At 35.2% G+C, this 116,885-nt stretch overlaps 3 protein-coding genes across 4 annotated transcripts; 2 read left to right on the top strand and 1 right to left on the bottom strand.

Annotated features, from left to right (window-relative positions):
* Positions 1 to 301: 301 nt before the first annotated feature.
* Positions 302 to 23,201, bottom strand: LOC138705837 (uncharacterized). The gene is made up of 2 exons (XM_069834515.1): positions 22,403 to 23,201; positions 302 to 1,131 (listed from the first exon to the last, which is right to left on the bottom strand). Exons 1-2 carry the CDS (start codon positions 23,067 to 23,069, stop codon positions 428 to 430), a joined length of 1,371 nt encoding a protein of 456 aa, XP_069690616.1. The 5' UTR covers positions 23,070 to 23,201; the 3' UTR covers positions 302 to 427.
* Positions 23,202 to 42,905: 19,704 nt separating this feature from the next.
* Positions 42,906 to 60,774, top strand: LOC138705826 (uncharacterized). Of its 2 annotated transcripts, none has more exons than XM_069834502.1 (2): positions 42,906 to 43,548; positions 55,249 to 60,774. In XM_069834502.1, exons 1-2 carry the CDS (start codon positions 43,092 to 43,094, stop codon positions 55,626 to 55,628), a joined length of 837 nt encoding a protein of 278 aa, XP_069690603.1. In that variant the 5' UTR covers positions 42,906 to 43,091; the 3' UTR covers positions 55,629 to 60,774. The 2 variants fall into 2 exon arrangements, with proteins under 2 accessions (XP_069690603.1, XP_069690597.1); XM_069834496.1 differs by having other exon boundaries at positions 55,246 to 60,774.
* A 15,027-nt stretch (positions 60,775 to 75,801) lies between these two features.
* Positions 75,802 to 87,236, top strand: LOC138705817 (uncharacterized). The gene is made up of 2 exons (XM_069834485.1): positions 75,802 to 77,583; positions 82,506 to 87,236. The coding sequence occupies exons 1-2, from the start codon at positions 76,869 to 76,871 to the stop codon at positions 82,832 to 82,834; spliced, it is 1,044 nt and encodes a 347-aa protein (XP_069690586.1). The 5' UTR covers positions 75,802 to 76,868; the 3' UTR covers positions 82,835 to 87,236.
* The last annotated feature ends 29,649 nt before the right edge of the window (positions 87,237 to 116,885 follow it).

Here is a 116,885-nt window from a genome sequence, read left to right as displayed (position 1 = left end):
AAATGTACAAATTATTCTAGAGAAATATGTTTTTATATAATCAATCGAAACAATGTAAATTCGTCTGGGTGACTGTAACGAGATGTGTCAGTATGACGTTGCAATGAATTATGTCTAGCAAGACCCACTTCCTTGAAATTACAATAATTGCACATTGCATGCTTTGGTCTTGTTTTCACGCTTCGCCACTGGTGAGCGGTTATTATAACTAATATAATGTACTTTTTTCTGTCGTCAGAGTCGTGATTTCTACCATCAACAGTCGCACTTCTTTCTAAAGTCTCTGTGCCGTTTCCAGCAGCAGCAGCAGCAGCACTGTAGTAGGAAACGGGACTTTGGAAATGAATAAATAATACTTTAACGGTATTAGATCGACAAAAATTCCTTTATCCTAAAAAAAACACCCTATATACACACATCGTTGGCGTTATCTACTCTTGTACATCTGTGTGGTGGTTTCTGAGTACACGGAGTTGGAATGGAAAGCTGATCTCGTATATCGGAGCCACTGCTTTCTGAAGGGCGGGTAGTAACTGGGAGTGAAGCCGCTGGAATGGGGTTCATGGTAGAAATCAACGGGAGTGACAGATTGTACGCCTCCATAAACTTGGGACGCGTGTAAAAGATGTCCTTGGGCCGTCGCTGTACCTTGTGACTCCACCACTTGGTAAGCAGGAGCCGCCACTGATCCAAGAGAGTTCACTCCCTGGTGAGCAGAAGCCGCCGCTGCACTAAGCGAGATCACACCGTGGTGAGTAGGTGCCGCCTCTGAACCGTGCGAGTCCACTCCCCGGTAAGAAGGATCCACTCCCAGGTGAGAAGGGACCGCCACTGTTTCCTCTCCGTGGTGAACATTAGCCTGTTCCGGCTTCCGTGGCCCCGGGTAGTGTGGCAACGCCGGTTCCGGCTTGTAGCCCAGGTTGTTATACGTGATGATGCCTCCGGGACGAGTACCGAAAACCAGATTGCGCAGCGTCATGAGCACGGCGCCAATCAGCACCATGTTGTTGAAGCTCATGGCGGTGGACACCAGCATCTTGAGCTTGAGCAAGGCGTAAGGAAACAGCCCCACCATCACGGCGCCCGGCACCAGCATCCAAGGCTCCAGTTCGAAATCATTCAGCTTGCGCGCTGCCAAATCATTACAACGGTAATACAGTAATAGCAATTCATTTTCCGTTACACAGGCACAGTGTGTGGACATTAAAATTGAAATAGAAATATTAAAGTAACATCGTCGGTTTACAAACAAAACACATTAAGTAAAAAATATTACTTCTGAGAAAAAGGCGTATATAACGAACATAATGTCCATTATAGTGCATTATGCAACGAGCCTATAATGAAGGTAATTAAGAAGCGAGTTTCATACGACTTTTTATGCTCGACCATATTTCTAACTTGATATTATTAATTTTATTTGTATCTGACCTTGACCAATGTCCCGTATGTTGTGAGATGTTGGCAGACAAGAAAGTATTGATTTTTTCCGAGGAACAGATGTTCACATTGACCTTGCTAGGCCATAAGAACCTACAGAGATAACATTAAAATTAAATTAGACATTGAAAAACGAGATGACAAATTGAATTTATTTGAATATTATTTACAATTAACGCTAATTATTATAGTAACAGAACATAACCTTCTGCGACAGTATTGGATTTCCAGCCTCCGTGACTTTTCGCTAATTCTCTTTCGATTGCATATCCGAGAATAATCGATACTTGCGGTTTTATAACGGTAGAAAGCTGACCTGTCATTGGCTGAACAGTTGTAACCTGAGTCGTCATTGGCTGAAAGACCTGACCTTTAATGAGTAGGTGTACTTTAATGACATGCATTAAAGGTCTGCTACCAGGTGTATAATTACTACATTTCGGCATGGTCGAGCATAAAATAATAAAATACATATAAGTGTATAGGCCTAAGGATTTTTCTTAACCTTAAATTCACAAAGTATCCTATAGAATACAACAGGTTAATATATGCTATAATTTTAATAGAACAATGAAAAAAATTGGTAGGAAAATTAAATAAACAAAATTACACAATATTGTAATATTCTACAAAAAACAAGGGTGGATATAATTGCCATCAAATAGAAGAACGCAGAAAGCGATGGTCTTAGACCCTACGATTTGCTTTAAACGAGACACGAATCAGGCACTGCAGATAAATGACAAGTGAGCTAAATATTTACCATGTCTTCCATACTTCAGTGAAAAATATGGCATTTCGCTTTACAAGTGAGATGTGACAGGCTTACTATTTGGAGCAATGGGTTCTTTACCAAAATTTACATTAATATCCTTAAATCCTTTCAAATTACCTTTTATGAGGTTCAGAAGATTGTGATGGAAATTGTGAAGGCCTCTCTTCAAATTCTACACTATCATTTATATGTTAACACATAAATATTTGTTTTAATGTACAAATTGAATAATTATTTTACCCGTTTCATTTCCCTTTATCTTTTTATGTTTGTTAATTCCGGATCCCAGTAGTCAACCTCACTTGAGGACGGATGATTTTAAATAAATCTTAGTAATATGGGCATTGCGATAGTTGTTTTCTTTACAGTCCGACACGATTTAATAAACCTGTTTCTCTTTGAGGGTTTAAAATATTATCTTGTTCTAGTCTCTCTGTTGAATAGAAGCTGGCCAGTAACCAAAGCTTCGTCATTTACGAAACCACCGTCATCCCATTCACTGCCGTGGTGTTGTGATGGATGTTATACTTGATAACTCACTTTCTCTTTGCTTCACAAATGACTGTAAAGTAAAATGGAAGCGAGTCAGCAATGCATTTTCGTTGTTCGTCTGTTCATGACGTCTACCACATGTCGTAAAGAGGATATGGCAGATAATGTTTTCTGTTCGGATGCACGTATAGGTCTACATACTGAAGATTAGTCATGTGTATCTCTGTCAAATCCAATACGTTGAGGCAGGTCATCAGCTAAACAGCTAGCGCATCTCTTTTCACAACGTAGACTGAGGTGAAACTCCGATAGTTTTCTCTGTTACCATAGTACAGGGACATCATTTTATTTTTACTAACATTTTTAATATTAACTTGCCTATACCTTTGGATCAAAGTCATTTGCTACCCCGTTCCACGACTGGAGTTCGATGACACTGGCGTAATATACAAACAAATCACTTTACTAGGTATAGGAGGGAAGAAAAGTAGTTCATCCATTTACGTAAACTAGGAAATATTGCGATTTTGAGTTTGATCATTTCCATTAGGTTTTTGTTTAATCAAAATACAGTACAGTATTAACACTGAGTGTTTTTACTCACGAACTGAGCTGTCCATGTGGACGTATTCATTATGCAGTGTATGTTATACTGTCTACTGCACATTAGCGTACAATATAGAGAATGAAGTTAAATTGAAAAATAATCATAATATGGATATTTAAACACATTTTTTTTTAAATGGTGGCCGTTCAGTTCGATACAGGCTTCAGTTCTAATGTGCATATTATCGCACTATATACTATTGCACCTAATCCCAATTACTAGTTTCATTCTGCGTACTAGTAACTCATGTTGAAATAATTCCGTACCTACTCTATAAAAGGGTACCTTAGGTACTGTAAATTCAATCTTCACTTCTGCCCGATCCGAAAAGATAAAATTACTCAGACATATTATCTACTGTCCGTCCAAGTGGTTATGTCGTAGGGTCGTAGAAAGGGAGGAAATTACGTGACAGTTAATTACTTAACAAGGCCCTTCTATTTAAGTTACTTTAAACAGTTGTATAATATTACGTAGATGTCCAATTCCTAACAGAAATTAATGTTCTGAGAAAGGAGCTAAGACAGCCCAGCCACTAGCTGGCGGATAAAAGCTGGTGGGGGAAACCGGGATACGACGTAGGCAAATAGACGACAGTACCTGTGCGAAAATGATTCAATATTGAAAGCTCTTTCGTCACTGGAAAACGCGAACATATTTTTGGAACGTACTGTTCACTATGACAGTAAGGCTACTATGACTATATGCAGTCTTGGATCTGTGTGGAGGACGATTGAACTTCATTAGCAGAAGGGGTGGGAATGAAGTACATTCAAAAACTCAGTTACAATGAAAATTGAAGTAAAAATAAAATGATGTCCCTGTAGAATTTATATATTTACTAAGATGAGTAGGTGTTCAAAATCATACTGGCGCTGCTATTTTCTCACGGTTCTGATGATCGATTACAAATGTTGACTGCAGCATGGTACGCAGACCGGGGACGTGAGCTAGTACGAGGACATTGACTTGGTTCTGCGCTCGATTACGCGAATAACAAGGTGCATATAAACAAATCTGGATAGCTCTAAAAGTAAATATAAGCTACATAGCATTACAAATATATATTTTCACGTACATTTCGTTACGTGAAGAAGAATTATCATAGAATAATTATTCGTGGGTTTGAGTTTACTCATTCCTTTTCTTGTGCTACAGTATCTCTGTATATATTATCGCTTGTCACCTCGTATGTTTTATTACATAATTTACATGTAATATTCCCGTCATCCACTTCAAGACATTCACCAAATTCCGCTGCAAAAATATGCGCCTGAGAACCTTTAACCTTCGGCATTATCATTCAGCAGGTACATTCTTGACGCATGCTAGAGTACTGAATGGTTAATGGATAGTCAACTTCAAACCACCGTAACGCACCCTATCGGTCCCCAACATTACAACCCTAATAATTACAAACAGTTATTCAAGCGAAATTCTGACTATCATTCATATGATACTAGTAATAAAAATGCCATTACTCTCTCCAAGCACACTACGCAACTTTATGAGTCATCTCCCATTTATCTTTGTTCCCAAATTTTTAATTCCCTTTCAGCCAGCATTCGCGACCAGAAATAAAATGTTTCCTTTCGAAATGCACTAAAAGACTACTTACGCTTTTATAAACTGGATGAGTACTTCAAGAAAGACGTACAAACTAATAACTATAGTCACGACGCTGTTATTCCCGGCGTGACTCCTCCTCTTTGCTCACGTCTTAGGAAGTGAAGGCTCTATAAAGTCCAGGCAGGTAGTATCGTTCGCCATTTTTGTTCTTTCGTTGCCGAGCTACCATACGAGGAATCTATTTGCCACACCGTTAAACATGATCATGTCGTAGCTCCTATGATAATAAATCAAACGCACTGTAATTCAGCAAATAATCGTGCGGCAAATAACGTCTTCGTGTGCTTTCTGCGAACGCCAACGAAAGAGCCAAAATGGCGGGCGATTATATTAAGTATTTATCGAGCCTTAACAAATAAATAACGTCTTCATAAGCGAATCACAAGACGCACACGTTTAAATGTAGCCGACCTGCAACGCGATTGGCTGCCGGAAATTAGAGCGACGGGACTATAAGTATTGCCACTTCTGGTTCGTTTTTGTTATTGATATTGAGTTCATAATATAGGTTTCTTTCAGACTTATTTAAAAAGTACTAATTTTATATGTAGTTTCTAGTACCAAATTATAGTTCTCATTAATAATATGTAGCCTATAATCGTATATTAAGTGAGCTAACCATAATATTGCAATGAACATGTTTTTATTATTTAATTTTTACTTCACTTCACGCAGAAGTTTGCAACAGAGAGAAGTGAAAATAGCTTTTTGAAATAGCCGATATTTCAAGAACACCCAAACAGTTGTGTATAAAATATTGGTAGGAAAAGAGATATAATAATAATAATAATAATAATAATAATAATAATAATAATAATGATTTATTTTAGCTGGCAGAGTTAAGGCCGTAAGGCCTTCTCTTCCACTCAACCAGCAAAAAGTGTATATACATATGCATGAACTTACAAAAAATTCAACAATTTGATTAAGTGAGAGTTACATGTATACAAGAGTTATATACGAATTAAACAACAAAATACTATGAACTATTAATTAGATACTGAAATAAACTGTGTAGCAGAATTAAGCTAAAATACATAGAATGTTAATATATTTCAAATAATATTAGATAATAGAAAGAGATTATTATTAGACAATTTTGAAAATACAGCACAATCAGGATGATGTCTAAAGAAAAAAGTAACAATGTAGTCAGTGATAGTTTAAATCAGTAAGATTGGAGTGAAATGCTAATAAGTTTATCTTTTAAGCTGTTTTTAAAGGTGTTTATTGTCTTGCAGCCCCTAATACTTTGTGACAAGGAATTCCATTGACGCGAGGTGGATACTGTAAAAGATGATGAATAACAAGATGTTCTATGAAGAGGTATACTTAGCGTGCCACAGATAAGTGATCTGGTATTTGCGTCGTGGTTAGAGTATAGGATTGCCCTACAATAGACGGTTGAAGAAATTTTAAGTTTAAAAGAAAACATTGCCTAATACATTACAGAAGAAAAAGAAGAAGTAATCCAATGACATTATCTTAACATTCCTTCAAAATTCGATTATGTGTGGGTAAAGGAAGATAAACCATAAAAATGTCTTTTGAGATGAATGAAAATTAAACTTCTGATCCCTATTGCAAATAATTTTGTATACAAATAAAATGGATGAAATGCTAGTATTATTATTAATATTATTATGATGATTATTATTATTATTATTATGATTATTGTTATTACTATTATTATTATTATTATTATTATTATTATTATTATTATTATTATTATTATTATTATTTGCACACCTATTTATAGAATTTAAAACATTAAAATGTACAGTTACCCTGAAAAAGAATGAGACGATTCTTGGTCGTCGGAAGTTAAAGTTCTACAGCGCGGTTCACTCGATATCGACGTCACGATATATAACATGACAAATAGTACAAGAATTGTTACAAGGACAAGGACCAGAATAAGGATCACGAATAGACAGCCATTTAAGGCCAGGATTTTACAACATAGCTCGAGTCACAAAATATCATTGCTTCACTGTACCGAACGGCAAATGCCTGCTAAGGGATCTACATTCTGGACTGCTGCTGTCACTGTCTTGTCTCGTTAGCTCATATAGTAGCGTGTCGGTTCCACTGTATGACCGAAACATCTCGTGTTCGATCTCGGGTAAAACTTTCTTTTTTATTGCGGTGTAATTAATTTGTTCAGAGTTCCTCGACTGTCTAATTTGTCGAAAAATATGGAATAATTTATGCCCAATTTCTGGGTCTTACAAGTGGGCTGAACCTCGTCAAAAAATAAATAAATCTTACTTGGAAGTTAAAAGTATTCTTCCTCAAACAAAAATCATAAGAAACAAAAAGAGACATGTTAACTTAAAATCTTGTCCACATGCCATCAGCTTCTATTACAGCTCTAAGTCGATCCGGCATGGATGTCACGAGATTGTGGAATAAGTTCTGATCCCCGGCGAGATCTTCCCAGGTGTCAACAACTTGATCCCACAATTCGTCTCGATTTCGAGGGCGTCGGTGGGCATAGGTGGGTATCCCTCTCTTTTTCAATTCCGCCCATAAATTTTCGATGACATTCAAATCGGGTGACTTCGGAGGCCAATTAATGATTTCGATCTCGGGTCTCCTTTGAAACCATCTTTGAATGCTTGCAGCATAGTGCACGGGATGGTTATCTTGCTGGAACAGCAATGTTCCTTCGGGAAAACGTTCTCGAGCGGAGGGAAGGAATATATTTTCCAGAATGTGCTCGTAAGTTCCCACATTAAACCGGCCATCGATGGGTTCTATAACGCCAGGTCCATCGTAAGACATCCACCCCTAACACGATATGCTAAAGCGCCCCGATCTTTCACGTCGGTGCACATAGCGCTGATCATGTCGAAGACCATCCTCACGATAGACACGGACAGGACCTTCGTAATCACTCGAGATGGTTGTTTCGTCGGAGAAAATTACATTTCTCCAATCGAAATCCACTCGATTGGTAGCGAAGGCAAGATGGTCGACAGCTTGTGCTTCCCCCAATATTTCCATTTGCGCAGCCCTCCGGCTCCTAATACCGCGGTTCCTCAACCTGCTGATCACAGTCTGTGAAGAGCCGGGAACGTTAGATGCTGCTCTTATTTCGTTAGCAGTCAGAAAGGGGTCCTGTCGAACTGTCTCGAATAAAAGAGCATCCTCTTCCAATGAAGATATCCGCGAACGCCCAGGAATAGGGCAATTTTCGACCTCCCCTAAATTTTGGTAACGATGAACCCACCTCGCGGCTGTACTTCCAGGAACACCGACCAAACGGCCAGCATATCTAGCCCCATATCCAGCCTCAACTAGAGCTATAACTCGCTGTCTCATGTCACGTCGGTTCGCCATTACGATGAGAAATGAGGGATGACGATAATACTTTAGTGTAGACAATGACTATTTAACGTGATATAGAATTATTGAAATAACAGGCATCTTGCATAGTAACAGTTAATAAATCAACCCTAAATTAAATATCTAAATAACAGGATATAACAGGAAGTCCAATTGTTACGAAACTAATCAAATTAAATCTAATTACATTAAGTAAACAAACCCCAAGTTATGACACCACATTGCTACAGCTGTTAATAAAATATTGTAATAATTACTTAACAAATGACTTAACCTAAGGACTCTAAACCTTTGTAAAAGTTTGTCCATTATTACATATATTTTTTAATTTCATTTTAATTGTTAGTTTTTAAATATATATGCATTTACATTGTATATGTGTGTATAAATGCATTCATTAGATTAACGTTTATAATATTATAACTTGTAATGTTGTATTGTTTGCGATCATTAACACTTAATCTCAAGACTTTGTAAAACTCTATTTCAACGTTACTTAGCTATATCAACGTTATTTAGACCAAAAAAAATCGTTGTGTAGACTAAGGATCGAACTCGCACTCTTCTACACAACACGCAGAAGTCTTACCGTCTGAGCTATTGAAACGACATGAAAGCGTTCCTTTCTGTGCGGAGTGTCGATCTAGTCATGAAGGTCCATTGTCGATTTAACTACACGATTTATGTATATATTTATCTTTTATTTACGTAATATTATCATATTTTTTGCAGTTTTTGAAGTGAATTTCGGAACGATGCTAGTAACAAACCAAATAGCCTGAATTTAAGTAACTCAATATTCGTTATCTTGTGTATCAGTGCTCTGGTCTCCGATCATGCGCAGTGTCTTACATCTGAGACTTAGGAATATTCAATCGTCTCATCCTTTTCCAGGGAAACTGTATATAATGTGGGGATAGAACGCTTCAGACCGCCAAACTTGAAGTAAAGCGTGGAATAAGACCTCTGCCATTGGTTGAATAGCAATTATACTTCTCTCCTCCTCTGCCGGCAATGTTTACATCTCCTCTCAGACATTATGGAACGAAGTTTAGTTTCCAACAAGCAATAATTTAATAAAAATTTGTGAAGAAATCATTCCATTTTTTTTTTTTTTTTACTTTAGTGACACAAACGATTAGGCAAAACACGGAAATTTTACTTGAAGCAAGTAAAGCGATCGGTTTGGAAGTAAATCCCGAAAAGACAAAGTATATGATTATGTCTCGTGAACAGAATATTGTACGAAATGGAAATATAAAAATTGGAGATTTATCCTTCGAAGAGGTGGAAAAATTCAAATATCTTGGAGCGACAGTAACAAATATAAATGACACTCGGGAGGAAATTAAACGCAGAATAAATATGGGAAATGCCTGTTATTATTCGATTGAGAAGCTCTTATCATCCAGTCTGCTGTCCAAAAATCTGAAAGTTAGAATTTATAAAACAGTTATATTACCTGTTCTTCTGTATGGTTGTGAAACTTGGACTCTCACTCTGAGAGAGGAACATAGGTTAAGGGTGTTTGAGAATAAGGTGCTTAGGAAAATATTTGGGGCTAAGCGGGATGAAGTTACAGGAGAATGGAGAAAGTTACACAACACAGAACTGCTCGCATTGTATTCTTCACCTGACATAATTAGGAACATTAAATCCAGACGTTTGAGATGGGCAGGGCATGTAGCACGTATGGGCGAATCCAGAAATGCATATAGAGTGTTAGTTGGGAGACCGGAGGGAAAAAGACCTATAGGGAGGCCGAGACGTAGATGGGAGGATAATACTAAAATGGATTTGAGGGAGGTGGGGTATGATGATAGAGACTGGATTAATCTTGCTCAGGATAGGGACCAATGGCGGGCTTATGTGAGGGCGGCAATGAACCTTCGGGTTCCTTAAAAGCCATTTATAAGTAAGTAAGTAAGTGAATACATAATTTGAAATGAGATATACATACATTTAGTCAAATAATGGCAAGCGTCCTAGTGTACTACGTTGGATAGGGCTGATCTAAGAACAAAGGTGTCTAAAGAAAGTAAAAAATAGTTATCTACAAATCACTAATGATTCCTACAAATGTGAAACATAGGCGGAGATAAAATGAAGAGTACAGTAGAAGTCACATTTCTTTTTTATTTTTATGTTGGTAATTTAACGACGCTGTATCAACTACTAGGTTATTTAGCGTCCATGAGATTGGTGATAGCGAGATGGTGTTCGGCGAGTTGAGGCCGAGGATTCAACATAGATTACCTGGCATTCACCTTACGGCTGGGGAAAACCTCGGAAAAATCCAACTAGGTAATCAGCTAATCAGCCCAGGCGGGGATCGAACCCGCGCCCGAACGCAACTTCAGCTCTGTAGGCAAGCGCCTTAACCGGCTGAGGCACGCCGGTGGTTAAGTCACATCTCTTAAGGGTGATATCATCTAATTCAATATATTACTGCAAAATGTATTATTGTTCCTATTGAGAAAGTAGGAATGGATGACTATCCGTGGTGATATCCTCCTTTACCTGTTTTGATAAGAAAAAAACACAAATTTTGCAGTAAAATACTGATTTAGATAGGACATCATCCTCATGAGAATTGACTTTGATTGTTTTTCCCCTGTACTCTCACATGAACATCTTTATAACTGAAAGTTAAGAAAAAATGCAGCATGACGGAAAATCCAATCGCTTGAATATGGAGGAAAGTAAAACTTAATTTATTTACATATTGTGAGCCTATACAAGGTGATTCGAGAAGTGTGAATATCCCGAGGGAAAAAATTTTAATATTCCCGAAGGAAACAACAATGACAATAGCTATAAAATTTAGAAAGCGGTTTCGAAATTCACAAGATTAATCACTGGAAAAATTTTCGTACTGAATTAAGTGCAATTTATAAAGTAAATCTTACTTTCAGCACGTCACGCTCAAGCGTTTAACACGATTCTTTGACAGGAATGAACAGTATTTTATTATAACGAAATTAAAAAGTCTCTGACTAAATAGGTTCTTAAAAATACCACATCTCTGTTAAAGACGTATCTCTACTTACATCCTCGTTTCTCGGATATGAATGCAGACTGCTTGTCTGCACCAGTTCGTAAGTGTAACACTCACCTGCCATACTTCTCTTCTGCACATTGATGTAACTAGTTATTACTTGAAGACGGGTATAATTAATTAGCCTGTTACTCTTTAAATTACATTAAATGACACTACTTTGTTTCATCTTAATGACTCTGCCTCTTCTTCTACTGTTTTTCCTCTTCCTCTTAAGTTCTTACTTTTCTTTACCTAATCCCTTCCTATTCTTTCTTCCTCCAACCAGTTTTATTCTTATATTTTCTTCTTCCCCCTCTAGCCTTTCTTAACTCATAATCGTCATATTATTATTGTAACAATAGCCTAATAATAATAATAATAATAATAATAATAATAATAATAATCTTCTCCTTCTCCACTTCATGAATTAGGCATCTGCCTGTTCCGACTTCACAGTTGATCTCGACAACGCTTTTTGAGTTTTCCAACATCTCTCGCTCCCATTGGTTTGTGTCCAAAGGCTAACTTAGGGAGTCTTGTATCTGACATTCTGTTTATATGTTGTAACCATTTGTCACAGTAATCTTTTATTTTATCTTTAATGGCATAGATGTTTAGTTCGTTTCTTATTTCTTGATTTCTTAATTGGTCTAGTCTTGTGCATCCTTTTGTACTCCTCAGAGATCTCATTTCCGCACTCTGTATTTTATTTTCTGATTTCTGTGTAAATACCCATGTTTCAGAACCGTATTGAAGAGGTGGAAAAATTCAAATATCTTGGAGTAACAGTAAGAAATATAAATGGCACTCGAAAGGAAATTAAACGCTGGATAAATACAGGGACATAATTTTATTTTTACTAACATTTTTAATATTAACCTGGCTATACCTCTGGATCAACGCCGTTTGCTACTCCCTTCCACGACTGGCGTAATATACAAACAAATCACTTTACTGGGTATAGGAGGGAAGAAAAGTAGTTCATCCATTTACGTAAACTAGGAAATAACACGCTTTTGAGTTTGATCATTTTCATTAGGGTTTTGTTTAATCAAAATTCAGTACAGTCTTAACACTGAGTGTTTTTACTCACGAACTGAGCTGTCCATGTGGACGTATTCATTATGCAGTGTATGTTATACTGTCTACAGCACATTAGCGTACAATATAGAGAATGAAGTGAAATTTAAAAATAATTATAATATGGATATTTAAACACATTTTTAAAATGGTGGCCGTTCAGTTCGATATAGGCTTCAGTTCTAATGTGCATATTATCGCAACATAGACTATTGTACCTAATCCCAATTACCAGTTTCGTCCTTCGTACTAGTAACTCATGTTGAAATAATTCTGTACCTATTCTACAAAAGAGTACCTTACGTACTGTAAATTCAATCTTCACTTCTGCCCTATCCGAAAAGATTCAGACATACTATCTACTGTTCGTCCAAGTGATTATGTCGTAGGGTCGTAGAAAGGGAGGAAATCACGTGACAGTTAATTACTTAACGAGGCCCTTTTAGTGAAGTTATTTTAAACGATTGTATAATATTACGTATACGTCCAATTTATAAAAGAAATTAATGTTCTCAGAAAAGAGCTAAGACAGCCCAGTCACTGGCTGGCGAATAAAAGCTGGTGGGGGAAACCGGGATACGACGTAGGCAAATGGACGACAGTACCTGTGCGAAAATGATTCAATATTGAAAGCTCTTTCGTCACTGGAAAACGCGAACATATTTCTGGAACGTACTGTTCACTATGACCGTAAGGCTACTATGATTGTCTTGGATCTGTGTGGAGGACGATTGAACTTCATTAGTAGAAGGGGTGGGAGTGAAGTACATTCTAAAACTCAGGTACAATAAAAATTGAAGTAAAAATAAAATGATGTCCCTGTACTAGAAATGCCTGTTACTATTCGGTTGAGAAGCTTTTGCCATCTAGTCTGCTCTCAAAAAATATGAAAGTTAGAATTTATAAACCAGTTATATTACCGGTTGTTCTGTATGGTTGTGAAACTTGGACTCTCACTTTGAGAGAGAAACAAAGGTTAAGGGTGTTTGAGAATAAAGTGTTTAGAAAAATATTTTCGGCTAAGAGAGATGAAGTTACAGGAGAATGAAGTTATACAACGCAGAACTGCACGCATTATATTCTTCACCTGCCATAAATAATTAGGAACATTAAATCCAGACGTTTGAGATGGACAGGGCATGTAGCACGTATGGGCGAATCCAGAAATGCATATAGAGTGTCAGTTGGGAAGCCGGAGAGAACAAGACCTTTTAGGAGGCCGAGACGTAGAAGGGAAGATAATATTAATAAGCATTCGAGGGAGATGGGATATGATGGTAGGGACTGGATTAATCTTGCTCAGGATAGGGACCGATGGCGGGTTTATGTGAGGGCGGCAATGAACCTCCGGGTTCTCTAAAAGCCATAAGTAAGAAAGATTATTTTTGTATATTTTCTCTCATGTGTAAGTTCAATTTATAATTAGTTAAACTTCACGCAAGGTCAATAATAATAATAATAATAATAATAATAATAATGATAATAATAATAATAATAATAAAAATAATAATAAATTCATATTATTATCGCAATATCACATGATTGCATATTTTGTAAGTTTTACACAATTTAACTAGCATCACTAAATTAGTAACTAGCAATGAACACACATCATGTTTTTAATTAACGAGTGCCGGTTGCTCTAGTTCTATAATGAATAGGAGACGAAAGTTTTGTATTAGTCTATTTATATACACGAATTTATTACTACTCAGTTACATATACTCAGTACCTCTTTTCATGTCCTAACTGACATTGGAAGCAATATCTTTAAGAACAAGATAACAATACTGAGACATTACAATGGTAACTTACAATGCAAACATTCTGCTGGAGGCAGATACAAAAGTTAATTTTTTTCTTCAACCATATTAATAATGTCAAAAGAAGTGCTTACACAAATTTTAACCACTCGATCGTAATTACGAGGACCGAAAAAAATAAGTTCGCCAGGGGCCGTTAGCAGAAAGAGAACACAATTTCACTGGAAAACATTTTTGGAACAGACACAGTAATTGTTGAGATATTTTTCAACATATTCCCCACCGGAATCGAGACATTTGTCATATCATTGGATCGATAGAGACGTGCAGACGGCTGTCAAACGCTGGTTCCGATCCCAGGCGGCTGACTTTTATGACACAAAGATACAAAAATTGATCCCATGGTATGAAAAATGTCTCAGTTCCAGTGGGGAACATCTTGACAAATAGCGCAACAATTGCTGTACCTGTTCCAATAAATCTTTCCATGCATTTTTACTTTTTTCTGTAAACGTCCCCAGGAAAAATCACTTTCTGGAAGGCCTCGTAATTGCGATCGAGTGGCCAGAATTTGTACGTGGGGTGTAACTTTAATAGTGGCAACACTGCTTTATAAGCGAAACGAGACGGAGTTAATTGTTGTCACTTCTACCACATGTTAGTCTATGTCTGCCCTCGTCCCCCCTAAAAGGACTCTTCCGTCCGACTCACAGCGCATGCGCTGTGGAGAGTTGAAGTTAGTCTCCTGTTAGTTACAGCTTTAAACGGTTGTGTTTCGCCATGTTTACAAAGCAGGAACAGCGTTCTTGGCTAAATGTTAGTACACAGTATTTCCGTCAATTTTTTAGCATAATCTAAGACCAGCGTTGAGAAGAAAGCGCCCACACGTTTTGCAGAGCCCTCCCATAATTTTGCAGGATAATGCAGGGGCGCACACGGAACAGCCTGTAGCTGATTTGTACTGTCGCTGGGGGTGGGAAGTGCTTTTCATCCACTACATTCACCGGACTTAAGCCCCTGTGATTATGACTTAATCCCGAAGATGAAGAACCACTTCGTGACGTTCGATTCCGGACTGTTCCCGATATTCTGCAGGCAGTAGGGCGCTCCATCAGAAACATCAATAGAACAGAAGGTGCTACAGGGATACTACGACTTCCACATCGCTGACAACAAGTTGTAGACAATGCTGGTTACTACATTGAGGGATTGTAGAAGTTTCACAGATGTATCACTTGTGTATTCGTAATAAAAAATAGTTGCCATTATTAACATGGTGGAAGGAAATTTAACTAATTTATCTGCCCCCATCAGAATGTTTGCTTGTTAATGAAAAAGACAAAAGACCCGAAGATATCCCATTGTGACATTAACCGGCACAAAACTGGCAGTATTTATTTTGCATTGAATCCCGGCCCCTGAAGTAAGAAACCGTCAGCTGACTGAGCGAACTGGGCAACTGAAGCTACTGTTATGGAAAAGTACAAATAATAAAATTCAATGCACACGGTGAGATTCCAAACTGCTGCTACAGGTTTACGGATGCGGCTGGATGCTGTGCGTAGACAGTAGGTGCTCGAGTGGAACATTCCATCACCGTTTCTGGTTATGTACTCCACTTTCAAGCCCTGATACGGCTGAGTAGGTTTTTCTTTTAACTCGAATATTAACAACACTGAATCAACTGCGCCTTCATCTAGCGTTGGTGCATTGATGATATTTAAATTGTAATTATCCACATCAGTCCGAAAATTGTTTTATAATTATCTGACATTTGTTTTACAATTTGAGAAAATCTCGGAAAACACCCAACCAGATAACAGACGAAGAGAGATTGAGCGCAGCTTCAAAGCTCGAGTTTTGCTTGTTTCCCTTAGACTACACATGTGACCTACTGGCTTTCGCTACATAAATGGAGTAAGCATCATCAATTAAATTAGGCCTACATATCAACAGCGCAATAACCTTATTTTGAAACGGTGAAGCCTCCACAACTTCCAATGAGTCAACTCTTAAACTTATTCAACTTAGTATTCCTTTCACAGAGAGACTGGTTAATTCCACATTGAATAATTCGGATAAAATAATGTTTATTCCACTTGAAATTTCCATTTTCAATCAAAGTTAAAGATCCACATTTAATTCGAACATTCTAAGCTTATATTTGCATAATTCGAAGCAGGACTAAACTGATTTCAACAAAAATTGTGTTCCATCTTGAATTCTACAGACGTTTCGAAAGCATTTCGTCGAAATTATTCTCATGAATAATTCCAAAATCTCAAATTCTGTTCTTAAGCAGACAAAAGTGGACAGAAAAAGGTAGCTACTACTGTTAGCAAATTTCATATCATTATCCAGTTACTAAAATGGAACTATAAAAATTGGAGATTTATCCTTCGAAGAGGTGGAAAAATTCAAATATCTTGGAGCAACAGTAACAAATATAAATGACACTCGGGAGGAAATTAAACACAGAATAAATATGGGAAATGCCTGTTATTATTCGGTTGAGAAGCTTTTGTCATCTAGTCTTCTGTCAAAATATCTGAAAGTTAGAATTTATAAAAACGGTTATATTACCGGTTGTTCTGTATGGTTGTGAAACTTGGACTCTCACTTTGAGAAAGGAACAGAGATTAAGGGTGTTTGAGAATAAGGTTCTTAGGAAAATATTTGGGGCTAAGAGGGATGAAGTTACAGGAGAATGGAGAAAGTTACACAACACAGAGCTGCACGCATTGTATACTTCACCTGACATAATTAGGACCATAAAATCCAGACGTTTGAGATGGGCAGGACATGTAGCACGTATGGGCGAATCCAGAAATGCATATAGAGTGTTAGTTGGGAGGCCGGAGGGTAAAAGACCTTTGGGGAGGCCGAGACGTAGATGGGAAGATAATATTAAAATGGATTTGAGGGAGGTAGGATATGATGGTAGAGACTGGATTAATCTTGCTCAGGATAGGGACCAATGGCGAGCTTATGTGAGGGCGGCAATGAACCTCCGGGTTCCTTAAAAGCCAGTAAGTATCCAGTTACTAACCACTCAGAAGAGTAACAGGTGGGATTCCAACGCTCGTGTATACAGAAGTAAGAGTTTCTCTACCTCTTTCATCAGTCAATAAATTGGAAGAGAACAAATTTGTGAAAATATTCATTATTGTAAACTCCGGATCTTCTTACTTTATATCTCCTTCCCCCTATTACTACATTTGCTATTGGATTATAGTGATTTTCTAGTTATCAGGTTGAATTTTCCTTTGTCAACTTTGTTTCCAGTTTGCTTCCGTCCACACCTGTGGAGTAACGGTTAGCGCGTCTGGCTGTGAAACCAGGTGGCCCGGGTTCGATTCCCGGTCGGGGCAAGTTACCTGGTTGAGATTTTTTCCGGCGTTTTCCCTCAACCCAATATGAGCAAATGCTGGGTAACTTTCGGTACTGGACCCCGGACTCATTTCACCGGTATTATCACCTTCATCTCATTCAGACGCTAAATAACTAGATGTTGGTAAAGCGTCGTAAAATAACCTACAAAAAAAAGTTTGCTTCCTTATTGTTATGTTGACAGCACCTTAGAAATAGTTTTCTCCCGCTCTATCTTTGATGAAGCTGCCAACGTTCATAAAAAGAACTTTACTTACGGGTATTACTTGAAATCTGAGCACAATAGTAAATAAGCAGCATACATTTTAAATTGGTATTCGGTTTTCGGAATTCGTACTAATAATTTCATGTGGTCAAACAAAATACATTGTTAGGTTAAAGTCTTAAAAATCGTAAACTCTTTAGTCAAACCAATCATTTCATATTGCTAGACAAAAATAGATTTTAATATTAAATCAACCAATCAATAATAAATAAATAATAAAAATAATTAGTACTAATGTTTCAATACATAGCTTTGGTGACATCTGTCAAAAGTTGGCAACATTGAAAAGGCTTCCTGGGTAATAATTCTACGTGAACTCCACTATACAGGATGGACAGTAAGTAATGCCATTAATTTCAATGGGATATTCCTCGAGACATTCCGAACAAAAAACTTCAATACAATTTTCCTTGTTTTTGCTTCCTTTTCGAGATAAAAATTGTTTTATACGAAACATTTTATAGTGTTTTGGGAAAGCCAATGATTTAATTCTCAATATGCTCAGTCAATTTAAGAGAGCAGTATTCACAGAAGAAAACAAACCGTCAACTGAATGTTAGGTTCACGTGAAATTATTTAATACACTATTAGTAGTCATAGATAATAATAATAATAATAATAATAATAATAATAATAATAATAATAATAATAATAATAATAATAATTAGGGCTAGGATTTTGATGAAATTGCATCTTTTCTCTAGTAAGCCAGAAACATAGCTGCTTTAGTATTTATATGTTATGTGATAAACTGAGTGTTTTAAGATATATTTGTTAGGGCATTTTTTTTTGCATTTTTTGCCTGTTTCAACTCATAAGAGCATCTTTTGTTTTATTTGGACATTTTTTTAGGCATTTTCATTTAATTTTGGTCATAAATCCCCATTATTAATATAAAATAATGTTTATTTCCTTTGATATTTTGTCCGTTAATACCCATAATCTTTTTACTTGGTTATTTCACGACGCTGTATCAACTACAAGGTTATTTAGCGTCGATGGAATTGGTGATAGCGATATGATATTTGGCGAGATGAGGCCGAGGATTCGCCATAGATTACCTGACATTTGTCTTATGGTTGGGAAAAACCTCGGAAAAACCCAACCAGATAATCAGCCCAAGCGAGAATCAAACCCGTGACCGAGGGCAACTCCGGATCGGCAGGCAAGCGCCTTAACCGACCAAGCTATGCTGGTGGCTAATACCCATTATTTTGTATAATATTTTAATCGTTTTCTACACAAATATTGCCATTTTAACATAGTACACTCTAACACCCCTTCAATATAGACTCCTCTATAACTGCTAATTCCGGATAAGAGTGGCCTTGTGGTGGACTACATGGAAATGGAAACTACATCAGGTAAAATAATTAATGAAAGTGTACCACTTAGAAAAAATTATGTAAAATTAAATGAACTTAAATGTTGGTACTGTACTAGAATTTAATTTAATTACTAGTCTAAATCTAAAGTAGCATAAAACCTCTTTTCCTACTAAGCCAATTATGTAAGAACAATTTTTAGGGCATTTTAAGGGTTTTTTTAAAGATTTTTAGGTCATAAATGCATTGTTTTTAGGACAGTTTTTCATGATTTATAGGTCATAAAAATCCTAGCCCTAATAATAATAATAATAATAATAATAATAATAATAATGATAATAAAATTAGCGAACTATAGAACATATGATAAACACAATTTTTAGATACACAAAGAAAAGAAAATTATGATAATAAGTAACACTAGTAGACCTACTGACATGATATAAGAAAAAGTTATGTAACAAATGATTGGAAAAGTATTAAGGTAAATATTACTATAATATCTAAATACAAAGAATACGTGGGAATATACAACACTTGTAAAAGTAAGTTAGTTTGGCAACTCGTCATAAGATAATTTTCTAACTTAGATTTAAAAGATTTCAAGCTTCGGCAACCCTTGACTTCAGGCGGCAGAGTGTGTCAGCAACGAGAAGTAGCAACAAGAAGAGTCATTAGCAGGGAAAGGATTTATATGTAAATACATATTTACTTATAAAGCTAATATAATTTATATTTTGCATTATCTTTATGTTTCACAATGTGTAGGGTTGAAAAATCCTACTTTTATTTTCCATATTTGTCCATATTTTAGAGTTTAGTACATATTTTCGTTAATTTCCATATATTTTCCATATTTCATATAAAACAGTCCATATTATATTAGGTTTAACAATAAAACAAAACAAAATTCCATTAACTTTTAAAAATACATTTCAACAATAGAGATTTAAACACATGTTCAGTAATCCCTTTAACATCAGAGTTATTTGAAAATTAGCAGTCCTATCAACAATGGGAAAGTAAGTTACAAAACTGTATTAATTTAATTTAAAATTTTTAACAGACTTCAGTTGTGCAGCTCAACAGTTAAATGCCAGTCAGAGTACACATAGGTTCAGTTTTGTAAATCATACTATAAAGACGGTAAATATGCCAAAAGTACGTCATTCAGTCAATTTAAAATCAAAACTAACAAGTTACATTTCAGAATTTAAAGAAGATGGTTTATCAACTGACAATAAAATATTATTTTGTAATTTGTGTCAGTGTGCAGTATCATCTACACAAAAGTTCCTGGTGCAACAACACATTACAACTAGTAAACATCAGGCCAACAAACAACTAAATTCCAAGCAGAGACAATTGTTTTTAACACAACCAACAACATCGAATGTAAGATCTGAGTTTAACATCGACCTGTGCCGTTCTCTCATCTCTGCTGATATTCCTCTCTACAAACTAAAGAATAAGGTCTTCAGGGAATTCCTTGAAAAATATACTCAACATACAATCCCGGATGAGTCAACACTTAGGAAGACGTATGCTCCATCCATCTACGATGAGACAATACAGAAGATAAGAGATGAAATTAAAGATAGTTCAATTTGGGTTTCCATTGATGAGACTCCCGACAAAGAAGGTAGACTTGTTGGTAATGTAGTTATCGGTTTGTTAAGTGAACAATATTCTGAACGAATTCTTTTACATTGTGATGTTCTAGAAAAGTGCAATAACAAAACTATAGTTAAACTGTTCAACGAAGCTATGGGTATCCTGTGGCCAAAGGGTATTATGTACGATAATGTGTTATTCTTTATTAGCGATGCTGCCCCTTATATGGTCAAAGCTGGACAAGCATTATCTGTTGTATATCCTAAATTGACTCATTTTACTTGTGTGGCGCATGCATTTCATCGTGTGGCAGAAGTGGTCAGAGACAATTTCCCTAAAGTAGATTTGTTGATTTCATCAGTGAAAAAAGTATTTCTCAAAGCTCCCAGTAGAGTTAACGTGTTGAAAGAAATGTACCCTGAAATTCCATTGCCACCAAAGCCAATTTTAACTAGATGGGGTACATGGCTAGAAGCAGTTGAATATTATGCCGAACATATAGACTCTATTAACAATGTTCTCCTTGCATTGGACTCTGAAGATGCAGTCTCAATTGATACTGCGAAAACAGTTACCTGTGACATAAGTGTGAAGAATGACTTAGCTCACATTCAGCATACATTTTCATGCATCATAAAAACGCTCAAAAGTCTCCAAAATAGGCACCTTTCACTATCTGAAAGTTTTGAAATTATAAAGAGTACTGTGGAACAACTGAATCGTGGTAGAGGTAAAGTTGCAGATGCAGTAAGAGCTAAGGTGGACACTGTACTTTCAAAAAACCCTGGATATGAAGAACTACAAAAGGTTGTTGCTGTGATGAGTGGTGAATCAACAGTGAAGATTAACTTGGACTTATCCCCAGCAGACATTGTGAAATTGAATTATGTACCAGTTACTTCTTGTGACGTCGAACGCTCTTTTAGTCAGTATAAATCTATCCTCAGAGACAATAGAAGAAGATTCACTTTTCAGCACTTGAAAGAAATGTTTGTAACCTATTGTTATGGTAACAGACAATAAAAATTGTGTTTTGTTGAAACTACATTGGAAGATAAGGTACGTCCATTATATTTTTTGTTTAGTTTGATTAAAATGTATCAATATTTAACGTACATAGTCATTTTTTTATAATTTTAAGTCCATATTTAATTCCATATTTTGGTAAAATTCCATATTTAATTCCATATTTTGGTAAAAATAACTACATATATATTTACATATTTCATATATTTTTAGTCCATATAAATCCGTTCCCTGGTCATTAGATATGACAAGATGCACTCACAGTCTAGTATATACAGTCGCGAAGCTTAATACGTAGTAAATATGCAAACATTAGATAGTTGCTCACCACTAGGATCGCTAATATCGCCTCATTACAGGCAATGCAAAATAGTACCGTCACAGTCTATTGTTTCTAGAACCCTCAAAACTCAAGCTTCGTGACTGTATATAGTAGACCGTGATGCACTTATACAGGTATACACAGTATATGCAGTGTGTGTGTATGTGTGTGTCAGAGGAGAATATAGATTGCATTGTCTAATCACTGTAGAAGAAGGAATAAAATAGGACGAAATTTAAGTTAAATACTGCGTGTTTGATACCTGCTCTGAGCAATACCTCACCTCCTTGGATCAGCTGATTCCCAGCGTCGTGGTCGAGACTGAGGGCTACATCGATACGGCCGGAATCCATGTTATTCGCTGCTACATGCAATGACAGTCCTGGGATAAAATTGAGTTTCAGGATTCTATTTCGAAACAGTTTAGACAGTCCTGAAGTGAGAAGCATGTCCAACTTCTGCTGCTGACTGGTCCCATTCTCCTTGAAGCTATGTTCGAAAATATTATTTCTGTCGTCAGTACCAACATTTTCTAGAGTGAGCAAGCCATCCAGCATCGTGAACGACTTATTTCTACCGCTGAAATCCTTCAGCAGTTCATTAATGGCATTCACTTTCTCTAACAAACTCAGCTTAACACAAGTTATAAACGTCACATCTAACCGACAATTCGCAAAATCGTCTGTCTTTCCACACATGTCACTACAATTCCATGTGTTGAGCAAAGGATTGTCTCCGATCTTCTTTCCTTCGTCAGTTGCTATGGAAACACTGTAGTCTTCTTCGAAACGTTTAACAAAAGACGACGAGTCTCGAAGCGTATTTGTTTCATTAGCCGTAATAAAATAGTTTTGTGGACTGTCTACCCTAGATATCCTGACACCATTTCTGGCCACACTTTCCACAATGAGACACAATACACAAGCTGTGACGTTAAACCGGGTAACCATGGCGACTGATATAATGCAAATCCAACGTCGATCTGGCCTTGTTTACTGTAATGTTCTTTCAAGACGAAGACTAGAGATCGGGGAAAGACTGGGGAGGGTGGGGGGCGTTTGGCTCAGATGGGCAACCGGTTCTGACTCGTGGGCAGGGAAGCGCAGCCACCGCTACTGCACGCGCTCAATGCGAATCAATTGCCGTCAATTAAACTTTAATGTCATCAAGAGTCTTTTGTTTCCTGTCTCACTCTTTACAATGCTACCGTTACGCAACGCCGAAAATTCATATTGAAAGTAGTAATGGACGGGATAATATCACAGGTTTACATCCATAGACATGGATGGGCAACTCGTAAGTGCTAAAAAAACCTTGAAAGAGAGAAAGGCAGACAGAGCCAGCCGCAGCAGTTACAAGTTGTTTGTAGTTTCGCTGCAAAAGCCACGGTGCGCTCTGGCGGCTCATGCAGGTGATCGTGATATCTACTCCATGATTTGAATTTCAGAATGACGCATGATACAATAATTATAGTTATTTTAGACAGACTATACCTGAATACATAACAAAATTATATCATTTTCTAGCTTTGTAAATTAATTTAGCACTGGAAATACAAACTAAATACAACCTTTTCAAGATACAACAAATATAATTGCAACACTTATTTATTATTACACCATTTGTAAATATTTCTTATTATATGTCTTATTTGAAAAGTAGAATGCTAGAATTTACAAGTCTTTATACATTAAAGAGTATTCCTCTGTTCTCAGAAAGGTAATAGTCTGTATTCGCAAACAATCACAAATTCAAGGAAGTATTCTTTTCATGTCACGGTAGATGAAATAAGCTTACTTCTGAGCTCTTTCTTTACTTTGAGAGCTTTTACACTTATTTCTTGTATTAAACTCTGCCTCAATCACATACAGTATATATGGAAGCAAAGAGTATATTTGGAAATTCAGACTTGGGCAACATTACGAACAGTTCGATTCCTGATTTTGCTGGAATCTGAGTGGCGTGCTGTTCTGTAGATTTATTAATTCAAGCTATAAATTTTCAGGATTTTCTATCGGCGTAAGCCAAAAATATTTCAGAAAAATTTCGATTCCTTGTCAATTGTCACTGTTTCTCCAAACTTAGCAGTGAATTCTACTGTAGGTCTTGAAGCAGGGTCTTATATTTGATAAGAAGATTTTTTATCACTCTTCAGATATTTGAAAGGCATGTTGGTCCGACAAGTTATTGCACCAGTCACTACTACGCCACAGACCAGGCAACATCACTTTCTTTTATTACGCCAAGACCAAAGACCTTGTAAGTAGTTTATCGTCACTTCATTTCTCTTTCTGGTTCTACACAGGTCCCTTCACTAAAATTTATTATTGATTTTTGCAGATTTTACAATGTGCTGCCACGTCGTGATGACTGATGCAAAACAATATTTTAATTTGTTATTCTTTTATCTGTCTGTGTCTCTATTTTAAGCTGCATATATATCTTGCAGACCTCAGTTTTTTAAACTAATTTTGATCTATAAGCTGCACACATGTCAAATACTTTTATGTATTAATTTTTGAGACCTCATGAAGGTTTTACTATCATATATATATATATATATATATATATATATATATATATATATATATATATATATATATTAGACTGTTCATAAGTCAAATTTTACTTTTCTTACCATTGTATTTTTTTATATCTTCACGTCATGTACCTTAACACATTTCGACGTTACTTGTCCATCTATGTCTTTATATGAAAAGCTTAATATCACGCAAGTCTGACCTGAGGATGCTATTATAATAGCGAAAGCGCTAGTCAGAATATGTTCATGTAACCTATGTAATATTTTGTATTTTTGAATAGACAGTTATTGAAGGACTTTTGATATTTGTTTCTTTAAATCTTCAGATAGTTTATAGTCAAAGAAAGTGAAGTTGTCTATGTTCCTACATGATACTACCACATTTCAAATTTATCCATAAATGTTCTTAGCTAGTCGATTATATGTCGTGCAATTCTATAATTCGCACGCACAACGTGCTAATTATATTTGATTTCAGTCTCACCTTGTTGATATCTCATTTTTACCTTTAGCTGTTCTAAAGCGGATGCAGACATTATTTCTTTACTAAAACCTTCACTGTTTATTTGTAACATAAAATGTCATGCGTAAGAAAGTGTAATAGAATACAAACTTTACCTCTCTTCTTAATAAAAAAAAATTGTCTTTTTACTCGAAACTAATGAGAAATGATTTGGGAATTATATTGTTTTTCACTTAAAACGAGCCACCACTTATTGCAGAGAACCGCACACAGACACTACAACTAGTACAGAGTCCGTTCTACCTACTCTGAGATTATGTTGACAATTTGAGAGCACGAGTTGCCCACCCATGTCCATAGAGAACTAATATTTATCCAAAAATATCACATAGGTAGGGCTAGGATTTTGATGAAATTGCATCTTTCTTCTAGTAAGCCAGAAATATTGCTGCTTTAGTATTTATATGTTACTAGCTGAAAGTACCCGGCGTTGCGCGGGTTTTCCTTTCTGCTTCTATTTTTAATTGAACTGGTTATTCAATTTTCGGAAATCTCCAAAACCCAACTATAGACAACCATAACAAATTGTCTTTGCTAAGCTTTCCTCGTCCATTAAGATGAATCTTTACTTAACTTCACTTACATGAATTAATGAACTCCTTAGCCAAATGCCTGCCGGGGTTAACTAAATTTAAGGGGAGAGGATGGTATTTTTTAAAACTTTTTTCCTATTTGGTGTAAACTATTAATTTTTTGTATGTAAAGAGCTCATAATTGTAGCAACTCAACCAAAAATAAATATTATGAAAAAAAAATTATTTGGGGGCTCAGATTTGAAAAAAATATATCCAATGCAGGATTTTACTAAAACCGATATATCTAAACCATTTTTAAAGGTAGATTCATCCAGTGTTTTGCAACGTACTTGCAAAAGCATGCTCTACAAACTGTCTGTAACAGAATTTTGATATTTGTCCCTACGTTTGTAAAATAAACAATTAAAATTTAATAACACTTTTCTGATTTCCTTTCTTGCAAACAAACGGACGTAGTTGTAAAATGAAATCAAGTAACAAAATTCTGTTACAGAGAAAAGTTTCCTAATAGTCTAAAGAATGTGTGTTCGAAATTTCATGCATGTAAGTTTAATAGTTCAGAAGTTATATCCATTTTTGTCTGGCAAAGTAGCAAAAAAAATGAAGTTACTGTAAACCGATAAAAGGGGGCGAGTGATTTAAAAATGCATAGCGCAGGAAGTTTAAAAATGACGTCTCAACTTCCGATAAGGGCACAAATGCCTACGAAATGTTATGCAGTGCATTCCACACATAACAAAGAGTATTTTAAAGGAAAAAATTATTTTTTTGAAAATTCAATTTACCGGAAACAACAATAAAAGAAGGAGAGTGATTTAAAAATCCATAACGCAGGAAGTTTAAAAATGGCGTCTCAACATCTGATAAGGACACAAATACCCACAAAATATTATGCTATGCATTCCACACATATCACAGAGTATTTTAAAGAATTTTTTTTAATTTACTCATTATTCACCAAAAAATACCATCCTCTCCCCTTAAAACAGTTGTAGATCAGGCACCGAGAAGAAAATATTTCATCTTGTGCTTCACATTTAATTTTTTTTTAATTTATATATTTATTTGTTTTGTTTATTTATGTATTCTGGTGTAGATAAGGCCATTAGGCCTTCTCTTCCACACCGCCAGAAATACAAAGAAAATAATATAAAAATCAAACTACAGTATAAACAAAGTAAAACCCAACGAAAATATATACAGGCTACAGTCACATAACCTTTAAATGAGTTAACATTAGCTTGAAGTTCAGCAAAACAAAAACACACCCTTCGATCTCTATACGCCCCCTTAGTGTTGACTCAATGTTCTACGGATCTTACATTTTATCTCTGCTGGTCAGTTACCGCTAAATTTCAAGATCTTAGTCATGGCTGTCAGCGTATTAAATAATTTTTCTGCCGTCTCCTTTCCTCCCCACCACAAATGTGACATTGTACTGAGGCAGAGATAAAATAATTATAAGATCTGTACATTGATCTGAAGCTGTGCTGACATACATTTCACGTAATTTTATGTTTACGTGTGCTTTCACTTGAACTTCAGAGAGCTGACGGTAATTAGGGACTTCCCTTGTTCACAGTCTGAATCCGTTGGGGTGTCATCGTGAGCCGAAATTTATCTGTCTATTGGTCGTACCAAATAATCAATATATACATATATAATTCAGTTTATATTGGAAAATTTTTTACCCCTTGACAGCTGTACGTCCGCTTATATCATACCCGGGCTTTTTAAATATGACTCGAGATATTACATCTAACAAATTCAGAACATATTAAATATATTACTTTTTATTTTATATACAGAATGCAGATAGAATGTAATTTTGCAAGAAGTCAACATAAATAATAATATTCTGAAAGACATATGTTATAGAAATGAAGTGACTGTTCTTTCCACAACGCTTAACATTCTATACTGTCAACATGATTACACAGATAGAATTTCGCAATAACACATTATTGGACACGGACAATAATATTTTGAAAGATACGTATTTTAGAATTAATATAGTGTTATTTTCAGTGGGCTTACGTATATTCACATACTACATTAGGAACATGACAAAAGTATCATTGATATGCATACAATTCGTTTTTCCCTCTTTTGTATAAATGTGTATATATGTTTAGGTGTGCTCACTCGAAAGCAAGTTACGCAATTTATTTACAATGTGAAAAACACGGAGTTTTTAAGTGAATGCCTGCAACTTTGAGCGACTATCTTTGAGCTTTATTTTACTACGGTCATTACGAATGCTAATCGCACTGAAATGTCAGTTGCTTAAAATCGAATGGCATGTTACTGGCTACCATAGGAATATGTGGGATAAAATCATCTTTTCTTTTCGTTTTGCCAGTTAATACTATCACTTCTGTTACGTTTGGCATGCGTTTTTTCACACCAATTCCTGTTCCATTGCATACTTTTTGTGGATCAATATTTCGCAATAGTACTATTGGTGATTCAATATTAAGTATTCAATTATGTGTTGACAATCCTTGCGATTTCAAAGAATTCAAGAATTCTGTTTGATAAAACACAGTCTGCTCACTATCTACAGCTATCTCGAGAAACACATAATACGGTTCTGGACTGCATAAAGATACTTATTGCATGAATTGTCTAGATTTTGGTCTTCATGATGTATCTACAATGTTATTTTATATCGTTTTGCTTTTTCCATGGCCTCATGAAAGTCGATGTTGAATACAACATACAATAATAAAGAACAATTGACTGTAGAAGATTGCATTTAAAATTATACATTAATATTTGACCGTATATATTTTTATGTTTTTATCTTTTTAATTAATTTAACGTCTATTTGTCCGACTTTAAAGTAGCCTATGTTGTTCTCCTGGTTATGAAGGTTAATTGTGCAAACTTCGGTACATATCGGTCAAAGCGTATAGATTTGTATAGAGAACATACACACATACATACATATATACATACATACATACATACATACCCACATTCAATTTTATATATTAAGATATGATAAACTGAGCGTTTTAAGACATATTTGTTAGGGAATTTTTTTTTTGCGTTTTTTGCCTGTTTCAACTCATAAGAGCATCTTTTCTTTTATTCGGTCATTTTTTTTAGGCATTTTCATTTAATTTTGGTCATAAATCCCCATTATTAATGTAAAATAATGTTTATTTCCTGTGATATTTTCTTTACATATTTTGTCCATTAATACCCATTATTTTGTATAATATTGTAATCATTTTTCTACCCAAATATTGTCATTTTAACGTAATACACCCCATGTAATGGATCAGTTCAACCACCCCTTCAATGGAGACTCCTCTATACCTGCTAATTCCGGATAAGAGTGGCCTTTTGGTATACTACATAGAAACTAAGAGTAAAGTAAATCCATGGCGCTACAGCCCATGAAAGGCCAAGACCAGTAGTGTCAGAGTTGTAAGCTCCGAAACCGGTTGTGGTGCTAGAGACGTCCAGTCGGAGCGTGAACTTGCTTATGTCTGTGGAAGCACGGGAGCACGCAACGAGTTATAGTGGAGCGCTCCGCTCCGTTTAGGCTGTGTCTGACAACGCTGGCCAAGACCGACCAGCCGATTGCTGACCTCACGTACACATGCCGAAGCAGAGGTGAACGATCATACATGGAAACTACATGTGGTATGTCAAAATTGGATAATGTGGTTTAAAGTAAAAATTCTGTAAAATACAGCGCAAAGTAGCAATTAATATGTCCTTCTTGCTAAAAAACTGACTACTAATAGTTTAAATAATGGAATATTTGCTACTTTGCGCTGTATTTTACAGAATGTTTACTTTAAGCCTCATTATCCATTTTTGGCTTACACCACTTCTGCTCTGAACGGCTCATATTTCATCAGTAATTTATATTGTACAACACCATAGCTTTGTGGAATAGGCTCTAGAGTGTAAACTCTTGAGCCACATACGTGGTATAGCCTATGTGTAGGGCTAGGATTTTGATGACCTATAAATCTTGAAAAAATGTCCTAAAACAGTGCATTTATGGCCTAAAAATCTTTCAAAAATTCCCTTAAAATGCCCTAAAAATTGATCTTACATAATTCGCTTAGTAGGAAAAGAGGTTTTGCACTACTTAATATTTAGAGTAGTAATTAAATTAAATTTTACATAATTTTTTCTATGTAGTACACTTTAATTAGTTATTTTACCTGATGTAGTTTCCATGTATGATCGTTCACCTCTGCTTCGGCATGTGTACGTGAGGCCAGCAGCCGGCTGGTCGGACTTGGCCCTTCAGGGCTGTAGCGCCATGGATTTACATTTTACATGCAAATATTAGTCTCTTTTAATGGTAGAGATTACTTGACAGTTCACTAGTAATGTAAATCTGACTTTCAGGTATTAGCTCCCTGTAAAGCAGGTTTGAATAATTTCAAGGAAAAATTATTCCGGGGCCGGGTATCGATCCTGGGACCCTTCGCTTAGCGCACGAATGCTCTTCCGACTGAGCTACCCCAGGAACTATACACGACACCGTCACAATTTGTGCACGATTCTCAACTGTTGCTAGATGATGCAGGATATATTACTCTTTAAATTATAGTCCCGACGCTGTTATTTCCGGCGTGACTCCGCCTCTTTGCTTACGTCTTAGAAAGTGAAGGCTCTATAAAGTCTAGGTAGGTAGTATCGATCGCCATTTTTGTTCTTACGCTGTCGAGCTACCATACGAGGAATCTATTTGCCACACCGTTAAACATTATCATGTCGTAGCTCCTATGTTTATAAATCAAACGCACTATAATTCAGCAAACAATTGAGCGGCAAATAACGTCTTCGTGTGCTTTCTGTGAACGCCAAGGAAAGAGCTAAAATGGCGGGCGATTATATTAAGTATTTATCGAGCCTTAAGAAATGAATTAGCGAATCACAAGACGCACACGTTTAAATGTAGCCGACCTGCAACGCGATTGGCTGCCGGAAATTAGAGTGACGGGACTATAGTAAAGATCAAAATAGCAGTCAGAAAGTATCCGAACTTCGGGTGGCAACGCCATGCTCTGCAGGCAACTTCTCTGCCTCGTCCATGTGGCATTTGGCCTATTCTCCAGGCGTATAGACTCAGTGTGCCGACCGACTATAAGTTTCAAATTAGAGCGTGTTAATTGGATTTTTGACAGCAACATGAAACTTTAAAATGCAGGTTTCTCACAACTTTATATTTTGAGTTGTTTCTCTTTTGAACTGGGTCGTCGATATGGGGAATGAAAAAGAAAGAAAATGAACTGGTAAACAATTAGATAACTTGTCATAGATATAGCCGTAGTGACAAAAATAAAAGATTAAAGGATGTATAGGTATGAGAAAATATATATTGCTTTATTCAAGGGTTCCTCAAAGAGAACGAGCGCCATCTGGAATTGAATAATTTTTAGGAAAAAATTCGGAGGAATAAACTTCAAAGATATAATTCTATAAGTAACCGAATAATAAATATAAGATAAAACATTTTGCGAGGATGTTTGATGTTGTTAGGTCTATATTTTATAGGAGAGAGAAGCAAAAATTAAACAATTTCATTTTACACGATGCTCCAAAAACACCTAAATTCAGTAAATGAAAATGAATATATAGTCCCTTCGGAGACTTCAATGCAAGGATAGGAAATGAACCAATAAGAAATATTGTCGGTAAACATTGTGAAAAATTGCTGAACTCATATGGGAAGTTACTGATAAACTTCGCAGTTACCAACAATCTAAAAATAACTAATAGGCTTACATTTTTGTTCACAAAGAGGTCCGTAAATTTACATGGGCAGCACGAGGAAACAGATCAATTGAAGACTAAAAAGTCTTAAGCTAGTCAATGTGGTGAAAGATATGAAAGCATGCAGAAGAGGCGATGTACAGGATGACTATTTTTTATTGCGAAGAATTATAAACATTCCGAAACAATGGATCTCTAAGCGACGAAATTATAAATCAGATGTTAAAATCTACTTTAAAGTACACCTTTTAATTCCATATAGTATACAGGACTATACTGCGACCGATCAAATAAATACTATACATAGATCAATGACACTCAAATATTGACGTAAATGCTGAATGAGAACATCTCAGATATATTAATAGGGATAAAATTCTCAGGTAAATAAATATTTTACTTACATTGTAATACAAACTCGTAATTGTGTTTTAAGTTTCAGACAAGGTCACCTGAGCATATATTTTAAATTTTATTTCACATAAATACACTTATTTTGAATTTTTTAAATGTAAATACATATTTTCAAATATTCACATAAAAGACATAAAAATTAAGTTTTCATAAAATAATTTTCGACAAAAGTCCCATTTCACATCAATCCTCTACCGAATCTTGAGTGCAGTTGCTTAGACGTGACAGCTGGCAACTTTTTTTTTTCGGAACTGCCTATCTGTATACCTTATTGCACATAAAACACATATTTTGAATTTTTTAAATGTAAATACATATTTTCAAATATTCACATAAAAGACATAAAAATTAAGTTTTCATAAAATAATTTTCGACAAAAGTCCCATTTCACATCAATCCTCTACCGAATCTTGAGTGCAGTTGCTTAGACGTGACAGCTGGCAACTTTTTTTTTTTTTTCGGAACTGCCTATCTGTATACCTTATTGTACATAAAACACATATTTTGAATTTTTTAAATGTAAATACATATTTTCAAATATTCACATAAAAGACATAAAAATTAAGTTTTCATAAAATAATTTTCGACAAAAGTCCAATTTCACATCAATCCTCTACCGAATCTTGAGTGCAGTTGCTTAGACGTGACAGCTGGCAACTGTTTTTTTTTTCGGAACTGCCTATCTGTATACCTTATTGCACATAAAACACATATTTTGAATTTTTTAAATGTAAATACATATTTTCAAATATTCACATAAAACACATAAAAATTAAGTTTTCATAAAATAATTTTCGACAGAAGTCCCATTTCACATCAATCCTCTACCGAATCTTGAGTGCAGTTGCTTAGACGTGACAGCTGGCAACTTTTTTTTTTCGGAACTGCCTATCTGTATACCTTATTGCACATAAAACACATTTTTGAATTTTTAAATGTAAATACCTACATATTTTCAAATATTCACATAAAACACATAAAAAATTAAGTTTTCATAAAATGATTTTCGACGAAAGCCCTATTTCAGATTAATCATCTCCCAAATGTTGAGTGCAGTTGCTTAGACGTGACAGCTGACACCTGTTTTTTTTTTCGGAACTGCCTATCTGTATACCTTATTGCACATGAAACACATTTTTGAATTTTTAAATGTAAATACATATTTTCAAATATTCACATAAAACACATAAAAATTAAGTTTCCACAAAATAATTTTCGACAAAAGTCCCATTTCACATCAATCCTCTACCGAATCTTGAGTGCAGTTGCTTAGACGTGACAGCTGGCAACTTTTTTTTTTCGGAACTGCCTATCTATATACCTTATTGCACATAAAACACATATTTTGAATTTTTTAAATGTAAATACATATTTTCAAATATTCACATAAAAGACATAAAAATTAAGTTTTCATAAAATAATTTTCGACAAAAGTCCCATTTCACATCAATCCTCTACCGAATCTTGAGTTCAGTTGCTTAGACGTGACAGCTGGCAACTTTTTTTTTTCGGAACTGCCTATCTGTATACCTTATTGCACATAAAACACATATTTTGAATTTTTTAAATGTAAATACATATTTTCAAATATTCACATAAAAGACATAAAAATTAAGTTTTCATAAAATAATTTTCGACAGAAGTCCCATTTCACATCAATCCTCTACCGAATCTTGAGTGCAGTTGCTTAGACGTGACAGCTGGCAACTTTTTTTTTTTTTCGGAACTGCCTATCTGTATACCTTATTGCACATAAAACATATTTTTGAATTTTTAAATGTAAATACCTACATATTTTCAAATATTCACATAAAACACATAAAAAATTAAGTTTTCATAAAATGATTTTGGACGAAAGCCCTATTTCAGATTAATCATCTCCCAAATGTTGAGTGCAGTTGCTTAGACGTGACAGCTGACAACTGTTTTTTTTTTTCGGAACTGCCTATCTGTATACCTTATTGCACATGAAACACATTTTTGAATTTTTAAATGTAAATACATATTTTCAAATATTCACATAAAACACATAAAAATTAAGTTTCCATAAAATAATTTTCGACAAAAGTCCCATTTCACATCAATCCTCTACCGAATCTTGAGTTCAGTTGCTTAGACGTGACAGCTGGCAACTTTTTTTGTTTCGGAACTGCCTATTGTATACCTTATTGCACATAAAACACATATTTTGAATTTTTTAAATGTAAATACATATTTTCAAATATTCACATAAAAGACATAAAAATTAAGTTTTCATAAAATAATTTTGGACAAAAGTCCCATTTCACATCAATCCTCTACCGAATCTTGAGTGCAGTTGCTTAGACGTGACAGCTGGCAACTTTTTTTTTTCGGAACTGCCTATCTGTATACCTTATTGCACATAAAACACATATTTTGAATTTTTTAAATGTAAATACATATTTTCAAATATTCACATAAAAGACATAAAAATTAAGTTTTCATAAAATAATTTTCGACAAAAGTCCCATTTCACATCAATCCTCTACCGAATCTTGAGTTCAGTTGCTTAGACGTGACAGCTGACAACTTTTTTTTTTCGGAACTGCCTATCTGTATACCTTATTGCACATAAAACACATATTTTGAATTTTTAAATGTAAATATATATTTTCAAATATTCACATAAAACACATAAAAAATTAAGTTTTCATAAAATAATTTTCGACGAAAGCCCTGTTTCAGATTAATCATCTCCCAAATGTTGAGTGCAGTTGCTTAGACGTGACAGCTGACAACTGTTTTTTTTTTCGGAACTGCCTATCTGTATACCTTATTGCACATAAAACACATATTTTGAATTTTTTAAATGTAAATACATATTTTCAAATATTCACATAAAAGACATAAAAATTAAGTTTTCATAAAATAATTTTCGACAAAAGTCCCATTTCACATCAATCCTCTACCGAATCTTGAGTGCAGTTGCTTAGACGTGACAGCTGGCAACTTTTTTTTTTCGGAACTGCCTATCTGTATACCTTATTGCACATAAAACACATATTTTGAATTTTTTAAATGTAAATACATATTTTCAAATATTCACATAAAAGACATAAAAATTAAGTTTTCATAAAATAATTTTCGACAAAAGTCCCATTTCACATCAATCCTCTACCGAATCTTGAGTGCAGTTGCTTAGACGTGACAGCTGGCAACTTTTTTTTTTCGGAACTGCCTATCTGTATACCTTATTGCACATAAAACACATATTTTGAATTTTTTAAATGTAAATATATATTTTCAAATATTCACATAAAAGGCATAAAAATTAAGTTTTCATAAAATAATTTTCGACAAAAGTCCCATTTCACATCAATCCTCTACCGAATCTTGAGTGCAGTTGCTTAGACGTGACAGCTGGCAACTGTTTTTTTTTTCGGAACTGCCTATCTGTATACCTTATTGCACATAAAACACATTTTTGAATTTTTAAATGTAAATACATATTTTCAAATATTCACATAAAAGGCATAAAAATTAAGTTTTCATAAAATAATTTTCGACAAAAGTCCCATTTCACATCAATCCTCTACCGAATCTTGAGCGCAGTTGCTTAGACGTGACAGCTGGCAACTGTTTTTTTTTTTCGGAACTGCCTATCTGTATACCTTATTGCACATAAAACACATTTTTGAATTTTTAAATGTAAATATATATTTTCAAATATTCACATAAAACACATAAAAATTAAGTTACACGAATTGTTTCTGCCCACAATTTTTTACTAAACTGTCCATCTATTGGAGTATTATACAATACATGGGCATAGTGATCAAATCTGATTGGCAGTTTCACACACACTTCCTATTACAGTCATTTCCTTATACGAATTGTTTCTGCCCACAATTTTTTACTAAACTGTCCATCTAGTGGAGTATTATACAATACATGGGCATAGTGATCAAATCTGATTGGCAGTTTCACACACACTTCCTATTACAGTCATTTCCTTATACGAATTGTTTCTGCCCACAATTTTTTACTAAACTGTCTATCTAGTGGAGTATTATACAATACATGGGCATAGTGATCAAATCTGATTGGCAGTTTCACACACACTTCCTATTACAGTCATTTCCTTATACGAATTGTTTCTGCCCACAATTTTTTACTAAACTGTCCATCTATTGGAGTATTATACAATACGCGGGCACAGTGATCATATCTGATTGGCAGTTTCACACACACACACACACACACACACACTACCTATTACAGCCATTGCTTTATACGAATTGTTTCTGCCCACAATTTTTTACTAAACTGTCCATCTATTGGAGTCTTCTACTAGTTCCACACTGAATTCAGTGGATGCCATAAAATGGACGTATTGTCAAACTACTTTAGTAGAGCTAGTTTGTCGTCATTTCTCACCTCTTCCTCGTAACTACCCCTATCTTCTTTCTTTATATCAGTTCACTTTTTAGTGAAGCTTATTATATTGTAAAGAATATTTTGATTATATGAAAATGATGCGAGCATGAAATAACAGCTATCACGTTTGTACAATATTATATATTCTACTTATTACAGAAAACTATAGTAATATGATTTATGAAAAGTCATGCTAGTGACCAAAGGTATCGTGAATGTAGTGTTGTACGCCTGTATGAGAACCCAAACAATGTTTCTATTATTATTACGTGAATAGCTAATGTGTAAGAAAGTATCAACAGTTAATATTATTTCATTTAACATAAAACAAATCGGCAATTATTATATTTTATATTGTATCGCATTAAATATCAGTCCTATCAAAATTTTGCATAGAATAAAACTTATCGGAAATCGTTTTTAAAGAAATTTTTGTTATCTAATTTTTTTTCATGAAAATCAATAATATATAATCGAGATATTTCGATTTATTTAATTCAGGCCCCCTTATAACTCTCCTTTTAAATAACGTATTTTGAACGCCACATAGCCTAAAATATAAGTTAGAACGAACTTAATTTATATTCAAATTCTCATAGAAATCGGTCCAGTCATTATCGCGTGAAAAGGTAATAAAGATCCAGTCAGACATACAAACAAAAATAAAAAAAAGCGATTTTCGGTCGCAGGATAGTTAATTATACATGTCAACATCAATTATTTTTGAAAAGAAAAAATTACCAGAAAAATTTCGGTTACAGATTTATTACTAGTATAGATTATAAATAACCTGATCAATACATTAATTAAAAGAACAAAATTGTTGAAAACGCATTTTTCAAATCTGAATGAGGGAATGTCATTTTCGCATTTTATTTAGTACTTCATCGTTACATTAATGGATTCATGCTCATCGATTTACGGGGAAAAAGTTGGCGACACTGACCAAGCAAAAGGACGCCCATCCGATAAATTGATTGTGATAAATCGGGTTGTAAAAATTATCGCGATGTATGTCTGTGATTGGTCGGAATTCAAAATTTCATTACACTTCAGTGGTCGAAAATGGAATGACGTCATATAAACGAAATAGTCACCTCGAGATAATGCGTGGTACATAAAGCGGGCTATAGCATTCTGTGTGGATTCTCGAAAGATTGGGATCCAGGCCACGTGATGGCGAGTGTTTTGCCGAGACTGCTCTGAATAAAACACAGATACAGTATAAACACAGTCTAGTATATACAGTCACGAAGCTTGAGTTTATGAAGGTACCAGCGAATAGGGATTATAAAGAATGGACACTGGGCGAATTTACCTGTGTTTTGTTTCTCTGTGCGCCGGCGTTTAGTTCCACTTTCAAGCGCTAGAGGTTAGTGTAATCGAGAATACGCTAAGATAATAATTGAGTATAGAGTTGAGACACAGGATCCAAACATCGCCTACCTTATTGCATAATCCAGAAACGCTTTGCTTCAAATAAATTCAAGTTAACAGCTTTTCCTTATTTTTCAGTGACAAACTAGTTGTAATAATAATTTGTTATATTTCAGATATAATAAATTATATTATAAAATAATATAATACATTATAAAATTAAGTATCAAATTCGTTTAATATTTGTACAATATAATATAGGTATATGATTTTACTTCTCATAAGAGTTTTGTTTTTCCATTTTCAGTGCTATCAAATCATTACATATTTTAATTGTTGTTGGGGTCAACGTCTCAACTCTCATTATAAAGGAACTCTATAGAGTCTAGACATTACAGTTAATGACATATTTATTATTTTATCGCTCCAATTTATATAATTTGAGTACACAATGTACCTAGATTTATTAATTATATGTGTTATATTTCCGCTGTGTCGACTGCTAGCTGGTGTGATGTCAGCGCCAACTCTAGGGAGAAAGCAGAATCTCACGCTCTAGCTGGTTTGAAGGTCATTGAAATCAGTCCGGGTACATCAAAGGTACCGACGCGAAGTGTCCATACTTAGTTTTACCTATACGCTTAGGGTACTAGGAACAATAGACTGTGTCCACACCTGTGGAGTAACGGTTAGCGCGTCTGGCCGCGAAACCAGGTGGCCCGGGTTCGATTCCCGGTCGGGGCAAGTTACCTGGTTGAGGTTTTTTCCGGGGTTTTCCCTCAACCCAATATGAGCTGGGTAACTTTCGGTGTTGGAGCCCGGACTCATTTCACCGCCATTATCACCTTCATCCCATTCAGACTCTAAATAACCTAAGATGTTGATAAAGCGTCGTAAAATAACCTACTAAAAAACAATAGACTGTGCAGATATTATTTCGCACTGTCTGTAATGAGGCGATAGTAGCGAACCTAGTAGTTAGCAACTATCTATGGATGCATATTTACTACGTATTGAGCTTCGTAGACTGTGGTGTAAATTTTATTGTCAAGAGCAATGGACAGAGATATGCAACTACTCGGAGGAAACCAATTTCATCGATTGCCCATTCCCATCGGCAGAGGTCAGCAAACCAGGCTTCACAAGAAATGCGACCACCAGTCGACGTGCTGGCACGTGATGCGAAATGCATGGCTGCGCAGCTCTGTCGCACAACGATCACGCACGAGTCCTGAGCTTGGTTGCGCCTGCGCACATTCTAGCGCGCATGTGGAGCATAGTGATTGCGAATGCGATAGCTTACCATCCCTTTACAACAATTAACTCCATATATCTTGATGTGAGACGCCTCTTAAACGCAGGAAAAGGAAAATAACTTTTTAACGTTTTCCAAAGCGGCATGAAAAAGACTCAATCGTGAAGATTAAACTGTTTAGCTCTCTGATTAATTAATTAATTAAAATAATAATAATAATAATAATAATAATAATAATAATAATAATAGCTAGTTTACGACAGTGTTTTAGACATAATTGCGAGACAGTTCCTCCACTCCTTGTACTGGTAGTACGTTCTGGGTAGTGAAATCCAATGTGACTTTCTCGAATTTGAAGTTCTTCGTCAGAACGTGAAGAGTAGGCCAGTGGATCAAACCCCGTTCAAATACTACACCTGCTCCTCTTCAAGTCTGTGACACGCCCACTTTCACTCATCTACTGCACTCAACAGTTTCCTACACAAAAAAATAAAACGTCTGCAATTTATGTTCCTTTGATTTCCAGGCTTAAGCCTCTCATGATGCAAGCAAAGTTTGAAGTGCATTTTCTAAGTTGTGGAGGCCACAGTTAATATCTGCAAACGTCAAAGGATGAAGTCGCCAATTCTTAATGACGACTACATATCCTAAGAAAATTTAAGAAAGACATATTCTTATTAAGAAGAAACAACATGTTTTGAGATCCTCGAAACTAATTTTAACTCGTATATTAGCAATAATATTTGTATGTATGTATGTATGTATGTATGTATGTATGTATGTATGTATGTATGTATGTATGTATGTATGTATGTATGTATGTATGTATGTATGTATGTATGTATGTGTGTATGTATGTATGTATGTATGTGTGTATGTATGTATGCATATTTGATTTCTGACACTCCTATTTCTGTTCTATTTGCGTAACGATTAGAATTACATTAATTATTTTTACAAACTACTCTCTGTGGATGTCTAATTCTATCAAGAAATTTTCAATTAGAGGCAAATTTTTTTAGGCACTTACTTTTTTACGAAAAATTAAATTCTCATTTTTCCTCTCTTTCTTTCATTGGTATAAGTCAGTTCTCTGAAGAAATTCCTGTAGATGTCTTTATAATCTGAATTTTTCCTTGAAAAGTTGAGGTTGTAGATGCAATAATTGAGACTAATTAATTTCATCCTTAAACGCGTATCGTATCTTTTCATATTGAGCTCTAATAACGGCAGCAATAGCAATATTATTATTATTATTATTATTATTATTATTATTATTATTATTGTAGTAGTAGTAGTAGTAGTAGTAGTAGTAGTAGTAGTAGTAGTAGTAGTAGTAGTAGTAGTAGTAGTAGCAGCAGCAGCAGCAGCAGCAGCAAAAGTACGTGAACAACATTTTCAGTACTTGGTTCTAAGTTCTGTCCGAGACCATTGCTTAGTTTCATAATGCTTAGACTAGAGTTGTGCACAACCGGTTAAGAGGAATAAAAATTATATATTGCTATTGAACACCTGGCGCTATAGGCAGTATGCAAAGCTGTCCCATCTCGCGGAGTGTCTCAGATTCGGTTTATCGAATATTCGAGTTGTTTCTCTTTCTTTGTTGGTGGACGTCAAAAGCAGACCACATTGAGCTATGCAGGAGTTACAAGAGCCCTTGCAAGGACGCGATTATCACCGTGTAGGGCTATCATTTAATTGATAATAATTCTTCCTCTCTCAGTACATTGAATCAATCATCCATCGATGCATCTATCATCCATTCATCGACTCATTGATTCATTCATACATCTATTCATTGATTCATTCATGTATGGATTGATTTATTGAATCATTCATCCAGTCCAGAAAACAGCAAAGGACATAGATTGACCATTTCCATTTGTCTACTCACATAGATTTATAGAACCGGTAAGAGCCCAGACCTGTGCACGCTTTGCCCGTACGAGCGTGCTCAATATTTTAGATTCAAAATCCTTTAAAGAGTTTGGAAGACGATTTCCAGAAGAGGGTTTTTTTTTAGTTTAAAGCAGAGCTATGGTGAATTCTTTGATTTTTCAAGTCTGAGAGGTGAACTGAGTGTATTATACAAATATAGTGAAATGCATAAGGACACTGTAGTGAAATTACATCAGAAGAAGGATTAGTGTCAGTTTTTCCAGAAAAGCATAAACTTGTGCTGTTAATAATTACTAGAGCCCGGACGTTAGGCAAAACGTCTTTTTTAAACTGAGCGTAGGGTATGAAAGACCTATTAGAGACAAACATGTTTCCACACATTTGGGGACGATTGGCCCAATTTTTATTTTGCCTTTTTTGCCTATTTTAGTTCCCATTGCCTATTTGAAGGTTAAATGCTTTTTTTTAGTCTTTTTACGTCATTATTGTACATTTTCTATATTTGAATGCATTTAAAATAAACCGCACATAAATTATATCAAAAAAGAAAAGAGAACGGTTGTACAAATTAAAAATATATATTCACCTCACACAAATATTTGCTGAGAATCTTATTCTCCAGCAATACATATGTTTCCAAGAAGTCGTAAACTTTTCTCCCCTATCGATTCAATCTTTTATGCCACTTAACAAAGATGTTTGAATAGTATAACCCTCTGTGCTCAAGCCACTTCGGGGTTAACCAGTGAAAGAAAAGGGATGAGAAAAGTATTAAAAGCAAGTCTCCAGGTCCCTTTACTGTTGTCGCTTGCACGCACAAGTCACGCGTACTTTAAAGTCTCTAATCCCTTCTCACATCACTCTTTTTGAGACAATACACAGTCGGTTTTTCCCGATCTCTGAAAGAAAGTAGAAACAGTCCTTCTGAAATAAGTTGTTTTAAGTTTGCTCCAATCACTTCAGTAGAAGTAGAAAGATCTTTTTCCACCATTAAAAACGTTCTCTCTGACAGGCGGCTCACTATGACAGTTAATAACTTAAAAAAGCATCTTGTTGTGACATGTAACCAAGGAAAGTGAGTACCGTATGGGATAGTTTATTAAGCATTTGTCTATTTTTTGTCAGTTTCCATGAATAATAAATGCCTATTTCACTGCCTATTTTTACTGTTTTTAGTGTCTACATGTCTGCTTATTTTAACTAAAATAAATGCCTAAACATCCGGGCTCTAATAATTACCATCCACACACCTATTTCATCCACGGAGAGATCATTCTCAGCAACGAAGAGGATTAAGTCCTATCTTCGGAACAATCAATGTCAGGAGAGACTATCTTCACTAGCTCTTTTCAGGATCGATAAGTCCTTGCGTGTTACATTATGCCAGAGACCATCCTTCTACGATGATGTGATTAACATCTTTTCTAAGAAAAACAAAAAGGAGAATTGAACTGTTGTACAAAAAATAAAGTACGATAATGTTTAATTTATTTTTATTTATGTAATATTTTATTCATTATTTATGTGCACGAATTTAGGTCTAATGATTTACTTATTTCCGAGTTCAAGGGCACCCGACACCCCATTCACTATGCCCTCTTAAGAATGTTTACAATGAAACATATGTATAACCCGGGGCTTCCCCTATTTGCAATGTCACGCCTCGTCCACTGTTAATGGTTCTGTGAAAGCAATGACCCATACGTTCTACGTCATTTATTTTAGCCATTTCTTCACAGTCGATTACAGTCGAAAGAAACAAAATTTAGTTCACCTGCTTCGCCGATAGAGTGCGTTAGAATGACGATGGTTAAAAAGAAACACAAGGTATCTCACCTCTCCTTCTTCCACCTGCAGCTGAACTTGATTTCTCGTCTCAAATCTAGCAGACGACGTTGAAGCACTACTCTAGTATCAAATCAAATACTACTTAAATTCTTGGACAAATGTTATTTTGCTTAATTGAAAGTAGAACAAACTTCTAAAAACTTACTAATATTTCGTTTCATTTTTTTATATTAAATAACGTGTTGGTATCATGTTTAGAACCTAACGAGAACGCAATTTGATTAAGTAGGCCAGAAGAACTAAACATGGATGTCGCCCTCTTTTGAATTCAATTGTTTAGTAACAGTGAGTTCATTTCACTTGCAGATGACGGCTATTTTTTTTTTCTCTGACGTCCGCATCAGCTGTTTCCTCGTTTATTTAACACTCTATAAAAGAGGAGTGTTAGTTACGATGCTCGCTTGTTAGTCATAACAACTCCAGGCAACAATGCGCCTTGTGTTTATTGCTTTCACGTGTTTCTGCAGTTTAGCTACAAGTTATCAACATGGTTACAGTAATAATAGTGAATCTGTGGGAAAAGTGTTGGAAAACGAAATCGCGGACAGCTGTGAGGACTTCTTCACCTGTGTGCAGTTGAAGATGTTATCAAATGTGAGCGATATTATCAGGAGAGATTCCTTCGAACTGGCGAACAGTGTGGTGCTGCAGAAGCAATCCGGCGCAACTGTAGGGGGTGGTTTGACATGGAAAGAGGTGCAGAAACTGAGGGATCCAGATAGGGGTGGCTTCGGGTATTTGACAGCGTTGCTTGTTGAAAAGACTCTCAATCTGCTCAGAAGTCATTCACTGAAGATTAATTTGCTACCTGATGTGGACGTCAAACTTTTTAGGAATCCTAGTTACGATGGAAAGATGGATGTTGCACTAGAAGTGCCAAACACAGGTAGGAACGTCGGATATTCGTATCATATTTTCCTACATATTCCAAATTAACCAAGTCACAACCACAATATACATTAATGTGAGATTAGGCCTACGTATCTCTAAACCTTTGCTTTAAGGTTACATGTACGTGAACTACCATAAATATTATCAGAAAATACTGGCTCTAAATTTCTAATCTATACTAATAATAAATCTGCAGCCAAAATGTTTCTGGTAATTTTCGATTTTCCAAAAACAATTGGTGTTAACATTTATAATTAACCATCCTGAAACCGAAAATCGCTTTTTTGAAAATTTTGTATATCTGTCTGTCTGTCTGTTGTCTGGATGTTTGTTACCTTTTCACGCGATAATGGCTGAATGGATTTCGATGAAAATTGGAATATAAATTAAGTTCTTTGTAACTTAGATTTTAGGCTATATGCCATTCAAAATACTTTATTTAAAAGGTGGGTTATAAGGAGGCCTGAATCAAATAAATCGAAATATCTCGCTTATTATTGATTTTTATGAAAAATATTATATAACAAAAGTTTCTTTAAAACTGATTTTCGATACGTTTTATTCTATGCAAAAGTTTGATAGGACTGATATTTAAGGATATACAAGACTTTTAAAATAACAATACAATACATTTTCACCGCCGTCTCAGATTATAGCGTTGTTGTTCCTGCAGTAACTCCTATGTGCAAAATATAAAATTTTTGAGTAGGAAGAAAAAAAAACATTTATTCATTCCATGGCAATGGTACATAGAAGATCGTGAATTCTTACATTTTCGAAAGAAAGAAATATAATTACATATCACTGTTTATGCTGTATCACTATATAAGTTATTTGAAGGGTTCAGAATCATAGTGGGCCAAGCGCCATTTACTGAAGACGTAGAAAACAATGGTTAAAATTAAGTTATTATCATAATTCAATGAAACATATAGCAAGTAATATGAAGTATACACATTAAAACTAAATGATATGTCAATCTTCATTAAACTATGGTTGCATGTAATAACAACTAAGAAAGATGTTAAAGAAATTGTCATTGCACCAAATGAGTGATCTCTGGACCAAAATTATTGCATTTTAATTATTTCAATACAATTTAAATTAAGTAACATATTAAACGATTTATCCTTTTATCAAACACGAATGTTTCCTGGATCAAATGTCCTATTTTAATTATACCTTATATTTATTTCTAACAGGTGCAGTGGAGCGCATGGGTACGGCTAGTATTTTATAAGGAAATGAACTCACAATTGGACAAAAATCACAAGGTATCACAACAAGACTTATTAGAACTTAAATGTCTGATAAAAGTGTAAAAAAGGTTACTAATAATATTTTTTAGAATTCACTTTTTACTTTAAATTAAATTTTCCAAAATTTGAAAATTTTCACGTATATTATTTCATAACTCCACAACCATTAGAGGTAGAATTCTGAAATGTTGTACACTGATTTAACATGAATTTATGCAAAACCTAGACCACAATAATGCCCATATCTTTGAAAATAGAAAAATTAGGTCACAAAACATTATGTAAATTTTAATATATTTTATATAGAACAAATAAAAAATCAATTGTATTAAGATAAACAGCCCTACATGTCTGAGAGTAGTCTACTTTTCAGAAATAAGTGTTTATTACATCAGGAAAAATATTAAAGATGTCAGAGAGACCATAACAATGTTATGGTTACCAAAGTATGCAACTGAAGAATTATTTTGTTTGTTTTTTTTTCATACTTTGATAAAACTGGTTTGAAAAATATTATTAATAACCCTTTTTATACTTTTATCAGATATTTAAGTTCTAATAAGTCTTGTTGTGGTACCTTGTAATTTTTGTCCTATTATGAGTTCATTTCCTTATAAAATTTTATAAATTTAGAGCCTGCATTTTTTTTTATAATATTTGTGGTCGTTCACGTACACATACCGTTAAGGGGTTAGGTATAGCTAACAGCAGTACTATTTTTTTTAAATATTCAATATTTGTTTCTTCCATTGCTATATCTTGTACAATAATTTAATTGGTATGTGTAAAACACTGTCCTTCTATTATATGAAAAAAATATTTTTACAATTAAAAATAAATTATTATATTTTTTTTGTCAAAATTCCCTCATAACTCATAAACTTGTTAACTTTATCACGTTCTCTCTCTTTTATTTTATTGCTGAAATTGATGTTTACAATATCATGCTCTTTCAACTACATTCCTTAACAAATGAATATATTTGTTTTTTATTTTGTGCTAGAAGAAAATACTGATATTTGACCTTTTTAAATGAATTTATTTTTATCAGACAATCCATCAAAGTTAGAGAAATGATCTTACATTATATTGTAGATATGACATGCATAAATACACACAAAGAATTTCATCACAGAATGTTGGATAGTTTTTTGAGTTATGTGGGAAACGCTTTATCACTGCAAAGTGAACTGAATTTGGAAAAAAAAATGCAAATAATTTTTTTTTTAAATAGTAAATTTTTTTTTTTAATGTAGCAGAAGGACAGTGTTTTATACATACTAATTTTTCATTATTGTACATGATACAGTAATGGAGGAAAAAAATGTTGAATGTTTCCAAAATGTTACTGCTCTAAGCTGTACCTAACCCCTTAGTGTCTTGTAGTGTCCATTCAAAGTACGAGTATGTTTCGAAACAGTTGTATGCATTCTGAACCCCACTTTCCCATGGATTTTCAATCTCTGCCTTTTTTAAATCATTCTTCGTTTTCCACACGATAAATATGTACGTCAAAATTAAGTTTTCGAGTTTTATACAATTGTTTCCTGGTTTAATTTCCAATTTGTTTCCTATTTTTCTTAAAATTTCAAGTTTCATATAACTCTTTATTGATTTAATTTCCAATTCGTTTCTTATTTTTCTTAAAATTTCAAGTTTCATACAACTCTTTATTGATTTAACTGCCAATTCGTTTCTTATAAATTAATTATTTATTCTACACTTGGTTTGTGATATTTTTCGAAATATTCACATTTCGAGAGATTAATCTAACAACTTGTTTCATTCGTTGTGTTTATTTTTTTTTTTGTATTTCTCCTATTTTAATATTCTTCTATTTAAATTGTGAGTTTAGCCTATGTTATTGTCGTTGCTAGCTTGATGCCAAATTTCACCAAAGTAAATAAAACAAATTGAATTTTTATCTTAGGTACCGAGTTTTCAAAATGTCTTGTGAAAACTTTAAATTTCAACAAATACTGTGTTTTATTTATTTATTTAGCTAGTAAGCAAAGTGAGTATCAATTCAAAGTATACAACAAGAAATGTTTCTAGCCTCTACCGTAAGAGCCAGGCTCGTGTACGGTGTGGTCTTAGCCAATATTATAACATAAAATTTACAGCGAGAGTTTACTAAATACACTAATTAACTTAATTCAGACCAACAACTAACACACAAGAGAAAAATGAAAGAGAGAAAAAGAGAAAAACACATTTAATACAAACTGACAATCAGACAGGAACCAATGATATTCAATAAATACATCAATATACTCGACAGAAATAAAAAGGTAAAAAATACATACATTTGTTAATATTATACATATATAATGAATAATTGTATAAATGTCTTTTTTAAAAGGTCCAATTTTTAAATATTTCAAATATGGAAAATGATTTGTAATTTTAATTTGTATGTACGTAGGCTATATGGATTTCTGAAAGAATAAACGGGCATGAATAAATAAATGGCGTGTAATTGAAGAAAAACATCACTGTTATGGTCAGTCTTCGTATTAAAATATTATTACAAGGTTACGAAAGTATACACAATTTTAACAATCTACTTAACCAGCATGCGCAATCATACCTCGAGTTTAATTTGTGAACGTTCGTCTAGTGCATATCGAAAGTCTGATATTAGCAGGGTGCGAATTAACGAGGGGTATGGGGCATTTCCCCCCGTTGGAAAGTTATCTCCCTTTCATAAATTTATATTAACATTCCTGCTAGGCATAACTACTATCCCCCCTCTCACAAAATATCATTGTTTTAATACGAGTATAATATGTATTTTATAAAGTACAAAATAAGCAAAGAAAATAATATGTCTGTATTATCATAACCAGCAAGCTGCACATCTTATCTTAAGCCTGCTCATGGATATAATTATTATTATAATCAAGATGCAAGACAAGCAACTCAGTGCGACCAAGCGTTGAGCCGTATCGAATGAGGATAATAATAATTTTATGTACGAGTCTCTATCTAGGACGACTGCCTGGCGGAATATTTATATAAACTGGGTATTTTACCATCACCTCAGTGTGCCATTTGTAATGAGGAACATTCTATTATGAATTGGGAACATTTAAATGTTTGTAAGAAAACTTGTGAATTTTAAATTTTCTACGGGAACTTTGCACTGGTCTGCCAGAAACCAAATGTTGTTGAATCAATCTGGTTAAGCAGTAAATAAATAAATAAATGAATGAATGAATGAATGAATGAATGAATGAATGAATGAGTGAATGAGTGAGTGAATGAGTGAGTAAATGAGTAAGTAAATAAGTAAATAGATAAATAAATAAGTAAATAAGTAAGTAAATAAGTAAATAAATAAATAAATAAGTAAATGAGTAAGTAAATAAGTAAGTAAAGAAGTAAGTAAATAAGTAAATAAATAAGTAAATAGATAAATAAATAAGTAAATGAGTAAGTAAATAAGTAAATAGATAAATAAATAAATAAGTAAGTAAATAAGTAAATAAATAAACAAATACATACATACATACTCTATCTAGGATTCTATCCCCCTCTCATCAGAAATCTTAATTCGCACCCTGGATATTAGAAACCCATTGTTACGTAACACGACAATTAAAAATAGTATAATCAAACCCAAATATCATACTATAGTCATATTTGTTATCCGCAATAAAATAAAACTCAGATATTTGGCTTATATTTTAACAAATTTGTTAGTTTTTGCGTCAAGAAATCATAATTTGAAAGTGGCTGGACGAATATGTGTAGACTATGACGTACCTAATATAATTGTTATCCAATGTGAAAAGCTTCAGTCCTCTGGAAAAGTTTCAATCAGTTAATTGTTTTAACAGAGTGAAGATGGTATTTCATGAAATACATTGCAGTAATAGTAGTAGTAGTAGTAGTAGTAGTAGTAGTAGTAGTAGTAGTAGTAGTAGTAATAATAATAATAATAATAATAATAATAATAATAATAATAATAATAACAATAAATCTTGGTCATCGTGAAAGAGAAATGACTGCAATAAAGAATGTTTTGTCTGGTAGATAGTTTGTTGGCAATTTTAATGCTAGGATGCCCATGTAACGAACTGTGAAATGCGGAATTTCCGTGTGTACGAGCAAAAGCCTCACAACCGTTGCCATTGTTTTATGCATGACGTAGATGTTATGACATAAATCAATTCACACGTCATCGTCAGTTGACATGAATGGTCCAATGTGTAACCTAAACGTGATTGCTGTATATTACATACTGTACATATTTTTCGTCTTAACTTACCAAGCGAACCCAACTTCGATTTTAACAAATTAGTGAGAATTATAAGTAATAGTAGTAGTAGTAGTAGTAGTAGTAGTAGTAGTAGTAGTAGTAGTAGTAGTAGTGGTAGTAGTAGTAGTAGTAGTAATAATAATAATAATAATAATAATAATAATAATAATAATAATAATACTAATTCTAGGAAAATTATTATTTGATTGAGGAAGGAACAACGTTGTAAAAGATACTTTCTTTGAAGTAGCCACGGAACACAACTCACCCGTCAGTAGTAAAGGTCATGTGTGTAAACCTCGATGCTATACCTGGTAAGGTTTAACTTGGCTCAGTAGCAATAAAACCAAGTCCCTTCAAATGAGGGTGGAGATTATAAGAGGGTTGTAAATTTTCAGGATTCCTTTCAAAGCCTTGTAATTGTACAGGCTACCGGAACTCAGTTTCTTGAAAGACAAGCTCAGTGACGGAATTACACAGTATGAAGAGAGATATTTTGTTACTTTACTTTGCGCTACGGAATGTATCAACTAGTCCCTTCCGCCACTGGCATCGCTTCACTCCCCCCATCGCAATAACAACACAGACGAGGTAAGACATATCTCCTTTCTCTCTCTTTTTACAGTGAGATAAGATTCATCACACAGACTTTAATTGTATAATAATAATTGTAGTAAGATTTGTTGGTTAAGTACACAGTTTTATTAATCACTTTAGGAAGATTAATAATTTAACTATTACTTTAATTATCACATTGCAATCCAAACGAAATAATATTAATGCACAGAACTCCAATTTCGACTAACATTCGCTGTATGTGTATCACATGTAACTGACCTCGTCTGATACAGAAGGCGAAACCTGCCCGACTGGAATCTAGAGAGAAACTTCACCCTTGGGCCGATCCTTTTGAATAAACATTCCTCCAAGTGGTTAGATTGTTCAAGCTGCCTCGCACTCAAGGCCTATTTATCCCTTCACACAAGTAAACATTCCTATGAAATCGTAACAATAATTTCCATCCAAATTAGCTCCTGTTTTTAAATCAAATAGATTTTGCGTCCGTACTAGTCGCAAGATTAAAGTGTGAAAGCAAAGATTTTGGGTAGGAGTCTAGTTATATCACAGTCTAGTCACGAAGCTCAATACGTAGGGAATATGCATCCAATGACAGTTGAACTTTAGTTGCTAGCCACTAGGATCGCTACTATCGCACAATCTATTCTTCCTAGTACTTTCAGTTGCTAACCGCTTGGAGCATTATATCACGAGAAATGCAAAAAATCACCTCAAGCTTCGTGACTGTATGTACTAGACTGTGGTTATATCATGGATGCTTCCCCGTAGTCAATGTAATAAGTATGTATTGTCGAGCCGTTTGCGAAATCCATGATATTTTATTATGTCTCGTCAATACATGTGCTTTGGGGTAACATAATATCCGATATGAACTGGAGAAAGGGAGCGTTATAACTTGTGTTCAATATGGCAGCTGTTAATTATAAGGCAGGCATCAGCACGTTTCCTTACCGATTATTGTACTTGTTAGAATATACCTGGTGTATCTTTAATGCGTTGACAACCATCAACACTGAATTTACGGAATTTGTTAACATTATCTATAGGACTGGAATACTCAAAACATTTCAAATATCTGCAAAGAAGACATCTAGAGCATTGAAGTCGGGGGACCTGGGAGGTCATAATTTTGGTATGCCATGCTCGATACACCAGTTGTGGAAGCTTGTGCGCACGTTCAAATGAGAGTTAGACGGTGCTCCCTCATGCATGTAGGCCTACTATAACAGTGTCTTTCCCAAAGAGGTAGGCTATATCACTCACAAGTTCGCATAGTTCATAACTGTTTTATAAATTTGAATTTTTCAACTTCTTCGAACGATAAATCTCCAATTTTTATCACTTAAGTCATCATCTTACTTGATGAATTAATATATTAACTTACTCAGTTAAATAATGATATAATAGCCTATGTATACTGAGCTTTAGTTATGATTTACAGAGCTTTTTATAACCTGATACTGAGGAATTCCAATAATGCTTTCAAGGGTGATTTAGAACGTATATTAGGTCAAAAAGTGACTCTAGGATTCTGATACTAAGTTGTTCTGAATTAGACGGGGAGACTCGCAGTCTGACAACGACTCAAGTATCACATGTACATAAATAACAAAGTTTGATTTAGTAAGTGATTTGAAATGTCAGAAATCTTTGAGGGGACTCAAGCAGTGACGTCGTGAGTCAGCTGTTTGGAGTATCAGGCAGCTTGAAGCAGAGTGGAATGTAGATGGTAACGACCTACTTGGATCTGCCCCTAACGGGAGAGTCAGGTCCTCTAACGGTATAGGAGACTCAAAGGCCGTGTGGTCACTTGAGGCGCTAGCACTTTCTGCGTCAAGGACAACAGCAAATCTTCACCCTCAACCAATTCATGAAATTGAGTGTGACGGAGACATAGGTTTCACTTGTTTCACAATTCAGTTCCTTTGTTATTGTTTGCGTGTATAAGTTGTTTCGTTCAACTCTTATTCTGAAGATATGCGTAGATGAAATTAGTGAATTTTTTTGATAGACTTGCAAAACAATGCGGCGTAGGGGAGGATTCGTATATCCTTGGACCGACAGTAGACAAATAAACATTACAGACCTCCTTGGTTATGTGGACAGCGTGGTACAGGCTACCGTGGAGACAATAAAAGACTGCACATCACAAAGCACGAACACCCAGTTCCGTGAGTGGAAGATAAATCTCCTTCATTAACCCACAACGGAAATTGAACTATTGACCGCTTGGATCGGAAGTACGATCAAGTAGAGCTACTATGATACAAAAAAAAATTAAGACATATGCTACTTTATATAGGCCTATGAAGGATTTGGAGTTAAATTTACAATTAAAACAAAACCAGTGCATCATAATAGCCTTCTGTGTGGACTATTGTGATCCACCTATAGGGCTATTCTGATACACACAGATACGTGATGTATCTTTTGTAAAAGTTTGGTTGAAATCACATTAAAATTGACCAAGATTTAGTAACTTTTGTAATGAGTAATGACCTTCTTTCTCCATTAAAATTTATACAATTTAATCAAACTTTAACAAATTACTACCAATGCTAAAAAATTATTGTATGTCCAAATAGTTTTTGTGTGTAAGGAAATAGTTTGAGAATGTTATGATACAGTTTGTATTGCTAAAATAAATTAAAATACTCCCATGTTTTTAACAACGCCATATAGTTTGCATAAACCATTTCTTACACTTCACTTTACTATTGAACTTCGTAGCCCTAAATTAGTTTTAAATTGAACGGCAAAAATCGTTTCGGATGCTGTCATTTCTTCATGGACATTTTCATATTTCTTTGACGAGACAAACAGTAGTAATATGCTCAGACAGTTTTTTAATAATTCCCTTACAATATCTTGGAGTCACAGAATATCCTGTAACTAGGATGCTTGGAACACATTCACTTCTTCTCTACGGAAGACACAAAACTGTGATAGCCACCAACGTAGCTCAGTCGGCTGAAGAGCTTGCCTGCCAATACAGGGTTGCGGCCGGGCATTGGTTCGATTTCGGCTTGGGCTGATTACTTCGTTGGGTTTCTTCCGAGGTTTTCCCCAACTGTAAGACGAATGTCAGGTAATCTAGGCGAATCCTTGGCCTCATATCGCCAAATACCATCCCGCTATCACCAATTCCATCGACGCTAAATTTAGATTTAGATTTATTTAATAACATATACATAAAAAAAACGCTACATGAAAGTAACCCGAAAGAGCAAAGCAATTTTACATTGTTCATCTAACATACCTATTTTTTCTGAATTAAAATTTAAGATTCTGATTAGGTCTACACAGATTATACATACCGGTAATTCACAAAAATAGAAATCTCTACTGTTTCTAAAATAACTTTTGAAATTCTTGCACTAAGATCACATTCTTAAGAAGAGTAGATAGAAACATACATAAATATACATACTTTGTAGACAAAATACTTAAGAAAAAAGGTCACATAAAGATGATAATAATAAAGTTAGTAATAATAATACTAGTAATGACTGAGTGAAAAAAGAGACGATGTTGAGATTGGTGGATTAATATTAACTTCTTAGTAGTAGTATAATTAGTACAGGTCATGTTGATATAGTAACCAAGATAAGGTAGAAAAAATATACTTAGGATAGAAATAAACTTGTTTTACAATACGTGGTACATATAAAACAGGGAAGTCTATCATATAATTTTTTTAATAATGAGTCTGAAAATTTCATTGCTTTAAAGTGGTCAACTGTGGATGAAATTTTATTATCGAATTATATAGACGTGGACCATAATTTGTACTGTATAGTAAAGCAGCACATGTGAAACATTTAGGTTCAACTAAATTAAGAATTTCATTTCGTCTTCTATTATGATCATGTGGTTGAGCTACAAATTTCATTCGATTTTTATGATAGAATTTAATTAAAGAGTATTTATAAATTTGGTCAATTCTAAAAACATTCAATTCGGAATGGATCAAAATTTGTTGGATAATCCAGTCGCCTTTTCAAACAAATTTTGATTATACGTTTTTGCAACATAATTAGAGAAAGAAGAGCAGTTTTTGTAATGCCTCCCCAAGAATTTCATTAGAGAATATTTATAAAATTGATCAATTCTAAAAATATTAAATTCGGAATAGATCAAGTTTGTTGGACAATCCAGTTATCTTTTCAAACAAATTTTGATTATACGTTTTTGCAACATAATTAGAGGAAGAAGAGCAGTTTTTGTAATGCCTCCTCAAGAATTTCATTAAAGAATGTTTATAAATTTGGTCAATTCCAAAAGCATTAAATTTGGAATAGATCAAGTTTGTTGAACAATCCAGTTATCTTTTCAAACAAATTTTGATTATACGTTTTTTTTGCAACATAATTAGAGGAAAAAGAGCAGTTTTTGTAATGCCTTCCCAAGAATTTCATTAAATAATATTTATAAATTTGGTCAATTCTAAAAACATTAAATTCGGAATAGATCAAGTTTGTTGGACAATCCAGTTATCTTTTCAAACAAATTTTGATTATACGTTTTTTGAGACATAATTAGAGGAAGAAGAGCAGTTTTTGTAATGCCTCCTCAAGAATTTCATTAAAGAATGTTTATAAATTTGGTCAATTCCAAAAGCATTAAATTTGGAATAGATCAAGTTTGTTGGACAATCCGGTTATCTTTTCAAACAAATTTTGATTATACGTTTTTTTTGCAACATAATTAGAGGAAAAAGAGCAGTTTTTGTAATGCCTTCCCAAGAATTTCATTAAATAATATTTATAAATTTGGTCAATTCTAAAAACATTAAATTCGGAATAGATCAAGTTTGTTGGACAATCCAGTTATCTTTTCAAACAAATTTTGATTATACGTTTTTTTTTGCAACATAATTAGAGGAAAAAGAGCAGTTTTTGTAATGCCTTCCCAAGAATTTCATTAAATAATATTTATAAATTTGGTCAATTCTAAAAACATTAAATTCGGAATAGATCAAGTTTGTTGGACAATCCAGTTATCTTTTCAAACAAATTTTGATTATACATTTTTTGGAACATAATTAGAGGAAGAAGAGCGGTTTTTTTAATGCCTCCCCAAGAATTTCATTAAAGAATATTTATAAATTTGGTCAATTCTAAAAATACTAAATTCGGAATAGATCAAGTTTGTTGGACTATCCAGTCGCCTTTTCAAACAAATTTTGATTATACGTTTTTTGCAACATAATTAGAGGAAGAAGAGCAGTTTTTGTAATGCCTCCCCATCCAGTTATATCATACTGGATAACAGATTCAACTATAGCCAAATAAACCAAACGTAGTACATGGGTAGGCAAGTAATGGCGAAGGTTTAAAAATTTGTAAATTGTTTTACGGATCCTGTTACATAAAAAGATGATTTGTGTAACCCATTTCAAATGCTGATCAACAATAATTCCCAGGTATTTCACATCTACAAATAATCCAGTAGTTCATACAGCGTTGTTAAATAACCAAATAAAAAAACTGTGAAATTCCATAAATTGAAAAGTTTCACCGATACTTAGAAAATTTTGTTACAGAAACACAGTCATCAAATTGATACAAAACATGAACATCTGTTGCAGCAGCACGCACTTTCGGCGGACCACGCAAGCGCCTCCTGTGGCTCATGCTGCCCCTGATGTACAAGATGGGCGTGATGACCACGATGCTGGCGGGACTGATCGTGATCACTCTGAAGAGCCTCACTGTAGGGCTCATCCTGTTGCTGCTGGCGGTAGGAAATCTGGCCAGCAAGCGCAAGCACTACGGCGGCCACTACGCGCCCCACGGCCCCACCGACATCCACGTCCACGTGCACAACGAGCCCCACTCACAAGAGGCGTACTCCGGCTGGCACCAGCACCAGCACCAGGACCACGCGGCGGAGTACCCGGGACACTACCGCAGGACCTGGCCCTCACACCTGCATCGGCAACCCACGCCTCTGTACACGGATATACTCTGAACAACGGCATCACACTCGGAATAAAAACGAACTCGCAGAGAGGATCGAGTTAATTTGAATAATTTCGAGGGAAAAATTGTTCCGGGGCCGGGCATCGAACCCGGGACCTTTGGTTAAAGTACCAACGCTCTACCAACTGATCTACCCGGGAACTCTACCCGACACCGATCCAATTTTTCCCTCTATATCCACAGACCTCAAAGTGGGCTGACAACCGTCAAGCAACCAACTTCGAGTGCACACTAACTCCGTGTGACTTAAATTGTGGTTTTTCTGTTAACGAACAGTGACGTGTATTATGCAAATCAAGATTTCAGGTATACCAGGGAGTTATAAGCCCTACCTGAAATCTTGATTTGCAGGATCAAGTTAAACCAGCGGTGACCAAAACTCGAGTGATTACATGCGATAGGCAGCCTATGGAGTAAGGAGACGGAGGAAAGATACTTGGCATGAAAACTACAACCAGTGGTGGTTCCTGTACTAACATCTTGATCAATCCCGCCGATAAAAATGCTGTATCAGTAATGTCACTGCTGTCATCAAGAGCCACTGAATAATATACGATTTCTCTTGCTTCTTTTTTTTTAACCTTCCTCTTGAATATAATCAGGAATTTTCTAAATTCTTCTCTCGATATTTGGTCGAGAAATTCGTAATTTTTCAAAATTAAAAACTTCTTATGGACAAGTTATTTAAGCTATTTCAATCATTACTCTTTTGAGAAAAGACTTAGAGCACGAGATATTTCAAACTCCATTAGGTAGCTGACTTCCTTACATTTATTTATCTCATCTTTGTCTTCCTGGTTATGATTTAAGACATGTCAATTCCTGGCGTTTAACATTCGTTGGCATATAATATTGAATCAGTTTTTCTACAATATTATTATTAAATGAGTAACTAATAAATAGTTATCCTCATCTAAAGATTAAGAAGGTTAAAACTGAGATAAAACCTAATAATTTTATCCTTCTAGGGAGAAGATCTTAAAATATCAATATTCATGCACGTACAGAAGAATTATAGAAACACATACTTAGTGGTCAATAATAATACCCGGGTAATAATAATAATAATACATTATTCATTATGTTTCTATATACTCCTAATTCAACCGTTGAGTAAAGTAAACACATTACACTTTGTCCGACAGAACAACAAAAAAGTTCTCCTTCTCATTCTTTACGAAACCACCTCTTATTGCTTGTAAAGACAGAGTTTGTAGAGCGACATTATACCGGCACTGCTTGCCTTCAGTACGTGAATGAAACACACAGCAATGTACAGGAAACTCCTCGTACCCGTTTCAATGTCTGTGATTAAACGATGTAAACACGACACCCGCTTTGGTCACCGCTGAGTTAAACGATGTAATAACTGAAAATATTCTGCACTTTATTTTCCTTTCTAGCCTTCTTGTGAGGTGACGTCCCCAAATACAATACTCAGGCGTCGACATTGATGCTAGGACTTCCATGGTTACTTGCTCAATAAAATAAAGGTAACAATATTATTCCATTAATTTTTATTATGCGTAAAATTTACGACGCCACTGGTGTGTCTTTTGGGTTAGCGAGCTGGCCTCGTACCCCGAGATTATACTCAGGCGTCGGTTGAGTCCTTGATTACGTTACATTCGAAGGGAAAATCAACTGTAAGGCGAAAATCAGGTAATTACACCATGCACTTAATTACAAAGCGCATAATAGGTTGTTTATTTATTTTAATTATTTTATTGTACCCTTGAGTCTGCACAGATACATCACTTCCACCCTTGTATGATATCTGGTTTCTTTAATATCCATGTATGATTTACACCAACAGGTAAATGTTGGATGCTTGTCATCAACCATGTCAACTTAGATCTGTATAAATACACTATCTACCAAAATGTAATTGGGCACTGCTTTGCCTCTTTAGAACCTTGTGGTACCACCTCTTGTTGCTATAACAGCAGCCACTCTGTCAGACATGCTCTCCACTAATTTGTGTAGGATATCCACTGGAATGCGTCGCCATTCCTCTTGCAACATGGCACTCAGTTGGACAATGGAAGTTGGCCGCATCTCCCGAGACCTCAATCGTCGGTCCAATTCGTCCCAAAGGTGCTCAATGGGATTGAGATCAGAACTCTGTGCAGACCAGTCCAACCGGTAAACATTATTGTCTGCATACCACTGCATAGTAGCCGCCGAAACATGAGGCCAACTTCCATTGTCCAACTGAGTGGCATGTTGCAAGAGGAATGGCGACGCATTCCAGTGGATATCCTACATAAACTAGTGGAGAGCATACCTGACAGGGTGGCTGCTGTTATAGCAACAAGAGGTGGTACCACAAGGTTCTAAAGGGGTGAAACAGTGCCCAATTACTTTTTGGTAGATAGTGTAGCTTCCAGTGAAATATTACGTTGTTTGAATTTGTGTAATCAATAAAGAGCAATCAGTATTTGTATACGTTCAGGGTTCAATTCTCTTTCCATGACATGTCTACGGGTAATATCGCGAAGCCAGAGAAGCTATTATAGGATATGGGTCACTATATCGGTTCAGGTATTGTACAAAGAATTTTTACGAGTCATAAAATTCATAGCATACGCTCTATCGGAAGGGATGCAAAGCCTGCAACTACATCACTTAAAAAACTTGTCACTTTAAGGTCCAATTGTATAAAATTCCCTGACTAAAGATCAACTTTGATCGAAGATCGGAAAGTGAACCGAGTTCAGGCACTTCTTCTATTGTATAAAGTTTTCTGAGATCAAATTACCTTGGTTCAAATGCAATCTAAGTTCACGTGAAAAGGATTTGGCAACATCGCATAAACAGGTGAAATATGTGATGCGCGGATCATGTTGTACAGGTTTGTTCAGTGTTGCCAATCTAGCGAATTTAACTCTTTTTCAACGACAATGTCTTTTAACTTTTATATTGCTTAAAAAGGGATTTAGCGACCTTTTTAGCACCCTATAGTAACACAATTTAATATTTCTTTGTTGATAATGAGAAATCTAGCAACTTACCAACTACTTTTTGTCGACTTTCTGTACACTCTGTTGGAGACACTGGTTTGTTTTGTGCATTGTAAATAATGTCGGACAATAAGAAGAAGTTTGACCGTTCTCCAAATTGTTATATTATGGTGTTTGTGTTGCTCCAAGATTCATCCAGACGTTTGAGATAGGCAGGACATGCAGCACGTATGGGCGAATCCAGAAATGCATATAGAGTGTTAGTTGGGAGACCGGAGGGAAAAAGATCTTTGGGGAGGCCGAGACGTAGATGGGAGGATAACATTAAAATAGATTTGAGGGAGGTGGGATATGATGATAGAGACTAGATTAATCTTGCACAGGATAGGGACCGATGGCGGGCTTATGTGAGGGCGGCAATGAACCTTCGGGTTCCTTAAAAGCCATTTCTAAGTAAGTAAGTAAGTTATGGTGTTTGATACTGCTAAACATAATAAAGCTTTATAAAACGACAATTTTCGTTTAGTAATACAGTTAACTGAAAATTTATGAATGTACCTATCATATCCATTAATAATTAATGGTTGTTACAAACATAATATAATTATAGACTATGTTATTTGATACTGCTGAACACGATAGAGCCTTATAAAATATAACAATGTTTGTGTATTAAGGCAAGAAATTGAAAAAAAAAATGTATATAAATGTACCTTCCATACCTATTAATATTAATAGTAATAATGGATATTTTATTTGCACTATCTGTCACTCGTATATTTCAAACAGAAAAGAAATAACTGAACTTGGATCATCTATCTTAATCGGAGAAATTTCTTCAGTCAAAGTTGACTTTAGTTTAAGACAAATTAATCTCAGATTAGACTTTATACAACACAAAATTTCAAGTTCAGCTAGAACGAGGATCAATTTAACCTCTGATCTAAGATTAATCGGCCCTAAGACAGGTTACGTGGCAAATCCCTCCAATTTTTTCTTAAATATTTCTCCCTCGCTGAAAATGTCTTTGTGGATCTGTGAAACTTAAATGATGGTGCCTGGGGGAAAAGTGAGAAATCTTTGTATTGATGTGAAAAGAAATGTGCAGCTACATTATGTCATGCATACCCGAGCACGTGAACTAGCATGCAGAACATCATTTGACAAGAATATCGGCGGATTTATGCTCTTTTTCGCTTAGTGATCAGCATGGCTTGCACCCGCACGTGTAGTGATAAGGTTTTTCAAAAACCAAAATCTTTATAACACAAAGAAAAAGTACATGAGATGAGATACAACGTCAATTCATCAGCCTCCAGATCACATGCTCGAAGATGTGCGCATAAAGTATTGTCACTAGACATTCCTTACATCTAGGATTCCTTATAGGTTGGTGGGCTATCTTTGTTTTTCCTACTATTGTCGCCACTCACCAATTCCGGTCGCTACTAGATCAATGGTTCTCAAACTTATTAGCACTGTGGGCCGACCCCCTTTCTATACAGGGTTTTTCCGAGCTGGTGTTACAAACCTTCAGGGATGATGGCGAAGGGTACATAGGAACCCTGGTCCGGAAATGACTCAGTCGAAAGTTATAAGCAAAAAGATCGGGAAGTCTCGGGTTCGATTCCCAGATTCGTCTCTCGGTGAATTTTTATTGAAGGAAAAAATTGCCTGGGTGTCTAGAGTCTGGAAATTTGTATGAATCTGAGTGAGATTGTGAGTATGCCGGGTTAATATTAATTAGTCAATCTTCAAAAATATAAAAATACAATACATATATCAGGACTGTCGCTGGGCAGTAACCTGAACACAAGTTTCAGCTTCACATTGTTGAGGAGTAATGCCATCAGTTAGCACGACCATAAAGTACTAATAGATGCTATACAGTTAACAACAACGGAAAACATTAATATGTTACACCAGAGATGATATTAAGAATGCTCTACTTTCAATATATTCTTGTACTGAAAAAAGAAATAAAGTACATTTTTACAAATTTTTCTACTTCAGTGAGAATTATTGAGCAGCTTTTTGTGTCCTATATATCGGATCAATCTTAGTTATCTTTCGTGTCATGACTATTTTTTGCTGTGAATGAAACATATCAAGGTGGATATATTATGTTGATCCCTTTATCTGAAAGATAATTTATTGTAAATATATGAATTTAAGCCAAAGTTTATATTAAAGTTGTTGTAGTATAAATATATATTTATAAGTGTTTGTGCAGCGTCAGTGTTTCTCTTTCACAGCATTCTTTCACCTCAATGTTACTCTTTGCCCCAGATATCCAAGAAAGTCTATTCACAGGTTTAGAAGAAGCAGCACAGTGAGTGGGCAGTCACTGAATGGAAAATCAGGTGAAACCGCGGTATTGGATAATTAGCACATCTAATTTGTAATCTCTCAATTCTATAGATGCTGTACATTTGTACAATATAATGAGGTATAGATCTAGGCCTATTAAGGTGGTTTCGATTCTTGTTGGAAATTAATATCTCATCTAAAGGTAAATTATTATTTATTTATTTATTTAAATGAAGTGAAAGATTTATGTTATCCAATCAACTATCCGCTTGTCAGCCTATCCACCAACTCACCTGCCTACATATTCTTTAAGTTTCCCATGTTTCGCTATACCATCTTTGCATAGTTACCATAATTTGGGAAGCTAAATTTCGAACATATTATCAGTAGAGGAGAGTCGGGTAGTATCGGACATCGGGTAATATCGGACAGTGAGTTTCTTTCATCTACCACACGATGATAGTACCTGATTGACATGGTTACGTTTCTGTGATGTCGCATACAGAAACGTAACCATGTCATTCAGGTACTACCATATGGTGGTAGATGAAAAAAACGCACTGTCCGATATTACCCGATGTCCGATACTACCCGACTCTCCCCTAACTTATGGAAGAATAATTAGTGTTTACTTACTTACAAATGGCTTTTAAGGAACCCGCAGATTCATTGCCGCCCTCACATAAGCCCGCCATCGGTCCCTATCCTGTTCAAGATTATCCAGTCCCTATGATCATATCCCACCTCCCTCAAATCCATTTTAATATTATCCTCCCATCTACGTCTCGGCCTCCCCAAATATCTTTTTCTCTCCGGTCTCCCAACTAACACTCTATATGCATTTCTGGATTCGCCCATACGAATTAGTGTTTAGCATTTCTTATTATTATTATTATTATTATTATTATTATTATTATTATTATTATTATTATTATTATAGTATAGACAGGGCAGACTTTCAAAATGCGGATACATCCTGCTATACGTGCATTTGAAAACCCAAAAACTGTATGTTAAAATGCTACCGACCACCGACATGATAATAATTAAATTTTAAATGCTCTATGGTATGCAAATCTTTTTCAATACTAAGTCGTGTTCAGCTAGATAAAATAAAATGTAATACTGAAAACAGAAAATACGAACATTTGCACACTCCTTCGTAAGTACGGTACGGACACGGACAAGTATAAATCAAAATACGATATGTCCGTACAAAAGACAGAACTATGGCAACCCTATCTCTGCATATTTTCATTTTGAAGTAAAACCTCTATATTCGATCTACAAACTGGAAAAGTATATAACACATACTGTGTAAGATCGTAAGGTGAAATTCCTAAAGTTTATCATAGGGGCAGCACCACCACATATTTCGTTATTACATCAGCCGATAAATAGCAATTTTCCAATAAAAGGAAATCATAACATCTTTAATTAACAGCCTACCATGTAAGTTAGACGGGTCTACTTATATGAGGGAGGTTGGGTACTCGATATTAAAAAAAATGTGAGAATTCAATGTGAAGGTTGATATTTAAAATGTTTATAAAAGTCAATATTGCTTTGTTATGGAAGCGAAAAAGTCGCACAAAATAATAATGAAAGTAAAATTGCTTAACTGGTAATACTAAAACGACATTTGTACAATAGGGCTACCTCCCTTGGAGATACAATAATAATGTATAATACCAAGACGTGCCAAACACAGTGAAAGAGAACGTATGAGGGAGTGTAAACAATGCCAAAGAAACGAGTAGTAGCTTAATAAGGTCTACCGCTGTGGAGTAACGGTTAGCATTTCTGACCGTGAAACGAGCGGGTTCGGGTTTAAATCTTGGTTGGGATTTTTCCGGAGATTTCTCTTAACCAATTGAAGCAGAATTGCTGGATTAATTTCGGCGTTGGATTTCAGACTCATTTGGCCATCATTATAATCATCATTCATACCAGAGCTCGGGTTCAGTTCACGGTGCAACGTGCTGTACTCGTACAAGAGCGAGGCTGTTCGGCTACCTAATCATTCACAGAACAGGAATGGTAAGCGCAATAAGCCTCAGGCTACAGTGCAAGCCTTCAGGTCCTTCCTCCGTACAAGAGAGAAAAAAAGAAATCATTTCGCGACCCCTCCTCAGTTCTTCACACGACCCCCACTTTGTGAACCACTGCTTTAACTGATAGTCTCAGTTTCCCATTCTTAGTCTGCCTCCTTGTCTGACTTGCTCTCGCTCTCTCTCTCTCTCCAGCTCTCTAATAGCCTGATATCAGTTCAAATGAGATACAAAATGCGAAGCGCCTACTACATATTAAAGAGAAAGGACTTTATTGTAGTCCTAAAAATGTGGTCAACATTGCCTTGCATTTATCGTTGAAACGAAACCTGGCTCACGATCTATTGAAACGTCCAAGTAGAATGAGACCATCTGACAAAGTGAGCTGGTCGGTACAATTTGGGACGAGTATTATTAAGTCCTCACATCGTGACAGGCGAAGAGGATTAATGAATCAAGTGAAGGAAGGCACGACGTGCAAAAATGAACAAGACCTACTTTACTGTACATCGGACGTAAGAACAATTTATGAAGCATCACACTTCACTACGTTGTGCACTTCTTCTGATATCAGTCAGGTGACTTACTTTCCCATGGAGAAAGCACTAAGGTAAGGTGCAAGATAAAACAATTCCTCACTACCGTTGCTACCAGTTACCACTAGTACCACTAATACCAATACCACTACCACTACCACCACCACCACCAATAATAATAATAATAATAATAATAATAATAATAATAATAATAATAACAACAACAATAATAATAATAATAATAATAATAATAATAATAATAATAATAATAATAATAATAATAGCTCTTTTTCTTTTGTATTCTATTTCGTCTTCAGACTTCTTGGATTGTAAAAAATAAATTGGCTCAATTCTATGAACATAAAATTACAGAAGTACAAAATGGGTTTCGACGAGGTCGCTCTTGTTGCGACAGTTACTTCACTATGAACATTTTAATAGAAAAAAAAAACAGAGAATTCAATATTGAAACACACTTAGCATTCATTGATTCCGTTAAAGCATTTGACAAAGTAAACAGAAACATTCTTATCGAAATTCTATGCCACGATATTGTATCAAATCAAATTATCTCCAGTATCTACAATTTACATAACCAGAATGAAATTACCATACAAACTGAACAGTCCACACCTGTGGAGTAACGGTCAGCGCGTCTGGCCGCGAAACCAGGTGGCCCGGGTTCGAATCCCGGTCGGGGCAAGTTACCTGGTTGAGGTTTTTTCCGGGGTTTTCCCTCAACCCAATACGAGCAAATGCTGGGTAACTTTCGGTGCTGGACCCCGGACTCATTTCACCGGCATTATCACCTTCATATCATTCAGACGCTGAATAACCTAGATGTTGATACAGCGTCGTAAAATAACCTAATAAAATAAATAAATACAAACTGAACATGAAACATCTAACTGGGTTCCAATAAATCAAGGTGTTAGACAAGGATGTGGACTCTCACCACTTTTGTTCGTCATATATATGAACCACATCCTCAAAATTTGGAGGCAAGGCCATCATGCCGGAATACAAATCAACCGGAACACTTGTCTCGACACTCTGCTGTTTGCTGACGATCAAGTTATCATTGCACCATCAGAAGATGAACTGCAACGAGCCGTCCACAGCTTACAAATAACTGCTTCTAAATTTAATATGGAAATGTAAACCGAAAAAAACAAAAACATGGCTTTTTTTTTTTTTTTGGAAAAGAGCCAGTTCCATCCAAAATCATTATAAATGGCACATTAATAGAACGTGTGAATTCATTCAACTATTTAGGTTATAATCTATCATACATCACTGATGATGATATAGATAACAAAATCTCAAAATTTCTAAAAATTTCTATAACCCTCAACAGTGTATTCTAACCTTCCCCAGTACAAAGACATACAAGGCTGAAAATCTACAAAACTCTCGCATGACCAGTTTTGGCTTATGGCAGTGAAGCATGGACACTAAGAAAATGCGGTGAAAGACTGCTAACAACTGCTGAAATGAGATTCATGCGAAGAACTGCTGGATACTCTCTTCTCGACCATCATCGGAACGCATATATTCTGAAGGAATTAAAAATTGACTCTATTGTCCATTATCTGTAGCAATACAGGCTTCAGTGGCAGACACATGCCAAGAGGATGGATCGCTCTAGATGGCCCAGGCAGATTTTATCTATGTCCCAAGAGGTCGAAGAAATTTAGGAAGACCTAGGAAACGCTGGTGAGACACCGTAACAGATCCACTGGGGTCTAACACTTGAAGGCTGATGATGGACGACGATGATGATGATGATGATGATGATGATAATGATAATAGTACAGTAAAACCTTGAATTCGAGTAACTTCGTTTGCGAGTGTTTTGCCAAACGCGCGAACAATGAGGAAACATTTTTGTTTGACTATTACACTTTTACTACGTCACACTACTTTTGACCAATAAAACGGTACGAAAGGACGTATTTCAACCAATCATGGCTGCTTATCGCACAATTTTATCGCGTCCCTAGCATTTGTTTAATTTTATCGCGTCCCTAGCATTTCTTTAATTTTATCGCGTCCCTAGCATTTGTTTCTTTGTTTGCCAACATTTCAAACTGCGCTGGTCTGGATGTCAAAAAAAAAAAAAAAAAAAACGAAAATTACAAACCACTCCAGTCGATGCACAGCAGTTTCAAATATGACTCGCATTGGCATTCAAGAACAAGAATTAATAAAGATCACTGGTCATCCCTATGCATCTTCCCTGAAATCCTATTTACAAATAAATGAAGAGCACCATTCGGAAATCCTGAATAAGTTGAGGAATACACCATGTACATCAACGAGTTGTACTTCTTTTACGCACACGTCTAATATAGAACACTAACACCAACCGCTAAAACATTCAATAATTGTTTCTTTTAAAATTATTCATGTTTATTTTTTATTTCATCATCGTTAATTAAAATGTTTCTTGTTTATTTCATCATCCCTAATTAAAACTTTTAATTAAAACGCTTGTTTATATTATTTAGGTTATGTTATAGCTTCTGCTATATGATATTATGGATAGTCACGTATGAGAGATTGTTTAATACTAAGATTTATTGAAAATCATCTGTAAAATAACGTTGATTACTGGGATCCGGATAATTGAAGTGGAATGCAACTGTTTTAATAAAAATGAAATTGAATCAACAAAGCCTTCTTGACTAGTAACCGTCCACAGAGTTCAATGAAGATTCCATAGTTGGCACAACTGATAACAAGAAAACAGCTAATCCTAACACACTACTGCCATCTAGCGTAATATTTGTAATGATGAGATGGTACAATAATACATTTGAAGACAGTTGTATTTTCGTAAGTCAATTAATATTTTATTGTACTGGAGTACTTCGTTACTTCCAAACTTTATATACTTTCTTCTGATCGTGTAGTAGTCAATTAAATCCCACTCGAGTTTTGATTTTCTCCAGATAAATCGAAACCTCTAGTGAGATTACTGTTGATAAACGAGCGATGTCTTGCAATACGAGCAGCACGATTTGTAAGTATCTTGTTTCACTCGCGAGCTTCAAGTTACACCGAAGAAAAGTAAGGCCACAGGGAACGGCATGGATCTCAAAAGTATCGCAGGCAAAGTGCCCCGTAACCACTTTGTAGGCTACATTAAAAATGTCAATGTCCTGTTAATCCTTTTTGCAACAAGCCGCCAGCTGAGAACCGACTGGACCTCCAAGTCCACGGAAGACGGAAGAAGTTTTCCAAATGCCGACAATTGAGAACGTCAATAAAAGATGATAATATAGTAATGTGAATAAACCTGTCTCTAAACTGCTATGTCAGAGAACCAGCAGTCTTTCCCTACAAAAGAATCATTGTTAATAGTAATGGAAGGACTTGCAGGCGCTTCCGGAGTTGCATATGGGAAGCGATCTCGCAGTCGGTGTACAGTTATGTTAATGGGGCTTTTGCATCAAGCGGGCGAGCAGGTCTCGGTCTTCTAAAGGATTGTGGTGACTAAGATGACTTGGATACTACACCAGTATTAAATGCCAGGATAATACACATAGGATGGAAATAACACGTGTAGATTTCATGTACCAGAATGATTCAATAATCCTAAATAGATTACAAATCTAGGGCAGGATATACCATAAATAGAGATTGTGAAACAACTGCTGAAAATGATAAATGTTTCAGAGCTTTGAAATTAATTACCTCTTATTAGTGGTAAGCACAATGGGACTATTGCGGATGGAATACAATGATGTCAAAGCAAGCGCATTTTTCTGACCTTGACGTCGTGCGCGGGCAGCAAACGCTAAGTTTGGAAAGAGGAAGGGTTGTGTATATGAATAAACAACCTGTGGAATTAAGAAAACTGTGGTGGACAAACTTCAAATGGAACGTGAAATTTTATGTCGTTATTTTTATATGGCTTCTTTCTATTTAATATTATCTATATTGTCTGTAAAACAAAAGTACTAACACTGATTTCTTAATATTGCACTTGTGTTTTAAATCTTTATAACATAATAGAGAGTTAAGAAGTAATATTCACTTAAATTCCATAGTAGTATAATATTATACTGTATTAAATGGATGAAACACATCATTCATAAAGAAAATGATATTCCAAAGAAAGAGATTGAGTATGACATGATAAGTTGGAATTTATATTGATGGTATTTTTAGCTTTACAAAAGTAATCAATAAACTATTCAAAACAATATTACAGTACAAAGCAAAGTTACCTAGGTACTGTATCTGTTTTAAGTGTAACTAATATTACATAACGAAACTCTTATCGCATTATGCTTTTAAGGTGATATTTGTGAGCAACTTCCTATCATCAGAATATTAAATCATTTTCTCGAAATCTGCTGAAACTATAGAGCTGACATTTTTACAACACATGGACACGTATCTTTTGCTTATGATGTAACAGTAGTTGCTTTGTTAATTCATTTCCTTACAAACAATTTCCATGCGAATATTTTCAAAATTTTCAATACACTATCTTCAGTAATACGTATATACGGAATATTAGATTTACGAAAACATTCTGTAAGGCTACTAAATAAATAGGCCTATACCTGAAAATTTCACTTTTCTATACGAAAAGTTGAGAAAATATTTCTTTTGAATAAAAAAATCAAACTTGTGAAAAATGAGCATTAAAATTAAAACTTACATTCTTATAATGCACTTATACTTCTCAGGCAAATCTAAAAATTAACATGGATACAGTTTTAATAAGTTCTCTTCCCTTTATCTATTGAATCAGTGTTGGCCATCCCTGAATATAGCTCGACCAAGCGGCATATACCACCTCTTTCGTCCGTCTCTTTCCTTTCCGCTGTAAAGCGCTCAGGCTCTCCTGAGCTCGAAAGCGCGCGCTTGCTCCTGTGGGCATCAATTGACACGCCTGACATAGATCAAATCTGAACTAGTCTCAGTCAGATGCATTCGGTATCCCTCAGGACAAACTTCCTGTCCCAGAATTGAAAACTATGTTCTGAAGAAACCGGTACTGTGCATACATACGTAAGTGTTCTGCCCATGGGCAGATCTTTCATTGCAAACACACCATTCTCCAATCTCTTCTATTTTCCGCCTTCCTCTTAGTCTCCGCATATGATCCACATATCGTAATGTCGTCTATCATCTGATATCTTCTTCTGCCACGAAATCTTCTCCCGTTCACCATTCCTTCAAGTGTATCCTTCAGTAGGCAGTTTCTTCTCATCCAGTTATCCAACCAATTCCTTTTCCCCTTTCCGACCAGTTTCAGCATAATTCTTTCTTTACTCACTCTTTCCAAAACAGCTTCGTTTCTTACTCTGTCCATTTCACACGCTCCATCCTTTTCCATATCCACATTTCAAATGTTAATAATAATTATTTATTTAATCTGGCAGAGCTAAAGCCAGTAGGTCTTCTCTTCCGCCCAGCCAGACTCTAATCCTAATTGAATACAATAATTGATTTCATAGTTATTACATAAATATCTAGACCATAAAGCAACATGAAAGTTGGATAAGTAATGTTAGTCAGACTAAAATAAACATTGGTACGAAATAATAATAATAATAATAATAATAATAATAATAATAATAATAATAACAATAATAATAATAATAATGATGATGATGAGATAATTTAAATATATATATATATATATATATATATATATATATAACCATTAAACATTGAGAAACCTGAAACAACTATATTGTTAACAAGAATTGTTAGACAAATATTTCCTTAGTCTATTCTTAAATTGGTTTGATGTCTGACAGTCCCTGACATTACTCGGTAGGGAATTCCAAAGCCGAGGAACAGCCACAGTGAAAGAAGATGAATATGAGGATGTTCGGTGGGAGGGAATGGATAATATTGAGGAGTGTTGTGATCGTGTGTCTAGGTTATGATGGGTGGATAAATTTTGAAAACGAGACGCAAGACAGACAGGAGTGGAGAAATGCAATATGTGAAAGAGGAGGGAAAGACAGTGGATTTTCCTACGATCTTCTAGGCGGAGCCAGGACAAATGTTTCTATTCGTTTCTCTTCATTTCGTCGTAATGTTCATGTTTCTGCCCCTTACAATGCTACTCTCCACACAAAGCACTTCACTGGTCTCTTCCTTAGTTTTCTCCAGAGATCCGCAGGAGATGCTCACTTACTAATATAATGTAATGGCCTAATTGTGATTCAGTAATCGGCAGATCCTCATACTTCCAGTCTCTCTGGTTGGTAACATTTCTTAATAGTACAATCATATTACAGCAGCTTATAGTCCTCGACGTCACAGAGGACAGAGTCTTGCGTGCAGTTCGATGCTCGTGAACCGTAGCGACAAATCGAGAACCCACGCTCTAAGACGCAACAATGTTACACGACACCTCGTTCCTCCTTCCGGAACCAAAGGTGTCAAACCGCTCGATGGTTCACTAATTCAGTGATGGGCAAACTTTTATGGGAGCGGGCCAAAAGAAAGAGGCGGGTCAAAGTAATTTATTAAAACGTTTCAATAGTACATTTTACGAAAGTAGTATATTATTTAGGCCTATCTGCCTATTATTACTTGTTCAATGGATATAACCTTAGAATCTGGGGATCGGAAAATCCGTGTACCTACGTGGAACTTGACTATAGGCTTAAGTGTTACCAAGGGGGGAACATTGAACATCTTTAAGGTAGGAACTAAATTTTTTGAGGATCTCTTTCCATTGATACTGTTTTCATGCACCTAGATTCATAGAACGTAAATTACATGTGTTCGAAACCGGAAAGATCTTTTGTAGGAACCTTGCATATTATTAAAACACATCTGTTAGGCCTATGCGTACAAATTGTTGAAACAAATACAATAAGATTATCGTAGTATATTACATCCCACAACAAATAGTGGATTAGAAACGTTATGGAGAACAAAGTTGTTGATGGAATGGATTATAATAATAATAATAATAATAATAATAATAATAATAATAATAATTCGTGGCGCTACAGGCCGTGAAGGGCCTAGACCGACCAGCCGGCTGCTGGCCTCACGACCACATGCCGAAGCAGAGGTGGACGATCATCCAACCAGAATGGAGGTATCGTGTGGTTAGCACGATGATCCCCCCAGCCGTTATAGCTGGTATTCGCAACCGGATTTCGCTACCTATCGTAGCTCCCCAAGTGCATCACAATTCTGGGTGGGCACCGGTCCCATACACTGGCCGAAATGTCATAAGAAAATGTATTCCCCCATGAGGACTCGAACCAGCGCGCATTCCGTAGCGCGAGTCCTAGGCAGGATGCCTTAGACCGCGACGCCACGGCGCGGGACCGGAATGGATTATAGAAGCAGAAAAAACTATAAAGAGATCTTCCTTTAACAATATTTCCCGGATACAAGTTTGTATAGTAGGCATACAGATTTTATATAAAGTATTTTGTAAACATGTGAGATCGAACCTATCATGTTGTTGATATCTGAGAGTCATCGAACCTTGGACCTTCCGACGCGACGCGCGTGGCTACCTACCTTGACTAACGACAGGGGAAGCAGGCCAATTCACGGTCGAGAGAGAGCGAGAGGCGGTGGGGTCCGAACTCAGTCGGTCAGCGCGTTAAAAGCATCCGGACCCAACGCATACGAGCAGACGCGCGGCAGAATCGAACCGGGCAAGTTACGTAACAGTTATACGAATAAATGTCACACTAATTCCAGGCTTTTACTCATTCTAGTAGTGGTTAAATGTGATTGTAGCGACGATTTAATAATCATGTAATCATTTCATAACACTCGTTAGCGCCTTTTAGTAAAATACAGAAATTAAAATATTTCAATAAAGGTTAACATTAACACAATAAGGTATGTACGTATGTTAATAGTGATCATGATGTAATATCAAATAGTGTTGTGAATTATTATTATTATTATTATTATTATTATTATTATTATTATTATTATTATTATTATTATTTTAGTTTGTAGAGTAGACATAAAATGTGAGCTAGAACGAAATTTAAATAGATGTTATAATGTTTACAAATTAGTCTATTTAAGATTTTATGCTCGACCATGCCGAAATGTAGTACTTATACACCTGGTAGCAGCCCCTTTAATGGACCTCATTAAAGTACACCTATTCATCAAAGTTCAGGTGTTCCACCAATCAGAAAACACCATTGGAAAGCACAAGTATCGATTATTCTCGGATATGCAATCGAAAGACAACTAGCGAAACGTCACGGAGGCTGGAAATCCCATACTGTCGCAGAAGGTTATGTTCTGTTACTATAATAATTAGCGTTAATTGTAAATAATATTGAAATAAATTCAATTTGTCATCTCGTTTGTCAATGTCCAAATCAATTTCAAGGTTATATCAAGATTAATGTTTATTTTACTCTCTACATTATATCAAGGTCAATGACATTTGTTTCTCGGAAAAAATCAATACTTTCGCGTCTCACAATTTACGAGATATTGCAGAAGGTCAGTTCCGCTCCCCAGTCAGATAAGAATACCTATGAATAATTTCAAGTTAGAAATAAGGTCGAGCATAAAAAGTCGTATGAAACTTGCCTATAGTGGTAATTAAGACGCTCGTATGAAAATTATGAAACTCGCTTGCGCTCGTTTCATAAACATACTCGCGTCTTAATTACTACCATTAGGCCTATAGGCTCGTTGCATAATGTACTATTGTTTATCACGAAATAGTTATTTATGCAACAAGTGAATAATCTTGATGATTATGGCATGAGTGAATGTTTGTGGCACGAACGATATTCAGTGCGACAATTTTCACGAGTGTCATAATAAAATTATCCACGAGCTGTATACAACACTTTATGGCATCTAAGCATTATAAACTGTAGAAAAGATAGTATGAAAGAAATTCAATTCGGGATCCATAGCTGACAAGGTCTTCATATGTTCGTATCGATTAGTTGCACCTGGCACTGACATTGAGTAAAGAGTAATGAATGACCTTATAGGTTACAGTATGTTACAAATGTTCCTTTATTTTGTTAATATAGTTTCTCTGAACCACAGAACTCTTTTATGTGATATTGCAAAAGTGATACAAAATTGTTAAAGATTGGAAATAAATGATACGTTACCGTCTGTCCTGCATTTCATTTCTTGTTACGTCGCGCGTAGAACCGATAACCAAGATAGAAAGCGTTCCGGTATTACGTCATAGCAAATACGTCATTGCTTTTATCGGCATGCGTGCTATAATAAGCCACTTACGTACGATTTTCGATGTAGTAACAACTTGTTTATAATGCTAGGATGGCATAAAGTATACTTATTGATTAAAACAGTGTTTTACAACTTTTTCTGTAAAAATATATCGTAACACGGGCCGAATTCGATCAAAATTTTCAGTTTTCTAAGGATTGCCCATATAATGTTACATCCTAGCGAAGCGCAGACTTAATTTTGTAATGTTTTATTTCTTAGAATCCTATTTACCGCATGTAAATATCCTCAATTGTTTTCAATTTAATTTTTTTAAGTTTTATTGTTGATCGGTGTTACCTCAATAGGAGGGGTGAATCCGATCACACATTATTTTATCATTTAAAATAGGATACATACAACTGAATGTCTGAAAACGATCACTAATTGAGGTTTTAAAACAAATTTTTAAATAATGTTTCAATATTTTTTTTTATTTCAAATGTAATTCATTTAATACACAAGGTTTACACTACATTAGGCATTGCAGCCCGAAGGAGCAGAAGCTCGTGCTTGTAACGAGACCATGAATGACTTAATATCGTGGAGTTCAATATTAAAGAATGTGTATTTCCCATGACGCAAAAGTTTGTTTTCACCATCTTTCGAACTATCTACACTTCTTCTACTTCAGTGGCAGTATGAATACAGTAGGGTAAAGTTGCCTATTTCCGTGATACCCCTAATTCCGTGGTACTTTTCTTTTAATTGAATGTCAGTCAAAGCTTTGCGTTCGATCATAACAACAGACATCTTTCTCGAAAGACTGCATCTTTCGCCTACTTTTCAGACATCAGTGAACTTCCTAGCAAGATACCCAATCCCGTGACATTCAGTGAAAAAAAAAAATGTATCACGGAATTAGGCAACTTTACCCTATAAACTAAATGTATCACCCTCCCCTACCTTTTTTTTTTCGGAGAAATTCTGCAGTGCCTGGGAAAAGTGATATAAGTCAGTTTCCACAAACCTTTTTTGATAATTTATTGGCAACTTACACTGGTTTATGTCGATTTGATATTTTTCTGTGTGAATTATTGTAATGTGAGAAATACTTATGTATTTTTTTCCAAGCGAGCAGATGTTCCGTAAGTTGTCAATAAATTATCGAAAAAGGTTTGTGGAAACTGACTTGTGTCACTTTTCCCAAGCATTGCAGAATTTGTCTTATACAAGTCCTCACCTATTTTCTATCCACTCTGCCAATGAAATATTTTGCTCTTTTCTTAGTGAGAAATCTTATAATAGCGAAATTATTTTCTGGTAGCTTAACGTATCATTCATTGTCGTGTAAGAGACCTCATATTCTTCCGAAGTTTTTCTAATGCTTTATTTCCCTAATTTTAAAGCTTCCTCCATATTACAAAGACACACTGAGTTGCAATTGCACTTTCTTGTTGGTCCTAGCTTCTTTGCATGTAGTCGGCCTGGGTAGCGTAGTCGGTATAGCGCTGGCCTTCTGTGCTCGAGGTTGCGGTTTCGATCCCGACCCAGGTCGATGGCATTTAAGTGTGTTAAAGTGCAACAGGCTCATGTCAGTAGATTTATTGGCAAGTAAAAGAGCTCCTGCGGGTCAAAATTCCGGCACACCGGCGACGCTGATATAACCTCTGCAGTTGCGAGCGTCGTTAAATAAACCATAATTAAATAATTCTTTGCATATACCCACATTTTGAATTCAACATAGGGAACGTAACGAAAATTAAAGGAGCGTAACTTAGTAACAACATTAACTTAATCCCAATAATAAAATTAATTACCACAATTCTTCCTTGTATACGCCTGTGATCGGAACCTTACAAAACAACAGCACTATATTAAAAAGAGTATAAAATAAAAAAGAAAATAGTTTTATCTCTAATACTCAACACTAACCCGTAAGGGACTCCTATGAAATTAAATATTGTTACTTACTCTATTAACAAGTACGAAGTGAACTACAGTAGAAGTTTTGTACAATAATTTTCTAACACAAAAATGTAGCACACCTCGGAATCCTTCTCGCTGCTGAACACAATAAGTTAAGCATGATTTAAATATCGAGTGATGCTATTATCTTTCTTAAAAACATGAGTCTCAGCAATGCTCTCATATTACCAGTGATATCTGTGTACCGTTCTTTGTTCCAAAAACATAACTGATTGCTTTCACAACACAATATCGGATTCACCCTGTTTCACGGTACCTTTAGGCTCCCAATATTTATTAGGTACCGTAACCCATAGCAATTATCATGTTCATAACAAGCTATAGATAGCGGGAACAATCTGTACTCTTGACGTATTTCACAGCTACGTCACAACTCCATATCTAGCAGGATTGCCTGAACTGAAAGCGTTCGACTTGACTTAGCTTATCTGATACATGTTGGTCCTTCCCGGTGGAAGGCAAAGTTTGTTTTTGCATGATCATATTTTTAGCTGTATTTACAGCTATTGTTGTTACGCCTTGAAAGTTAGAATTCCCACACAGAAACTCGTTGCTAGGGAAACCATTCTTCCTAACATAAAACTATACTGAAACAGACCCATTACAGTGCAGTTTCGCAAAGTTTTGGAATAGTATTGCTCTAAATTTTCAATGCAAAATATATTGCGTTTGCAATTTAAAGAAATATGATCTTGCAAAAAATTTTGTACAGTACACGTTTGTTAAGTGTATTACAAAATCTCGAAAATTGAGCTCTACTCGTTTTTCAAATTTTTCCTCGATTTTGTAAAAAGCACTTCCCAACCTTGTATCATAATATATTTTTCCATATTTGTTGTTAGAATTGAAAAAAAAAATATATGTAGCTACATAGTACAGTAATAGCACAGTCTAGTATATACAGTCACGAAGCTCAATACGTAATGAATATGCATCCATAGATAGTTGCTAAACACTAGGATCGCTACTATCGCCTCATTACAGACAATGCGAAATAGTACCGGCACAGTCTATTGTTCCTAGCAACCTCACAACTCAAGCTTCGTGACTATATACTAGACTGTGGTAATAATTTTAGCTCTAAAAGATAAAAATTAATTTCATGTAATCTATGTATTCCAGTTAACGGCAACAAATGAAGAGACGAAGTGAGCAAGAACATGTGTCAATATTTTACATCATCATCAGCAACAACATGCATTAGGCCGCTGACATATTCTATCTTAATAATTCAAGACACAAATTGATCATTTCAGCGTTTTTGGGACGGCCGATAATGCCATACATTTTATATACTTCTTAATCTAATGATAATAATAAATGCGCAATTAAAAGTAATTGGCTCGTATTGTCTTGCATTTTAAGAGTTTAACCTCAAGTAAACTTGAAATAAAATTCGTTGCATTATATTAATATATTTACAAATAAAGTCAAATATTCGCGCAATAATGTTTGAGCAGTTTATTTTACCTTTTATTTTACGACTATTTGAAGTGTTTTGGTTTACTCTGCGTCCGCGAGAAATAAAATGAATTATAAGGCATTCCGAAGTCTATGATCGTGAAATATTTTAATTGCGGAAAACTGCGGAGAGCACAAGTGATGATAAATTCCAGCACACTATTTCTCGGATACCAATGTAAATTATCACCGTTGCTAGGAACTAAAATTCCCTATTCACTCTTAAATACAGTATACGAGAATAAATTATACTTCGTATTATAACAGTTTAATAATACGTTCAGAAAAGTTGATTATAACAAAAAGCTAACACACCTTCGTAATGTCAATGTCCTCGTAGCATTGATCAGCGAAGCAAATCAAAACATGGCAATTGACACGAAAGAAAAAACAAAACGGTAAATAAGGATAAAACATAGACTAACGGTTGCGAAATATCATAAAGTCGTTTAACTCCGAATGCTCTGCAGTTACTAAGCAAATTCAACAAGCGGTGGAACAGAAGAACATCGTCGAGCGTATGAGCGGAAGTCAGTTAAGTTTCTTAAAGCTTATGATATTTTTTGACCACATAATGACGGAAAGGTTACGAAAATAAAAGACTGAGAGTTGCGTCAGCAGCAAGATGGTCTCGTAGAGAACAAGTTCCTGGAGACCAGTTACAAATAAGCTCGACGCGGAACGGTATCACATTTGGTTATACGCGGTCAAGCAATCGAGACACAAGAAGGCTAATGCCACTACAATGACAGCTAGAAGAAAGAGCAAGGCGTTATGTGTCACCGCGTTCTTTGTGTGTCTTGTGGCTGTTGTGACAAGTGACGAAGAGAGAGAACTAGATTCTAGCACAAAAATGGAAAATTATATACAAGAAGAAACCGGTGGAAGTGAAGAAGTAGGGCACCACGTCAATGCACATGCGTCAAAAAATGTTAATTTATCTGAAAACTCTGTTCTTAAAAATGTGAATTCTTTCGAAACTGAAGACCCAGATAAAACAGAAAATCAAACAGAAACAGAGAAAACAAATGAGGCAACGGATGACAATTCATGGAGCTTTTGGGACGCCCTGTACGAGCATGTAGGTGTCGTTCTAAGCGAGTGCATCCGTCTGGAAGACGAGGACGATGAATCCAGCCCGACTGTGTACACTGGAGAGAAGAGGCTACTCAACTGCTTGAAGAACTCGGCGAGGAGAGATTTCGAGGCTGTATTGAAGGGCAACGTATCGAAGGTTTCGGTGCTTCCTGGGCGGCTGGAGCTGGAGTGGCGTTCAGACAGGCAGGGACGCTCGCGTGCTCAGGACGCTCTGGACGTCCTCACTGATTGGGACGGCCTGAGTCGCCGGCTGAGTCTACGCGTCAAGATCATTCCCGGCTTGTTCCTCAAGATGTGGCGTCGCGAGGATGGCTTCCAGGTGGGAGTGCAGTTGGACGAGAGCGATGTAGAGCGTCTCGAAGGTAAGTTGTCAGTTCTATGCTTACTTTAGGCTCTCATTCCACTAAATTTCTCGTACAATCTATTCTATTAATGCCGTCACGTTTTTAAGTTGTGTTTACATTCAGTACTTCATCCCTCTCCCACCAAGGGGGCCATAATAGGATAAATCAATCCAATCTTTTTCCTTTTAATAGCTTTTAACTTTAATCAGCCTCCACTGAGAGCGCTAATATCGTTTCTTACCAACATTTCTTCACTGAATTTAGACTCCTGGAAATGGAGAATTATGGCTGGAGACGTTTTTTGCGTGTGTCCTAGAGTATAGTGCCCAGTTTGTGAGCATGTTGCTAGCGCATCTGAGAATGCTACCACTTCCTTTACACGTCACATCAGCCATTTGTCAGACACAGTTGTCAGACTGACTGCTGCAAAGGTAAAACACTCGTACTTAACGCTCCCATTACTTATTTCACACGCCAAAAATGGTGACGCGGACTGTAACATGCGTGATCTTGGTTTAAGTTGTCAGTCCTGGAAGTATATTTCAAACCTTTGAATTTTAAAAAACTTAAAACTGTTTAATGACACGTTAAAAGTGTTAAAATTTTTAAAAAAGGTTATGTACCTTAGACAGACGGCCCGTTTCGACGCCGGTTCTGCGTCATCTTCAGTGTCCTACGAACTACTACGTCTGTCTAAGATACATAACCTTTCTTAAAAATTTTAACACTTTTAACGTGTCGTTAAACAATTTTAAGTTTTTTGAATTTTAGTTACAGAATTCTTGTTTATGTCTGTTACATTGTAATGGCTGCCCTTATTAAATGCGAGGATCCCGATTGCGGAAATAAGGGAAATAGTGACCCCCCAAAATGTTTCTTTAAAATAGATAGTGAAAGGTGAGCTTTAATTTACAATACTCGTATACAGCAGTGTTATACATTTTTTTCCGTTGTTGGTACCTCTATAGCATCTATTTGATGCTTTATAGTTGTGCTAACAGATAGAGTTACTTGTCAACAATGTGACTCTGAAACGTGTGTTCAGGTTACTGCCCAGCGACAGTCCTGATGCATTTTTATACAGTATTTGTGATGGATTGGTTAATTAATATTAACCCGGCACACTCACAATCACGCTCACATTCATACAAATTTCCAGACTCTAGACACCCAAGGAATTCTTCTTCTTCAAGAAAATTTCACCGAGAGCCGAGCCCGGGAATCGAACTCGGGACCTCCTGATCTGTAAGCCAGCATGCTGACCAAATGTTATACATAAAACTAATTTGATATTCTGGTAGATTTTCCTAGCCACGTGCATCATTATAAATTATATGTTTCCTGAAACAGCAAACAGTTAATTGCAATAAAGATCTTTGTATTTTTGAGAACAAAATAAAATATCAAATAAATCGATGCATTCTAACACAACAAATTTGATTGGTCATATCTAAATCATTTCAAATTCCGCAGCCCATTTTCTACCTCTACCTTCTGGGATAACACGTTCTGAAAACGCTGATGTTATTGGTTCAAGGTTTCTTTAAAAAAACAAAGGAGGAAAATAATCAAATTGTAATAGAGATGGTTACATTTCAAACATTGATGCAACTATGAATATAACGGGTTAAGTGCAAAAAAGTCGTTTGAAATTCCCGCCATTTTTTGTGCATGTGGCGCTCCGCTCGTGGCTGCGAGAAGCTTTTTGACAGATTACACTTAATCCGGCTTATGAGCCCCTCTCTCCTATTATAGCCCTCTTGTACAGTATACAAGACAAAGAAATAGCCATTCCTGCGAGCATTGGCATGCCGCTTCGCTTCTAAAATGTTGTCATATGTCACAAACGAGTTCTAGTTTGTGCTGACGGCACCAAAACACAGTATTATATTATGTCATTGTAATGAAATAATGATTAGGCCTATGATCTAGTTATAAACTGAACAGCTGAGCCATCTAACAGACATATTGCAAAACATGAAACATGTCTATGTCTGATGGCGCATTTCTACAGATTTCTAACACCTTAACGTCAAAATACACCTGACAGTTTACACAAAAAACATGTGCCATGCAATTATTGTTTGGTTAATTTTGTGATTCTCTAATATTTATTGTATTGTATTATGCCTGTAAGTGTTCTTAGTTGGCGTGGTGTGTTTTAATTATTATTATAAACACTACGTAATAAAGTATTTATGTAATAATGAGAATGTAGTAATTCTAGCAATATAATATTGTTTGATTTTACAAGCAAAGTTATCATCGACACATACTACAAGTCAAGTTAATGATATAAATTATTGGCATGCCTAAAGACTTTACTGGTATGGTTTTACCTACTCAAGAAGACGTTCTTAAGTGTTACTTGTGGTTAAGACATGAACTTAAACAAGATTCAAGAAAGGAAAGAACCAGTTTCGGAAATATCCAATGCCTTAGCATTAAATTCAGAAAATTTTGGGAAAAAGCCTCAATACTGACACTTTCTGAACCTCGCATTAAATCTCTGATTCAGAAATATCACAGTAATTATATGCGCTTGATGAAGCAATCAAAATCAAAGTTGAAAAGTGATTTACATTCCAAGATGGAAGGAGAGTTGGAAGAAGAGCAGTTAGACTTTAGAAAGGGAAAAGGTACGAGAGATGCAATTCGACTGCTACGAATAATCGGTCTCAAAACTTGTCTTTGGTGGTAACGTGAACCACACGGTGGAGGTAAAAAATAATTTTAAAAAATCTGAAAAAAAAATTGTGATACATACAAAGAAAATTTGCGAAAACACTGAGAAAATTGTAAAATTCAGTTATTTGATATTTCTGCCTGCGAATGCGATATCTCTATCACTGCGTGCAAGTTTGAAAAGCTACGAAAATTACCCTTACAAGAAAACACTTTTCTCACAGACCAACGGACTCCAAGACAAATGTTTATCGGGAATGTTAATTTTGTAGGACATATTCATAGATATTCTTAGCGCGGGCTTCCGGTTAGCGATATGATATGATATGAATCCTATACAAGTAACCAGTCGATAGCCGGGGCTAGTTTAGCACGCTCGTAGCGCCGGTTAGGGAAATGTCTGTGCATAGCACCCGTAATGACTAAGAAATTGTCTTCACAAGAGGAAAGATACTGTATGGTACGCTGTGGGAATATATCAGAGCTCTTTTCAAAAAGTACAGAGACGCTAATACTAGTAGTCAGAAAGTACCCGAACCTCGGGTGGCAAAGCCGCACTCTGTAGGCAACATCTCTGTCACGTCAGTGTGGTATGTGCCTATCTCTCCAGGCGTATAGACTCAGTGTGCCAACCGATCAAAGAGGAAAATAATGTTTGAAGTATTCTTCGTGTCACCGAGAAGATTATATCATTTAAATATTAATTGTTTGCGCACCCCCACTAGGTTCACAAGAGGAAAGAAAAATTATAGATACTATATGGTACGCTGTGGTAATATATCAGAGCTTTTTTCAAAAAGTACAAAGACGCTAATACTAGTACAGTCAGAAAGTATCCGAACTTCGGGTGGCAACGCCGTGCTCTGTAGGCAACTTCTCTGCCTCGTCAGTGTGGTATGTGCCTATCCCTCCAGGCATATAGACGCAGTGTGCCGACCGAACAAAGAGGAAAATAATGTTTGACGTATTCTTCGTGTCACCAAGAAGATTGTATCATTTAAATATTAATTGTTTGCACATCCCACAAAGTTCCGTCGTACATATGGAAGACTTGGTATGAAATATTTTGACACTGTTAAAGAATCTGGCAAGATAGATCAAAGTCATCGGCTAAAACCTCTATTACAGCAACGCCATATTTGCAGGCGATTAGAATCATTAGGCCATAAGCAATAGTAATATGCGTTACAAGAGCGGTATGTTGAAGTTTTCATGTTCGAGGAAAAGTTTGAAAAAGCGAAACGTAGTTGAGCTTTTTTAATTTCCGAGAATTGAAAGAAAACATACCGCTCGTGTATCGTACATTATTTTGTGCGAAGATCGTTTATTACATACCGGTACCTGAAAGAGGAATTTCTAATTAGTTGCAATGAAATCTCCATCTTAGTTTCTGTTCAATGACGGCAAATTTGCAAAACAAAAATATCTATCTTCAACATTGTTGCTTTAAAATGTTTTCTGTGTTTACTATACTCCAGCAGGCTGTGATATACGTCTGCCTTTTTTTCCCCCAGTCTATAAATGCGAACTTAAAACAAACCGTAAGTTTATGTAATGATTTATTTTTTATTTTAATATTTTAACAATATTATTTATATAACATATTGCAGTAATAACATCGGCAAGTTTAATTTTGCCGGTCTTGTTGATTTTTTCACGGCTTCCTTAATGTTACTTGCATCACGAATGCAGTAACTTTAGTGGAGTTGTAGAGTTTACTTAATTTTTGCAAATTTTTAAAAACAATAATTAACAGTGCAGTTTAGGTGAAATTGCAGTGGTAAGTTTCCAATTTATAATTATTACTATATTGAACGTCTCTAAAAATAATAAGTTAAAAGCCTAAAGCAGTAAAATCAATGTTTCACTTAAGCGATAAGAAGAGGGAAATTGTTTTGTGTGTTAGGTTGGGAATACTGAATGTGGAATTTTAGACTTTCCGCGGATTGGTTTTGTGCGGAAACCAAGCAAATACGCACGATCTCGCACAAAATAAAATATAACATGATAATAATAATAATAATAATAATAATAATAATAATAATAATCATAATAATAATTCACCAATTAAGTATATAAGGAGAAAAAAATATTTTCGTTCGCCATAATGTCTACAGAAAATAGAAAATAGTCTGACGACTTAATTTTCATTGTTTGACACCAATCAGATTATATCATTTAAATATTAATTATTTGCGCACTCCACTAAGTTCCGTCGTACATGTGAAAGACTTTCAAATTCTTTACAATTGCAGGCCGTGGGGGAAATCGGAAAAAGCTGAAGAAACTCAAGAAGTTCCTGCCGCTGTTGCTGATTCCGGTGGCGCTACAGTTCGTTCTGCTACCCATGGTGCTCAGCGGTCTCAAGATGATGGCGACAAAGGCGCTGATGGCGGGCAAGCTGGCGCTGCTACTGGTGCTCTTCAACGCGGCGTACGGCGCGCTCGTGCCGCAGCACGACGAGTACAACACGCGCGTCGCGAACGACGCCTACGGATACGACGGCGGCGTCGAGTACGGCGCCTTCGTCAACAGACGCAATGAGCGCGACCGCCGGGACCTCGCGTACCGCGGCCACAGGTAGGCTCCACGCGTGTTCCGGCATTGATATCGCCTCACTCGTTTGGAACAATTTGCATTCGAAGTCTTACAAAAACATAAATTTTAGGCCCGTAGCACGCAGAGTTTTCGCCAGCGAGAAATGTGTTGCGAGAAAATTAAAAAATTGATAGCATGGATTCAAATGGACGTCCACACACTGGAAGAGATTCTCGCTCGAGGCAAAAACCTCGCGCGAGTTTCTCGCTGGAATCGGCAGCTCAGCGAATTTTCTTGACACATTTATCAAAGATGTTTGACATTTATACTCTTTATGACGATTGAATGTAGAAAAATGTATCACAGGTGACGATGAATTCTATTGTTTTTATTTGAAAATGAGGAAAGATGGCTGATAGTTGCAGTCAGAAACTTACCGAACTTGTACGATGTCACCCGTAGGCCTATTTATATGATACACGGGATGAAAACTATAAAAAAACGAAACTTAAAGAAGAAATTTGGAGATAAATATTAGATTATTTGAAAATAAATAGGGCTATATTCTATTTTGATGACATTTAATAGTATTAATTAAACATTTGAAATAATGTAGCTATGTCTTAACAGTTTACATAATTTTAATCAGAACATAGCAAAGAATCCTCTATCATATCATGAATATCAAAAAACTGAGGTCCATTCAATCTGAAATAACGCGTAACGTATCATCATTCAAATCGAAACCAGTGTCCAAAACTCGCCCTTATTTTCGTAAGATACAATGTTATTTTCAGATATTTCTGGCTTTAATCTTAGGCTACTTTTTTTTTTTTTTCATTAACAAAAAATGTTCATGTAACTCCATTTCCTCATCATCTGAATACTCAGATTCAACACAGCGTTCGTACGTAATTTGTAAAGTACGTCAATATACTTACAGGTTATATATTTAAGTACGACAATATACGTAAATACATAACCTATAATATTTCCCCCAACGAGTGATTACTATAATCAGAAAAATGCTTTCTGCATGAACGCAGTGCATAGATGATCATAGCGAGGTGTGATCTGTGATAGCGAGAACTCGCCAAGTGTGTAGAGGAGGCTCTTCGCCTCTTTCTCGCAACACATTTCTCGCTAGCGAAAACTCTTCAAGTGTGTTACGGGCTTTATTAACCTCTACAATATCACGACCACAAATAATGCGTTCATTGTAGTTGGCTTCCAGATTCGCTGTTCGCTATTTTGCCATTCAAGATACTTGACATTTTAACTTTCATCCAAGGTATAAGTGAAGAAAAATTTAAGAATTTAACGGATTAGTGCAGAAAAGTCGTTTGAAATTCCCACCATTTTTTGTGCATGCGGCGCTCCGCTCGTGGCTGCGAGAAGCTTTTTGACAGATTACACTTAATCCGGCTTATGAGTCCCTCTCTCCTATTATGCCCTCTTGTACAATGTACAAGGCACAGAAATAACCATTCCTGCGGGCAGTGCCGTCCTTTATATGAAATGATAATACCTGCCGTTTGTTTATGACATTTTTTCTTAAGGTATTCATTGGGAATTGCATTATATTATTCTTATTTTTGGAAATAATCATTCTCTGTGGCCTAAACATCGGTAGCTTAAAGGGACACACCATTAAAAATGACAACTTTTTTCCTAATACATTTTTTTTTCAAGTAAATTTTGAAAGCATTTTACTGTTTAAAGGACTAACAAAATCTAAATTTTGAACTCCAAAATGTTTCTCGTCTGTGATCTTTTATTTTTTTTATTTTCTTTTTAGAAATATTTTCAAACCCAAGTTTTTAATAGAAGATCTCAATTTTTAAAATTCCGTTTTTTGGGTACATCAACAAGATATAGAGAAACATTTCTATGAAATCATTTTATGAAGTATGTCAGTTATTAATTTCAATTATTTTTTTTAAACTTTGAATGTGTTATTTTTTTCTATAATTCATGAAAAAAATATTAATAAAATTAACTAACAGCATTTATTATAAAATAAATGCACCTCATAAACACTTGCAGTGAAAATTTCATCTAGATTGATTAATATTTGGCATAAAAAGTTGGTGTTGAATCAAGAAAAATAAACTTATGGAAAAATGGATTTGAAAGTAAAATGAATATTCATGTAACACACACCTATTAAAAATTCTCCTCCGCTACAACAATCTAGGAACTTCAGGGAGCCAACTTTAGAACAAAAAGTTACTGGATCTTTAATCAGAAATTTGTAAAAAAAAAAATTCTTTTATGGAAAATAATTTTGACAGCTCTTTAAATTCTACGCCCCCTCACAGCCTTAATTAAAAAAAATAACATATCTGTAATCAAAATTGAACTAAATCCGTCTGAGGTATGAAAATAGACATTCTAAAGACGTGAAATGGCCAATAAAAATTTTCTAGTGAAATCTCCCCTTAAAACACAAAATAATATGGTATGTCCCCTTTTTCTAACTTTCGGGAAATCATTAAAGAATTGTTTCCTGTAGCATACATCTTATAGAAATAGGTAATGCAGCAAGATGCGATACAATACAATACAATACAACGCAACACAACGTTTGTATAGAATGAAGATTTAGCCTCATAATATCATTATATCACCATTATCTCAATTTTTACCAGAAGTGGACATACAATATCTATTCTTTAAGCCATCGACATCTTAATCTTCTGATATTATTTGCATTAAACAGTGGAAAGTGTAAATGCATTCTAAAGATGATAGAGTCAAAGAGGTAACAGTATGAAAAAGTCTTCATACTTCTGCAAATCAAGCAAATATTAATCATGTAACTATTGACTATATCAAGAGAAACAAAGTTGTTAATTTCAGTGCGAAGTTAATTTAACAGTATTGCAATTTAATAATACGTTCTTGCCAAATAAACTAGTTGTACCTTGACATTAAATTAAGTGTAGCGATACGTGTGTGTGCTCTATAATACGTCTTATGTGTTAGTGTAATATCATATAAAGTGTGCTGAATGAATTGAAGAAGCTGCTTTTTTTGCGAGGAAATGAACACTGTTATCATAACAAGTTTTATTAAATTAAATGTATATAATGATGTACAAAACTGTTTCCTTTTAAAATATTACATTTTTGAAATAAACTTAATTTTAGATTGTGATCATGATAATATGCGAGGGAAATAATCATTTTTGTTATACCATTTTTCAATGGATTATATGTATATAAATATTGTATCATATACGGAGACTAAGAGAAAGGTAGAAAATAGGAAAGACTGGAGAATACTGGGTTTGCAGTGAAAGACCTGCCCTTGGGCATAAAACTATGAATGAATTAATATTGTACAAAACTCTTCCTTTTTAAAATATCACATTTCTTAAACAAACTTAATTTTAGATTGTATTCATAACTCTAACAAGGGAAGGATTTCGGCTCGAACAGGAATTTCGTATCCAAAATTTGTATACAGGCCCATCTTTACATCTCTGTAAAGCTTCCAAACGCATTCGTTTGTGTAATATGTGGTTTGTCTGTTAGAGCACTGTACAAGTTGAGGGTGGGGAGAGCACTGCACAAGTTAAGGGGATGGGACACCTCTCCCGTAAGCCTAGCCTAGCCTAGAAGCTAGTGCGAGTGGTAAAATGTCTAAAGCCCATTTAAGAACATTTTTCTCCAACGTTCTGTCAGAAAATATTGCAGCTAATCAAAAGTATATACTGTTATGTGAGTCACTGAATGCACACAAGGACGCAACCTTAATAAATGGATCATTCCAAGGCTAGGACATGGAATGTATGATCATTCCACCTAAAAAAACTAAATATTTCCAGCCTCTGACTATCTATTTCCTTAGACAATACAAAATATATGCTCGGAGGATAACAGATTACATAAGGACTCTTGCTGAGAATCCAGAACTTAACTTGGGAAATCGAGTGTTTATAATGAAAATGCACTCTGTTATTCATAACCAGTTGTCTGCTCCAGTATACCGCCCTATGCTTCAGTATTCCTGGCAGTCAGCTGGTTACGTGAATCCTGAACAATTCTCGGACTTCAAAAATTTAGTTCAGGTAGCGTTTGATTTTTCAGCACTGGAGTGTGGTTCAGAAGATTGTTCAGGTGTTGCTTCTGTGTGTTGTGCTTATTGCTCTGCTCCATGCTGTTTCATGCATTTTATAGAGAATCCTCGTGTACATTTTTAAAGAAGTGTATTGACCAATACCAACCAAACGGAGAGTTACACAAATGAACGCTTTTACGTTCTTCATCACCATTGTGAGGTAAGCGTCTGTACAAATTTTTAACCAAAAATTTCTGTTCGAGCCGAAACCCTTCCCTTGTAAGAGAGGAAATCACACTGTCCATTTTTTAATAAATTATATGTATATAAATATTTCACAAAACTGTCCCTTTTTATAATATTATATATATAATCTTAGACATTATGTATATATAACATGAAATTTCTGTGTTTTCTTTAAAACTGAAATAAAGTCCAAAATCAACTAAACATCACAATCCTTCACATCTCCTGCTAATGGTTTAGTCTCCTCCTGATATTGTTACATCAAATGTTTCAGACTAGGGATTTGGTGGACCAGAACCAGTGAACTTCAGATTCCTAAAGTGGTGTCTCCATTCTTTCAGAAGGCAGCATATTTCGAAAGTTTTGTATGAATCCTGCCATTGGTGAACCAGTTCTTGTCGCATGGAGCTGAGGACAGTGAATATTTAATATGCGAAAGGCAGTAGACTATAAAGACTATTCTGAACAAAGGCCTTTCTACCAAGTAAAGTGACTTACATGGTTTGCAAAGTCCCATACTGAAACCCGATACTCTGCCAAGTTAGTTAAGATTATAGATAAACTCTTTAAGGGTTTAGGTACAGCTTACAACAGTAAAATTTTGGAAAATTTCAACATTTTTTCCTCTATTACTGTATCTTGTACAATAATGAAAATTAGTATGTGTAAAACACTGTCCTTCTGCTATATGAAAAAATATTTTTACGATTTAAAAAAATATATATTTGCATTGTTTTTTTCAAAATTCAGTTCACTGTGCAGTGATGAAGCGTTTCCCACATAACTCAAAAACTATCCAACGTTCTGTGATTAAATATTTGTGTGTATTTATGCATGTCATATCTATAATATGATGCAAGATCACTTCTATACCTTTGATAGATTGTCTGACAAAAATAAATTCATTTTAAAAAAATGGTCAAATATCAATATTTTCTTCTAACACAAAATAAAAAAATATATTATTTATTAAGGAATGTAGTTGAAAGAGCATGATATTGTAAACATGAGTTTCAGCAATAAAATAAAAGAGAGAGAAAATGAAAAAGTTAAGAAGTTTATGGGTTATGAGGGAAACGCTTCAGCACTGCACAGTAAACTGCCACCATTTTGAATTTTGAAAAAAAAAAAATATATATATAATTTTTTTAAATCGTAAAAATATATTTTCATATAGCAGAGGGACATTGTTTTACACGTACCAATTTTCATTATTGTACAAGATAGTAATGGAGAAAAAGAATGTTAAATATTTCCAAAACTTTTATTGCTGTAAGCTGTACCTAACCCCTTAAACCAAGTTGGTTGCTCAGCTCAAAGAAGTTACTAGTCTATGGCATTGCCTATCTATGCCTTCCTTGCAGGTTATCACAAACATCGTTGTTCATGGTAAGAAACTCGTTCTGTCTGCTTGTTAATTAACTTTTTTGTATGAATAATTTCAAGGGAAAAATTGTTCCGGGGCCGGGTATCGATCCCGGGACCTCTGGTTGAACGTACCAGCGCTCTGCCAACTGAGCTACCCGGGAACTCCACCCGACACCGTCTCAACCTTTCCCTTTATATCCACACAACTCGCGTGGGCTGACGAAACGCCAGAGACCCACATCGAGTGCACACAAACTCTGTGTGACTTGAAATTGTGGTTTTCTGTTAATGTACACAGTGTCGGGTGGAGTTCCCGGGTAGCTCAGGTGGCAGAGCGCTGGTACGTTCAACCAGAGGTCCCGGGATCGATATCCGGCCCCGGAACAATTTTTCCCTTGAAATTATTCAAATCTGCTTTATAGGAAGCTTTACCTGAAAGATTAGATTTGCAACTTTTCTGTATGTTCATAAACTTTATATTTCCGATGTTTACTTGATTGCGGATGTCTTACAAGCAAACATTCTCATGGGAACACATAAAGAAATTAATTTTTTTCTTTCACCGTGTTAATAATATCAAACAAGTGCTTATATAAATTTTTGTCACTCGAGCGCAATTACAATGACCCTTCCCGAAAGTAAGTTTCCATAGAGCCGTTTACAGAAAGAAAACACAATTTCATGGAAATAATTACTGGAACTGATCTATCAATTTCCTATCGGAAATGAGACATTTTTCATACCGTGGGATCAACTTTTGTATCCCCGTGTCGTAGAAGTCTACCGCCTGGGATCGGAACCAGTGTGTGACACCGTCTGCACCTCTCTGTGGAATATAAGTAATGATAAATAAAATGATTGATATTTCTGTAGTTAATTTAGAGTATTGGATTCCTTATTTCAGTTTAATACCAATATAGCCGCACCACGATAAATGAATTTAAACGCTAGGTAAGTATATAGAGCGGCATAGCAGTGTACGGTGTAGTTTGAATTAATCATTTTTAACGTAGGCCTATTTATAAACCAGCAACGTGTTTTATATATTCCGGAATTCTAATAACATTTTATACAAAATTAAATAAAATGTATAGCCGTCTTCTCTGTTTTAACTGAAATGAAGTATGAGATAACATTTTACGGTTTTATGCTTTCTTCTTTTTTTTTTTTTTTTCTTCAAAATTCAGTTCACTGTGCAGTGATGAAGCATTTCCCACATAACTAAAAAACTATCCAGCATTCTGTGATGAAAGTTTTTGTGTGTATTTATGCATGTCATATCTACAATATGATGCGAGATCACTTCTCTACCTTTGATAGATTGATAAAAAATAAATTAATTAAAAAAATGGTCAAATATCAGTATTTTCTTCTAACAAAAAATAAAAAAATATATATATTATATATTACGGAATGTAGTTGAAAGAGCATGATATTTTGAACATGAGTTCCAGCAATAAAGTAAAAGAGAGAGAACATGAAAAAGTTAACAAGTTTATGAGTTATGAGGGAAACGTTTCGTCACTGCACAGTGAACTGCAACCATTTTGAATTTTATAGATATATTAATTTGTCCTTTAGAATTTTCTGTAATGTTGACACTTAATATTTGAGGAGAAAAATTAGTTGACAGTTGGCAGTTGACATTGGATACACGTCAATATAATATATGCCTAACTTGGAGTCAGGCCACAAAGGGAAACATTGAAGGAGGAAGGTTCGGTCCGGTGCTGTGGATTGAATTCGGCGTAGCTCAGTGGTCAGAGCGCTTGGTACGTAGAATCAAGGACCCGGGTTCGATTCCCGGCGCCGGAGCGAGTTTTTCTCCTCAAATATCAAGTTAAAAAAAATGAATTTTAAATCGTATATATATATATATATATATATATATATATATATATATATATATATATATATATATTCATATAGCAGAAGTACAGTGTTTTACACATACCAATTTTAATTATTGTACAAGATACAGTAATGAAGGAACAAAATGTTGAATATTTCCAAAAATTTTACTGATGTGAGCTGTACCTAATCCCTTAAGTTGGCAAGTTTGGTTTTGAACAATATAATAATAATAATAATAATAATAATAATAATAATAATAATAATAATAATAATAATAATAATAATGTTTTTACTCTGTGAAATATTACGTTTTTATCGACATCCATTTCCAGCTCATGTGAAATTAGCTTCCGCTTCAAAGAATTGAAGGTTATTAGGCCGTCATTAACATTGGTACTGTGCTCAGCTGATAACCATCGCGGATCGAAATACCTGCACAGTTCTCTTGGTGTGCCATCTTGCGTATTGCATTATATGTCAGTGGATCAGTAGATTATTCATGTTAACGGATTTCTTTCGGTCGTTATTGCAAACGTATGCCGCCTTTATAAGTCTGATTATTTAGTAAAAAAAAGTACCCAATAAGAATAAAAAGATTAAACCATGGATCACTAGAGGGGTTATAAAATCCATTAGCACTAGAGACAAAATTGCAACTAAATTAAAGAAAGAGCCTTTTAATGTTAACCTAAAAAAAAATTATAAAACGTATAGAAAGATTTTGACAACCTTCATAAAAACGTTGAAGATTGAATATTATTCTAATAAATTATAAAACTATAAAGATAACCCGAAAGTATTTTGGCAAACTATTAAAGAGCTTCTAACATTCAAACCAAGATTTATTATAAAATTAAAAGAAATTTATACTCATGATGGATTAGTTATAAATGATTAAAAAATATTGCTACTGAATTTAAGAATTACTTTTCTAATATAGGAACAGAAATTATTTCTTCTATTAATAATAATAATAATAATAATAATAATAATAATAATAATAATAATCATCATCATCATCATCCTGTAAAGTACTAGTCCCAAAAGAACTGTTACGGCCTGCCATCTTTTCATAAGTCGACCAAGTGACCGTTTCCCATTTGGATGATACTTCGTTATTGCCTTAGGGATCCTGGATGAAACCATTCTTGAGACGTGTTCCTTCCAGTTTAACTGATATCTGGAGATATTGTCCAGTATTGATGACACATTAAGTTCTTGAAGGATATCTTCATTTTTCTTTCGATCCATTTAGTGTAGCCAGCTGTTCGGCGCATGAATCTCATCTCGCAAGCTGTTAGTCTGCTTTCATCTTTTGTCCTTATAGTCCACGCTTCACTCCCATAACATAAGACTGGTCGAGCTATTATTTGATAAAGACGAGTACGAGTTGATTTTTGTACTAATGAAGGTTTTAAAACTCTATTAATGATGCCCATTGATTTGTTGAATATTACAATTTTCTCTGATAAATCCAAATTTTCAACAAAAGAAAGTTTATATCCTAAATAAGTAAACTCCAAAATTGTATTATTTAAACAAATTTTGCTTGGTATTGGGTATTTACCACAAAGGCCATTATTTTTGTTTTGTTAATGGATATTTCCATTGAATATTTTTGAGCTATTAAATTTAAATTATGTACTGATCATTGCAAATCATCTTCAGATGTTGCTAGTAAAACAAGATCATTTGCAAACGTCATTACATCTAATTTTAAATTTCTGTTAATGGTGATATATCCGTGTTTTGTTTCTCTAAAATTTTTCACAATGGCATTCATATAAACGTTAAAAAGCAAAGGAGAGAGGCCACAACCTTGTCTAACTCCTGAGTTTATTTCCGTCCAATGAGTTATTTTTTCTTTAATTTTTACATAATAATAATAATAATAATAATAATAATAATAATAATAATAATAATAATAATAATAATAATAATAATAATAATAATAGTTTGTATAATAAAATTAATTTATCGAATAACTTTATTAAAATACATTCATGTATGCAACTTAACCCTGTTACAATAGAAGAATTAATTAAAATTAGTAAATTAGTTCAAACTTTAAGGACAATACACCACGTGGTTATGATATGTTCAATGCCAAGTTAATAAAATTGCTAATAATTTATATTGCTAAACCGCTTGTACATATATTTAATTTGTATCTCTTGCATCAAAGCGAGTTTCTTCGCTTACCGGTACCGTTCTTTAGTTTTTTCATATGACAGGCCCATTATTGTGTAAATACCAACTTCTTTTTAAGTGCGCAATTCAACCTGCGGACAATGAGTCACTTACAATAACTTGGAGACTGTTTTTGCTAGTATAACATTGGCTTTATTACTGACCATAATTTTATTTATACTAAAATGTTTTTCGAACAGCAGTAAGCAGTGTTGCCAACTCGATTCCTAAAAACCCGCTATGAACCGTACAGAAATCGCTAAATTGCTATATTGTCAATGTAAAATTGGATTATTTTGTCGCTGTGTATGCTAAAAAATAGCCGCTAAATCCCAATATCAGCAATATAAATTTCATAAATTTTACCCGCTAAACTAACAATGAAAAGCGCTAGGTCTAGCGGGAGAACCGCTGAATTGGCAACACTGACAGTAAGTAGTAACACAGGTATCGGCATGAGGTATAAGCAACGAGTTTCTCTCTTCTAACTCGTTGGGTACAAGCCTAGATCATATATATATATATATATATATATATATATATATATATATATATATATATATAACGTTATATAGGGTATAAATAAGAATGCACGGTCAAGGAAACAACTGCCAGTAGCACCGCAAACAGTGTTGCGAACTGAAATGTCCTGAAAATCGCCAAACACCAGTTCAAAAGTCGCTAGAATCCATATTATCAATAGAGAAAGTATTATTTTTGTCACTGGTGGTTATTGAAAAAGTCGCTAAATCCCTATTTAAGCAATATAAAATATAAGAAAAACTGTCGCCGAAAAAAACTGTTAAAATCGCCAAATTGGCAACACTGACCGCAAATACATGGCTACTGGATAGTGCTGCCACCTGCACAAGTTGAATATACATACGAACTACGCAATCTAATCTTAGCAAATAACCGGCAGATGGCCACAACAAAAAATCCGTTTGCAGAACTGCAACGGCAGTGTGCTGTCTACATCTGCAACAAAAAAAGTACTTCTTTTTCTTCCGCAGTGGTGCACTCGGTCTTCGTCCTCATCTGAAAATATAACTGTGTGAAACGCAATACTTCATACCAATACCAAAAAAGATTTTAAAAGTTTGGTACCAGTGACGTCGCCAGGATCAGGGCAAGGAGGGTGCGGATGGGGTGCGAGATTTAAAAATGGGGTGCGAGTTGTAAAAATGTGGAACATAAAAAATCCAAAATGTTTTCTCATGCACTTGCGCGCATACTATAGGCCTACATCTGTTTATTAATATTACTACGTATTACTACGTATTATTATTATTATTATTATTATTATTATTATTATTATTATTATTATTATTATTATTATTATTATTATTATAGGTCTACATACCCATTAAAATATATTAAGGGACGTAGTTTTCTCACATCCAAGAAATTTTGTTTTTGTTCTTCAAAATAACTGATGTCTAGTATTTTTTAAAATAAATTGCCCTTTGGGGTGCGGAAAGGGGTGCTCCGATTTTTTATGGGGTGCTTGCGCACCCTTTCGCACCCCCCTAGCGACTTCCCTGTTTGGTACTGACTAAACATTAAACGAAAAACTCGAAACGACGGCAAACCATAAGACCGGAAGTTGCTAAGAATAGCAGAATTCACAGGCTTTCTTTACGTTCGAATCCTAGATGAGTGTAATAAAATGTTTAGAAGATTATCAAGTAACACCTGGGGAATTATTCGTTGATCAACTAAAGTTACGTACACGTTGGAGCGACGATAAAGGAAAAAAAAAAAAAAAAAAAAAAAGCAGTGGTGCTATATCAGAGAGAATTGAAGCATGTATTGTCATTGAGGTGTGCATATTGGAATAACGATAAAAGCGAAGATACACGATAAAAGCGTCGAAAATGAAAAATTCCATTTTCTTCGCTCTTGTAGTTCCTATGATCTCTGGTTAAGATAATATTAATCTGTACAATGTTCGGCTTATTAAATTAATTATCGTGGATATTGACAAATTGATCAGTTGTGTATTTATTCGTGATACGTTATGTGATCACAAGAACCAATCACAACACAATGTATTTATACTATCGTTGGGATGAGAAACGGGTTCAATTATGTACGTATTTAAGTTATATTAACCTTGAACCTAGCAGCTGATATTTTCTATATACTGTAACTTCTTTCATTAAGTGGATGTATAGAATATCTTCTACTGACTATTACACTCTTACTACGTCATACTACTTTTGACCAATAAAACGGTACGAAAGGACGTATTTCAACCAATCATGGCTGCTTATCGCACAATTTTATCGCGTCCCTAGCATTTGTTTAATTTTATCGCGTCCCTAGCATTTGTTTCTTTGTTTGCCAACATTTGAAACTGCGCTGGTCTGGACGTAATATATATATATATATATATATATATATATATATATATATATATATATATATATAATTACAAACCACTCCAGTCGATGCACAGCAGTTTCAAATATGACTCGCATTGGCATTCAAGAACAAGAATTAATAAAAATCACTGATCATACCTATGCATCTTCTGAAATCCGATTTACAAATAAATGAAGAGCACCATTCGGAAATCCTGAATAAGTTGAATACACCATGTAGGCCTAAATCAACGAGTTCCACTTCTATTACGCACACGTCCAATATAACATCAACTGAACCACCAACCACATTCAAATTTGAAAATTGTACATTCAATAATTATTCCTTTTAAAATTATTCATTCGGAAATCCTGAATAAGTTGAATACACCATGTAGGCCTAAATCAACGAGTTCCACTTCTATTACGCACACGTCCAATATAACATCAATTGAACCACCAACCACATTCAAATTTGAAAATTGTACATTCAATAATTATTCCTTTTAAAATTATTCATTCGGAAATTATGAATAAGTTGAATACACCATGTAGGCCTAAATCAAAGAGTTCCACTTCTATTACGCACACGTCCAATATAACATCAATTGAACCACCAACCACATTCAAATTTGAAAATTGTACATTCAATAATTATTCCTTTTAAAATTATTCATTCGGAAATTATGAATAAGTTGAATACACCATGTAGGCCTAAATCAAAGAGTTCCACTTCTATTACGCACACGTCCAATATAACATCAATTGAACCACCAACCACATTCAAATTTGAAAATTGTACATTCAATAATTATTATTCCTTTTAAAATTATTCATGTTTATTTTTCATGTCATCGTCGTTAATTAAAACTTTTCTAACACTTGTGTATATTAGTTAGGTTATGTTATAGCTTCTGCTATATGATATTATGGATAGTCACGTAACAGAGATTGTTTAATATTAAGATTTATTGAAAATCATCTGTCAAGTGACGCTGATTACTGGGATTCGGATAATTGAAGCGGAATGTTGCATTTTAATAAAAAATGAAACTGAATCAACAAAGCCTTCTTGACTAGTAACATTGCCATCGTGTATAATAGATCGAGAACTTCTCGACTCAATACTGCCATGTAGCATGCATCTAGCGTAATTTTTGTAATATTGAGATGGTACAATAATACATTTGAAGACAGTTGTATTTTCGTAAGTCAATTAATATTTTATTGTATTGGAGTACTTCGTAACTTCTAATCTTTATATACTTTCTTCTAATCGTGTAATAGTCAATTAAATCCCACTCGAGTTTTGATTTTCTCTAGATAAATCAAAACGTCTAGTGAGATTACTGTTGATAAATCAAAATGTTCGCTTCCCGCGTCCTCGTTGCTCCGATATGAACACTTGATTCTTTGATAAGACCAAATCGTCGTTAAGTCGTTTCTTTTATCGTTTATCGTTGCTCCAACGTGTACCTACCCTAAACCGTCTAACCATGCTAATCATATATCCTTTGCTGGTCTCAACAATCCTGAGGTGGTTTCGACCATTTCGGTGCTCTGAGGAAAATTTTCTGCCTTTCCCTCATAAGTATAACATATTTTAACAACAGTTTCATTTTCGCGAAAGCGAAGAATAAATAACAAGAGACATACTTATAATTATATGTGGTTGGGAACAAAAACAACCATGCATAGACATTTCGCTAACTCGCGCTTCGAGCGTGCTAAACTAGCCCCGGCTATCGACTGAATACTTGTACAGGATTCATATCATATCGCTAACTCTTTTTTTTTTTTTTTTTTAATAATAATAATAATATTTATTAATACTATACACTTGAGCTACATTAGGCATTGCAGCCCGAAAGAGCAGAAGCTCGTGCTCGGGCGCAGTTCAGATCAGTTATACAAAATATATCACAAAATTACGAGAGTTCATTGAGCACAATCACATTAATAAATGGTAAAATACATACAGCATGTAATAACAGGGTCTATATACAAATAGAAAATACAGAAGTACATGAATATTAGAGTAACAATTTTAACTCAATTGGCTTAAACAATTAAATAATTAATCTGATTTGTTTCTTAAATCTATGTGTGTTAAGTGTACTTAGCTCAGGGTAAGCTCTAATTAATGTATTATATATTTTGGGTCCAAAACTCTGGTTTATGAATACGAAAAACGTTAGTTCGCTGATCATCCACCGGAAGCCCGCGCTAAGAATGTCTATGAATACGGCCCCGAATGTTCTGTGAAACGTGTTAAGGCGTCGGCAATAGTTTCCAACGTGCGTCTATTTTCGTACAACTCACAAGAAGAACTAAAGTCTTAGATTACATTGCACTTACGTCAAGTTACATGAAATTATAAACGCGAAAGAAGGTTGATAAAAACACCCCTATTATTTAATGTAAAAATTCAGAGAGTGAAAAATTCATGCAAGTAATATGCGTTTAAATGGAGTGTCAAACACACAGAGATTTTTAATTTATTTAATTAATTACTTAAATATTTAGTTCATTAATTAATTATTTAATTCTTTATAATACTTATGTCATTCTTTACTCATTTATTTACTTATTTATTTAATTACTTATTTACTTATAATAATAATGATAATAATAATAATAATAATAATAATAATAATAATCCGTGGCGCTATAGCCCGTGAAGGGCCTAGACCGACCAGCCGGCTGCTGGCTTCACGCCCACATGCCGAAGCAGAGGTGGACGATCATCCAACCAGAATGAAGGTATCGTGTGGTTAGCACGATGATCCTCCTAGTCTTTATAGCTGGTATTCGCAACCGGATTTCGCTACCTATCGTAGCTCCTCAAGTGCATTACGGTGCTGGGTGGACACCGGTCCCATATACTGGCCAAAATTTCATGAGAAAATTTCTTCCCCCATGAGGACTCCAACCAGCGCGCATTTCGTAACGCGAGTCCTAGGCAGGATGCCTTAGAACACGACGCCACGGCGCGGGACACTTAGTTACTTACATAATTATTTATTTCATTACTTACGTACTTATTTATTTAATTACTTATTTACTTACATAATTACTAATTTCATTACGTATCAACTAATTATGGAACGAATAACTCTGCCTACCTATCTACCTACCCACCCACCCACTTCTCTATCCATGTATTCATGTATCTACCCATCCATCTACTTCTATCATGACCTCGGAGCCACCGGCGTAGCTCAGTCGGCTAAGGCACTTGCCTGCCGATCCGGAGTTGCGCTCGGATGCGGGTTCGATTCCCGATTGGGCTGATTTATCTGGTTGGATTTTTTCTGAGGTTTTTCCCGACCGTAAGATGAATGTCAGGTAATCTATGGCGAATCCTCGGTCTCATCTCGCTATCACCAATTCTAGTAGCTGATACAGCGTCTTTAAATAGCCAAGTAAAAAAAATCATGACCTCGGTACTAGATGAGGTGGTATGGCCGGAACCAAGGTCCGACTGCCTTTTCAGTCCTAGTTTGTCAGGATCTTTAGTAGATCTTGGGGACAAAAATTTCGTTACCGTCCGGGATTTAACGTTTGAAAGTACAGTGTTGAAAGAATGAGAATAGACAAAAATACGACTTATTAAGAAAAGTGGCACCCATCTACGTAGGAACTGGAATCCAATGGGCTATTTACTTTCGTCTAGTGTGAATGATACGACAACACGTTGAGACAGAAGTGCCTGTAGTTGTGAAGATTACCGGCGGAAATACCATCCCGGAAGCGCCGCTTTGCTCGTAGTGGGCGTGGCCACGGTAGCTGGGTCACTAGATCGTCCGCGTGTTAGCACGTGGAAAATGCTCGGCCAAAGTTACTGCAGCCTGGATTCCTTGCCAAGAACTCCTAGAAAGTTACTTGAAAGACAGAGAAATTATTTGAACATGTTTGTAAACGCTTATATTGGCATGGAAGGGGAACCTTGTGTGTCTACACAATTTAGACTCGCCCCACTACTGTCTTACGTATGTCATAGCGTCAGTCGAACAGTCTTCCCACGTCCAAGATCCGAATTCAAATCCCAACTGAACCAAGTGAAATTTCTTGTGAACAAAGCAGCGGTGCTATTTTTTCCAGATTGATTTGAAGTTCCTTGGGATTTCACTTACAAACGAGTTCACATACGTTAAAATTTGTTCTTTCATTTTCTTTGCATTAAGCATATTTATAATTTCACCCAATTTGGTTCTTAATAATGGTTCATTTCTTAAATTACCACAAATGGTTTTACTTACTTGCACTTTGTTTTTACTTACATTTATGCTAAAAATATACTATTAATATTTCTTTATGACTATTACATTTTTACTAGGTTACACTACTTTTGACCAATAAAACGGTACGAAAGGACGTATTTCAACCAATCATGGCTGCTTATCGCACAATTTTATCGCGTCCCTAGCATTTGTTTCTTTGTCTGCGAATATTTCAAACTGCGCTGGTCTGGACGTCAAAAAAAAAAAAAAAAATTACAAACCACTCCAGTCGATGCACAGCAGTTTCAAATATGACTCGCATTGGCATTCAAGAACTTTTACGCACACGTCCAATATAACATCAACTGAACCACCAACCACTAAAACATTCAAATTTGAAAATTGTATATTCGATAATTAATCCTTTTAAAATTATTCATATTTATTTTTTATGTCATCGTCGTTAATTAAAACTTTTCTAACACTTGTATATATTATTTAGGTTATGTTATAGCTTCTGCTATATGATATTATGGATAGTCACGTATCAGAGATTGTTTAATATTAAGATTTATTGAAAATCATCTGTCAAGTGACGTTGATTACTGGGATTCGGATAATTGAAGTGGAATGCAACTGTTTTAATAAAAATGAAATTGAATCAACAAAGCCTTCTTGACTAGTAACACTGCCATCGTGATCTAGATCGAGAAGGCATTGCTAGTAATCGTCTACAGAGTTCAATGAAGATTCCATAGTTGGCACAACTGATAGCAAGATCACAGCTAATCATAACACACTACTGCCATCTAGCATGCATCTAGCGTAATATTTGTAATGTTGAGATGGTACAATAATACATTTGAAGACAGTTGTATTTTCTAAGTCAATTAATATTGTATTGTATTGGAGTACTTCGTTACTTCTAATCTTTATATACTTTCTTCTAATCGTGCAAGTCAATTAAATCCCACTCAAGTTTCGATTTTCTCTAGATAAATCAAAACCTCTAGTGAGATTACTGTTGATAAATTCTTAACAGTGGCGAAGCTAATGCGTAAATACTGAGTAGGCTGAAAAAAATCTGCCTACCTTGAATCTTTTTATACAGCAGTTATTCATCGGCTTTCTACCAAACTTTTTGTGACACAGACCCTACATGAAGAGGTTGACCACTCATTTTCACTCCCAAACAGAATACAGCCATAACAACATAACTTATTTGTCTCAGAGCACCTTGTAAGCCAAGGATATTTCTTATACCATAAAAAAACTGAAAATTTCTATTTTGTCTTCCTCACCTCCTCGATTGCAGCGATATTTCACTACTTAATTAACTTATTTTTCCCAGAACATGAATTTTACCAGCAATCGAAAAGTATTGGGAATAAATTTGAATAAGGGACAAAAAAAGTGTCCTTCCCAGGCAGGATTCGAACCACGAAAGTCTTAGTTACCAGTCTATCGTGCTCTGGAGTGAAGAAGGCTCTGAAATCAGCTACAAGGGTCGGTCTGTTTTTTTTTTTTTTTTTTTTGCCACTACTGTACAAAAATTAGAATGTATCTTAACAAGACTTATTATAACTTAAATAGATTAAATAGATACAAGTATAAAAAGTTACTAATAATTTTTAAAAGTCAGTTTTAACAATGTATGAAAAATAAAATGCATTTATATCATTTGGTGACCATAACATTGTTAGGGTTTCTCTGACATCTTTAATTTTTTTACTGCACATAATAAACACATCTTATTTCTAAAACGTGTACTACTCTCAGACATGTATAGTTCTTAATTTTAAAACAATTTTTTTGTTCTATATAAAATATATTAAAATTTGTATCATGTTTTGTGATGATTTTTTTTTTCAAAGATATGGGCATTATTGTAGTCTACTTTTTACATAAATGGCAGTGAAATCAGTGTGCAAAATTTCAGCATTCCATCTCTAATGGTTGTGAAGTTATGAAATAATATGAGTGGAAAAATTGGAACTTTTGGGAAATTTAATTTGAAGTTAAAAGTGAATGTCTTTGCTGACCTGTACTGTGTTATAACATGTCCATTTAAATAGCACAAATAAATAAATTATATAAACTATATATCACTGTTAATATTAGAGGAGAAAAATTCGCTCCGGCACCGGGGATCGAACCCGAGTCCTTGGTCCTACGTACCAAGCGCTCTCACCATTGAGCTACGCCGAAGTCCAATCCACAGCACCGGATCGAAATCCCCGTCCTCCAGTGTTTTTTCCTTTTGTGGCCTGACTCCAAGTTGGTACTGTCGGTGACTCAGGAGAAGACGAGAGCGGACTGAGGAGGAAGGGATGTGAACAGACAACGTAAGACAACACGTGCAATATTTGTACTGCAGAAAGCGAAAATATTAGGTCTCTTTCTGTTCAACTTAGCTTTAATTTCCATAAGCATTGTTACTCATGTTTTCTGCAAGAGTAATAACCTGGCTACTGGGATGCTTATCTGAGCGATGTTTATAATAATCAGCAGCGATAGTCAAGAACGTCACATTCTTTCCGCTCGTCTTCTCCTGAGTAACGGACAGTATGTACTCGTATGTTGACATTTTATTAAGTCAACTACCATTGTACAAGAAGCGCACTCAGTTGAGTGACTTGGTGGCCGGGATTCCACAGTAACATGCACAGTAATCTGTGCAGAAATATGCATTGTTGCTAGAAGTAATTACTAGAATTTTTCTCCTCTAATATTAATTGTTACCATAACAGATATATTCTGTAGGAACAAAAAAAAAATGATCTTTAGTAAAATATATGACACTGGATTCAGAAAATTCTACGTAATTTTTAATACAAAAAAAATACAAAAAAAAATAATTTTTCAAAATTATTCACGTACATACCATTAACGAAAGGTTTCCTGACTCCTGATTCGGCCAAAGTAGACCTTCACCATGGCTACCAAGATCCCCGGACTTATCTTGTCCTGGAACAAAATTTTTTGTACACCCTGTATAGGGCGCACACTGGACCAAAACAAGCTCAAGTGCAATGATCCGTTCCGGATCTGGCCCTCGCAAAAAGAATGAAGAAATCACACAAAGTGTCAGGAAGCAGGATTAGGAGAGGCTGGACCTGCTTTTTACGCAATCAGGGTCAGCAGTCCCCACGCCTGCTTGCGACGGAAATGATGCTCATCTACAGTAATTGCAACAACACACACTACCTCAACATACTCAGCAAATACATTCTCAATCGAACTCTACGAAATAACAGCGGTCTAGTTTCTGAAATTTTTTCGTAGAGTCAAGTTTCCCGGTACTCGTTCATCAGACAGGTGAGAACGCTGACCCAAAGAACAAACTACCACTTGATCTAATCAAATTAGTTTAGTTGCCCGTGGTATAGCTACGAGTCCTTCAGCGCGTTTATTTGAATTCTACCTAGTATGTTTCTTCTCTGTCTGCATCATGTACTATGAAGTCTGAAATTTTATTTTTCTTTACTTGAAGTTTTGAAATTTGAAGCAACGAGGCTAAAATTAATAGTTTCAAGACGAATCTTACCACAGTATTGGTGGTAGAGAAACATCGGGTATTATGGAATACATACCATTTTTGCTTTTATTAAGCATCTAAACATACTTATTGACACAATGTTAATAATTAGTGAATATTTATTTATTTATTTATTTATTTATTTATTTATTTATTTATTTATTTATTTATTTATTTATTTATTTAATCTGGCGGAGTTAAGGCTATCAGGCCTTCTCTAACACATCACCAGAACATATATAGACTTTACATTTATTTACTTACAAATGGCTTTTAAGGAACCCGCACGTTCATTGCCGTCCTCACATAAGCCCTCCATCGGTCCCTATTATGTGCAAGATTAATCCAGACCCAATATGAGCAAATGCTGAGTAACTTTCGGTGCTGGACCCCGGACTCATTTCACCGGCATTATCACCTTCATCTCATTCAGACGATAAATAACCTAAGATGTTGATAAAGCGTCGTAAAATAACCTACTAAAATAAAAAAAAATCTACTGAATAATAAGGGTGTAATTGAAGTTTTGTTATTTGAAGTGTTGTATCAGTGAAAAAGTATGTTGTGTTAGTGAAGTTTTATAGTTTATAGTGGTAGTGCAAAGTATTTGACCACGTATTTGGGTCCCTATCACCACGGCATGGCGCGTCCTCAGGTTGCGGATAGAGGAAACGGCCTCCAGATATGGAGGGTAGCTGCGAATACTCGCGTCTTAATTACTACCATTATAGGCTCGTTGCATAATGTACTAGTTAACATCCGATATTATTCACAAGGATTGAACCTTTCAGGATTGCTCTGAGTTCAGGAAGGTGAAAAAGTATTTCATTATTGAAAAAGTCGATTTGTCAATAACTACCATTGAGTCAGCGGTTTTCCATGAATTTTCGACTACAACCATCTGGTATTCTTTCGATACATTGTTTCAATAAATGTATCTGTAATTCCCCATATTTCTGTCCATTAAATATCTCATATCTACCTTACCTGACTACCCAAAACGGAGAGCGGATGGATCGAGCTGAGGACTATTACGTTCAATACTTCCCGAAGTCTAGTATATTGCAGTGCACACCAGTTTTCTCATACCACTGCCGTTTACTTGATAGAATTATGATGGGATTAAAAAGGATGTTTACTTGGAAGATTTCCTAAGGTTACTATTTTTAAATTGGTTATTTAACGACGCTGTATCAACTACTAGGTCATTAAGCTTCGATCGGATTTGTGATAGCGAGAAGGTATTTGACGAGATAAGGCCGAGGGTTTCCATGGATTACCTGAAATTTGTATTACGATTGGGAAAAACCTCGGGAAAACCCCAACCAGGTAATCAGTCCAAGCGGGAATCGAACCCACGCTCGAGCGCAACTCAGATCAGAGGGAAGCTCCTCTGCCGACCAAGCTACGTCGGTGGCCCCTAAGGTTGCTCATTGCTTCAAACATCATAATCATTAGGCCCTACATGAATTATAGATTATAGTCCACACCTGTGGAGTAACGGTTAGCGTGTCTGGCCGCGAAACCAGGTGGCCCGAGTTCGATTCCCGGTTGGGGAAAGTTACCTGTTTGAGGTTTTTTCCGGGGTTTTCCCTCAACCCAATATGAGCAAATACTGGGTAACTTTCGGTGCCGGACTCCGGTCTCATTTCACCGGCATTATCACCTTCATTTCATTCAGACGCTAAATAACCTAGATGTTGAAAAAGCGTCGTAAAATAACCTACTAAAAAAAAGAAAGAATTATACACATTTGAGAAAAAGCTTATTACACATTAACATTATCTGGTATGTTACACCGGAAAGATTACTTACAATAATTGCATCAATATTATTGTTGGTAGATCTGCTGCTATCGCCTCAAGTTCGAGGATTGTTCCTCGCGGTATAAAGACAATGTTGATTGGTTGATTGGCTTCTATTGGCAGACATCATAGATTTACTTCATTTGTCTTCTAGCTGATTTCGAGGCCAGACACGCTAACCGTTACTCCACAAGTGTTGACTTATTCCGTAGAACCGTACTTACTATATTAACCTCAAAATCGCTAACCTAGACCCTATTACAAGCTATTTATCCTTTCACTATAAATCAATCTCATTTCTCTGCCACTATAACTTTCGGAATTATAGAAGACTCCGCTCTGTTTTTCCTTTGTTTTCTCTGTTTATTGCTTTTTATGTTTGTAGAACAAATGTTATAAATAGATCTAATCCATAACAAAGATGTATTCAAGGGCTAAATTGGATGCAAAATAGACATCCTTTCCCTAGTCATGTGAACCAGGCGATGTCCCAAGAGGGCTTGGACAAATTCACGCTTGCAGGAGATCCGTCATTTTTTGTGTCTAGGCTTGCACATACTAATTTAAAATTCATTAAAATTAATAATAATTGTATATTATTGTTTCAATGTATCAAACGAAAAAGTCTCCTGTTTTAGATGTTTCATTATAATATATCTGCCGCTCAGTGACAGTTGAATTTCAACGTGTTAAAAAGCATTACAACATTTGCTATCTCTTTTCCTCCTCATCGCTAATGTGACGTTGCACGGAGACATAGATAAAATAAAAGATCAGTACTACTTAAAAACTTTATTCAGTGAAAACTTCTTTTGACATCATATGAAATGACTAATAGGCCTACATATCAGAAAAGAAGGACATCATAACTACGATGAAAGAGTAATGGAAAAGAGAAAAATTCTCTCCGGCACCGGGATTTGAACCCGGGTTTTCAGCTCTACGTGCTGATGCTTTATCCACTAAGAGAATTTTTCTCTGTTCCATTACTCTTTCATCGTATGATGACGCAGAATATCTGCATGGAAATATCATATGTACTTCGGTACATTAAAATAATATATATGATATGCGTAAATCACTTCGTGATTTAAGACGGCGCTTATTCCGTCGGATCCCGGCCAACTAGTCGCTCATAACGAGTGTACCTCAGCACATATGTAGAATTCAGTCCTACGTTCATATACATCTATGATGTAGTGCAGAGGGCGGCCACTAGAGGGAACCCAAGAGTTGGAACTTAAACTGAGACGATTCTGTCCGACACCGGACACCGGACGTAGAGCTGAAAACCCGGGTTCAAATCCCGGTGCCGGAGAGAATTTTTCTCTGTTCCATTACTCTTTCATCGTATGATGACGCAAAATATCTGCATGGAAATATCATATGTACTTCGGTACATTAAAATAATATACATCATAACTACCTACTTCGCTGGATTTGGCTCACTTCTGGAATCCAACAAAATAAGACAACGTTATTATCTGCAATAGATGATGTCAAAGCGCGGTCCATGGACTTCTGGGGTTTTGCGAGTGATTCGAAAGATGTACGCGAAACCGAAACGTGTTTTGAAGTTGCATTATAATTAAGGTTACTTCTATCATGTTCTCTTATCGTTCAGCTTGTTGGAACACATTTTTTTTATCTCAAGCTATTGAGTCACAGGTTTTAACAGGAATGAGATCGCCCAAATGATTTCTCTTGGCTTGCATGTCATGCTTACTCATTCGCCACTTTTTTTTAGCTTTTTAAATTATGTAAATTTCAGTCTTCGGATTCTAACTTGAACAGAATAAGACAAAGAAATTAAACTTCCGGCCTCACTGAGTTCACAGTATAGAATTCGAATTATTTCCTATTCTAGCTATTTTCTAGTAACAAATGTCGATGAACTCTCGTTCGATATCTTTGGAAATATACAGAATGTTCACATGAAACCTGTACAACTTCATATATAAATAACAAATTATTGAGACAAGATCTGGATGCGGTTTTCTGCCTTGCAGCTCATCTGCTTAAAATAAAAATCTATCGACGTAGCGGCTGTGTAATATGCAACCAACCGGACACAGACATGAACAAGGATCATCTTCAGAAATGCGACAAACTAAATAAAGAACCCAACATAGTAGAGCGTTATTGGGGTATCAGAAGACAAATGAAGTAAATCTGTGGAGTCTGCCAATAGAAGCCAATCAACCAATCAACAATGTCTTTATACCCTGAGGAACAATCCTCGACCTTGAGGCGAAAGCAGCAGATCTACTTTCAATAATATTGGTGCAATTATTGCAAGTAATCTTTTCGGTGTAACATACCAGATAATATTAATGTGTAATAAACTTTTTCTCAAATGTGTATAATTCTTGCCTTTTATTAGTAGGTTATTTTGCGACGCTTTATCAACATCTTAGGTTATTTAGCGTCTGAATGAGATGGTGATAATGCTGGTGAAATGAATTCGGGGTCCAGTACCGATAGTTACCCAGCATTTGCTCATATTGGATTGAGGGAAAACCCTGGAAAAAACATCAAACAGGTAACTTTCCCCAACCGGGAATCGAACCCGGGTCACCTGGTTTCGCGGCCGGACGCGTTAACAGTTACTCCACGGGTGTGGACTATAATCTATAATTCTTGTAATGGTTATGATGTTTGAACCGATGAGCAATCTTAGGGGCCACCGGCGTAGCTCAGTCGACAGAAGCGCTTCCTTCTGATCTGGAGTTGCGCTCGAGCGTGGGTTTGATTCCCGCTCGGACTGATTGGGGTTTTCCCGAGATTTTCCCTAATAGTAGCGCTAATTTCAGGCACACCCTCGGCCTTATCTCGCCAAATACCTTCTCGCTATCATAAATTCCATCGACGCGACGCTTAATAACCCAGTAGTTGATACAGCGTCGTTAAATAACCAACTTAAAAATAGTAACCTTAGGAAATCTTCCAAGTAAAGATCCTTTTTAATCTCATCATAATTCTGTCAAATAAACGGCAATGGTCTCAGAAAATTGGTGTGCATTGCAATATAACCCATCATTGTATGCTAGACTTCGGGAGGTATTGAACGTAGTAGTCCTCAGCTCGATCCATCCGCCCTCCGTTTTGGGTAGTACGGTAAGGCAGATACGAGATATTTAAATAGACAGAAATATGGGAAATTACAGATATATTTGTTGAAACAATATAGGCCTATCGAAAGAATACCAGATGGTTTTAGTCGAATATTCATGAAAAATCGCTGACTCAATAGTAGTTAATGAAAAATCGACTTTTCCAATAATAAAATACACTTTCACCTTCCTGAAATCAGAACAATCCTGAAAGCTTCAATCTTTGTGAATGATTTCGGATGTTGAAAATAAATTACAAAATTCCATTCAATCTATTTGGGATTTCTTCAAGCTTGTAAATTAATATGCGATACAAATGAATAAAAATATACAATAGAAGATAATACAGAATAACAATACAGTAATAATAATACAAAATACAGTAATATAAATAAATAATGCAATATACGATATCAAAAAAAAGCATTCTCTATCAATAAAAATACAATCGAGGTTTTTCATCTGAACGTTATCCGGTAGCATCATCATCATCATAATCATCATCATCATTACCATCATCATAATCATCATCAATAGCAACATAGCTTGCATATTTACTAGCAGGGAATCCAATCAAGCACGAGTTTCAAAGCACCTACAATCCCATAGGTGAATGTTAACACTTCGTAAACAGCTATTATGTATTCAGAAATGGACAGATGTCACAGGACACTGCAGGACATAGCAGGGGCGTCCGGTTAACGGAAGCACCCCTCTGGGTGACACAGTTATTCAATTTTAGTTTCTAGTAGAGTATGTTAACACTCCTGCAGTCGTTTTCTTCTTGAGGATTTATATGTCGTCTTGTAAGACCATTAGCAACAAGTAAGCTTTCCTACTGTGTTTTCAGTGTCACAGAACAACAGTATTCGAATGTTTCTGGACATGTTTCTCTTCAACTGTTATTTTTTAATGGTTCCTTAACCTATATTTCCGAATTACTGCTTTCAATTTTCCCCTGATGATTATGACATGAGTAATATCAGTGAATCCTACTAACGGAATAATACTGTGGATTTAGGAAAGGGCGTTCATGATCCGATTACGTATTCATTTTAAAGAGGATTACTGAACAAAGAAGAGAATTTAATTTGCAGACACACATTGTTTTTAGACTATATGAAAGCATTTGACAGAATTAAAAGGAACATTTTATGGCATATTATGGACAGAAAAGGATTTTTACAACACCTGATCAAAACCGTACATAGTTTACATTTTAATACTTTGAAAGGCATGACAAGGAAATTGAATAAAATAAAAAATAGGATCAATATAGATCAAGGAGTCGACAAGGCTGTCGTCTTCCGCACTATTTACATTATACAGGGTGATCACGAGGATTTACCGTCCCTTACGGAGCTTATTTCCGAAGACATTCTGAGCAAAAAATGTTATATAGGCCTAAACATGTGTCCTAATCTCAATATTTTCAAAGTTACATTAATTTGAAGTTGTTTGTAAAATACCTTTTTTCTTTAGCTTTAAGGGTAAAAAAATATCACAAATAGAGAACGAACTATTCAGAAGTGTCATTTCTTTAACTGGCTAGTGTTGTGAAGCTAAAAATTTGTTAATTATTTTGCACAGATTTTCTTTTTCAATTTTTAACTAAAAATGACATCATTTTTACGCACTTATCAAAAAAATTGTTACAAATCATACGACTTTAGGAACTTGATTCTTTACAGTTTAATTAGGCCTATACAGCCTAATGTAGTACAGTTTTGAAGAATTTACAAGAGTGGCGTGATTTGTAACAAATTGTTGTGTTAAATGCGTAAGAAAATGTAATTTTGTAGTTAAAAATCGAAAAAATAAAATCTGTATGAAGCAACTATGGAATTCACAACACATTTTTAGCTTCAGAATATTAGCTAATTAAAGAAATGATACTCCGGAATGGTTCATTCTTTATCTGTAATATTATTTTACTCTTAAAACTCAAGAATGATGGTATTTTACGAACAACTTCAAATTAGTGTAATTCTGAAAATATTGAGATTAGGCCACATGTTTATATGACATTTTTTGCTCAGAATGTCTTCGGGAATAAGCTTCGTAAAGGACGGTAAATCCTCGTGAATCACTCTGTACATCAACGAAGCAGTTCGAATGGCAGATAAAGTGAAAAAAAAATAAATAAAATAAAATAAATTGGACATGTAATTATTTGCCGATAAGTCAGGTGATTTTAGCAACAACTAAAGAAGAATTGCAAATAGCCGCAAAATGAATTACATAAAATCGTGAAAAATTGTAATTTGAAAATTTCAACTGAAAAGAGAAAAAAAACAAATTCAATGGAATTTAAAGCACGTGAGAAAGAAAGACTGTTATTAACAATAGCGTCATAGAACAAGTGAAAAATTTCTGTTAACTTCATACCATTATATATAAAAAAAATTGAATAGATTTCAGATGATGTGTGCAACGATAAGTAGAAATATAAAGTATAACACTCAAAGAGATATTCAAATTAAGTTGTATAGGGTCATGGCAATTCCGAACTCAATATACGGATGTGAGAACTAGGTGTTCAATAGTAGTGATAAAAAAAGGATTGAGTCCGCATCTAACAACAGTGACAGGCTATAAAAGAACAGACCGGATAAGAGACACGCAAATAAGGAAAGAACTAAATATATTTAATTTAACAGAAAGAATAGTAAACAAAAAAAAAGAATGATTTGAACAAATAAACAGGAATAATGGCAACAAAATTACCCAGAAAATTATTGCATTCTAGATATACTGGAATAAGAGAGATTGGAAGACCGAGAATAAGACGGAAAGCCGACTTTAAAAATACATAAATGTATCATACGAGATTTCCATTTCCAATTATAATTTTGAATTTTCTCTAAAATTGGTCAATATTTAATTACTTCAAAATATTCAAATATTTCTTCTTGTCTAATCTAGTAAAGCCAGCGGTTCTTCTTAAAAACAGAGGCTAAAGGTGGCAACCCCACCACTGGAATTGCTTTCTCATGGCTAGCAACCAATTTCAGTCTAAACTATCTAATAAATAAGGACAACAGACTGAACTACACACAATTTGTGGGACTTTTTATAGACTCCAGTTTAACATGAGATAAGCACATCGAATACATATGCACAAAGCTATCAAGAGTTTTATATTTGTTAAAGAAATTAACGACTTGCGTTTCTCAAAATTATTTAAGATGTGCCTACTTTTCTTTCTTTCAGTCGATAATTCGATATGCCCTAATTTTCTGGGGAAATGGAACCAAAATTGGAAGCATCTTGATTTTACAAAAGAAAGCCATTAGAATTTTATGTAAATCAAACTATCTGGAACATTGTCGGCCACTTTTCAGACAATCACGGATTTCAACAATCATAAATTTGTATATATGTGATCTAGTACTTTACACTCGTCAAAATATCGACAATTACTCATTAGTGGCCAATATACATGATCATGAAATTAGAAATAGTGAACAAATTAATATTCCATATTGTAGATTACACAAGAGCAACACAAACTTTTTAATTATGGGGATGAAATTATATAATAAGCTTCCAAGTCAATATTATAAATTACCAATCAATAGTTTCAAAACTAGATTTTACAATTGGTTATTACACAATCCTTTTTATTCTGTTGCTGAGTTTTTTAACACAAATTTGTATGAAATTGTATTTTAATAAATAAGTTTAATTGCAATTTAGTTAGTTTTCTTCAATTTAAAAGATTCAAATTATTTCATGTTTTCATTTACTGTTTCTGTTATTAGTGTTTTTTAAATTTATTTATATGTTTTTTCAATGTATTCTAACGAAGCCTAAAACTGTATGTCTAATGGCCAAATAAATTGAATTGAACTGAATTGAATTGAATTGGAAGGACTAAAAAAATGTTTTCAAGTCTTACTGCAGTAAAAGCTGAATGGAAAATCATAATGACGATGATGATGATGATGATAGTAATAATAATAATAATAATAATAATAATAATAATAATAATAATAATAATAATAATACATAAGTCCACCGCTTTGGAATTGTCGTCAGTGTGCCTGATTGCAAATCTAGATGACTCGGGATCGAATCCTGGTTAATACAAATTCCCTGGTTGAAGTTCATTTTCCGACGTCTTCTCTCCAACTCATTAAGGGCAAATGCTAACTAACTTTCAACATTGGACCCCGGGCTTATTTCGCCGTTATTATTACCATCTTCATCCATCTTATCTACTTCATACTCACGTCATCCTATCATAAGGAAGCGAACTGAGTCCGCCCTAATGGATGTCCCAACCTCAGAAGAGGAGCAAAGCCGCAAATGACATGTAGGCCTGCTCCAGTATGAGCGACGTTAATTAATAAATTAGTTGTACCCGTTCTGTTAGGTCTTAATCTTTATTAAGTAAATATCAAGCATTCTATTTATTTGTTAATACATTTAAAGGTAAACATCATTTACGATCTCGTTCTTTTCAGATACAACTCTTAATGAGACCAATGACGAAACTCCTTGTCCATTTGGTCTCTCCCATAACGTTTCATTAGCATTTTTTCTCTGGTTTCTCAGAGTTGTTTCACACGGTTCAGCCAATTTTACCCTTCTTGAAACTTTTACACCTCACAATACGTTAGAGCGCACAGTGGAGGTATTTGCAGTGAAAAGCTGTCCAAAATTCCGTTTTGTAAAATTTACATCTCTTAACAATAAAGCATGCATATTACAGTTAAAGGGTCTACGGACTGAAATACAATAATTATATCTTTGTGCCAGAGTTACGTGACATGCTGAGCTATGCGTCTAAATTTAGCGTTTGCTGAGACTGATCATGTTATTTCTCGATGCGTTTCGAAGGCCGCTCTACACAAACATTTTTGTAGTTTTTGGTTGAGTTGAAATCTACGAAGGTTTTGTTATGAATTTTTCAGTAAGTTATGTTATTGGCCCAATACATTACTTTTTTTTAAATAATAGTATTAAATTTAGATAAATATAAGGCACAGAAATGCCAGAGATATATTTTACTAGTTAGAATATTAGATATGCAAATTGTCAATATTTCGTTAAGCTTCTAAGCTTTTCTAAGTGCTGAAATTCACTTCAGACTAAAGTACACTTATCTATGAAGATATTCCATACGTAAGTAACAGCGGCATGCCGCAGATGTATTTTTATAGTTTCTTTTCTTTAACAAATGGAATTTTAAAAAATGTAAAAATTGGTATCATTCCAGGATCGTCAGGTGACACATTCACATTTCGAAACTATATTTACAGAATAATTCACGCCTTAGGGGAAGCAAATCTTTTCAAAAAAACTTGAATAACCTATATGAAAAAAATCTTCTTGATAAATATAGTTAAGGACGAATATGAACATAAACATTTTAAGGATACACTATCTATGATAAAGTACCAAATCAAGGTCAGATAGCTGGCAGTATATAAGAAAAAAATCCATTATTGAAAAATCACTTCACTAATGCGATCGTTGTAATATTCTTCAGCTTTCAACCATGTCTCCAAGCAGGTTAGTACAGGTTCTGATGGCAGAGGGACATTGGGCAATTTCTCAAGGAAAATCTGAACCCTTGTTGGCGCCTTGACGAAAACGTTTTTTACAGTAGAAATCAATTTATTTACAATTGGATATTGTAACCTGATTTGCTCTGTGACACGATTAACGCACACTGAAAAACACACTTTGGAATTTAAAATATACATTTTTGAAATAAGAATGGGTGTTTTGACCTATTACAGATAAAACATACTTAATAGGTCAAACTAGGCTTTGTCGTCAAAATAGGCATTTTTAGGTGCTATTAAAATATCAATTTTAGGCATAGTTTCATATGAAACATGTACTTGCAGGTTTTTATGAACTTATCTTTTAAGGATTAAAATAGGTTTTTACCTAAAATCCGAAGTCTAGTTATGACTCAACTCATAAATCTCTTTCTGTGATAGAAGGGTGCCTGGAAAACAAGTCACGATAATATGCCTCAGGCTCTAAGAAGATTAGTCTTCCATGCATGGTATTTGTTTCGGAGTAGTCAATCAATCTAATACGCAATGCTACGTCACCTACTTTTATACTAACGGGTCTCTATCATACAGGAATTCCAACAATTATTAACTAATAAGCTAATGAAACTCAGACAGAGTGGTGCACAAAAAGTTACATAGTAACCTGTGGCGCCTGTCGGACGTTTGATTGAGGAGATCTGCAAGCAAAAACATAATAGGTTACTACTACCTTGCTGTCGGAGTAGTTTGTAAATCAGATCACACGTCTTGATTTGTACGTGGAAGATTTGTTGATGACTCTCACGTTGAAGTCTGCTATGCTGTTTACCATCTTCCTCTCTATTGATAACATCGCAAATGCAGTTTTATAACCCCTTTTGTTGCGAAGCTTAATGGAGTCTGTATGAACTTGATTTAAGCTAGTCTGCATATTTACCGAGCAAAGGACTGCCACGTAAAAGATACGGTTCACATGGTTTCTTGAAATTAGAGTTTATGTTTTCTCAAAAAGTCTCTTCAAATCATTCACTTCGCTTTCAGTCCAGTTAAAATCTCTTCCAAATAGACACAGAAAGCAAACAAGTCCAGTTTCAGTTTTCACAGATAAAAATCCAGCAAAATATTATAATGCTTTTAAATTAAGGGGTTAGGTACAGCTTACAGCTGTAAAAGTTTTGGAAACATTCAACATTCTTTTTCTCCATTACTGTATATTGTACAATAATGAAAATTGGTACTGTATGTGTGAAACCACTGTCCTTCTGCTATAAGAAAAAAATATTTTTACAACTTAAAAAAATTATATATTCTTTTTTTTTTTTTCAAAATTCAAAATGGTGGCAGTTTACTGTTTAGTGATGAAGCGTTTCTCTCATAACTCATAAACTTGTTAACTTTTTCATGTTCTCTCTCTTTTATTTTGTTTCTGAAACTCATGTTTACAATATCATGCTCTTTCAACTACATTCCTTACTAAATAATATAAATATTTTTTTATTTTGTATTAGAAGAAAATGCAGCCATCACTGCCGAGATTTATTACCAACAACTCAGTCTCCTTGATGCCCCACTTCAAGAAAAGCGACCAGGAAGACTGCGTCAAGTGATTTTACAACAAAATAATGGCTGTTCGCATACTGCTCCGTGAGAGTTTGAATTGTAACAATGAAGAACTAAATAAAACGTGTTCCGGTATTTTAAAACTGACGGTGGACTTTAGACAACATGAAATATTTGCTGTAGAAAGGGCTGCAGTCCTGCAGCCTCATGCACGAGCTAACTTTTATCATATCTACATTCAAACTACACCTTGCTTGTTTCTTGAGTTCATTTTTAATCGTAATAAAAAGAAACATGAGTGTGGTGGACTGTGCGACGAAATATTCTAACAGACAGACATCTTCAGACTAAGAGCAGTAATATTCTGCGACATACAAATAAAAGTGTGCCGAGTAGGTATTAACTGTTCAAACACATGCTTGTGCAGCAAGTGCGATGTTGTAGAATAACTCATTCAACAAAGTAACATTTTTCTAGACCTCTTACTTAAGAATTTGTTTCAAAGCGCATCGTCTATAGTAAACAAATGTCTATAATGGCATTTCTGAAGATATACCCAGGAATACAATAATGTATAACGTCAGCAATTTTTTCTGCATTGTTCAATTAGTTTCCATAATAGAATGCGGTTATGATTTCTTATTCTGTAAGTCATTATTGAAGTTATAGCAATAGAACCTCTGTTATTGCGTCAAAATTATTTTTTTCTTTCATTATTCGATTAGTTTGCATAATAATCCGTTACTCCATGTATTGTGGTCCCTATCACGACGGCATGGCGTGTCCTCAGGTTGCGGATAAAGGAGACGGCCTCCAGATATGCAGGGTAGCTGCGAAAATATTGAATAAGCAGTCGTGGACAGCCGATAAGGGGTGGTCCTTTGGCTTGGGGATTGGGCGAAGGCCTAACAACCCATCATCGTAAAAAACGGCTTGTTACGAAACCAAACAATAAGCCTCGGGTGTTTGAGAATAAGGTTCTTAGAAAAATATTTGGGGCTAAGAGGGATGAAATTACAGAAGAATGGAGAAAGTTACACAAAGCAGAACTGCATGCATTGTATTCTTCACCTGACATAATTAGGAACATCAAATCCAGAGATAGGCAGGGCATGTAGCACGTATAGGCGAATTCAGAAACGCATACAGAGTGTTAGTTGGGAGGCCGTAGGGAATAAGAACTTTGGGGAGGCCGAAACGTAGATGGGAGGATATTAAAATGGATTTGAGGGAGGTAGGATATGATGGTAGGGACTGGATTAATCTTGCTCAGGATAGAGAACGATGGAGGGTTTATGTGAGGGTGGCAATGAATCTCCGGGTTCCTTAAAAGCCATAAGTAATAATCCGTTACTGTGTACATCTTCTTCAGTAACAAACTGTCTATTTTTTTAGTTGGTTATTTAACGATGCTGTATCAACTACTAAGTTATTTAGCGTCGATGAGATTGGTGGTAGCGAGATGGTATTTGGCGAGATGAGGCCGAGAATTCGCCATAGATTACCTGCCATTCGCCTTACGGTTGGGGAAAATCTCGGAAAAAACCCAACCAGGTAATCAGCCCAAGCGGGGATCGAACCCGCGCCAGAGCGCAACTTCAGACCGGCTGGCAAAGCGCCTTAACCGACTGAGCCACGCTGGTGGCTCAAACTGTCTACTTGACGAATATATTAATAGAATTGAGGCGCTCTCTGGAAAAAGAGCTCAGCTACAAAATCTTGAATTTGAGATGCAGAGTATCAAACATTTTAGATCTGGTATAACTGCATTGCGCAGAACGACATTCAAATACTTCTAGCGAGTGCTGTTTTTGTTGGAGAGAAATAATATTTTGTCAGCAGGAAATGTGTTATTAAGGATTCAACAACTTATATCATGCTGGAAACGGAATAAAGACGTGCGTTAAGTTGATATTCCAGAGAATGCCTAAATTATTATGTCTGCTACTTACCTTGCATTGCTCGATTAGTGTGCATAATAATATCTTGCTATGTACTATACATCATCCCTGTCATGTAGTAGGGAAAGATCTACGTAGCTTTAATAAAATATTGAACAATCTAATCACTGCTATATAAATACAAGAACAACAATCGTTTGTTTCCAATTTTTTTTTAGGAAATTGAATAAGAATTCGAGGTTTTGAACTTGTTTAGTAACGGCCTGTGGACACAGTATTATATCATTGGTGTGCAAAGTACATTTAAGTTTGTTGCCTAACAAGAAAAAGGTATGTCCTACCGACATTAGGG

The sequence above is a fragment of the Periplaneta americana genome, chromosome 1, assembly GCF_040183065.1.
Source record: "Periplaneta americana isolate PAMFEO1 chromosome 1, P.americana_PAMFEO1_priV1, whole genome shotgun sequence".
Classification (NCBI taxonomy): Eukaryota; Metazoa; Arthropoda; class Insecta; order Blattodea; family Blattidae; genus Periplaneta; species Periplaneta americana.
This window is presented reverse-complemented; position numbering and strand designations above follow the sequence as displayed.

Excerpts from the sequence above, each read along its gene's own strand:
- LOC138705837 (XM_069834515.1), bottom strand. The coding sequence starts at position 23,069 with ATGGTTACCCGGTTTAACGTCACAGCTTGTGTATTGTGTCTCATTGTG. Across the intron at positions 1,132-22,402 it reads GAATCAGCTGATCCAAGGAG|CGCGCAAGCTGAATGATTTC; the intron begins GTGAGGTATTGC and ends ATGATTTGGCAG.
- LOC138705826 (XM_069834496.1), top strand. The coding sequence starts at position 43,092 with ATGCGCCTTGTGTTTATTGCTTTCACGTGTTTCTGCAGTTTAGCTACA. Across the intron at positions 43,549-55,245 it reads ACTAGAAGTGCCAAACACAG|CAGCACGCACTTTCGGCGGA; the intron begins GTAGGAACGTCG and ends CATCTGTTGCAG.
- LOC138705817 (XM_069834485.1), top strand. The coding sequence starts at position 76,869 with ATGACAGCTAGAAGAAAGAGCAAGGCGTTATGTGTCACCGCGTTCTTT. Across the intron at positions 77,584-82,505 it reads CGATGTAGAGCGTCTCGAAG|GCCGTGGGGGAAATCGGAAA; the intron begins GTAAGTTGTCAG and ends TTACAATTGCAG.